The sequence below is a fragment of the Oreochromis aureus genome, linkage group 5 (genome assembly GCF_013358895.1).
Source record: "Oreochromis aureus strain Israel breed Guangdong linkage group 5, ZZ_aureus, whole genome shotgun sequence".
NCBI classification, from domain to species: Eukaryota; Metazoa; Chordata; class Actinopteri; order Cichliformes; family Cichlidae; genus Oreochromis; species Oreochromis aureus.
In genome coordinates this window covers 27,579,789-27,703,683 of record NC_052946.1, presented here as the reverse complement: position 1 = coordinate 27,703,683, position 123,895 = coordinate 27,579,789, and the positions used below count along the sequence as shown (strand labels likewise).

The 123,895-nt window shown below is 39.2% G+C and overlaps 4 protein-coding genes and 1 long non-coding RNA gene across 7 annotated transcripts in view; 1 reads left to right on the top strand and 4 right to left on the bottom strand.

The window, feature by feature from the left end:
* Window positions 1-48,642: 48,642 nt before the first annotated feature.
* Window positions 48,643-69,577, top strand: ywhaba (tyrosine 3-monooxygenase/tryptophan 5-monooxygenase activation protein, beta polypeptide a). The gene is made up of 7 exons (XM_031730711.2): window positions 48,643-48,799; window positions 56,432-56,592; window positions 58,992-59,132; window positions 63,519-63,642; window positions 63,738-63,901; window positions 65,293-65,388; window positions 68,868-69,577. The coding sequence occupies exons 2-7, from the start codon at window positions 56,440-56,442 to the stop codon at window positions 68,922-68,924; spliced, it is 735 nt and encodes a 244-aa protein (XP_031586571.1). The 5' UTR covers window positions 48,643-48,799; window positions 56,432-56,439; the 3' UTR covers window positions 68,925-69,577.
* Window positions 69,578-81,694: 12,117 nt separating this feature from the next.
* Window positions 81,695-97,059, bottom strand: tomm34 (translocase of outer mitochondrial membrane 34). 3 transcript variants are annotated; one of them, XM_039612324.1, is made up of 9 exons: window positions 96,813-97,059; window positions 95,124-95,178; window positions 93,755-93,905; window positions 90,838-90,937; window positions 90,384-90,536; window positions 87,738-87,910; window positions 87,377-87,524; window positions 86,003-86,129; window positions 81,695-84,588 (listed from the first exon to the last, which is right to left on the bottom strand). In XM_039612324.1, the coding sequence occupies exons 3-9, from the start codon at window positions 93,882-93,884 to the stop codon at window positions 84,487-84,489; spliced, it is 933 nt and encodes a 310-aa protein (XP_039468258.1). In that variant the 5' UTR covers window positions 93,885-93,905; window positions 95,124-95,178; window positions 96,813-97,059; the 3' UTR covers window positions 81,695-84,486. The 3 variants fall into 3 exon arrangements, with proteins under 3 accessions (XP_039468258.1, XP_031586570.1, XP_031586568.1); XM_031730710.2 differs by lacking the exon at window positions 95,124-95,178 and having other exon boundaries at window positions 81,695-83,127; window positions 84,481-84,588; window positions 96,813-97,058; XM_031730708.2 differs by lacking the exon at window positions 95,124-95,178 and having other exon boundaries at window positions 96,813-97,058.
* A 1,831-nt stretch (window positions 97,060-98,890) lies between these two features.
* On the bottom strand, window positions 98,891-112,393 carry LOC116313187 (protein-glutamine gamma-glutamyltransferase 5-like). Its single transcript, XM_039611794.1, has 15 exons — window positions 111,974-112,393; window positions 109,779-109,949; window positions 107,225-107,479; window positions 106,963-107,081; window positions 106,417-106,545; window positions 105,981-106,158; window positions 104,463-104,598; window positions 103,498-103,607; window positions 103,087-103,202; window positions 102,818-102,944; window positions 101,805-102,139; window positions 100,958-101,132; window positions 100,690-100,853; window positions 99,808-99,941; window positions 98,891-99,142 (listed from the first exon to the last, which is right to left on the bottom strand). The coding sequence occupies exons 1-15, from the start codon at window positions 111,996-111,998 to the stop codon at window positions 98,995-98,997; spliced, it is 2,322 nt and encodes a 773-aa protein (XP_039467728.1). The 5' UTR covers window positions 111,999-112,393; the 3' UTR covers window positions 98,891-98,994.
* A 6,647-nt stretch (window positions 112,394-119,040) lies between these two features.
* On the bottom strand, window positions 119,041-122,492 carry LOC120440190. Its single transcript, XR_005613057.1, has 3 exons — window positions 122,457-122,492; window positions 120,112-120,188; window positions 119,041-119,127 (listed from the first exon to the last, which is right to left on the bottom strand). It is a non-coding gene; the product is annotated as an uncharacterized LOC120440190 (long non-coding RNA).
* A 416-nt stretch (window positions 122,493-122,908) lies between these two features.
* The window catches only part of LOC116313188 (protein-glutamine gamma-glutamyltransferase E-like), a 13,372-nt gene continuing 12,385 nt past the window's right edge, over window positions 122,909-123,895 (bottom strand). The window contains exon 15 of the mRNA XM_031730802.2: window positions 122,909-123,549. Within this exon, the coding sequence (XP_031586662.2) occupies window positions 123,402-123,549 (148 nt within the window). The 3' untranslated portion in view covers window positions 122,909-123,401. The remainder of the gene's footprint in view (window positions 123,550-123,895) is intronic.

Here is a 123,895-nt window from a genome sequence, read left to right as displayed (position 1 = left end):
TGAAGTCCTGAAAATGTCATGTGGCTATCTGAAGATTGTATGCTGTATTACTTAATTGGATATCATAAAGCGTAAACAATCTGTCATGGTCCAGGTGAGTTGGCTGTAGTTCACGCCTTTGGGCGGAGCATTGTCACTGCACCTGCTTGCTCACCTGGCAGTGATCAAGAGCTATCAACAGACGGTATTTAGGACCAGCGTCCTCATCCAATAGCTAATCTCTGTTAGTAACAGGTCTCTCTTTGCGCCTTACTTTTCATCCCTACGATTACTTACCTCTTCTTCCTTGTGCCCTCAGTAGTTCCTGGATTCCATCATGCCCACCACCAACAGCTTGCACCTCTAACTGGACGTTGGGCACCTCTGCTTCTGGTTCTCTGGATCTCATATCACCTGCCTACCCCCTGCCTTCACTGCTCTGGATCACTGGACACTCACCCGGCCAACAGTATTTTTCCCCCGAAGCTCCCATCCACTCCGCCTGCCAAGTAAGAGATCAGTTTGAGAATTGCCACTACCTCGTTAGCCTTCTCCCTGCTATGCCTTTAATAATATCCCCTCTCCCTCTGTTCACAGTGCTGCCCGTTCGAGACCTCCATTCTTAAGCAGATTCCCCTTGTGCCTTAGTTGAGCCCTCCATGTCGAGGCACCTTTCCTTGTATCATTGTTTTTGTTTGAGGTTCACAATAAAGCTTGTGTCTGAGAACTGTACCCGGCCACCTTTGATTGAATCTGCTCGTGAGTCTGCATCCACGCTTCGGTCTCCGGGCCCCAGTGTGACCCAATCTACTGATTCTGAGGGGATCAAGTGGGAGGCACTCTTTGATTTTTAGCTGCTGATGTCATAATATTGTTTATCAGTTTGTGTGAACTTATTTTCGCATTAGGAAAAGCTGGCATGTGCAGTTTTGCATTGTAACTCTCTCCAAATTCAACTTCCCCTTTGTTTATTTAGCCAAGACATGCCAGAATAGAGAATCAAATTACTGTGGTAAGTGATCATAAACAACCTCACCAACCCTGCATTAAACCTTTTTTTTTCTTTTTTTTTTACTACTGAACTACTGGGGTTTTTTTCACTGCATTTTTTCAGGTCTTCATTCATGTTTGCATTCTCATCAGTCACTTTTCACTTTATAAAGGCCTCTTTACTGTAAGATGTCTCTGTCCTTGTGTGCTCTGCTGAGTGTATTGTGTCCAGTGAAGTGCACTGGTATCATGTTGACAAGCACTCGGCAGCTCGCTGTGAGCATGCTGTCCAAGCACGCCTTATCACAGGAGCATTGACCTTTTACTACGAGTACCTGCCTCAGCCTCTGTGCCCGCCTTTTTCATGTCAGTGCCTGTCTCTCTCTGCCTCCTGCCTTTTCCCTCCATCTGCTCCTCTGTCAGACCCTGTGCCTTCCTTTCTGCATTTCTGTTTGTTTGCAGCTATCATCAGCTGTGTTTACTTGTATCACTTTGAGTTAAGGTGTATATACATGCAAGTAGCTTTACTATTCTTAGTATAGCCTAACTCTAATTTTCTGTCCGTTAACAAATGTATTTATAATCACATATGTCTGTCTCCAAACATCTGTTGTTGTTTCTTTATCTGAATTTGTTTATTTTTATTTAATTACGTTTTTTAAATATCACTATCTTGTCTTAATCTTTTTTAACTAAAACAGATTATCAAATTATCTGAGCAGACCAAGTTAAAGAAACATTTATAAAAAGAATGACTAAATTTGATTTCAGCTGGACTTTGATGTAATGAAATAATCAAAAATCAGGCTACATCCACACATATTTTATTCTGGGGGATTTTTGGCTTTTCTATGAGTTTTGGCCTTCCGTCCACACACAAACAGCATTTTGGATCACTGAAAACTGAGCTTTAAAATTTAACTTCTGCCAGGGTGAAGATTTAACTGCATTTAGTCTCACAATATCAAAGGTATGGGCAGTTATGGTACATGAACTGATTCATATACAGAGCATTTCTAGCCTGCTTCAGCACTCAAGGTGGTTTAAGGCGTCATCTCTATCTGTTGCTTTGGCATGCTCTTGTGAACGAGATCATTGTTTGCATTTTCATATAGATTGAGATCTTTTAAAAAACTAACTTGGAAAAATCCCAGTTTTAAAAATGACCATTGTTTGTGTGAATGTAACCATTTTTTTAATTTAAATAATAAAATTGTAAAATTTATTATAAAAAAAACAAAACGTGTTAATATCTTGGAACTAGAGAAGCACACAGTCAAAGACCACGTGCTGAGCGAAAAATCCAAAACCTGGTTTGTTGTTAATAAATTTCTCCCCACTTCCCTTCTATCAGAAATATACTCTGTCTACCTTTGATACATACTGTATATACAGAATAAACATTAGACTTTTTCATTTCTTTTCCATAGGCACCAGTACTGGTCAGATTTCTCAATTTCTACTCTGATTAAGAAAGAACATACAAAGGTACTAAAGATACCTTGGGCCAATTAAAAGACTTCATAATCCACCCTGACTGAACCTTGACCTGGACAATGTGATCATATTAGGGCATGAAGGTCACATCCATCCCCACTGCTTGGCTGCATGCCCGACCCAACCAGGACGTTGCCAAGGCAACTGCGAGTTGCAGCAACCACGTCAGGATCAGCTGACAGTGATGTGAGATGACAAGACCACCCTGAGCGGAAGAGAGACTGAATGAAAAAGGGGAAAAACTGAAATCTTTAAACAAAAAATTGAACAGATGATGACAATACCTATCGGCATATATTCATAATGTCATGCTGCAAGATGAGAGAAAAGCTGATGGAAAAAGATGGAACTGGAGAGAGAGCGAGACAGGAGACGAGAGATGAAAAATCACAGGAAGGGTCTTGTTATTGTTCTAATTGGTTATTTTAAAAGTGCTCCATCATAATACTTCCTCAGTGGATATTAACACTGAAATGTTTATAAGTTATGCAAACCAGGATTAAAACCCTTCTATTCTTTTTTATGATTTTGTTCGTTTCTCTGTCACACATTCACATTTAGGTATCTTGCTCCACATGTAAACACAAAATTATACCAAGTTTCCCTCATTTTACTGACTTACTTTTTACTGATTAAGCTTAGGAATATCCTCATCAGGAATGCTTCTTTACATTATGGGAATTTACAGTTAAAAAGGACAGGTCGTTTGCAGGTGGTACTTTGGAGAATTGTGCCATGAGACATGCAATAAACATATGAAAACAGGAACTTCCAAAACTTGGACTTGCTGCAAAGTTGAACCCAATAATGTCAGTGGTTAAACAAGCAGCTGCTGCAAGACATTCACAGATGAGTCATAGATGCGAACACTGATGTTTTTTTCTTTTTTTGTCCCCATGGAAATTCTCCAGTTTTACTTTAATTTAAAGCTTTGTAAATTTGGTTCTCAAACCTGCCTTTTGAGAACCTGTGAAATGGTTCTCAAAAGGCATCTGGTCAGTGGAAAAGAGAATGCCTCGTGGCAGTTCAGAAAACATTCTTGAAATTGAATCTATTGATTCATGTTCAAGGACACAAATACAACTACTTCTAGTTTTAAAGGGCACAAATGCCCATCTTAAGAGAATCGCAGCATTTCCCGTATTCATGGGTGGCATACAAGTGAAGTCAACGATTGGTTTGTCTAGTCCTAAGTTATGAAGTTTAATACTGATTGCGTTTGTCTTTGCCTTTGTGCTGTTTTGAAACTGGATTTGAAGCACAAAGGGTTTATCTGACTGGGAAATTGAGATTAGTGCACCCTAGAATAGTAGCTTGTCAGTCACAGCATTAAAAGCAATGGTGGAGGTCTTAAACAGTAGGAAAAACTTATGAAAATACAATTAAAAGTCAAAAATCTATGTCCTTCACATTTTTCAAAGCTGTCCAGTGGGCCAGATTGGGGTTTTTGCTCAGTACACCCTGATTTAAGGCCTCAGTCACGCAGGCCTGTTAGCAGTCATCTGGCAACCAATGAACGCAAAAGAAAAATATGTATTCCCTGGCTGGTTGCTAATGGGTTTTGGCTGTTGCTGTTGAATCGATTGCTAAAGACCCATTAATTCCTAGAGACCAGCCAATAACCCCCTGGTAACCAACTACTATATTCCATGTTCAGTTGGCGAGTGGTTGTTGCTCGTCACTAGCATGAAATTGGTCACAAAGAGGTACAGAGTGCTGCACTAAAAACCTCTTTGCAATTGCAGTGGTCACCAGTAGTTTGTATGCAAGACTTGCAAAGATTCATGACCAACTCACAGAGCAATAGTAAAAGTCAAGCCTTTTGAAAATGTGTTGATTGCACTGGTATGGGAATGCTTATAATTTAAAGGGAAACAGGCTCCATTTCCACTTTGAGTGAGATTTTTCCAAGTTTAAAAAAAGCTTGGAGAGTAAATGACAAGTATTTGTAGATGGGTTGCACCTTCCATGCAAACTTTGGACAGCAACAGCAGTTTACTAGCAACCAAAGCAATCACCAGGAGGTTTTTGGAGCATCAACCTCTTTGTCATCAATTACACCTAATGACAGCCAGCAACCTGTAGCAACCACTTGCCAACTGGACGGAAAATATACGTCTTTTCTGCAACCAGCCAGTCACCAGGGAAATTCTGCCTGTGTGACTGAGACCTTCTCTGCCTGCTCAAATGTGTTCCCAACTCTGCCAAAACTCAAACTGGCTCACTAAATATCTACGAAAGTGGTCGCAAGACAACTTCAGCTCCTTTGTCTTTTTCAAAAACATCAACAGCAATCATCACTACATTTTTTTCCCCAGTGCATTTTTTGAGGACAATTTTTTTTTTTTTTTTTTTTTTTTTTTTTTTTGCAAAAACACATTCGGTGTGTTTATACATTAACCAACAATTTTGCATCTGAAAAACTGAGAATTTTATCGGGGGGTCACCACACCCTCAATGTGTAAAAGCATTAAGAATAAAATTTGTTTTGTAACTATTTTATTTCGTTTTTTGTGAAAACACATAATATTTGACCTGTTAACACATCTTACAATATAGAAGAAAGTGCAAATAATTACTGCTTTGCAACGTACATATCTTGTTGGCCTACAAAAAGACACACAGTCACCTTCAGGACCTAGGGCATACCTTAGTGGAGACTTTACCTGTAAGGACAGGAATGGACTTTGACTGTGCCCCTTCTTTTAAAGTTTATGGATTAAAAGAACAACATGTGAGCTATGAGAATCTGGGTGACACACACATACACACACACACACTGACGTCAGTCTGTCGGTCTTGCTGTGTCTCTGGGGTTCATCCGCGAAGAGACAGAAGGCCTCGCAGTGAGCGGTAAAGACCTCCACTGAGCTGCAGCCGTGAGCGTGTGTGTCTTTGTGTGTGTCTGTGATAATGAGAATTCACGAGTGTGAGACAAAGATCCGCAGAAGGCTGTGTTTATCCTTCTCTTCCTGTCACACCATGCTTGTCTATGTGTGTGTATGTGTGTGTGTGTGTTCATGCACAGGCAAAGGGAAGAGAGATAAAGATGTTACATAACCGTGTCATGATGGATCACCAGGTAGCTCTGTACTCTGTTCATGTGTGCGTACCTTTGTTATTGTAAGCTCAAAGGGGGGCAAATACGTCTACATGCTCAGAAAGCAAAACCACACTACTGTCCTCCATTACATCAGAAAGCCCGGGCTTCAGTTTTACTTAAACATTTATTTTAATCTCAGGATTTTTCAGTATTTCCTCATGACGTTAAAAACAATAGGCTGAAACACTGATTCTGGTGTACTGTCATTTATTTTGTTAGCATGAAAGGTTTTGGATAATCGTCAACATAATCAGCTGCATTTTTAAATTTTTCTCACTTCAGTATCTGTATGTTGATTATGATCCTCTTCACCTTTTACTAAATGTCCACTATTAATAAATAAGCAAGAGCATAAATGCAAATAAATCATTTTAAACCAAATTACTCCTTTAAAAATACACTCTTTGTGAGATGAGAACTGAGAAACTTAACTCTAACAGTCCTCTCTCTGTCCACCGTATTCTGCATCTATTCCGTGCACGTTTTTTCTTTTTCCTTGAAGCTGTTTCCAAAAGAAAGTCAGTCCCCATCAACTCATCTGTTAAAATAACCAACATTATAATTTTAAATAGCATCTTTACAAACTGGTACAAAACTCTTTATAGAGTGTCCCCCTTTGGTAGGTCAAAAGAGTGTAATTTAAGGTATGGACACTTTGATAGACAGGCTGCTGGAGCCAATCAGCATCTGCAAGCCTTCACCTCTGCTTATTGGAGTCAACTCTTTAAATTGATTTTCTTTGTAAAGTAAAGTTCTGCTATTTTGTAAGCATTGCACCCATTCAGTTTATGGGTGCAGATTGCTAACCAAGCTGGCTAGTGTTATATGATAATTTAGCACTCCATCCTCCAAATATGGTAAATTTGTCTTTGCCAACTCTAATAATGAAATTCATCTCTTGTTTTGTTTGGAGTAGAACTTATTCCTGCTGGTGTTAATCCAGTATCGCTGTGTAAGAGCAGCAAGAGTCTCATTCTTTTATATGATGAATAAAAAATAACCTGCGTGTACAAGATAATAAACTGCTCCTACAATTTTTATTTAATAAACAAATTGTTCCCACAACATCGCTCAAAAGATTTAAAATAACTTTTGTGTCTAAAACTGTAAATTCATCAAGTCGATAATTAAATACAGTATTGCCAGTATTGTTGATACTGATACTTTTATCCTTTAAAGGCAGCTTATGTAGTGGAAAGCAGTGTGTTGTGATTTATGAGATCAACAATCATCAATTTGTAAATTCTGAACATATTTTAATGACCACTAAACTGTGACTTTTTCAGTTTTTACTGTATTTTGAAACAGTGTGTTTTGGGGACCTAGAATGTAAATGTGCCTGTCTCTAAATCACTCTGGGTCAGCTTCTGCTGTTTAAATATTCTGTAGGCTATAAATAAAATCGATGCGACTGTCAGCACAGACATTTTTCATAGTGCATGTTTGAGGTTTTTTTTTTCATTTCTAAAACAATAAAGAAATAAAATTAACACAATTCAGTGGGCTACATACTGAAGTTATTATTAATATCAATGCCGGCACTGGTATCGATACTATTGACATTTGGATCAATCTGTCCCCCCTCTATTCTGAACACACACAGAGACAATGATAAACCAGAGAGAAAATGAGAGAATATGACTGAGTTATGGAGAATCTGTAAATTGTGTTATCACTGCATCTTTGATGGAGCATTGAATCATGGGAGCTGAGCAGCTTTGTACCAGCATGTGATGTGTGCAGCTGTTTGTCGTGTGTGTGTGTGTGTGTGTGTGTGTGTGTGTGTGTCCCAGTGGGTGTGCAAAAATAGAGGTGACACTGATTTGTCTTTGAGGATAAGGCATTCCTTCCCACATGGCTGTATCTTTATGTCTCATCCCTCTGTCTCTAACCTTTACATTTCCTTTTTTTAATCTCTCCATCTCCTTTTTTCCTTTCCCCTTCCTCTCTCCCACCTCCATATTCTTACCTTTTCTTCCACTAATATCTTTGTCATTCTCTCGTCTTCCTCATTTCATCTTATCCCCCATCACAATAAAAGTGATGTGTTCAATCTCACAAAAACATGAGATGGGTAATTTGGCTAAGTCCAAACAAAATGGCCCCTCCTGGGCATGATGTACCTCCCTGTGAAACCGGAGATTGACGCAGGACTTAGCAACAGCAGGATGGCAAATCAATTGTTAATCAGTTCGGGCGGGGAGGCCGTTGTGGGTAATGGGAAAGGCAAAGGGCGGGGATTGTTCAGAAACGTGTGATTACTGTATTGATTTAGTTCAAGGGAAGGAAGAGAAATGGGAGTTTTTAATGGATGATGGAGATGATGTTGTAGCTACTGGTAATTGACTGTTCACTTGGGGCAGCATCCCATCATTATCCATGTTACATAAGGCAAATTTACCACTTTGGCTCAGCACACAGAGTGCCTTGAAAAATCATCTGCCACCTTCCTGATTACTTAGTTTTTACATATTTGTCAGACTTCAGTGTTTAAGGCTGTCAACGTAATTTTAATATCAGACAAAGATAATTAGAGTAAATAAAAAATGCTGTTTTAAATGATGATTTTATTGATTATGGGGGGAAAAATATCCAAACCTACTTGGCTGTTAAAAAGTAATTGCCCTATAAACCTAATAACTGGTTGTGCAACCCTCAGCAGTAAGAACTGCAATCAAGGTGTTTGTGATAACTGGCAATGGGTATTTCAGATTGATGTGGAGGAATTTTGGCCCACTCTTTGCAGATTGTTATTAATTCAGCCGTATTTGAGGGTTTTCAAGCATGGATGACCTGATTTTTAAAATAATTCTAAACCATCGCAATCTAATTTAAGTCTGAACTAAACACTGGAAATTCTTCATTTTGTTTTGATTTTTTGAGCCATTCAGAGATGGACTGGCTGATGTGTTTTGGGTCATTTTCCTGCTGCATAATCAAACTTGCGCTTGATTATGCACACAAACTGATGGCCGGACATTCTCCTTGGGATTTTCTGGTAGAGAGCAGAATTCCTGGTTCCACCAAATACAGCAAGTCATTCCGTGTCCTGAAACCGTAAAGCAGCCCTAGACCATCCCACTACCACAACCATGTTTGACTGCTGGTATGATGTTCTTTTTATGAAATGCTGTGTTAGTTTTGACAGGGCCTAAACTTTCCAGAAAGTTCAACTTTTGTCTCACCATGGTCCACAAATTGTTTAAAAAAATCTCCTCCATGGACGCCCGTTTTGCCCAGTCTCTTTGTTGTTGTTGAATCATGAACTCTGACCTTAACTGAGAAAAGTGAGGCCTGCAGTTCTTTTGATATTGTTCTTGGTTCTTTTGTGATCTCCTGGATAAGTTAGTGAAGTCTCTGAGTAATTTTGGTCAGCCGGCCTCTCCTGGAACGACTGAAGCTCAGTTCGTAGCCTTAGAAATGGCTTTGTAACCCTTTCCAGAGTGATGTCAGTGACTTTGTTTCTCAGTTGTTCTTGAGATTGTTAGATCAGAGCATGATGTGCTTTAACCCTACATCAGTTTGTCAGAAAGGTTATATTTAAGTGATTTTTTTTTTTTTTTATTCAGCAGATCTGGCAATAACCTGACCTGGTTGTGGCTAGTGAAATGTTCAGCTTTACAAAAAGCATGGTAAATCACTTTGAATTTATGATTTCACATAGGGCAGAATGGTAGCCCTAAGAGGTCAAATGGACTGCATCTCTATTTGTAAGAGCAAACAGAAAAAACTGCAAAAGCGCACAAAACACAATGGAAATTAGAAAAATAAAATATGTAAAAAAATAAATCACGAGGTAAACAATAATGTGACAGAACAGCTGTGGAAGTGACAAGCTAACAATAAACGCCTTATAGCAAAAAGGTATGTACAGTTTTATTTGAATCATGTGATAAAAACACACATTACCTTCTGTGCACTTACAACACTGAAGAATGTGTTGCTTCTTATAAGCATGTCTCAGTGCAATCCTTAAAATGTTTTGGTTTCTGTCACTTCTGCATCTGGTCCGTCATGTTATTGTGTCCCCAGAAACACTTCCGTTGTGTTTTGTAAGATTTTTTTCCCACTTCTTTTGTGGGGTTTTTTCAACATTCTTTGCATTGTATTCAACTTCAGCACTTTCTCAGTGTTTTTTCTATTTGCTGGTATTATGGTGACCACTCAGGGCCACTATAAAGTAGGTTTGAATAGCTTGTTCCCTTAATAAATTAAATCACTGTTTTAGAACTAAATTTGTTTTTACTTGGGTTTCCTTTGTCCACTATTAAAATTTGTTTGATGATGTGAAACATTTTTTTTTTTTTTTTTTTTGCCTGTCCTGTTTGGATCTTTAGCCATCAGAATTGTTGTCTAAAGGCCAAGAAAGATGCCAAGGGGATTTACTTTACCAATTGGATGATAATCTGAAACATTTAAATGTAATTGTAAAAAAAAAAAAAAAAAAATGTTTCAGATCATCAAAGAAATTTTAATAGTAATTGTAAAAACAAACAAACATAGGAAACCAGGAAGGAGTCAAATGCTTTTATGTGTGCGATATACAGCAAAAATTGTTGCAGATCAAAATTCTTAGGAGCTGAGTTGATCCATTGGTCCCTCACTTTGGTCTAGGCTAGCTGTTAGATTTGATCCCTGCTTAAATTTTCCCTCAGGTTTCCCCTGACTTTCCTCTAGTGACAGCCTGAATTGCTCATTCATTCTGTTGAATAAATTAACATCTACTAGCAACATTTGGAAAATTTAGACATTTATAGGTTCCAAGTTGATGAGTTTTCCTCTAGCACTAGCCTGTAGTCATTCTCCGGGTGTCAATTAATGCTGTTTCATGAAAGCCACTTCCGTGCATCATTTATGCACAACATGTCCTTTGGCAGTGGAGCTTGACTTGAAGGGTTATGCCATAGTGAGGTCTGTCTCACAACTTGTCATTTTTCAGCATGCAGGGTAATTGTTGTGAAGCACTATATTTTACCCTAAACCAACATCTTTGTCTTAAGTTATTATTAGTGCCTAAATATAACCACCAAGTAAATGTTAAAGTAGAAAGTGAGTACAAGAATTAACAAATCAGAAAATGAAAAAGAAATCCCACCCATGATGCCATCAACAGTCTTCAGGATGACAAAACTGTGGTGTATTGCACAGGCTGTGGACATCTTTAAAATGGGAAAGTTAACTCTCACTGGCAAATTCTCCCTGCACAACACAAACTGATGCACAAGAAAAAATTGTCTGCAAAGGAAAGACACATGTGGCATCTAAGAAAAATGGAGCTACTCGTATTTCATCCCAGAATGAAACACAATACTAATACTTCAATGAGCTCACCTGCTTTTAGTGAAATTGCGCAATGATTATTAGATTGCCTGTTAAACACAATCACATCCCTCTCAGGATGATTCTTGTGACTCTTTTGACTTGAATCTTGAGACTTTTCTTCCAGTCTCATCATCGGGTCAGATGATGGCAAACTGTTGCCTCAGAGAAGTGCAAGTATTGTCCCCAGTGTACTAGCTGATGCATTTTGTTTAATGTAGGCACTTTAGCTATCAATTCCAAAATGCAATGTGCTGTTTACACAGTCAAAATATACACAGAGCTTACCTAGCGATATGGCTATCAGTGATTATTCAAAATCATAATCATTGATAAATGGGCAAAATTTCAATATACTGCTACAGAGTTAACTAATGACTTAGCATCATATGGGGAACAATTTAAAAAAAATCCTTAAGCTACCATCTGCTGAATCGGTCTCTTGGGGCAACAGCTAACATTTTCAAGGTCGAATTGATAATATATTCTGTTGTTGCATTGCGGCTATGAGTTTGTTTCCTTTCCACCGGTCAGTGTCTGATTAAGGAACTTTTTTCCAAGTGGCTCATGAGACATGGAATCTTTGTTAAAGATATCCAAACGTGTCAAGATTGCATTTCAATCAAATGTGTTTCTCTTTTGCTCTCCACATGGACTGTTTGTAGGGAACCAAAGTCACCATGATCACGATTTACAAACACTGCTTGAACTACAAATAGACTACAATCAGAAACCCAAAGAAACTGTCTGATACCCAAAATCCTCTATCAAGTCCCCAAAAAGGTAGCACCAGCATAAAACATCAGGAAAACAGCTGACAAAGTTCAGTCTCACCAATATGTAATATAATTTGGCAATGCTAATGTTTCACCCATATGGAAAAGAAATAGAAAAAACCGACAAAAGACTTGCATCAGATGTGGCCTGCTTCATATAGTGAATCAAATAAGGCTTATATGATTTACTCATGAAAGTGGCCACTTTCATATATTGTTTTAGGAAGTATCCAAAACATACAAGTTTGATTTATAGAATTTTTCTAGGGATCTTATATCCTTTTTCACTCTTGTATGCTTTTCATACAAGTTTCACACAAGACAGATACAAACTTTATAAGATTTATATATATATCTTTTCCATATGGGCAGCCATGTAGCACTCTGACCAAAATCAACTGGTGAAACCTTATTTATCAACTGTTTCTCTTGAGTTTTGTGTGGAGTTGATTTGGGTGAATGCACTAGGAAAGCACATTTTCTTGAGACTGAATTACCAGAAATCCTGTCCCTTTTGAGCTTTCGTCACTATTGAAGTCCCACACCATATATTTATTAAAGGGATAATCTAAAAAAAAAAAAAAAAAAAAAAAAGCCTTCATCATCTGTATGCCCAGTGACAAAGTAAAGTGAGCTCACTGGCCCCTGGAGGACTCTAGATGTCATCTCTGACCAAGGATGTCAAGTGCCATTTGCCATCACCCTCTGTTTTTTTGGTTATGTAGCTGTGTTTGCAGGCCAAATGTATATGGCACAGTTCCATGCTGGCCAGATGTTGCAGCAGCTGGGCACAGTCCATCCTATCAAAGGTCTTGGACATGTCAGCCAGCAGCACCCTCACCATTGTTTGCTGTCGCCAGTAACCAGAGTAGTGGCCCTTCAGCACCTCTAATGTGCTTATTTATTAAACTCAAACACATCTTTGTTGTGTAGCCATGTTTGTGCCTTAATAGAGAATATACGAGATGGTTTATGTGGGTATTTGACTGCCTATGTCAGTGTGTGTACATGTGTATTTGGAAATGTTAGTAAATAGTTCTGGTCTTTCTTTCTGCGTACTGAATACCAATCAGACATTCTCAGGAGACTGCAGGTTCGATTCCTCCTTCCAGCCTTTCATCTACTCCATCACTCACTGTGTGTACCTGTGTGTGTGTTTTCCGAGGCATGTTAATAGTGATGTTGTGTCTCTGCAAGTGTGTGTATGCATCCAAAGGCAAGGGAAAAAGAAGAATAGCAGGATAAAGAGTAAAGGGAAGAAAACAGTGCAAGTGAAAAACAGAACTAAAATACAATACTTTAAAGAAAGACTTGAGTAGGAACGTGAGATAGCAAAAAGAAGAGTTGCTTCTAAAGAGCAATGGGTTCTCACATTTCCATTAAGAGTTGTTTTTCAAGCCATCCAAAGATGGCCTTTATGGTTTCTTCTATAGATCGACCCTGTCTGAAAATTTTGTAAATAAGTTTAGTGATGCTGTGTGACTCAAACTGAAATCTTTAGAGCATCGGTGCAGCACTGCAAACACATACAGTTTTAGATTAGTTTACCAAGTTAAGGTTAGCAGTGCTACAGCAGCAGTCCTTTTTACCTGCAGGTTAACATTTGGATATTTGTGCAGCACAGTGATTACATGCCAGTTTTCTCTGACACAACCAACACAGAATCACCGATTTTCTACATCAAAATACTGCAGCAATAACTGTGCTGGTTAGCGCTGGTTAGCACAGCTGTCACCTGCCTTACCTTTCACCTTTCACAACTAATAATCACAGAGAGACATGCCGCCATGTCCTAGTGATGCGTGGTTGTGTCACATCTTAAATCCAACTGCTGACTGCTATTGTGGTTCAATTTAAACAAATGAATAATTTATTTAAATGACCAGTATTTCCAACACTGACTACTGATTTAATCATCTAGTCAACTATTTGCGGACACACACAAAGTTTTTCATCAATAATGTGTGAAATGGTCAGTTGAATTTGTATGCTGAATAAAAAGTACATCATGTTCAGGGTTTGTACATACATGCTGAATTTCTGCCTGTGTGTGTGTGTGTGTGTGTGTGTGTGTGTGTGTGTGTGTGTGTGTGTGTGTGTGTGTGTGTGTGTGTGTGTGTGTGTGTGTAATTATGTCACAAAATGTCAAAGAACTACATTTGGCGAGAGCAGCTGGTTCCCTCTGTGAATAACTAATGCCATCACCACTCACCACGGGTGCTGCTCAGCTAGGCTCTTACACAAACATATAAGCTGCACTGACTGTAGAAAAAGGTGCAATACTGCCTAAAACCTTAATGTAAGACAACAGCACAAACAGACGATGTAATTCATTCCTGTCATCAGCAAATGTCCTAATACCAGAAATTTAGTTTAGTTTATCCAGTTTGAAACCAAAACAAAGTAATGAGCCCACATACTTAAGCATAAACTTCATTAAAGTGTTGACTTTAATTAACAACAAAAATCAGAGATTTTGCTGACGAGACATAGACTGAAATGTTAGGTTAGTGAGTAGCCTACTGATGTTACAGTAACATTTTATTAGCATAAGCATTTAATGTTAGCCATTGCAAACAATGGCCACTTTCCGAACACAATAGTAGCTTTTTCTGTGCCATGCCTCCTTCTTTTTCAGCAAGTAAAAGAAACCTAGAACATTGCCGATAATATGTCATTTTTTGCAGTTCCTCACGATCTTCACATATTTGTCATTCTTGCATTTCTATTGGTTGTGCAAATGTACATCACACTGTGCCACAGACACGAGTACTATGGCACAGAACTATGACTATACTTGCTAAGTAATGTAATAAATGCACATGCTCAGTAACACATTTACACAAATGGACTTTGTTTTGCAACAGCAAGTGTCACTCCCCACTCACAATTAGAAAGCACTACTACACGTCCATCTGAAAGCGATGTCTATCTTTTATCAACAGTGTGCGATCCGCACACCTGGCTTTTGTATTTCCAGCATCTTGTTAGCATAGTTGTTAACTTCTGCCTGTGTCTCTTCTTCTGTGACCAGTCCCATGAAAATGAAAAGCTATACCTGATTTAAATGTGACCATTCTCAGCACCAAGGTAATTTTCTCTACACTCCTGAACAATTTTCAGCACCGTTACTATTTTTACATTGCTCACTGAAAGGCCTGTCATATGCCCTTGCACTGTAGCTCTGCAGGAGAAAGCTGGATGTCCTCCAGTGTGTCAAAAAGACGACCTCAACTTGTTTTTCATTTTTGGAAAAAGAACAAAGATGCAGGGAGTTTAATGTAGCAAGTGCAAAGATTGTGTTAATGTGACAAGAAAAATCTGCATTTCCAATGGGTTCAATGCAGTGAGCTGGCATGCTGGCACTGGCCACAACTTCTATCATTTCCACCAAAGACACTTAGGCCATTATAGCAGAACACTCACAGTCTCAGCCTGTACCATGTACTGTACAGCCTCACCATGCAAAACTTATAAAGGGTAACATGAAACAATTGAACACAAACTTTTTCTTGCTGGGAAATCAAGTAAATGTAAACCATGTTAATATATTAATATACACAATTAATATATTAATTGTAACAAAACTGTTTTGGCCATTTTGTGCTATTTGCTACTCATTACTCAAAAATGAAAATAAAATGTCTTGGCGTAAAATAAGCAGAATTATTCTTATATTTTAACTCACATTTATGATCTGATATAATACATTAGAATTAATAAATCATATCACATTAAATGATCAGAACCAAAAAGAAATCTGCCAATTTCCTGTTAGGTCATTAATATTTTCCCTCTGAGCTCATCTGATCCTCAAAAGAGGGTGAAAACATAACAGCACGCATTCATGACACCTCCAATGTGGCAGCTTGTAACGGCCCACACATCGAATGTATGACATCACTGAGACGCCATCAAAGGCTATGATGCGCAAACATGGCTGTTGTAAAAATGTGTGGGAGAGACATTAAAAAAAGATAGCAAGATTGTGTGGAGAAAGAGGAGACGCAGGCACAGATGGAGTAGAGAAAGAGAGCACCGTTTGTTTGCTTTGTTGGTACGTGAGAGGATGTTCTTTTTTCTATTATATATTTGGCAAACATTAAATACCAACAAACTTTATCAGAGCTACAAATTCAGCCTGGTGAGTAAAATGTGCAACAGAAAGCAATGAAGTCTGAAGATAAGTCTTCTTTTGGTAAACATGGTCATTTTAAGGTCGTGGAGCGAGTGGCATCAGCACTCCCTTCACAGGTTTGGTTACCTGTAATAGGAACATGTTAAGCAGTTTACCATGTCAGTAACATTTTGTGAAGTGTTACGTGTTTACTGCTAAATAGTTTACTGTTTACTGCTTAGCCCTCCTGCTAAGTTTGGACCACTCCAAGTCTCATTATGACTCCTTGCATTTGTAGATTTGACATGGGAGAGCTGCTTCTCTCTATCAATACTCTGACACTTGAATTTTATTTTGGAGAAGAGGGCCAAGTCACAGGGAGCCTATTCTGGCAGATGGGGCAGATTTTATGCTTTTTGTGTAGCCAAAGAACTTTGATGAGCTGCGTGTGAATAAATGTTCTCCCTCATAAACCACGAAAATTCACAAAATTCATGGTGCGTAACTCTGTGAATGTCAAAACACAACAAGCATGCTCCTGGTACAATTACAGTCTTTTATGTCACTCATCGGTTAGTGAAATCCCATTTAGTATTCTGGAACTGAACATTTTGACTGTTAGTTAGTGTTAGTGTTCGGGTAGAGGGGCCCTGACTAGGAAGTCAAGGGACACTGCCCACTCATATGGTGGCAACTTTAATAGCAGCCAAAACGGTTGATGTTGAAATATTTTAATGTGCACAAGAGAGCTGGTCAGACTGATTAATTAACTTTGGATACAAGAGATTAAGTAGGCAAGTTATTTGCATAATGTATTTGTTATAAACCGTTTCATAATGAAATAGAAATGCTGTTTATAAAGAGTATTGGGATGTGAAGATAAGTAGCACAAAAGTGTGTCAGCCTCTCTGGTGCTTGGCAGACTTATGTGCATTGTCTGTTGGTCTAATTCTGTAGCTGGCAAAGGATACAAACAGATTTTCTCTCCTGAACCCAGTAAATACCGACTGGATCCACACACGAAGTCACTTAGTCACCTTTGTGCAAAAATGAAAAGAGATAAACTTACAAAAAATGGACAACTTGCACAATGTTCAAACACTGAGAAGTGATATTTTGTACAAAATTATCTGAATACACGTCACATGATAACTCAGTGTGTAAGAGTGTCTAGGCATGCACACACTAACGCGCGTTTTCAACCTGATCCACTCACATGTCAGTGCAACTGTTATTAATTAACAGATGTTCCAGGTGGAGTACAATGTGTGTGTGTTTCTCTGTGTATATATGTGTGTGTGTGTGTGTGTGTGTGTCCTCTTGTTCAGTTAATGAGTCTGTCTACTGTACTGCAGGTACAAAGGGACAGCAGGTCCTATAGGGGCAGAGGAACATACCTTCTTGTCAAGGACACAGATGCTACCCAGCTGTTCCACTTATGTTGTAACACGAGCACGCACACACACGCACACACACAAACACACTGTTAAAGCCTTTTCCCCCCCTTTTTTTAAGTCTTTTTTTTTCTTGTCCTTTATTTTCAACTTTTACCATGTCATGTATCAGATGACCTGTCCAGTGATCTTTAGATGCAAAATCAAATACTCAGAACAGCATGTGACCAATACTCGGAATTTTACTACTAATGACTAACACGCCAGTCTTGAATTGCCAAGAACTGTGATTGAAATGAAGCGACTGAAATGTGCCACTACCTCAGACAGGTTTTTTTTAGTAACTCAAGGAAGGCCATTATATTCATCAAATGAAAAATACAGAAAATCACAATGTCTTACTAACTTATAAGGCGGGGGGGGAAAGCATTTTATTTTTTACTACTCAAGTGAAGATGTGATTACAGTCTATACCACCAGACATCAAGAGGCTGAAACATCTCACCCGGGAAAGCGAGACATACATCAGTGGTGCTGAATCAGCAGTAGTGGAAAATGCTCAGGTTCCTCCAGTTTAAGGCTTGATTACAAGCTGGATGATAACTCTCCAGGCCCGGCAGCCCTACATACGCAAGGTGCACTCGAAATTAGTAAATGAATTATGCATTGTTTTACATATTGTATTATATTAGATAAGAAACAACTGCATTTACAATGACACTGGCACACATACCCATTCATATACTTTAATATGAATAACCCTAATGGGGAGATGGAGTTAGTCATCCAGGGAACGCAATTTGTAAAGATCTTTCTTTACACTTGGGGTCAATTTCTGCTGCTAAGTCGACCCCGAGTGTAATATTTGTATTCTTTTAATGATCTTGTTGGTTGGGCCAAGATGGATTCCTGTTGTCTGGTCAGCACAAAGCCTCTATACTACACCACCCAGGCCTGCGCCCTGAAGAGATCACTCCTATCTCACCACCAGATGAGAGCATGATACCAAAGAATGTCAGGAGTACTTATGGAAAAGATTGTCATGCTGAATTACAAACCATACTGATTTTGATTTTCCAAGACCACCATGCCTTGCAGATGCCTACTGCACCTTGAGCCCTAATAGCTACTAAAGGTTATTGTAGTTTTCCAATAAAGGTTTTGTAACTGATCAGTAAGCCCATTCTTTTTACCAAGTGTCCTTTGGTGTTGGTGTTGTGACTCTTCAGTTGTAACAGTAGTAAGACTAATGTTACAGGATCATTTGCCATCACATGGTTAATGTGCAGGAGTAATGTTGTTAACATCCATTAACAGCAACGTTGCCTGAACCTAACCAAATAGTTTTGGTAAAAAATAACCATCCAAATAATGTTTATAGGTACACTGCATATTATTTATTAATAATATAGCCCACCTAATGTTCATAGATGATTGTCAGTTAGATGGTTAATAATTGATAGATGGTTATCAGTTATTAACCAATTAGCAAACTTTAAAAAAGTGAAGTACAGAAGTACCAGAAGTAGTTATTATAATTAGTTTTGGCCATACCAGATTATAAATTGGTCACAGTCTCACTTAGCATCACACCTTGTGAATAACTTCCTTCTTCATTTGGATCACTCCTTTGCACATACAATACAATTCCACTTGCACATACTTACAGACCTCAAATTTGTGCTGAGAGAAAACTTCGGCATCAAACCAACCCAACATAGTGTGGAAAAAGCATTTGTTTCTAGTGGAAAAGTTCACATCTGCACAAACCTAAAGGAAGCACAGGAGAAAGGAGTATGACAAAAACCATCCTTTATTTTTTGTCAATAAGTAGCGTAGCAGTAACATTACGTCATCAATTGATTTTCATGATTGACTTACCTGTGTCTTGTAAAAGTTCATTTGCACCAATGACACTGTGAATTGAAGTGGCACAGGGTGGAGTTAGGACAGGTGGAGTAGACAAAAAAAGATACAATAAAGGAGAAGACAAAGCAGAGAAAGACCCAGAGCAGCGTGATTTGTGTGTGTGTGTTAGAAGCATTACTGTGATCTAGTGTCCCTAACACAACATAAATCTGTAAAGTTGGTTTCGGCTTAATGTATTTCCCGCCAAACACACAGGCGCTTGCACACAGGGCTGTGGGATGAATCTGTGTGAAGCACAGAATGAACAGGTTGGACAGCAGATGACTGATGATCTCTGGGAGCTTACAGAGGCTCAGAGCCACACTGTGCTGTGTAGCTGTGTGATTCAGGTACCGAATGCAAGGGAGCAAGAAGAGCGCAGACGCCTTTAACATCACAATGAGACATTGTCATGGTGACAGCTCCATCGTAACATTTCTACATGTTTTGGTCCATCTCCCATGCATGCCTGTTTCTAATACTTTCTGTAATTTCAGGCCCTGTTATTCCACCATTCCCCATTCACTGCATTTTAGCCAGACAGCACACCTGCCCCTCATTCCTGTCTTCAGCCACTGAGTATAAATATTTCCTCACAGAAACTTTGTTCCCTGCCAGAGTGTCTGATGAACCATCATGGCATTCCAGCCTTTGACGATGTTTGACTGCTTACCGTCTGTCTAATTTTAGTCATGGTAGCAGTATCACTACTGTAAGATCCATCAGTCCAGACCATAGGCTGTATATAATTAGTTCCATATGTTTCCAGTAAATTATGCATTTTTTTGTAGTTTTGCTTCCAGACACCCCCACAGTGGATTTCAAATCAAGCAATCAAGCTGTGATTGAAGTGCAGACTTTCCGCTTTAATTCAAGGGGATTAACAAAATTATTACATTATTTGTTTAGGATTTACATCTCGGGGATTGTGCTTTTTGGAAATTGAAGTGCAGGTACCCAAAGCTAACTTGTGAAGCACAAAGTTGGCCTGACCTAAAGCATAGCCTGCTTTATCATCCTTTTTGACTTTTGTTAGGTTCTCATTTGTGCTTGTGTTTCAAAATGACAAAACAACTATCCGATTTTCACTTTAGTGTTAAACCAAAGCATTTGAATCATCAAAATGTGAAAAATTAAAAAAAAAAAAAAAAATCATAAACTCAAAAGAGCAACAGGGGAAAGATAGGAGGTAGTTGAGGGCACTTCTAAGCTTTGCTATTACTAACTGGTGGTTTGGTGTAGTCGCTGACACTAATTAGCAAGGGTTGGCAAAAGGTCATAGCTTGGGTTAACATACATCATTTTACAGCTTTAAAAAATACTTTACAAAGCTCCAATTCCCAGGCTGTCAGGTCGGCGGGGACGAGGTTCACCTGATCTAAAGGTGATGACACCATTGAACATTTGACATGCACTTATTAACATAAACATTAAGTTTTAAGTTTAATCATAGCTCATAGCAACAGCTTGCACAAATTACTCAAGGGCCTTGTCTCCCACCGGGCAACTTCCAGTTTCTCTTCCTCAGATAATCCCTTTAATCGTAAAATCTTTTACATTTTTGCAAAGCATCGAGCTCAGGTTTTAACGCTACTCTGAAGCCGCTCTATAGTATCCACTGCACCTTTATGTCAGTGCTTCTTTGTGAATATAAAACATGATCTCTGCAGAGGAGAATCATCCCCCAGTGGGTGAAACAGTGCAGGTGGCTTCGGCACCACACCACAAATAACTCGCAGGTCGTTGTCGTTTGTTGGCGTGACATTTTCATCGTAAAGGTTAGATGTTGCAGATGTTGTAGGATGCATTCCTCTCATAGCTCTTCTCTCTGCTCTCCTGTGTTCTTGTGGTAATGCTTTTCATTCCAGTGTGATTTGTGAGATGTGGCAGTGGCGATAAGACTTGAATTATGTCTCTGGTTGTCCTCGCTTTGATTGAAAATGGTTTTCATGATGCTGTTGTGATTATTTGTTTAAATCTTTGATCTTTCCTGTAGTGCACATGTACAAGTTATGTAATGTTGATAGAAGACAGCCAGACTATGCATCATTTGACCTGTTACCTAATGTGTCCTGGAGTGAAGCATTGTCACAATATATATCCTGGACAAGGACACAACAAGTACAGTATTAAACAAATCCTATACTTTGTCTGAATTCTTTAAATGATTCAGCATTAAGGATTTAAATATGGATCGGCAGCTTAAGAAATTCAGTCATCTAGTTTATTTTAACACCTTGAAATAATTTTCAAGTAAAATAGTATCATAACTATAAATTTGCAGCTAAGGAAACACCTAAAGTACAAGTACCTCAGTACTGTGCAAACTGGATATTTTTCAGTCTAAACAAAAGGTTGCAGTCTGTAGAACTGCTGCCTCAGGATTTTGATCATGAGGTATTTCTAATTTTGGACAAGCAGCTCTAGCCCATTAAAATCTTTTGTGCCTGCAGGCGGCCCCTCTCTGAGATGGATTGCTCTGTGAGGTACGCTGCAGAACAGAGTTTGCATGCCTTCACGCAGATATTCAGAAGTTTTAACCGAGTTGTGCTACTGAATATGCTGTTATTTTGTTTGAGGTGTCAGAATGGACTTTAATGCAAAGCTATATCCTATGGAATAAACTCCATATGCTTTTAACAGTTGTACTAGAAAAACTAGCACTGATGCAGGTGTGACAGCTGAAGACTCCTAAAGCCACAGTAAATGGTTTATCACTGTGAAAAATAATTTTTATTTATATGGCTCAATATCATATATTTGCCTCAAGAGGGTTTTAAATCTTTACAATATCCTTAGATTCTTGATCCAAATAAGGACAAAATTCTATTATGTAAATTTCCAGATTCATATTTTTTTCATGGACTCTGCTAAAGTAGGTTTGCATGATTCAGAGTTTCTAAAACATCTTTATTTTATCTTGTACTGGGCAGACTGTCGGTTTAACCTGCGACTGAAACAAAATGTTTTAGCCAGTCTTCCTTTAAAGTCTCTCACTGGCTGCTCCATATAAACACAAATGTAACAGAGATGGAGATATCCTCTCCTCTCTCAACGTTCAGTTCTAAGAGTAAAAACCATTGCCTGAAGCCTTGCTCAAGGGTTAAACATTATGTTTTGCAATTTTGGCTGTGTGAAATTGAAATAAAAATTCATCATTGTAAATAATGTACATGAAAGGATACAAGAATAAAGAATGATAGAGAATAAATATTAATATTCTCACTTCTCGCTTGTTTGTTTCTATGTGCTTGTCAGTGATGAGTGTATCCATAAAATAAACCACACTGCAGAAACGCTAGTAATGATAATAAAAACTTTAAAAAAACAACACATTAAAGTATCAAAAGTGCTCATTAGGTAGTGTCCCCTTTGCTTTTATGTCTGTGTATATAAATATTAGCTATTTGAGATATAATTACACTATCGAGCATTTCAATTATGTAGCCAGTTTACGTTCATCATATATTAGTTTGAAAAGAGAAGCAGCTAGTCCTCAAACAAATCAAAATCAGGTTACACTGAACTTTAAGTTGGGTTGTCAGTAAAGATTCTTAGAAGTCTTGAAGTAAACATGTGTATGTGTGTGCCAGGATGACCTCATGAAGTGCAGCAGTCATTTCCTTTTAGGACGTTTTAGCCTAGTTTGGAGAAAAAGTGGGGCGCGGCCTCAGACAGCATTTATATAGAAACTAGAACTGAGACTCACAATTACTGCTGCTTCTTCCCTCTCTATCTCCGACTGTGTCCCTTCATCTTTTTCCAACTAATGGCAGATCCGTTCTTCAGAATCTCCTCCCTCTGTCCACATATTTGGGCATCATTTTGTCTAATGTGCTTGAGAAAGTGATTTTAGCTCAATATGTTTATGAATCCTGATAATATTGGTTAAAGTTTTCAGTCAGGTTTTAGAGCTCACGATAGGACAGAGAGCCCTCCTGAAGGTTTCTGGTGACCTATTTTTAGTTGTAAAGGCAGAGTCTGAGTGCTTTTAGATGTAAGTGCTGCCTTCAATACAGTTGTTCTTTTTTTGCCCTGCACAATTTAGAAATATTTGTATAAAGTTAACTTCTCCACATCTGGCATATTCAAACTTGTCAATTATAACCTTTTGCTACATAAAATGGTTTATTTGTTGTCTAATTTAGCTGGGGTGTTCCTCAAGGCTACACTCTTATCCCACTGTAACTTCCAAAACTGTTTTCTACTTGTCACCTCATAAAAACGTAGTACCCCCCCCCCCCCAAATTCAGTTCAATAAGGATAGATTATTTAGAAGAAGTGAACACGTTTTATGGAGATCTGAATCAGAATCATCTTTACTTGGCTAATTTTTTCCATACAAACAAGGAATTTAACTCTGGTTCAGCTTGCTCTCTTCGTGCAAAAATAAGAAACATTTTGTTAAATAGACAGTATATATACCCATACAACACAATCCTGTAGTGGAGCCTGTACAGTGTACCGTAGGGTGTACTGGTGTGTGTAAGTAGAGAGTTTTTTCTCTTTTTCTCTTCACAAGGAGACTAGAGTGAAGATGGAAGATGAGCCAGGAGCCAGACCAAGTGAAGTAAATATGGGAGAGCCAAGCCTAAGCTGCGGCTCCTCCCAAACTTTTTAACCAATCATATCATGTTCGTACCATCATATAAAAACTCACCCTTTGTGGCACCCTTTATCTGGTTTGATGGACAGAGGAAGATCCATGACGCAGTGTTAACTTGAACTGTCATCCATTTAATACATTTTGAAAGCTTATAATTTGAGTTTTTTATCTTCTCTCAAAAAAACCACCACCAACAACAAGGCTTTAGTAGTCACTTGAGCTATAAGGATAAGCAAAAAAAGATAAGCAGAAGAGAATGGATGGGTGGATGGATGGATGGATGGATGGATGGATAAATGAGTGCCTTGGTCAAGTATTAACATTTCTCCAAGACTGTTTCACAGGAAGTTCAGTTCACTTGACCAAATACATTTTTTCTTGCATTAAGTGTCCATTGTGAGCACTTGAAAGGACTTATTAACTCTTTATGCACTGGGGCATTCTTTTAGATTGATCAGTTTAGCTTTGTTTAATATTCTTAGGCAGACGTATAAGGAGGAGACATGGCACACAAATAATCCTGAATGAGGCCTGCCCTCAAAGAGGTTATCAATCTGAATATCTAGATCTTAACTGTGTGAGCCTGCACATATCCCCCTCCTTGTTGTTGTAAAGCTTTGAGCTTTTTCTTGGGTCAGTTTATCCATACCATGCCATTTTTTCAGGGTTCTCAGCTGATCAGATCCCATTTGTAACTTGTAGCTAACTGACTTGCTTTTCAACCTTATTTTCGAGCAAAGTCGACAAACTCTTCAAAATTTTGTTCTTGAATTTGAGCAACTCTGTACATGTAGTACAGCTTTTTGTAGGGATGTACATATAGTTTTTATCCCGCATTGACCCTCTTTGCTTTTAGAGCCCGGAAGGCTGAAACTGAAAAAATAAGAACTAAAACTGTCCTTTAAACATGTATTTCATGGATGTATAATCCATCAGATTCTCCTTTGTGTTAATGATAGAGTTTCAATATGGACAAGTTTGCTAACTTACATAATCTGCATTTTTTTTTTTGAAAAATACAATATAATGTATCTAAAATAAATAAACTTTCCATTTACTTTTTTTTAGTAACACATAAAGAATTTTACCAATTGCCATTTATATACAAGACCATTTCTAACACTGTAACATTTATTGAATAGATTTTGTAATTTTGACATAGTAATGCTCTAAAAGCCGCAAAAAGAAAAACTGTTATAAGATATTTTTTTAAAAGCCACTAAAAAGTGAGGCTTCATTTGCTTGACCTCATTTGGTATTACTGGGGTTTTTTCAGAGGCCATGGGGCATAACCGAAGCAGGGTCACCTTTAGTTTTTAGCCCTGACCTCGGAACAAACGTCCCTGCAAGGAAGAGAAGGAAAAAATAGTTTCTATCTGCTATTAAAATATGATACTGGCTGAAGCTTTTTCACACACCAAGAACTGGGTCAAGTTTAAAATGAACATAAGAGTGGGCAGCCATCAGCTCTGTGAACCTGTATCCAAGTACACAAGTGCTTTGAGCTAAATGCTAACATGTTCACACTTATAAAGCAAATATGCTGTTGTTTGCAGTGCTCAACTTGCTGATTTAAACAAAACAAAAAGTACAGCTGAGGCTGATGGTGATAGTAGACTTCTGAAAATTATGGCAAAGTAAACAAAATAAATGGAGGTGAAATAAATGTAGTTGCCCTCACTAATGACCCATATGCATGGCTTCATGCACAAATCATTGAGTCATCAATATTTTGCAGGTACAGTTGGAGCTTAAGCCAGCTGTCATAGTATAAAAGTCAAGCTACAATCAATCCAACACAGCAAGACACACGGCCACACACTCTCACATCCATACCAACTGCCAATTTAGAAAAAGCATGCCTTTAAGCTTCATCTGTTTCCTTCCAAACAGACAGGAGATGAAAGCTACACTCAGAGTGGCTCCTGCTTTGCTTTGAGGCCAGTGCTATCCTCCATCATATATATGCACATAGGATGAAGGCCAGCTGTTTAATATGTTATCATAATCACAATAACGATAACTGTGAACAATAAGAAGAAAAAGAAGAATGACTTCACTAACACAAGGTATAGGCTACTTTTACTTCCTCGACCCTGTCATTACTATAGGTGTCACTGACACATAGCTGGTGCTTGGGGGAGCATGTACCTTTAAACTACCTGTAGGTTGCTTGGAAAAGCAGAATAAACTGTTTTTTCCCTGGGAAGTAGTCAAATCATAACTCCCACACAATCTTTAGATGACTGTCCCACTGCTCCGTATGCTCCTCATCTCAGGGGTCCATTGTGTTTTCTGCTGAATCAACAGGATATCGGCTCTGTATTCTGATTTCCCAGAAGGCCACTGACACTGTTTTGATATTAAGAATCTCGCCATGACATTTTTTTGTAGGGAAGCGGTCGCAGAACCTGAATAATGCTTTATTTAGTCATCACTTAGAGACGCTGTGAATTCTATAAACACAGGAATCAAATTAAGGCTTACAAGATTGAGATTTTCATGTTTCCCTTATAAGGTCTAAAAACTGTGTCAAGCAGTAGCTAAGTAAGACCTTTTTCACTGCTGTTACTGAATTAGTTGAAATAGCCCCCGTGGCTTTCACAAAGTATATTAATTTTGCAGAAACCATAAGCTGTGGACCTGTTTTAATTTTACCTAAGGTATAAGAGATGTGAGAGTTTTTTATCTCTCTTTTGTCACACAAGAGTTCCAGAGTCTCAGATGTGCTGAAGATTTTTTATTGTCTGAAGTAATCATCAAAGCTTTTTCTTCTGCAGCTGATAACTACAACTGCGACAGTACTTTTAGTTTATATAAACAAAGTTATTGTGCCAAGTATGCTTTTTGGTGTAGTTTGGATTGTGTTCAGCACCAATGTTTTCTTTCTATTTCATAAATTATTCAGTTTACACGAGTCAAATAATATGGCTACAAAGAGCATAAACTAGGTCCAGGACTTTGACACCACTGGCCACAGTTTTTTTGTGTGTAGTATTCCTCATATTATACTATAAACTGATAGTGACACAAATGGATTGCCCCTGAAATAAGTATAGCACATCAAATGTCCCCTGCCCTGGGACACGTCTCTTTACAGCCAGTGTTTAAATGATGGAACCAGCTTCAGCTTAGCTTGCTCAAAACCAATGTTGCATGTATTTCCAGTAAGTAATTCCAACGTAACATTTTGCTGTAAACATATTGCATATTTTCAGCAATGCAGTAATGTAACACGTTTCTGTACTAAAGTCAGTTATTATTAACTGAAACTGTTGGAGTGATGTTTTAAATTGCAAAACAGGATAAGAACGTGATGGTGTAATGAGCCTCCAGAACAGAAGAACTTGCATTATATAGCTAATATATCATCAGGTCTTTGCAAGCATCTTTATGAGCAGCATGGTAAGACAAAGCTAGCGCAATTGCTTTAAAGTCTCTTTGGGTTGGTTTTCAACTTTGCTTTTTTTTGTTGGTTTTCATTGTCTGTGTGTCCTCACATATGTTAACACAGGTTAACTGGTGATTATGCAACTAAGCATTTCACGACAAAGTAATGTAATAAACAGTGTAAGAAATTTCTTTCTAAGGCTGACCCCCCCTCCCCCCACAGACAGAGTTAGTAGTGAGGTGGCCTGCCTCTCTGCTTAGCCTCAGTCACACCTGTCTGTTCACCTTCACACCTCTTCATCTTTATTCATCATTATGGATTTAAAGACAAGTCCTCCATTCTCTACCAGTTTCTTGTAAATAGTTAACTCCCCGGAACCTCACGCTTAAGCCCCTTTTCCATTAGTACCTACTCGGATCTACTCGCCACGACTCTACTCGGATCGACAGGTTTTCCATTACAATCAAGTTCTACCGAATATGCATGGCTGTCATTATAGCAAAATGTCTCAGCATCCCGCAACGTAATTAATATGCAACATGAATGCTATAACAAAGCTGGAGGTCGAGGCAAAAATATACCTGCTGCTCTGTCTTTGGCTCATTGAGTGACGCTACCTACCAGCCAATCTGTAGCATGCAGTCTGACGACATCACATTTTAGTACCTACTCAGATCGCTTGGAACCCCCACCGAGTAGGAACCAAAAAAGTACGTTGTACCAGGTACTATGACCTAATGAACAACCCTGAAAACCTTAGTGAACTGTGCCGAGTCAATCCGAGTTGGTACTAATGGAAAAGAGGCTTTTAATCCTGTAGGAAGAAGCAGCTAGAAAGGAAAGATTCCTCACCTTTACCTATCGCTTTAACTCAGCTTCATATATCCAAAAGGAAACATGACCCACTAGATCTATTCACTTTGCTGCCTGCGCTTTTCACCAGTGGAAAACTAACCTGCTGGGACCTCTCAGTACCATACCCAGCTGCAAACATGCCCAACAACTGAAGTAAGACTCAGTATCATCTCTTAATTACTTTCCTGTTCTTGTTCATGGAGGACCCTTGGCCCGATACTAGCCTCTTGTTACCTCTTGGCAGACCTAGTGGAATCTATATTTACCTGCCAAAAACCTTGCATCCCAGAAAACTGCTTTCAGTTGCAATTTCCTCCGGTGCTGCAATCTCCCTCATGGCATGTGTGCCACTGACTTTCTGTAAACCTGGAGTCCGTTTAGTTCCTGTTTTTGTGGGGGGTTAAATTAAGCTTCTGTCGTACAACTTCTGCATCTGGGTCCATCCTGTGCCTGCCACATGCCCGTTCTTTGACAGTTTGTTTGAGTCCATTTTACACTGGTAACTATAATGGAATCATGTTATGATTGCATATTAAAAAAGCATATTAAAAAATATATTTTTACACAATATATGTTGGATATATTTTGCACAATGAGTTGCTGAAGTGAATGCTGTGAAGAAAGTGAAACCTCATGTAGACATTGCATAAGTAGCACAATGTCATTGAATTCAGCCATCTGTACTGCACTTTTTTTCTTTGTGGTGATTATTTTTTTATTTTAAAGAGCAGCTAAGAGTGCTGTGAACTATGGATGCAGAATAAAGTGGAAAATAAGATAGGTTGTTTTCAAGGCTGACCGACATTCATTCAAGCCTGAAACTGGTTAACTAACTGGTTAAGTTGGGAATTAATAGAAAAAAATATTATAGCTTATAGTCACACAGGCTTAGACACCTATCAACCACTGGTTGCTAGGGAAAAACCAGCCTTATTATGTCCACCTACTATGTAGGATTATCTACATGTTGACAGCAGCAAACTTTATAAAGAGTGTTTTAATAACCCTGCTGCTCTTGTCTGAAGGGCACTTATGTAAAAAAAAAAAAAAAAAAAAAAGAACATTTCTCTCCACAAAACAAAGGAAAGTGCTTAATTTTTGAACTAATCTCAAATCACATTTATTCTTTCCCTGGTAATAAGAATTTTCGCCTGGACCTTTATTTATTACAAAACCTATCAGATCTGTTATGTTCCTGTCATGATAATATACATATTTATATTATATAAAATGATTAGAATTATTCCTGCATTGATGGTGATTCTGGCCTATTTACTTAGTGTATATAATTAAGCTTTTAATAAAAAACTTTTTACCTACCCCATGGTTTTGTGATTTATGTGAAGCAGCTGTTCGAACACTGCTGTGCCCCTTTGGAAATAATTAATTCTATCTATCTTTGTATTTTCATACCCTTGTCGGAAACAGAGAAGTTTTCCTGCACATGGATCTTGTTCATTAAGCCCACTGATATCTGTCATTTTAACCATGTTATCCACAAACACATAAATATCACCACCGCAATCACCCTCCTGTGGGTGCTTTAATATCCTGTCCTGTTTTTTGTGTACAGCCAGTCCCAAAATAAACAGGGACCCGCTGCTTGTTTGACTCATCTACTGGGAAATAACAAGTTTTGTGGTGCCAGAAAGCTGAGCTGCAATTCAAACACAAGTTGCGTGTTTTCTTTTGTCTTTTGTTTGTTTACATACATGTAGAATGAATGCATGTAATCCATATAAACACATGCACCAAGAAATGTACAATGGCATCACATGAATGCTCATGTAAGCAAACACAAACTATTTCCACATAAAAATACTGCAGGTAGATGAGCACAAGAAATGCTTTCTCAATGACAGCAGGGTCGTGTGGGGCTAGTGTTAGATGCAAAGAGAGTTTATTATGTACATAAACATACAGTGTATGCACAAGTACACACTTCAGCACCTTGAGTCATCAAAGAAGTAATAAGCATCCAAAACACAACAGGAATTGCACTAATCCCCTGTTCTCCATGCTCTATAAATAACTGTTCTGTTCTTTTTAATCTGAGGAAGCAAGCGGGAGCCATGAAAAGAGGCAGGCTCCTCAAAGGATGGCGCCTGCATCACTGGAACGACTGCTCAATTCCTGCATTCTTTAAATTTTTACATAAGCACACTATCAATGCTACCCATGTTCAAGTTTTTGGATGTGTTTGCACATGAGAACATTGTGTGCTTTGAGCAAAGAGGCATAAGCCATTAGCTCAGTTTTAAATGCTAACATTCGAATACCTGATTCATGCTTCAGACCAGATCGGTTTCCCTAACTCAAGTTTTGTAGTATTTCCTCAAGCAAGATGAATCATTGAGTCAAGATCAAGTCTTAAGCCCAAAGTTCTTATTTTTTCACTTCTCAGTAATACTGTCATTAAAAGCTGCCCATCAATGGAGGTAGCTTGATACAGCACTTATGCAAAACATGGTTCTTGTCAGCTAAAAGCTGTACATAGTTTTTATTTTTCCTTTAGCTGGTAAAGTACACCTAAGAGTAGTAGCACCTACATATGTATTCATTAACACATTCATTATTTTTATTCATCAAAAATCAAAGAACCATATCCAATTTAAATGTGGCTAATTTCCTCTCCTTAGGTACATGAGGTACATACTGCCTCATATGAATAACAATGTAATCACCTCCCTATAAGCTGAAGTTTTGGCAGTTTGCTGGTCTGCAGAATTCCAGTGTATGTTAACACAATACCAAGGAAGAAAGCAGCAATGATCTTAGTTAGCATGTTAAAGTTCTTAACAGAACACACAGAAAGATATGGAATAACTATAACCTTTTTGGATTACCTCTTCTCTCTAAAAATGGTATCATGGTTCTGTTTTGCAATGTTGCATTTACATTTCTGGAGCAGTGTCCTTTGAACACACAAGACCAAAGTGGAGATGTTTGGCCATTACGCACAAATGATGTTTGGAGAAAACACTTCATACCAACTGTCATGCACAGTCATTATTGGTGTGATGATCTCGATTAGGTTTTGCAGCCACATGACCAGGGCCTCTTGTCATCAAGTCAACCATAAATTCCTCTATATACCAAAGTATACATAAGTATACAGTTGGCAGCTAGAGTTGGCCAACTTTGGGATGTTTAACAGGACAATGATTGCAAGTACAGCGGCAAATCTATAACAGAAAAAGAACCAGTGACCTGGTCAAAGTCCATACCTCAATCTCATTCAAACGCTGTGGCAGAACCATAAAAGAGCTGTGCATAAACAGAAACTGAAAATCTAAATGAACTGAAGCAACACTGTAAAGTAGAGTGGACCAAAAGTCATCTCAGGATTGAGTGACTGATCAGTCTTATAGAAAGTGATTATTTTAAGATATTTCTGCTAAAGGTGGTTGTACATTCCAACGACCTGCTAAAGGTGGTTGGAATCATGGGGTGTAAGCTGGAAAGTGCACAGGGTCACTGGTGACTAATCGGTGCACTGATCAGCATATGTAATAATGAGAGTGGCAGCATGCTGAGAGGAGGACAGACGGGTGAAAAGTCAGCTGTGTGAATAGGAAGCAGAACATTATGCTGCATTGTGATATGCAGGACACACATGCTGCATTATACCACTCCGAGGTGACCCCTTCATTACACGTCCCACCTTCTCTGACAACCTCCAACCTCCAGAGTGAAAAAGTTTAACTCTTGCGCATAAATTTCCTCTGATGAAAAATCACAAACCGTCACCTATTACTGACCTATCACCTTCGAGTGAACCGGAAAGCTAGATCATCCAAAACAGAAAAAGCATTTTTGTGTGTTTTAAACAGACCATAATTAGAAGCAAGCCAGTTAGAAAAACTGTGTCTGAATTATGCTGAGGAATGTTTTGCAGAAATAGTACCTCCCACCTTGCAAAAATAACACCAAACCATCTGCAAACACCTCAGTATCTGACAGATACCTCTAAATATGTTCCAACACAAACAGATGCATGTAATGTAAAATAAATTTGGTTTGGATCTGAATTGTTAAAAAAAATTCTCTAAATTGAGCTTAATTGGCGAAGATTTATCAAACATTTAATGGCTAACGTCGATCACACAAACTTTGACAGACTGTGAATAACTCAAATGCAGAGACAGTGTTTTGTTTTGTTTTTAACTATGAACAAAATCTATACCAATATGCACAACTCATCAACCGCCATCCATCGTTCTCAGTCAAAGTGAGTGATATCCAGACTGAAGGCTGGATTGTCCAGTTTAACAGGCTCTCTCCCAGGACTTTACCTCAGCATGTGATTCAGGTTCTGCTCTGCAGCTGCAGACGGAAAAAGTGAGCTTCCAATAACATATTCAAAACATGTACAGTACGTACCAACGCAAACACAATTTCTTTTTTAAATACACAAATAGAAAATCTGCATGCTACCAAAACTGCATATCTATTTCATTAGCAGTCTTTCTCTAATCATGTTTATGTTTTTTGATTTATCACAGCTTTCCTTCCACAGGATGATGCCAAACCTTACTCTAACAACAAGACTCTGGGAAGCTGTGAACACAGCTGTCTTTTGCTGAGGACTAATTTCAGCACACACCTCTTAAAACTACAGCTTAAAATGAAAATTCAGTTTGTTTATAAATAAAGGAAACAAGATATAGCACATTTTGAACTTGCTGGTTTGAAAATTGTAGTGCTTGTAAATATTTTTAAACCTAAGACAGACCCAACAGAATTGTCTCTGCTTTCAGACTGTATGGGAAACTATACTAAGAACCTGGGCTCATGGAAAAACATGAAATATAAAAATACAACCAATTTTGTTTGCATAGAGGACAAAAACAGTCCAGTCTTTTTGTTAAAGGCGGCAAATCTAGAATCTGCATTTCAATTGGAAATATGTTTCATGCCCAAGCAGATACTAGCAAACTAAATGTTGGATACGTTTTGGTGCAAACTGTGAGACAGGCACAAAAAGCGCTCTATTTGTTCATATTAATGTACACAAACTGTCATGCTTTTTCGTGACTGAACAAATTTGTAAGTATTTTATTTCATTAGGATGTATATTTTGTGTTTTCAGCATGCATGTTGTGTGGAGATAGATGCGACCAAGAAAACAGAGCTTTGAAACAAGTAGCAACCAGCGTTGGGTGTAAAGCATTATTGTTATTACGCTACTTTAGTTACAAAGTTTCTTCATTTATCTACATCAGAGGTGGACAGAAAGAATAAAATCAAACAAACATGTTTTTTTCTTCCTGCACACAAATGCAATCATCAGCTGATTTTAGTTCATGTGCTCGGAGGAGATAAAAGGTGGAGTGGTCTACAACTTTTCTTTTTCTTTTTCTGAACCTCACAAAGTCATTTCTAACACCTAAATCTGATGTTGTTTTTAATGGCATATTTTTGTAATTAATAACATATTTAAAAAGTCATGCAAATGATATGTGAAAACCTGTGACAAGCATGACTCAAATCTGGGTTTCTAGTGTTAGCAGTGAAATGGTATATGCCAACCCACTCCTGCCTCTTAAAGTGGACTGTTGGCCTTGGAAACAAAAAGAAAATTTCTGGCACAACTTCACCTACTCCCAAGGTGCATGGAGAAGAGCAATAGTCTAAACAAGTTGAAGCTCCAGCAACATTGTATTACTTGACTTTTCCTGAACACTTGGGACTTTGGCTCTTATCTGTGGAACCAGGAAAACAAGAAAGAGGACAGAAACTCATGTTTGTGTGTGTATTTTGACTCAGCAGGGATGATATGAAATGAAAAAAAAAAGTTGAGCATCATTATTTGGAAATCAATTCTGAATACATGAGCGCCTTACTGAATTTTATATAAATACATGTCGACCTGTTGGTAGAAAGGCAATTTCCCCTATGCTGTAGAAAAACTATACATTGTTGCATAGAAAGCAGCAAATGAAATTTCTGATGTCCAGAATTTTTTGCTGCATGACCCCCAAACCACCGATTAAATGTGTTTACACCAGTGCCCGCGCAAAACCTACATCCATACCTAAAAGTATAGTCAGAGTTCTACTAATGAACCTCGAGGGTTAAGTAGCCATGCAATCCACTCTGAATACATAAAGGTCAGATAAATAAATATGTCTGATCTGCCTGTCTCCATATTTCCTGTCTTGTCTCTGTTCTTTTCACCTTCCTGTATCACTCCTCAATCATCTCTTTCCTGTTATTTTCAAAAAGCTGTCACCTTAAGACCAAATGGCTTTGAAGCCAAGTGGTGACTCCATTGATTTTCAGTAGATCTTTCTACAGCTTGGAGCGCCGAGCTAGCTTTATAGGACTTCATAACATATTTATAAAACTCTGTCAGATTGATTGAAGACCAGAGAGACTGGACTCCATCAGTGGAAGGCAGCTCTCAGTCACTTTTCTGGATTATGGCCACAGCAGAGGCTGCCTCCAGCTGGAGTAAACCTCGAGATATTTTTTTGTGCTATTCACCTTCTTAACATGATAAGACTGGAAGATCCAATTACAAATGCATATTAAACACCCATTAAGCACACAGCATTGTCTTAGATTTAGATTTTACTTTAGATATCAGTTAACAATCTTGGTAATTATCAGGTTATTAAGATTAATTTAATGGACAACTGCACAATTTGATCATATCTTCAGTGTGACTTGAGGTACTGTATGAAAAGCATGTAAAGCTAGTATAAAAAGATTATAGCTGGAAATGGTTTTATATGCTCCGTTTAAGTGGTTTTGTTGGTTATGACTTAAATAATTAAGTGACCTGAAAAGAAAGCCAAGCAGTCTTTTTTCGTGTCTCCAAGGTTAACTGAAGATCCCTAACACACAAACACAAATACACAAAATGCACTGCGAAGAAAATACAGAGTAGGGTAATTGCACAGTGAAATCTAACATTTAAGTAAATTACAGCTGATAATTTTATTTTAACCTTTTGTCCCCATGGGTTAACAAATCTTCAAAGAGATATATTGTATGTAAAATCTTAATGGGAATGTTGTTAGAATGAATTAAAAAGTAAGCGTTTGATTTTAGTTTCAGTATATGACTTCAGCTGTTAATAAGACCACCAAAACACTAGATGGAATAGAATAGAATAGAATAGAATAGAATAGAATAGAATAGAATAGAATAGAATAGCCATTTATTGTTATTGTATATGTAAAATGAAATTATGGGTGCTCAACTTTACAGGAATAAAATATAAATGGTGAGAGAGCAGGGATAAATAAACAGGACAAATATATACAATCATGAGGAATATATAAAAACTAGAGAAATATATGCAAAACAATAGAAAGGCAGACAATGCAGCCCATGATGTTTTGGGCGGTGTTAATCACGTTCTGCACAGCCTTCCTGTTCTCAGTAGTGGCCCCTGTGTCTCAAACACCCAGGCAGTAGGAGAGCACACTCTCCACTTAGAAGAAGGTCAGCAGGAGCTTCCAGTCCAGGTTATTCTTCCTCAGAACACGGAGGAAATGCAGCCAGTGTTGTGCCTTCTATACCAGGTATTTGTGCTGTGGGTCCAGGTGAGATCAGTGGAGATGTGGGTGCCTAGAAATGTGGACACAGATTCCAAATGTTCTCCATTTATAATGAGAGGGGAGTGGACCTGTCTGTGCCTCCTGAATTCTATTATGAGTTCTTTTGTTTTAAGAACATTTAGTTTCATATTATTTTCTGAGGACCAGTGAGACAAGTTATCTACCTCTCTCTTGTACCCTGTCTCATCATCTGGCCATGTTTTAATGACTCGGCTGCATGGATGAGTTTGTTTCCTGAGGGGGAGGTAGGCAGGGATGAGGAGCAGAGAGAGGTGGTCAGATTGAGGGGTATCACTCTGTAGGCATGCTTGATGTTGCTGTATACATGGTCCAGTGTCCTGTTCCCCCTGGATTGTGGATGAAATCGAGTAGAATGACGCTCCCGCATTAACACACATTCCAGCCGTGTATTCCAGCCCTAACCCTAACCTTATCCCTAACCTTAACCACCACCTTAATCGTGTTAAATAGTGTTTTCCAAAGCGATTTCAGTAAAATAAACTTACATGTGTAGATTAATTCCAAATGCATCTCATGTTTCCTTATTTTTCTGAACTTTGATGATAGGGACGTGTTGGGTGGCCGAAAGCGTAATATACCTACAATTTGTCACCTAGCGTAAAATGTTGCACTTTGGAAGTGAGAACGTGTTGCGTTGGCCTGCACTGAATGGACATGGCTTCTAAGTTCGGTGAGCAGTGATTGTCTGTAATTCTACCGTTATGGCACCAATCCTGAAGCACACACTGGGGCATAACTTTTACTTTCTCAGGCATAACTTTAACCCAAATCACAATCTTTCCTTCAACTCTAAGCACTTTTGAAGCCTAAACTTCCTCCCCTCACCCCCAGCTGGTCACAGCAGATAGTTGCCCCTCTCTGACCCTGGTTCTGCCGCAGGTTACTTCCTGTTAAAAGGGAGTTTTTCTTTCCCGATGTTATCAAATGGTTGCTTATAAGGGGCCATCTGATTGTTGGGGTTTCCTCTATTTTCTCTGTATTATTGTAGAGTCTTTACCTTACAATATAAAGTGCCTTGAAGCAACTATTGTAATTCGGCATATATAAATAAAATTGAAATTGATCGAATTGAACTTACATAAACATAAACATACTCTAAAATAAAATGAGAGAAGATGAGAAAGCAATACTTCCACACATGACACAAGCCCTTGTCTCCATGGATGAACGTGCTATGCCTTATAAGAGATAATTATAAGTCACAGTGATCTGTGGTTGTAAAAGAAGGCTGCTTTTAAGGGGACAAACAGGAGGGAGAATGATATGGCAGTATTTTGGAGAATGGCTTATTATCCTCAGCTGGATAATGAGCCCAAACACACCTCAAGGCTTTGTATTGGCAAGTAATGCTGGGATAACATGAGTACCAAGAGCAGCCTGAGACTGCATACCTATGCCAAATCCAACAATTCCCTCCACAGCATTCATGAAACACGTCATGCATGTTGTGGAGCTAATCAGGATCCAGACATCCTTCAGGATCCTGAATAATTTTCTTGAAAACATCAAAATGATGTCTCCCAGACTGACTTAATAAGTTAATGACTTCTAATTTGGGCTGAGCTATACCTCTGTAGACTTTTACATCATTGTAAATATATCCAAACCCTTTTGAGCAATACTAATAAGAAACAGCAAAGAAAACATTGGACAAGCAACTAGACCAACTACCTAACTACCTAGAGGAGGTTAGTTAAGTTAAAAAAAACTAATGTAAAATATATCCACTAGTGGTCTTAAATATACATATGATTAATTCTGACAAGTTTACCAAAGTATGCTACATCCAATTTCAAAGGATTTCTTGTGGTACACATTTTCATTTTGAACACATTTATAATGTAAATTAAGGTCTTTTGTCTAAGTTTTCAAAAATGAAAGTTACACTCTTGAACTTATTAGTTCTCCTTATTAGTTCTCCTAAAACGCAGCATCTTAAAAACAGGAACTGCCTCATTTCGAAACAGACGGCAGATGAGTGGATTTCAGTCAGACCTGCCTTTCCAAAATGGATATAGAACATGTTAAAACACTTCCTGCGGAGGATGATGATGATCTAAATTTAATACACTTTTAGGTCACAGCAAACTGCTTAAGCTGTCAGGGAAATGACAACCAGAACACATATTTAGCATCTGTAGGTGTTTGACAAAAGCTTATTTGAAAGTTCATTTCCTGAACAACCACTTCTGTGGAAAATATATAATAGATGGATAGAAACAAAGTCCTTAGTGATGAACTTTAAATGTATTTGCATTCACAGATATTTTGGGTGAATACATAGCAGCCGTTACCCTAATGTGGTATAGCCAGTAGAATATGAGCAAAGAAAAAAGCATAATACAGTACAGCATAAAGTTGGACTTTTTTTCTCAAATGACGTGAGAAAACCCCTTGAAAATTATTTGATGTCTTATATAAAATTTTATGAAAGCTGCTATTTATTTTTTTTTACATACCTGTAGATTTCACTGCATTTGACTCAATTTTAATACTTTTAACTGTCTGGTCTTATTTTTCTCTCTGGCACTTTTTAAATTTTCAACTTTGTAAATGTCTGAAGAAGAAATGATGGTATGATAACCAGCATTTTCTTTGTAAGAGTACAGACCATCAGGCTGGACCAAAATAAAACTACCAAGAGTCTTTACTGCCATCTAGTGGCTGCTACCATGAGCTACAACACATGAAGGTAGTAAGAATTAATTTGCCCTCAGTCTTGAAATGTAAGCAAACAAACCTCTTGAGAGTTGTTGTTTCATTTTATCCCGTTTAATTAAAAGCTGCTGCTTGGCTGGTATTGTTTCCACCTGATAAGTTTCATTAAAAAGTGCTGATGCAGACACTGACTCAGAAATAATATAAAGGTGCACGCAAAGTGCCGTTACATCAGCCATACATAAGACTTTTTTTTAACTAAGCTTTGAGAAACTTTTTTTTCTCCTTGTGTTATACATTGCTTGTTTCATAACAACTCTTAGGGAAGTGTTGCCCATATATATTTTTTTATTTTATATTATACATCTATATATATATATATATACATATATGTGTTTTGTATTTTCCTTTACATTGCATCCTAAAATAAATAGATGGAGAAAGGGGGAAAACTGAGACATTAACAAAAAAAAAGAAGTTAAAAAGCAGAAAATGAAATGCCAGATATGCAGAATGCAGAAATGTCTGACCTCTTCCTTTTTGTATCCCTCCCAAAGTTCAAACAAAGCCTATCCCCATGACTACCAATAACAAGTATATTTAACTAGTGCGTGAACATATAATGTGTTCAAAGATGGGTGTGGTTTTATCAGATTTTTTTTCAGATGGGGAACTAAGAAAGGTAGCCCAACACACACTGATTGGGAATTGGAATATAAGAACACTTCAGCATATAATGTTGTGGTCAGACGTTTACATACACTCGTCAAGCACATGGGCATCATGAATGATTTCTTTATGCTGTTCTCTCTCCAGGGTGCGATGATCGTACAGCAAGTCGGCCCACAAGTTTGACATTATTTTAGATTTTCTCTAATCTACACACAATCAAAATTACACATGCATGCTCAAATATTTACATACACATCTACTAATATTTGTTTAAATGTTTCTTAGCAAGTTGTGCCTTGCTAAGATATTTTTATAGTCATATACAATCTTGTGGCATAATCCTGGTTGGCTATTTGACCACTCTTCTTGGCACTGAGGATGTGTACAAATTTTCAATAGGCTTTGGTAGTGCCATTCTAATGTTAGCTCACTTTATCGATTTTGGAAAACAGTTTTTTTATGACTCAAACTTTATTAGATTTTAATAGAAAAAAAAACAAAAAAACAAAAACAGAAGATAACAAGATGGACATTCCCAGTAACAACAGCACAACAAATTGATAATCAATGCATATTTCCATCAAAAAAAATAAAAACAAAAAAACCCCCAATAACACAAAACACAACCTAAATACACACTGATGCCAATATTTCACATAGACCCAATTACAGCTATCCTATTTAGTCCGACCTTAACTACTTTAGCCGGATACGTCACTGACCTGTATGTAAAAAGTAGTTAGCCCACTTATCATTATAATCGTCCAGTCTATTCAGCAGTCTATATGATAATTTTTCGTAAGCTGCCACTTGTCCCAAACAACTGAGAGAAAATAGGAGTCGATGAGGCCTTCCACTTTCACCAGCAGCTTCCTCCCTAGCATAATAGCTGTTTGTACCCAGTGAGCAAGAGGAGTGGGTAAGTGACTTAAAGCTGAAGGGTCTCCTAAAACATAAAGGCTGTTCATAAATGGGACCCTTTGACCTACCACCTTCTCTACTACCGTGTGAATATGGGTCCAATAATCTTGGACTTTGGAGCACCCCCAAAGCAAATGTAAAAGTGTGCCACTCCCCTGCTGGCACTTCCAGCATGCATCGTCAGTCGCTAGACCCACCCTGTGCAACCGTGAGGGTGTCCAGTATACTCTATTTAAAATCTTAAATTGGACCAATCTTGAACGCAATTCGCGTGACATTTTTTTCAAATTCCTGAGAATGCCAGTCCATTCCTCCACTGTAAAGCTGAGACTTAAGTTCATTTCCCACGTTCTTTTGAGGGACAGTGTGTTAGGATCAGAGGCTAATAAAAGCATTTTGTAATAAGCTGATGCCTCTTGTCCACGCCCAAAGGTTTTTTTTATTTCCTCCAGAAAGTCGCAGCTTGAAGGGAACTTTGCGGATGAACTAAATGTATTGACCATCAAGTGTTATAGTTGCAGGTATTTCCAAAATTCCTGCTTGGGTAAATCAAATTCTTCTACAAGTTTTTCAAATGATTTAAATGTACTGTTTTCGTAAAGATCCCCCAAAACTGTTATACCTCTCTGAAACCAGAGCTTCCAAAAGAAGGGTAGTTTAGCAATAGAAAGTTTGGGATTATACCAAATGCCAGCAGATTGGTTAAGATATGGATCAAATTTGAATAATTTGGACATTCTTTTCCATATTTCTTTCAAATGAGAAAATACCGGATGTGATTGGATGTGGGGGGACAGATTAGTTGATAAGCTATATAATGGTGTAAATGGCGAGCAAGCAGTACTTTCAATGGAAAACCAAGGAGGCGCTTTCTCAGGGGGTAAGAACCAATGTGCCAAATGCCGAAGAGAAAAGGCATAATGATATAAAAGTAGATTAGGCATCCCTAACCCACCTCTGTCCACTGGTTTCTGCAATTTTCTCAGATTCAATCTAGGTTTTTTATTATTCCATATAAATGCTTTACAAAGCTGGTCAAATTGTTTGATGTATTTCAAGGGAACATGAATTGGTAGAGCCTGCAACAAATAATTGAACTTAGGTATACATACCATTTTGATTACATTGACCTTTCCCCACATTGAGAGATACATCTGAGACCAATGATCAATATTAATTTTCATATCGCTGAGTAAAGGTTCAAAATTTATCTTTATCAGATCTGACAGATGAGGTGGGAAGGTGACGCCTAAATACTTAATGCCCTTCTCAGGCCAGGAAAACATACCGGTTTGAAAAAGTGACCTGGGACAATAACTAGTTAACGGGAGGGCTTCTGATTTGGTCCAGTTCACCTTATAACCAGAAATAGCTGAAAACGTATTTATTATTGCCTGGAAGGAGTTTAAAGACTTTTCTGGGTCTGAAATAAAAAGCAAGATGTCATCAGCATACAACAACAGTTTATGACAGTCTCTCCCTATATTGACACCTGGAAAATTGGGCTCCCTACGAATAGCCACTGCCAGCGGCTCAAGGGCCAGAGCTAAAAGAAGTGGGGAGAGGGGATCCCCCTACCTGGTACCTCTAAAAGAAGGCCCTATTATTCCATTTGTAAGTACTGATGCCTTGGGGTGTACATATATAAGCTGAATCCAATTAATAAAGCTTTTGGTAAAACCGAAACACTCCAAAGTGGCGAATAGATATCTCCACTCGACTCTGTCGAATGCCTTTTCGGCATCCAGCGAAATAGCAGCTATGGGAGAATGACTGTCCTGAACCGCCCACATAATGTCAATTAACCTCCTAATATTGTCAACTGAAGAGCGTGAGCTTATGAAACCAACTTGATCTACATGTACAAGAGAGGTTATTACCCGGTTTAATCGATTAGCCAGAATTTTAGATAAAATCTTACTATCATAGGAGGTCAGGCTTATCGGTCTGTAGCTTTTACAGTCAGTGGGGTCCTTCTCCTTCTTTAGGATAAGTGTAATGATGGCTTCAGATAGTGAGGGTGGGAGCCTACCCTCTTGAAAAGATTCGTTGTAAGTATTTAAGAGCAGTGGCGCTAGATCTTCTGAAAAGGATTTATAAAATTCAGCCGTATAGCCATCCAGGCCTGGTGCTTTATCAGAGGGTAGGTGTTTAATAACTCCCACTATCTCTTCAACGGTAATGGGAGCGTCCAAATATCTCAGTTGATCCACTGTCACCCTAGGAAGATTTAAAGATAACAAAAATTTCTTTATATCACTCTCTGAAATGCTTGATTCCGAGCTATAAAGATCTTTATAAAAGTTGCTAAATATTGTATTAATTTCTTTAGGTTTAAAGAAGAGATGTCCATTATTATCTTTAACAGCTGAGATCATAGCCATAGCCTCTCTCTGTTTAATATATCTCGCTAAGAGCCTTATCCCCTTCCTCGAAGTGTTTTTGTCTGGCACGGAATAGAGAAAATTCAGCTTTTTGTGACAGTATTGCATTAAATTCATATTTTAACTTGGTCAATTCATTCAAATTTAATGAAGAACAATCATTTTTAAATTTTAAATCAGCAAGTTTAATCTGACGTTCTAGATTTTGAAGTTTAGTTATATTTTCACTCTTTTTAAATGAGGCATACTGTATTATATAACCTCTCAGGAAAGCTTTTAGTGCTTCCCATGCTACTCCTGCTGAGGGAGCGGTCGGGACATTCGTCTCTATATACAGGTTGATTTGTGATCGAAGAGACTCTTTGAATGTTGCATCTAATAGAAGGGTGGAATTAAGTCTCCATCTAGGCGTCCTAGCTGTAGCATTAGATAGTAACATGAGGAGATAAACAGGGCTATGATCCGAGAGGATTATGGTACCAATATTACTCGATACAACAGCAGGCATTAGTGTTTGGGATACCAAAAAGAAAAAAGTATAGTCCCTTCCAGAGGGGTTTTGTAACCTCCACACGTCTATGAGGCCACACGCCTCAGTCAGCCCTTTTAGGGCCCTATGAGCCCTAGAAGTGTAGATTGATCTGGAACTCCGATCCAGTACCGGTTTCATAACCTCATTAAAGTCCCCCCCCATAATGATAGGATAGTCCCCCATATCAGATATTTTTTCCTCTAATTGTCCAAAAAAGGATGGATCGTCTACATTAGGAGCATATACGTTAGCTAGAATGACCACCTTCCCTTGAATTTCACACAACATTAACATCATTCTCCCAGCATCATCCTTACTCTTTTGGATACATTTAAACTGTAAGTGTTTACCAATCAAAGTGGCCACTCCTCTACTTTTACTAGTACCACTAGCTGCCCCTACATATCCCACCCAACCCATGCATAGCTTCTGAGAATCTTGAGGCAACAGGTGGGTCTCTTGAACAAATGCAATGTCACACTTCTTAGATTTTATAAAGGACAATATTTTGTTTTTCTTAATAGCATTATTGAGGCCCTTGACGTTCCAGCTCATAATACTCAAATTATTACTACTAATAGATAATTTTTAAGGTACATATAAAGCAAGATATTCAGAAACCTGTAATAATGGTTAGCAAATTTGGCATCAAAAATTAATTAAAAAAACCCCCACATAGAACAAAACTATTAAAACAATACCCCAACCATGCCGGGGATCCCCTGGCAATGGTTCCCCCCTTACCAAAGTCCGTGATCATACACTTAACTACCACTGCCTTGAGCCCCGCTCTCCCATGCCCCGATAGTCCAGGCCAAACCCATAATTTAGTCTAAAGAGGGAAAAAAAAAAAAAAAAAAAAAAACCCACACAATCGAATATACTGGCTCTACAGTCTTATCTATAAAAAAAATACCTTCCAAACCAATCTTTGTTCTAGTTTAATGCTTATAATACAATTTAACAAACAGAACACTGAGAGTGAACACAGTACAATAGATCCCCTAAGGGTATGAACTCACCGCTCCACCTTGTGTCCATTTCAGTTAGAGAAGAGGTCCGAGTTAACCTCCGGAAATGAAACGAGCACGTAATATTCATCATTTGTATCTCTATCTAACTCATTTTGGCCAGATAGCTCAACCTTTATTTCCTCAGAGTGCAAAACCTTTCTCCTGAAGGCATTTCATGGTCATATTAAGGACCCCGCATCTGGCGATTCTTGAGTGGTCTCAGGAATCATGTTACCAAGTTGGTAAGGCAATATCTGTAAAATTGATTTCAAAAATGTTACTCTACATTTCCAAGATATCCAGTTACTCCTCCAGAATGATAGTGTCCAGTTCCACCTGCCTACTCCTGAATAATGCATCCAGACAATACCGAAAGGCACAAAATCAACACGTCCACACTGCAAATACTCTGAAAAAGCACAAATAAAAATAGCTGGCAGCAAGACAAACGCAGAAATAGAGGCAGGGTGATTGCACACAGAAATCAGCAATGCAACTATGAAGCAGCATGTTTGAACTGACATACAGTTAGCTGGGTGGGCTATTGATCTGAATATTGATCGACTGAAGGGTGTGGGGCTCCACTGCTGCTGTGCTGTTGGCCAGACACTCATTATGGTTATATTAGGGAGTAAATCATTGTCGTGCAGCCAAAAAAGGATATTAGAAAGGGCTCCACTGCTGATATGTGAACTTTATTTATATATTTATATCCTAAATCTGTTTCCAGATGTTTGACTCAAGGCCAACATTCTTGATTCGTTCAAAAAATAAAAAGGCATGACCGAAAACCTCAATGAAAGTTTAATGTAATTAGGAACTTCAAACGATCAAAGTCTTGTTTCCCAATCTTTTGAACTTATGCGAGAATTATGTATAAAGCACTAATCTTTCTACCTGCTTTTATGGAAAAAGTATTCGTTTTATACTTAAGGTTTCCTGCAGAAACCTTGAAACACCAAGGACAAAACTTTGAAACAACACTTTAGGAAATAAGGCTTGTAAAATTGTCTTTAAATATATTTTTTAATGTTCTTACATATGATATTCTCTGTAATATTCTTTTATTTTCTGCTTATAATCTTATATTTCTTTTAATGTGAACTGATTCTTTATTGGTATTTATTATCCCCATCTGATCTGCATCTTTTTCTGTTTTAACTGTGTTTTTTTTAAATGTGCTATATCAATACATTTCAATGGGACAGCATATCAACTGTCCCTACAGTTGATGTTTGATCCACTCAAACTACAGAAACATACAAAAATAAATGTCTTATGTGTTTACACCATTTTACTGGGTCTTTTAATACCTCTTTTAAAAGAACACTGGGAGTGGGTGTTACCAGAGGTGGGTCTCTAAGGAGAGAGAGGAAAGCAGTAGTAATTCAGGGTTTTCACACAAATTGAGGTTGAGAGCTACTCGTAGTGAGTTGGTAATAGTGCAAAAGGAGAGCTTACTTTAGAGCAGGGGCTCAGGTTTCCAGAGGGGTGTCCCAGCTGAGGGTTCAAGGTGAAAAGAGGGCTCTAGTTCCTTTGTCTGTTCTGATCCTTTCCTGAGGCCAAGGGAACGTGAGATGCAGGAGGGCAGGCAGGTGTGGTTCAGGGGGTTTGTCTTGTTTGAGTTGGGATTGCAAGACCGACCAGACCAGTGCTGGAAAGCCAGGTGAGTAAACAGGTGAGTTGCAAATTGTGGACCAAGGCCGAGAAGAACTGGAGACAGAGAGACAGCACAACAAGTGCAAGGGACAACTAGATGCTGCAGTGCAACCATGGGGATCCAATTTACCTCTGCAGGCTCAAGCTGATCCTTCAATGCTGCTCCTTGATTGACGGAGGATAAAAAAGTTGAGTTTGGTAAGACGCAAGATCCTGACTCCCCCGAAAGGGAGGAGCCCAACACAACCTGGACCCAGAGAAAACGCTCCTTCAACCAAGACCCTCATCCTGGACCATGACATACTTGTAACTTGATGGATTAATTGATTGGCAAACTCATTAACTCATTAACTTTCTGTATGCCATACTCCAGAAGCTTAGTAATTAGGAGAAAATTAAGATGTCTACAAACTCTCTGTATAAATATATTTTTACAAAATAATATGTCAGTTGAAATTCTTAACACTTTATCAACTAGATTACAAGAGCTGCTGGTTCTCTTTACAACTTTCTGGGTGATTATTTATTTTTTGCCTCCTCATTTGGACAAAGGGCACTGTAAAAAAAATAAATCCATTGTATATTTGAAGTAAGTTACTGGGACTGCTGTTTCCAACAACTTGCTAGTTTCATTTTACATAGATATCATAATGCATTATATTTTAATTTACTATATTTTCACTATATTTTATGTTACTATATTGTATTGTATTATTATTAAATCTCTTAGCTTATATCCATATTCTAAATTAAAATGTCTAAGCAATATGTATAGTAGAACTTTTAGCAAAGCTGTCAGGAAGATGACAGCATCCTTGGCTCAAACTCATAAATGACAGCTGCAGTAAAACTTTGCAGGCATATTTAAGATTCCCAGAGAATAATTCATCCTGACTAAAGTAATGACCTGACTTCTCATCTGGCTCCTCAGGCAGGTTAAAATGTTTTTGACAGACACAACCTTGGCTGTAGTTCCCAGACGCCCAGTATCCCAGTAATTTTGCTACTTTTCTAACATTTTTAATGTCTCAGCAATAACAGCTCCCAAATTTGGGATCTGAGTAAATATCAATAAAATGTCAACTAAAATTGCATGAAATGTGATGCAGACATTGACGAATGTCATTCTACATTTGTTTCCATTTTTTTTATTTTAGCATTTGAATTCTGCTCTCCCCAGCATGAACTGTATACCATGAGCCTGATCAGGAAAATAACTGAAAAGCACCAGATCTGTTACATGCAGATATAACAGTTATGCACATCCAAGCTGTAGTTGTCAGTGATGATGTCACATATTGATGATTCACACTCTATGAAACATCAGTTCACTGCTGACTAATAGTGTATTGGTCTCAAGCACTAGGGGACCAGTCTGCTGTCAATAAATCTTTTTTCATAAAACAAAAAAACATGTATTTTGTTAAGCTGATCAAAGATCATTTCACCATTTATACTGGAAATGCAGTTCTTAAACACTTTTTACAAAAGTGAAATGATTACTACAGTCATTGGTATGTAGTATGTAATGTGAATCATTTTTTGATTCATATTCTATTTGTTTTTTCTGTAAGCTGATACTTGTACCAGCCTGTAAACATATTTATGTCTTCTTTAACGGCTGCTTTGGGCATCTTAACATGGGACTGCGTGGGTATTAATAGAGAAACTGTAGTTCAGCTTGGTAGGCTGTTGGTCATTCGTGGGAAGCTAAAAATTGCCTGTCAACCTGCAGAAAGCATCAGTTGTCAGATGGGGGCATAGTGCTCAATATGTATGCTCACTGGGATAGTCTTACATGTGCTGATGTTGGTCTGTTAGCAGGTCACAGAGAAGAGCAAAGTTACAATTGTTGTTATAATTGTTAGCAAACATGTTCATCAATAATCCAAGCAGTAAACAATAATAACAGAATATAAAAACAATAAGCTCCGCATAATACTTCAATCTGCAATAATCACTATATATTCTATATAATATATTGTTTATATAGAATATATAGCAATTATTGCAGATTGAAGCATTATGTGGAGCCAAACTGTGCTTGTAAAGCATTTATCAGATAACTTGAATGGCAACTTTAAGGGGTTAAAATCAGCTTTTTGAAAAAGATAAACTAGAATACTAAACCGTCACTGATGTTATTTTACTTTATTACCATCCATCCATCCATCCATTCGCTTCCGCTTATCCTTTTCAGGGTCGCGGGGGGCGCTGGAGCCTATCCCAGCTGTCATAGGGCGAGAGGCGGGGTACACCCTGGACAGGTCGCCAGTCTGTCGCAGGGCCAACACACAAGGACAGACAACCATTCACACTCACATTCACTCACACATTCACACCTAGTGACAATTTGGATTATCCAATTAACCTATCCCCACAAGCTGCATGTCTTTGGACGGTGGGAGGAAGCTGGAGTACCCGGAGGGAACCCACGCAAACACGGGGAGAACTTTATTACCATTACTTCAAAATCAATTACCTCTTATTTCTACCAATTTTGTTGCTTTTTCAAATGCAGTGTTGTTTATTATTCCAAGTAAATTATAGTGAATTGGGTTTTTTTGTTTTGTTTTTTTAATAGTTTTGTTTGATACAGTTAAAGTGTATATTAGTGCAATTAATCTTGAGATCCTTTCCATGGTTGTTAACAGAATTATTCCAAAAACTGAATTATTCCTTTGAAATCAGCTATTCAAATTTTTGGGATTATTTTGTAAAATAGAATAACTGTTACTGTTTCCCCCATCAATATGATTTTTACTGATAGTTGAATTAAGGTTTCCTTTTAATCATGGAATCTCACTTATTTTTCAAATTTAAATGTCAACCCAATGTGTCTGAGTCTCTTTGAGACAGTTTGTTGACTGGTGATACAGGTTAAACCATGAATGAATGAATGAAGAACATATTGAAGAGATATAGTCTTCATCTTGACATTTTTTTTTTATATTGCGGATAAAATATATAGTAAAAGTAGATGAACTGTATACCTGATGATCTACTGTTGTGTGGGTGATGTACTGAAAGAAACAGGACTCCTTGTTACGAAGTATAAATGCTTGAAAATAATAAAAATAAATAAATAAATCAGTGTTACCCACACAGAGCTGTGTCAGCTGACACGACGGCGAACTCAGATACGACAGCAGCAGCCTCATGGAGACAGTTGCCACGGAGACCGACGCACGTCATCCTGTAGCGGTTGCCATGGCCCTCCTGACGTCAAAGCCCCTCGCAAGATGCTTAGGAAACCCCCTGGCGCGGTTGCCGTGGATACTGGCGGGGGGAGGGGTGGGGTTAAGAGGAAGCGGAAGTGTCAGAGCAGGCGGAAGTGGTACTGCCCTGAATACCCTGAGCAGCGAGCGGAGGACGGCTTGACAAACTCACATCGTTGAGAGAATAAAATCGGGATTCCTAGTACATCTTAAATGTGAGTTCACCTGCATATTACTCGATTATCGTCTTATAGACAGTGTAAACACAGTCTTTCGTGGAGAGGAGCAGTCCGAGTGGTAGCCCCATTGCCTGCCTCTGCGGCGGAAGGTGCCTATTGTGGTCTGGGGCTGGGGGCGAGGGTTTAGGCCGAGAATGTGGCCGGATAACGAGAAATAATCCATAAAACACCTATGAGCGGTTGCCTCTGCTCTTTATGCAGTTATTATACCACTGATCTTTAATTTTGAAGGCCCAGAATGAGATCGATGCATGCGCGATCCGCGGTCCCGTGAAGGGGGGGGGGGAAGCGGCACCAAGTTTGGCCATTTTGACAGCTTAGCAACCCCAGCCGTCGCGAGAGCTCAGACATTTTAGCAGTCAATGCTAGCTACATGGCGCCGAGGTTAGCGACAAACTAAACCGCAGACGCTATCTGCCATATTACGATCGTAATATCTGGCCTCATTATTCGCAGAATGGACTGGAAAAGACATCGCGGTTATGGAATGTCTTTAAACGAACTCCGTCATGGCGTAGTGAAACGATATGGAAGCTAACCCACCCTCCATATTCCTTGGGAGTCTCCCCTCAAATGCGACTTAAATTTCAAGATCTTTCGATTTTATGTAGCTCGATTAGGATAGTGAAGACATAGAACTAATTAAACATTAAACCACGTAGATTATTTGGCTACCAGTTTTGGTGTAACCTCGTCGGTGTTCAGACTGAACTGGGTCAGATCCCCTTAGCGGGCTAGGCTAACCATTAAAGCCATTGAGCAGCCGTGCTGTGACGTTTAGCTTCCATGCTAGCTGGCGGTAATCTAGCTCTCCATCTTAAAATTCCGCAGGGGAATGCGACAAGGAGGGCGTAGCTGTTAGCAGGCCGACTCAGCGCTGTTACCTCAGTATTCGTGCCCCGTGGCCGTTTTTAAAAACGTCCGTGTCAAACCCTTTTTGTCAAGATTATGGATTTTACTCGGTTGGGCGTGTGTCAGTCCAAAGCTGAAGATGGTGTCCCTCGATTTTTTTTTATTTTTTATTTTTTTTAACGATAATTGTTTAGCTAGGTGGTTCAATAACAGCACGGCAAATGCAAAGCATGTTGGTCGTGTGCCAGACGATTGTAGCTGGGACTGAGTTGGATCAATTTCAAGCCGATGTGTAGCTCGCTATGGCGGTAAAGCAATGCGTCATTAATGCGCTTGTAATCGCGACCAGCGGCATTTTACCTAATGCTAAGTGCTAACTCGTGCTAATATGTCATAACACAGCTGTGTGAATTACGATGCACGACAGACCTGACAATTAAATTAAGGCGGAGCCCCGTTTTAGTGTTTGTAGGTAATGCAAGCCATTACATAATTTCTATCCTGTGTGTGTGTGTGTGTGTATAATATGTATATAAAATAATAATAATACGCCGTGTTAGGTAGGAGTATCGTTTCTAGACACAATCAAACACAGTAATGAAGCATGTTTGACACACTTGGTACAGAAATGATCCTCACATCTTCCTAAACAAGAACAAAAATTGTACTATTTTTTATATTTTAATTAAGTGGTTTTAATAAAATGTCTATAATATCAGACATTGTGTCCAGTTCCCATGACAATCACTACAAAATCCAAGTTGTTTTCAGAACCCTACATTCTTAACAAAATTGAATCATTTCAATGTTATATCTTAAATCTACTATCAGTATTTTGGTTTTATCAGTGTTATTGGAGAGGACAGTGAAGATTAAACAGGAGAGTGGAGGAAGACATCAGCAAAGGGTCTTGGATTGGACATGAACCTGGGTCCTGGGATATGGTTGCCTGCTCAACCCACTGAGCAAAACTGGTGTCTTGAATCAAATTTTGGTGGATTATGAAGTTAACATTACTTTAATTAATATGCATTATGTTCGAAACACATTAAACAAAAAAATAGCCAGAAACCAATATTGCAGTCTGTGTCCTGGTGTCTCATCAAAAAAAAAGTTGCTTTCCTGTGATGCGTGTTAATAAAAGTACATCAGCAGCTGAATAGGAGATTTGGTGATGATAGAAGGTGGTGGTGGTGGGGGACTTCAGCCTGCCAAACACTGTCTAATAAGTATTAACTGTTGCCTTCAGGAATGCACAAAATTAAAAATCTGCTTTATAACAACCACCTAAATCATGTGTTTCTGTGACCAACATCAGTGATGAACATTAATTCATCAGTTTTATATATCAATTATGATTTTGGCTTTGTGATAGTAGGATAAAAAAATAATTTCTGCCCTTGCTATGAAGCTCTTGTTTTGTCTTTTATTATAATTCAAGCACAAGTTCACCCTTGTTTGCTTTTTGCCCCACCCTAAAACCCTAAAATCACTGTTTAGATCAAATTGAGCCAAGAAGACTTTGGGTGACCATCGAGATGATATAAAAGTTCTAAAACGTTTGTGCAGGTGTGAACCTTTTGTTGTATGCAGGGTTTGACTCTCTAAACTTGTAAGCTTTTGCCAGCATGCCACCAAATTGTCGGTTTGTCATCGACTTCAACTCGCCGTCGCTCCACAAACCATGAAAGTCCTCAGAATCCACTGCAGCCTGGGCTACCTTTCCTGTGTACAATCTTAGGCGTGTAGAGACTACAGCCTGGAGGTGACTGGTGTTTACCCTGTGGAAAACACCCAGTATTCTAGGTTCAGCTTCCTATGAGATGATCCTGTGTCCCTGACATTGTTAACTTTTTTCTAAAAAATTGTAATTATATTTAAAGTTGCGGAAATCCTGTTATAAATGAATGATTTCTGTTATCTTAAATAACTATTAGACAATTAAGATTATAGTTGTTAACTCAAATAATCATGATTATTATGTTTTGCTTTAAGCAAAATGTTGCAGCTCCTTTGGCTTAACTTTCGAATGCCATTTGAATACATATTTGTATTAAAAACATTCAAAGTTATTTGTATGGATTTCACACTTAAAACACCAGTCGTCATATATTCTCATGTTGGTTAAAGTGGGATTTGCCAATTTAAAACAATTATACAATTATATTACCCATGTGTCTGCCTCGACAAAACGCTGGTGAATCTAGAGGGATCACATTTTTTCCTTCAACAAGTGTCCTGATAATGGACTGAATGGGTTTCTGAATTTATAATGATCCATAATGGTCTCACTTTTTTTTTTGAAAACTAATGGAACTGTGTTCAGTATCAGCAGATAATTGATTTCTGCTTGTTAGCCTTGGAATTGGCGCTCGATACGTGCTGTTAGTGCACTCCCTGTCAAGAGACCTTTAATTACTCAGCAGAAGCATAGGAGTGGCCGTTTAGTTGTGAATGAATAGCTGAAGGTTTGTTAGATTTGTCCGCTCTCCTGCTGTGACGTTTACTCTTTTCATATTTTCACAGTAGTTGTTGTAAAGATAAGAATCTGGTATTGAATTTTCTTTTAAATCATCCCTATAGATTATATTATTCAATCCCTAGATACTGTAATTAGGCTTTAAGTGTGTTTTTGGCAGATGGCAAATACCAATTTTCAGACTGGCACTTATGATTGCTTACAACTAAAAAAACAAGTGTTAGCGCCTCACGCTAGTCATTTTTTTTAACTTGTCTTATTTATTACAGTTTGTAAGTTTAATAGGAAACAAATTGACTTACTGTTTGGTTGAATTATAAACATAAAAGACCTTTTTTAAATTTTTCCTGGAATCTGAGCTCCATTCAAAAAAAAAAAAAAAAAAAAAAAAAAAAAAAAAAAAATATGCTAACAAAAACCAAAAATGCTTCCTTACGCATAATCGTTTGTGCTTATTCTTAAACATAAACAATTAAAATGACTGAGTGTGCAAAGGAATGTGCATATTGATCTGACTGAATTAAATTAGGGAAAGCGTTAAAGCAACTAAACAACCACTTAAATGTAACAAGTAAAAGAGGGTTTTTTGTTTCCACGAATGCCTCAGCACCCTCTGGTGGCAGTGAGGTAAACTGCTACATGTTTTTAATATCATAGATTAAGATTTGAAAAAAGTACACAGAATGTTGCCCCAACTGGGTTATTTTCTTTCTTCTGTTTTTTTTAAGAAAAGAGTTATTAGTAGAAGACAACCTCAAGTGTCCTTTGCTGTGACAACACACTGTTCTTAAAACAATGCCATTCTTCATGTGAAAAGAGAACTAGTAAGGCAGGCTACCTGGAACTTTGAAGGCGCTACTTGTTTAGATTGCTGAGATAGCTTCTGTGTACACCGTGTCCTCTATTGTCATGTGCTTTACCAGTCGCCAGTCACCAGTAGGGTTGGCCTGAAGAAGTGAGAGTTACTGCTGGGGAAAAAACAAAATGACATAATACCTTGTACAACTGGAAGGAGGACTGCTAAAATCACTGTACCAAAAATGTCTGTATTTTATGGCTTAATTCTAAAGCTAATGGACATTTTTTGGACACATCTGCATATATATGGCCAAAGAATTCTCAAGATTTTTTTTTTTGTTTTTTTTTTTTTGTTACACAATTTAAAACTAAATAGAAAAAGCCAGTTAAAATAAATGAGAAATACTATACCTGGGCATTTATTGAAGGTGGAAAGATTCAAAATTAAACTACATATTTTTGTATGTGACTATGTGAACCTGTTGGAGAATAGCGGTTAATTTAAAGGTTAAATCTGAGTTAATTGTTTTCAGTCAATGAGGTTTGAACCAGGTGTGGGGGCCCAGTTTTGCGTCAGTAATGAGCGTCTTTCAAAGTCTGATCTTCACAACACATTATTGGAAGGATATATAATTCCCTGTACCAGATGCATGTAGCCTTGATGTCACCCAGCATATAGTGAAGCCTTGAGCTAAGTGTTTTTGCCATCAGCATCACAGCGTTTTTGAAACCAAATCTTGGGATCGAGGGGTAGATGTGAAATTGAAACTGGTGACATTGCGTGACCTTATCATGAATCACAAGGTAGGCGAGCCCTAAGGTGCCCTGCCTTGTCTTCCTTTTTGACACCAGTGGGGATGGTAATTTGCAAAATTAATATTATCCTGTCTTAGAATGGTCTTGTAGCTAGTGATTGAGAATCTAAACTCATCAGGAAAGTTTTTATTGAAGTCACAGATCTAGCGAGCTGAAAGGTCAGTTACCCATGGGCTTGTACACAACTGGACTTCTTTTTGCAGCTGGACCAGTCGCCTCCTGCTGGTCATTAGAAGGAATTCAGGTTAAAGGACCTTCACCTTTGGGTGTTCTTTTCAAACCCAGGATTATATTCCATAAGATCATTATAAAAAGAAATCGGGCATTGTTAGAAGTACTCTGTCGATTGTCAGGAGCATGAGACAATCAACAAAGCTCAATATGAAACACTGAGTTTAATAGACGTCAGAAATGAACAAAGACTAGCTTCTAGTCTACCAAAGTCGTCGTCTTGTTTTGTTAAGACTTCACCAGAAGAAAGCTGAACAACAGTGGTTTGCACTGTTCCTCACTGGGATGCATTGAGGAAGCTAATTCTCCCCAAAAACTGCACTGTTGCTGTCTAGAGTTTGCTAAAGCCCTTGTGGATGAACCACAAAGGCTGTTTTTTTTTATTTATTTATTTTGTTTATTTATTTTATTTTATTTTATTTTTTAGGACTATTGAGAGACAGAAGAAAGATCGTAAAAACGTAACCTGTAAAACACGTTAGACGTGTTAGTATTATGGTTTGGCTCTACCAGATCCTAATGGAACAATGAGTTTTCAATTGGAAGAGAGGAATCTGAGGAAATCTGTCCACAAACAGGAAGTGGGTCTTCCAGCAGGACCACCCCCAAAACACAAGGTATCCTATCCCCCCGCCCCCCAAAAAAGTCAGGTAAAGCTGTTAAGTATTTGAAGCATGCAGTTAGTGTATGGAAACCCACTAACAACCCAGCATTGACGCTACTTTACACAGGAATGTCTTTTTCACTGCACAAAAACGGGTGTTACTCATGAAATGGAACTGTTCTATTTAGGGTAGAGGCTAATTGTTCCAATCTCATCCCAAAACGCTGCATATTGAAAGCAGCAAATCAATAGAGAAATTCATCTGGATCCTTTTTTTTTTCTACTTTGTGTAAAAAATCAGAAATGTATACAAACTGTAAGTTTTAATAGTCAAGGTTTTTTTTCTTGCTATGGTAAGTCTCTTGGGAGAATTGCTTTTAACCAGAAGGAAGAATTCAAAAATATGTCCACGCATGCTTAAAACAAATCTCCCAGAATGGTAATCTCTATCTGATGAATAAACTGTGGCAGTTACCAGAAAATTACTGACCACAGAAACATGCCACAGTTTGAGAATGTTGGAAAGAACAATAAGGGAGAAATAGGTGTGTGCTGATTTGAAATGTTGATAGACAGTTCCAGACTGAAATTGGTGCCAAAACTGTGTCGACTAGAAGTTGACTCGACGGGCCGAATTGCAGAAATTGGATTTGTTGACAGCAAGGCCTAATTGTATCTGCAGTGACTCATTGTTGGAAAAACACATGAAAAAGTCCGAGTGCTAAAAATGTTTTATAGGCACCAGATCTAAAGATACTTTACAACCTGCTCTTTAATTTAAAATCTAAGCAACTGACATAAAAGCCAGTGTTAAGCAGAAAGCAGCTCAGAATAACCAAATAAATTCAGATGTCTGTTTTTGTGGCCTGTTTTCACCTTTGATATTGAGTTAATGACAGTAATGCTCTTATTAGACCAGAACTTGGTTCAGAATGAATTTGAAACCATTTTAATGATGTGTTAATGACATCAGATCTGTCAAAAAATAACATGTAAATCTCAGATTTGGTTTTATTTATAGTGGGAAATGTGAGAGAACTACATTAAATAAAAGTCCTCTGCTTGTGGCATTTATCATAGCTATTTTTTTTGCCCTCCATAGGGAAACCCTCTTCCACAGCGAGGTGAGAGGTCAGGTAAGCTCCAAGGATGCTAAAACTGAACAGAGAAGTAGTTTTGAATTTCCCTCTGGTAGAAAACTGGTGACGGAGCTAAAACTCTAGCAGCTAAGGCTGCTTTGTGTATAAATGTGTTTGTACATTTTACTGTTGGCGTGATGGTGTAGTTGTGTTTTCATTAGCAGTTTAAATGTGTAATGGTTAAGTGCTTAAAGCTCATTGTGGCAAATCCAAAGTGTGATGGTGTAGATATAAAAGGCGACGATGTGGCCTACTTAGACCTACAGATTCATCTGGAGAGTCGAGAAGCCCTCAGGGATGAAATAACGGGGAGCAGCCATTTCGCTGCAATTGAGGTTTTGACATTTTATGAAGCGCTATTAAGTCTTTGCCAGTATATCCGGCACTCTCGTATGTGACGTTAGGATGCGCTAAGTGCGATGATGTGGATTCTCTTTGCTAGTGGGTTGATCAGCTTTTTACGTGTTCCTGTTTTCTTGCAAAGTGGCACCTGCAAGTGCAGTATTCTAGCTATCACATCTGCTATTTCTTTCAGCTTCTTCGATATGTTCTGCTCTTATTAAAAGCGCTGATTTCCACACCTGTTTCTCACAAGCTCTCTATCTCTGTATCGTTTTGCTGCCCATTTCTGGTCATAGACGAAGAGCTGCGGTGGTGAAGTCCTAACTCTGGTCTTCTTCTTCTTGCAGTCTAAAAGATGGATAAGAGCGACCTGGTGCAGAAAGCCAAGCTGGCAGAGCAGGCCGAGCGCTATGACGACATGGCGGCTGCCATGAAGGCTGTGACAGAGCAGGGCGCAGAGCTCAGCAACGAGGAGCGCAACCTGCTCTCTGTCGCCTACAAGAACGTGGTATGCTATCAGTCTTATCATTTGTGCGTGGGTTCTTTTGATATTCTTCTTCTCCCCACAAACCTGTAGATCCGTGACTCCCAAAGTGTTGGCCACGGCCGCCTGGTGAGCTGTGAAAGTATTACGGGTGGGCCGTGAGAGGTCATTTACAATGAGTATACTGTTATAAATTCACCTAACTGAAAGGTTGATATGATTTTGCTTTTTTTTTTTTTTTTTTTTTTTTTTTTTTTTTTTTTTTTATTGATAGGAAAATGTCATTTTAAAAATAGCTTTATTTTTTGAATACCCTTTATTATTACAGAGGTAGCAAACCTGCCACTGCCCATCATCAGTGGTGACCTGTGATTTCACTGAAAAGCTAGATGAATATAGGAATCATTAATGGTTTTCCTTTTTATCCTTATCACTTATCTCTGCTGGATAAGAATAGGAAATTGAGAATTTAACAGTGTATATGCTGAGATTTGTTTGCTTTCACTGGCAACACTGTTGGATTACAAGCATATTTGATCTGCTCCTGCTCTGCAGTGAAAATGTAAATTAATATTTTGTCAAAATTCCTTAAAATGTGCTCTTGTGATAATAAAGGTTTGTAGCTAAAAGCCCAGATTTACTCCTGACCACGAGGCTTGTTCACTTCACATTTCAATTTTTATGTATTTTTTTGTTATTTATTCTCCTATGACTCACAGTTCAAATAATAGCCTTGATCTTTCCAAGTTATATGATATGTTGTTGAGTAATCACCAAAATACTGTACTGACCAAATTAATTCTGATTGTAACTGCGATATTCAAAACTAAAATGCCTATAATAATAGATTAATTTGACAAATTGTATCATTTTCTGGAGACATTACACTCCTAGTGTTAATGAATTCCTTTGAAGTAAAAATCTGTCATTTTTTTACAAAAAGGAGCCATAAAATTCTGTGTTATGACATTATAGAAGAGTCTTTGTTCTCATGTTTAGTTTGTTGTCACCACAACACATTATTCAAGGAAAGTGTTCTTTGACCCCATATGATCTTAAAAGCAGAATGAACACTTTCACAGCTCAGTGATAACAATACATTTATAGCACCTATGTCAGCTATAAACGTCTCCCTCCCTTGAGTCCTCTGTTTTTCTTTAAATCATTGTCAGATATTTCTTTGGAAACCTTTTATTGTAAAAGTTTTGGGTGGCCGAATATTTTTGAAGTTCAGCATAGTGTAGTCCATCTTGGCAAGAATGGGTAACTAAAATGCCAACTCGTTCAGCACGAAGACTGTTCTTAGCTGTGCCTTTTAAATTTAGTGTGGGGGGGGGGGTTTCTGTAAAGATTTTGAAGTTTGAAGCACAAATTATGTAAGAACAGCCTGAGGCTTTCCTGCACTGCCACTCTGTTTATCATTGAGGTTTTTCTTAAAGCTTGCCTGCACCAAGTAGAACACATTTTAGTTGATTTTGCCTGCTTCAACAGCAACTGCAGCAAAGTGGATAGTATATATGTGTTTAGTTCAGACGTAGGAAATAAAACACTGCAGTTCAGATGGGTTTCGTCTGGTTTTGCAGTTAATTTTGTGAACTGTTATTCAGCTACAAACTTGGAAAAAAGATATTAATTAATAAAACGATACGAGACAATGAAGGTGGGATAAATGGAAATAAAAAGTGAAAAAGAAAAAACAGTATTAGCATTATTCATCTAATTTATTTTCAGTAATCTCATTTCAGCTCATCAGTTTTGATGCTATGATTAAAAAGACTTGTAATTTCTAACATTTTAGAATGACATTAATGACCTTGTGCACTGCTGATTTGTTGCAGGTGTTGATGTCCAACTATGTACCAAAACTATCCAAAATCAACCCTGAATATTTGCATTTTTAATCATGGTTACTCAGATGCACGCATCAGTTGATGGGCAATCAGCATCTGCTTCTGATTCAGCATACTCTGTGCAGATATCAGCCTGTGCTGCAGCCTGATAGTCACTTCTTCAGAAGAGCAAATACATGCCACAATGTGTAGATTGAATCAACATGCAGTATGTAATAAATGAGCTCTGCTTGTATCTGGCTTCCTAAAGGGGCAACCAGTTTAGCCATGTGCCTTTTGCTCGCTTTCGTAGCTCTGCTAGTCTGCAAATAAATCCAGCCAGTTCAGATACAGTGCTGCAGTGCTTTAAGTTAAAGTAATTTAAAATCCTGCATTTAATGGCTCCAAATCCAATCTATCAAGAGAATGCAAAGGCTTCTGTTAAGTATGGTAATGCTTTAATCAAAGGTCCATTGTGACCCCGAATAAACCTTAGACACACTGAAATTCATTCTCATTTAGTTGTAGATCAGATGCAGTAAGATGCTGTCTTTTAATGCGACTCCTTCTGGTTTGCATTGTTTTTGCTAATAGGTGGGGGCACGCCGTTCATCCTGGCGCGTCATCTCCAGCATCGAGCAGAAGACGGAGGGGAACGAGAAGAAACAGCAGATGGCCCGTGATTACCGCGTGAAGATCGAGGGTGAACTTCAAGAAATCTGCAATGACGTGCTGGTATGAACAAGAGTGGGAAAGATCGGGCAGGGAGGAGGAGGAGGGGGGATGAGGAGTTGTGAAGGAACAGTGAAAGAAAGGAGAAAATGGGTGGTTGTGATGATAGAAGGAACGGCAGTACTTAAGAGAAGGCAGAAGATGGTGAAGGAAGGCACACTGTAGTTGATCCCTTCTGGCTGTCACATGGTGTTACTTGTAGAGATGGTAATAACGTAGCTGGCAGCTGTTGAGAGAGCTGCCAAACAAAGCTTTAATTTTCTTCTCGGTTTTTTGCTTTGCTGCCCCACTTGGCACGTTTGATTAATTTTTATTTGTGTTCACTTTTCTATAGAAAAGCTGTGCGCGCGCACGTGTGCTCCAAAGGGGGGGATGGTAAGGGTAGATTAAACCATGTATTACCCCCCCCTTTTGTTTGTTTTTTTCCCCCATTGTTCGTAATATGACACAGCTTGCCCATTTAGCAGTGCTGTTAATACTGCAGTGCCAAGTCACAGTAACGGTGCTCACTCCCAGCAAGTTAATATTGAGCGGTAACCCCATTGACTAGACACCCTTCTTGAATCTCGCATGGACTTTGTTCCTGCACAAGATTATTTTTATGGTTTTGTGTGAAAAAGTTATGCATAAATGTTTAGCCAGGTAGCTTCATATCAGTTACTGCAAGTTTCTTTCTTCTGAAACTCTGGATCCACTACACGAAGATATCATGGTCTTGCACAAGCCCAGAGAGCTATGCAAAGTGTTTCTCAGATAAAGTACTTGCAAGTAATCGTGGTAAAATGCCTTATGAACGTTCACGACAAGAATGAAAGTCATTAGTGTGTTAATTTAATGCTGTAGGGTTGTGCCACATCATATCGTACATGATAATACCGGTACAAATTTTTACGTGACATAAAAAGGCTATATAGGACGATCATTGCTATAACAATGCCTTGAGTTTACAGTCCCTCGAGTTCAATGACGAGACAAGCCCAAGCATGTCTAAAAGCAAGAGTCGTGTATCAGTTTCTGATGATGCTACATGTACTTTTTACCACTTCCGGCAAACCACCACACTTTGCCAAGTATGGAAGAAATGTTTCGCCACTTCAGGCAAAATTCCGTCGAGCTAAATTTTCAAGCGGTTATGTGATACTTCAAATTTCTAGGGAAAACACTAACTGCTTACTTTTGTGCTTACATTTGATTTATGCTGTATCATTGGATGTAATGCTGTGTCACTACTATTGCACTTGAATACTGCCCCTGTTTCAGTAGAGTCTCTCTTCCAATGAGCAAGTGTGCTTTCATACAGCAGTTACCTGTATATATGCAGGAAATTTTCCTCGTGATAATATCAATGAATACAATCACAGAATTCTGGGTCATTCTGGTTCAAAACCATCAAGCTGAACGATGTGAATCAGTTGAACGACGGTCAATATGGCCTCTAAAAGAGCAAAAACATGGAAGATACTTTTGGCTGCTCCCAGCAGGTAGCTCCACGTTTGATTTGGCAGTTTTTACACTGGATGCCCTTCCTGATGTAACACCAGAGGGATTTGTTTCCTCCCAGCATCTTTTACTTTTTAGGCAAACGAATTGGAATAACATTGATTAATTTATCTATTTTTTCAAATCACGGTTTGTCCCACTTCTTAAATATAATTTATAACAACAAAAGTGACCTGTGAAATTATACCAAAAAGAATCAGCCCAATATACTGGGTATAAGCCAACTGCTGATGTTGTTTCAGCAGCCCAGTGAGTTGTTTTCCATCACACTCCAGCCTCATAGTTTATTGTCAGTGCGGGCTTCAGATAAAGGATGGCTGAAGGAAAATACAGTAATTGTGTCTGAACCTGAAGTGACCTGAAAGGCTTCAAGTATCCTCATTTGTTTTTGTTTTCAAACACTTGGAACATTAATACTTTTGCCTCAACTGGAAAGTACTTTCGGTGAAGCTTGCTGTATAAATAAAGGTCTTACTCAGCTGTTCAAATGTCACTTTAAAGAAGCTGTTAAAGTGTTGTGAGAAATTACAGTTGTTTTGTTTTTTAAACACTTGCAGCCATAAATATGACTTAGGCCTCACTGTCAGGTCCTGACAAGGCTAGAACATAAATTGCTCAAGGTCAAAGCAGCTCAAATTTTTTAGCACATGAGCAGACTTCTAATAATATCTTCAAGGTCAAACCATCTTCAAGCCTCCGCAGTGATGTGGTGCTGTAGGAATGATGGGAGAAAAGGATGGGTAGAGACATGCTGTCCTTAAAGCAGCAGGAAGCTTGGAAGGGGAGAGCTTTGATGCATCCACAGGACGGAAAAATATGTCAGTAACCCTGACCTAGAACAGCTTACCAGTGGATCATCATGTCGCATCATATTGGCTCTCCATGTGTAGTGTTTTGTTATAAGCTGAAATATGATTCTGCATTTTAAAATTAGGTGTATTTGTTGCTAAAAACGTAGGTAACGTGCTTTAGCAACTGCTATGGGGGGTGGATGGGCGTGCTGCAAACTTGAAATGCAGAATAGACGGAGTACTCGCTAACCTTGTGCAAAGTCATCGATGGCCAAAGGCTTGCAAAAAATTACATGTTGTTCTTCATTTTGTTTTTGATGCTGAACTCCAGTCACTGCTCTGTTTTAGTTGGAGCGCCAGAAGAAAAACACTTACTGGAAAATCAGCTTCTCTCTCCTTTTTTTAAAATTCAGTTTTATGACTAACTTTTCCTTTTACAGGAACTACTTGAAAGAGGCAAATCATTCTTTAGTTGCTCTGTCATCTCGAAGTTATCAGCTTAGGATCACATGTAGGCATTTCCTCGCTCTATTCGCTCAGAAGTCAAAGCGCCGAGTGCAAGTGACTGAAGTTAAAATGGCTACCGCCCCTATATCATGTCTACATGACATTCCCAGGACAGGTTACTGGAGTCAGCAGATTAAAACAGACTCAATGTAATCACTGAAACAAAGCTGGCCTCAGTGAGGAAGAGGCTCTGGGGTAAAGTGAGAGCTGATCACATGGTCAGAGTAAAACCCTTCTTTAAACGATCAGATGAGGACAGCAACAGCGGTAAGAACCGTGACACACATGCTGGAAGTTGGTGTCACCCCAGCAGCAAACCTGGCTTTCTCTTCTTTTCAGACAAAGAACACATTAATAAGCAGGTGGCCCAAGGCACTGGGAAACGGCTTTATTTCTTTCGCACAGAGGAGTCTTATATATGTGATAATACAGAAAACACAATTAACTACACCCACCATGCCCATATCCAGCTCCACTTTTTTTTTTTTTTTTTTTTCTTCTCATGCTTTAGTAGAATAGCTTTGCAGGATTTCCAGCTCAAAATAATCCCCATCCGTGTTACACTGGTGGAGCCCCTCACTTCATCCTATTTTTTTTGACTCCAGCTTTTCTAGCTCTTCTCCTCCTAATTCTGATTGGCTTCTCCTCATAAATAGTAGGTTTAAACATCAGGTGGGCGGGGCTTCTGTACTCACTACCAGAGTGGTAGCGATCGTATGGGGGTGGGAGATGGCCACTTCTATTGAGATCACACAGAGGCGAGAGGAAAAAACCAAACTGAAGTTGAGCATTTGGCTCTCATGGATTACTTGTCCAAACACTGACCTCATCATGGAAACTTTGAGCACTTTGAGCATTCGCCTTTGTAGCAGTACAGTATATGACAGCTAGTGGGGAACAACATCATAGCTCAGTAATATACCATGCATATTAAGGAATAGCTGTGTTCTTAAAATAAATCTACTGGATAAAAATGAGCAAAAGTACTGGTGTTGAGAGGAGTAGACCTTTTGATGTATTCGGACAAGTCAAACTTTTTAAAGGCTTTACAGTTTTCAAACATTAACAGTAATTTTTAACTAAAAACAGAAGCTGTCTTCAACAGCTTCAAAATTGATCTCCTGGCCCTCTCCCACACACCTGGTATGGTGGGATCAGCAGAAGCACAGGTAGCCATCAGGAAATGGTCAGATACAGTTACCAGTAATCCCGCATTTGAAAGGTGTGGGTGGGGGTAGTGGATTTCTAAAGCTATTCGACAAGCACTTGTAAAGAAGCGTCTGGCAGCTTGATGCTGTTAGTGATTGCCAAAGGACTGCCTCCATCCATTATTTAAATGTGTAGGATGGGAGAGTCAATTAAATGAGAATAATTGAGGTTCGGGTGTTTACTCTTTAGCTGTTGGTAATGGTGTTTGTATTCATCACGTTTGGCTTTAGCAAAGGCCGTAATGCAAATAGACAGAAAAATTAGAAAAACCCTCTGTGTTCAATGTGTGTTTACTTTCCCACTCATGTGTGTCTTTATGTAATACTCAACCTGTAATGTATAAGTGCAAAATGGAGAAAAACTTGTCATCTGTCTGTTTCAGAGCCTGCTCGACAAATTCCTCATTCCCAACGCATCTCAAGCGGAGAGCAAGGTGTTCTACCTCAAAATGAAAGGAGACTACTTTAGATACCTGTCAGAGGTGGCCTCTGGGGACTCAAAGAAGAGTAAGTAGCCTGAACAAACCTCTGATATATTGAAAAGAAAAAGATCGTTTATCTTTTCACACAGCAAGTGATAACTGGTCATTTGTGTTGTGAAGATACGGTGGAGAACTCTCAGATGGCCTACCAGGATGCCTTCGACATCAGCAAGAAGGAAATGCAGCCAACACACCCCATCCGGCTGGGCCTAGCCCTCAACTTCTCCGTCTTCTACTACGAAATCCTCAACTCGCCCGAGCAGGCCTGCTCTTTGGCTAAGCAGGTTGGTCTTTAACACTTTATTTACTCATGTACGATGGCTGAATTAGCATTTTTGCCTTTTTTTATTGAAATGCAGATTAGACAGGTGGTCCTTCCTCCACTGAACAGTCTGTCATTTAACAGTCATAAGACACATGGAGTCTCACCAGCTCCCTCCCAGACATTAACAGCCATTTACTGCGAAAACGAAATTTGGCTCTATACACCACCCTTACTTGAAATTAAATAATCAGGATGCATGTGAAATGCAGATTATCAGCTGATTTAATTCACAGTTGAAGAATTGCGGGCTAAAATCTGGAACCAATGACTCCATCAAGCACTGGGTTTCCTCTTTTATGATCCCTTTTCAGGCCTTTACTCTGTCAGCCATTTACGCAGTATTCCCCTTCTTTCTCCTGAGTTGCTTTTGAAGTATGCTTTGGGTCATTGTCCACCCATTGTGTATTGCTAAGCACACAACAGTCAAACTTGGCTGCATTGGGCTGAATCTGAGCAGAAGGTCTAGCGTCCAAGTGTGCGATCGTTCAGAATGTGGATTACTCAGTCTTCTCTTTCCGCCTGTGGTACAGGTTATCCCTGCTTCACTTGTCTGCGCTCTTCCAGAACTTGCCTGGCTTTTTTTAGGTTTGCTTGGGTCAGACTGACACAATTTAATCAAACGCTGAGCATGAGGCTCCATGCAGACGCCCACAGCAGACTTCAAGTGAACTTTAAATAACAAAAACAACCACTCGTCCACGATATCTGTGGCTGGGTGTGTGCTTCCTGTACTCTACAGGGCAATGGTCTACAAACCCTCTGTATTTTCTCCTTTGTAGACTTTTCCTTATTTTTTTGACTGGGATAATGAAATGTCTACCTTCTGGAGGGTTTTCTATAGTTGTTTTTTTGGTATGAAAGGTGTTTTTGCTATTGAAATGATTGAAACAATCCTGTGATCATCCACCATGGTTGTGATCAATTTCTTTACATTTGTGTCCCAGCTATCTTTCAGTGGATTTGTTTTTTGACAGCTGCTTTCAGCACATGTTGTTGGTTCATAGCAACAGCTTCCAAACATCACACATGGCAACTGCAGATGTTTTACTTGCTTAATGGATCAAAGAAGCAACAGAGAAATGCCTCACACCTGTCCATGAAACACCTTTGAGTCAAGTTCCATTTGGTCCAGTGAGATTGATTGGAGCTAATATTAAAGAGCTGTCCTCAGTTTGGATATGAATATCTTTAAACTAAAGCTAAGAGTCTTCACTATATCTTTCATATAGCTGTAACTCATACGTTTTTGGGTTTTTTTTTTTTTTGTTGTTGTTGGTTTTTTTTTTTTAAGCTTGTCTCAGTGAGATCAAGTTTTTAGAAGGAAATTAACCAGTGAACTTCTCCCTGCAGGCTTTCGATGAGGCAATCGCTGAGCTCGACACCTTGAACGAGGACTCGTACAAAGACAGCACGCTGATCATGCAGCTACTAAGGGACAACCTCACTGTGAGTATACCTGTGAACAGCTGTCGTTACGGTCTTTTATCCTAAACTCGATGAGTTTCAGGAGTTAGAATTAGAAATAATTAAAGATCTTTTAGAGGAGATGCATACAACTAAGTGGCACAACTTCTAATTGTTGAGTGTAAACCATAAATGCGATGTGATTCACAGACACAAGGCCACGGTTATATCGGGTTTCCTGTTGGGTATGGTTGGGACAGAAATCTGCTAAAGCTCAACAATGCAAATCAGAGTTCACATCAGTGTTTCAACTCCAGCTGCCATTAAATCCTGTTTCAGCCAACAACTGAGCACACAGCACCGATATGCAGCTTGCAGCCACTTGCCAAGGTTTTGCTCTATTCTCTTTTCTTCTGCCAGGATCCGATGGCGAAGAACAACAGTGTCGATGACTGATTAATCATATTACCATGATCACAGGCTGCATTAATTTAATGCTACCTGCCAGCATGATACTGATGATTAGAAGAATATGTTGAGTGGAACTGTTTTTCATTCATATGCAGCAACGTTTACACATTGCTGGCTGTTGCACATCAGCCAGCAAATTTAAGTCTTTAAGCTTGACTGTCTAGAATCCACAAATAGAAATGCTGAAGTATATTTGTGTGCACAGTACACATACTACAGCATTGCTTGTTCTCTTTTAAACTTATAAAAGTCACGCCTACCAGGGATGCACCAATCAAGTGTTTGTAGTTCCGATCTGATACGTTGGCTGTATCGCCTGCTACAGCCTCTTCCTCACAGATAGGAAAACGGATAATTAACAATGGTATTGATTGAATTCTTAATTTTAACACGGAACCAGGCTCCCCTTGAACAAGTAAATTTACTAAGTTTTTGTTTTGTTTGTTTGTTCGTTTGTTTTTTTTAAATGAGCAAATGAGACCAAGCCTCAGGATAAATAGAGGAGCATAGAGCTGGTTGGATGGATTGGCTCTTTATCACAGATATCCGGTCCAGTTTTTGTGTTTGTATCTGATCAGTGCATCGCTAATCCGACATTTCTGCCCACTCTGGTTATTAAGTGATATACCAATCAGCCACAACATTAAAACTACCTATTGTTTAGGGCTGCTTCGTGCCACTAAAACGACTCTGAACCATTGGGACATGGACATGAGCCTTTCCTGTGGTATCTGAGAGGTTGGCAGCGGATCCTCTGGGTCCTGTGGGTTGGGCGGTGGGGTCTCCGTAGATCCGGGTTTGTTCTAGTTCATCCTGAAGATGCTCAGTGGAACTGGACTCTGTCTCTTTGTTGTGTTCCTCGGGCAGTTTTTGCTCCTTCTCCTCCTCCTGTCGGAGTACCCTTTCCATGAGAGGTGTGCTTGGTCTGCAGTAATATTTAGGTGGGTAAGTGCCTATCAGCGTCATGCTGAGATGAATGCCAGGACCCAAGGTTTTCCCAGAACAAGGATTAGTAGTAAATGAGACTTTGTGGCTTTAATATTGTGGCTGGTTAGTGTACAACCAAATTTATGTCAAAGGATTATTTTTAGGATTCAGTAGTTGCAGAAATATCCAAAAATAATTGTAAATCTGCAATTGAAGGGAATGAGTTAAAAAATAAAAGAAATAAACAATAAGGATGAGATCGAAATATATATGAAAACAAAATCAAATAGTGTCATGTATGTTGATCTGAGCTGTTATTATTTTATTTATTTATTTTTTTATTTTTAAATACTGGGCCTTGGTTCAGACCACAGGTGTCTAACTCCAGAACTAATCATTTGATTCAGGTGTGTTGACCCAAGGTGATATCTAAAACCTGCCGGACACCGGCCCTCGAGGCCTGGAGTTCGACACCCCTGGTTCAGACCTTCAGTTCATTTTCTGTCTAAAACAAGCTGTCTTAGCTCCTCTCTTTAACTTAAAGTTTTTCCAGTTGGCTGCCCCATGCAAACAGAAGGTGAGCTTCTGTGTTACTAGCCAGAGATGTGTGCCTGAGAGCAGTGTTTCCCAACGTTTTGAAGCCACGGCACATATTTGACATTACAAAAATCACATGGCACACCACCAAACAAATGTCACAAAAAGCATATTCATAATTTTCCCCGTGCACCAGGTATAGTGGACTTGGCTTGGTTTGTCCCCAGTGGTTGTGTTTTTTTGTTTTCCTTTGGGGGGGAGGTTTGGGTTTTTGTTTGTTGTTGTTTTTTTTGTTTTTTGTTTTTTTGTTTGTTTGTTTATTTTTTTTGGACCACTACTCATGCTAGGGCCTTCATTGGGGTTGAATTTCCTCCAGCACCCAGGTACTTTCTCTTTTCAAATATTTATCTGTTGCTGTTATGCGCTGCGTTGTCTCACTCACTCATAGCATGACTAACTATTATGTCTTCTGTTTTCCTGGCGGTTGACAACACGCTTAATTAGAGCAGATTGTTGTACTGCCCTCTAGAGGATGAATGTAATGGTTCTGCCAGTTACTCACGCAGATCGCTTAGATGGTAAAATGGTAAATGGCCTGTATTTGTATAGCAACCTTCCGATTACAAGGCGAACTCCCAACTCTTGAGCCACGATCGCCCTAATCTGGTTCCAGATAATCTTTCACGGCAAACCTGATCATTTTTCGCGGCACATAGTGGTTGGGAAACACTGCCTCAGATGATCCTATAAGGGGTGTCCACTCCACTCCCTCTCCAAGAGAACCACTCTGAGTGTTTAGAGCAGCCTGACGCCTGAGCTTTTGGTTCATAGGGATTACTCTTGCATACCAAACCTCATTATTTGAACCGCTGACCATGTTTAATTAGAAGATTCACCATTTATATTTATCACAAAGGGAAAACCACCTCAAAGGTCACCTTTAAGTTCGGGAGTGGCTCTTTCATCATCAGTTGGTCATCAACTCGTTGCAGCTGGTGTTGGTGCACTTTTAAGCACCTCAAGTGTATTTGAATGAGCCCTAATACTGTGGTTCTTTCCAGAAGCTACAATTAAGTGTAATAATAGAACAATTCTTGGCAGCCACAAAACTCAGAAGTAAATGTTTTTGCCTTCAGTAAAGAATGCTGTTCTTTATGACTCTGTTTTTGCCCTTGAACTGTTATTATCATGAGGGGAGCTTGACACAGGAATTTCTAAAACTGTAATAATGACAAAAAGATTACACTGAATTTATTTCTGCTCCTAAGCTGCACCGAATCAGGACTCGTGCATTTCCCCCTTGCAGATCTGCGTATTTATATGTAGCAGCTATTCTGCTGCAGTATATTCGCTCCTGGTTGTTGAAAAGCTTTCTGGGAAGTGGAGTTAGGGTGAACTGGAATGAAGGAGAAATGCTGAAAATAAAAGCAGATGAAGATAGACTACCAAAAATATCTCAACAGCATCACGAAACGCTTGTTAGAGATGCTCACGCTGAGCGTTTGAAGATGCTCAAACCTTCCTTCTTGCCTTGCAGTCTGGAAGATGACACTGAAAGATGTCTCTCTCTCTTTCTCTCTCTGCAGCTGTGGACATCGGAAAACCAGGGAGATGAGGGTGAGGCCGGCGATGGAGAGAACTAGAGCGCACTTCACTGTTAACCCATCCCCACACTCTTCTTCCTCTTCCTCCTCCTCCTTTTATCTCTCTTCCTCTTTCTTCTCTACTTCCTCCTCTTCGTACACATAAACAGCCCGTTCATTCCCTCGTCCCACTTTTTCAGTCCCAGCCTCCTGACTTCCCTTCTGTATAACCAACAGCATGAATAGTACCTGACCTTCAGACAAATATTAAAAACAGATATGAGAGGAGGAACCCCCCCCAGAAAACTACTCCTTCACCCCCACCATTTAATCCATCCCTGTCACCCTCCCTCGATCACGGCACTCCAATGCAGGCCAGCAACTCAAAACCACTGGCCAGTCTAGTCTTATAGCACGGGGAGGGTTTTTATCCAGAACCACCAAATAAATTAACGTCTCCTAGAGCCCACATTCGCCTGTTATCTTTCTTTCTTCATTCCACTCTTCCCCTCACTTCCTCCTTCCTAACATCTCAGTCCCTTCCCTCCTGACCCCCACTCCTCTCTCTAGCGAGTTAATGCATTTATATAGTTGTCCATTCCTTCTGTTTTGGCTTTTCTTAGTGTACTGGCAAAAAAATGGCTGGTTTTATTCCACTTTAAACAAAAACAAACAAACAAAGGTTATTAAACTGTCCATTTATTTTCAACAAACACTGTGATTGCTTAGTTTTTCCTCCACCTTGCCACCAAGAGTCCTTGTTTGATGGCAAAATCGATATTGAGCTGGGATTGGGGGGGCGAGAGTGGCGGGTTGGGGGGAGGGAGTGGGGGGGGGGGTGTGTGTTTCGGGCAGCAGTGCAATTCTGCTGAGGTTTATACAGAAGGGTCCTCCTTACAAGGCTGTATTGTGACACTGATGAGTCTAAAGAGAAATAAAAAAACAAATCAAAAGCGCTTCACCTGCCGCGTATTCAAACACTCACCTGCTTTTGTTTCTCTAAACGGAATCTGCGGTTTTTATTTAACAATCCCTGCGCTGGGCTTCAATGAAATATGATTGGGAAAATGATTAAAAGCAAAAGCACATACATTCCACCTTCACGTTTGACTCAATTTAGGATATTTTCCACCGCAAAATGGGACGACCCCACCCCACCCTCCACCTGCTCCCTGAAATCCACCTCCTGTCGGGTGCTGTTGAACATCGAGTACCACTGTCCCCCCCCTCGGTTATAAACACATGTTCATTTACCTTTGCAAATGCTTGTTTTTTTGTTTTTTTTTTTCTTTCTGTCTTTTTAATTACTTTTGTGTGTTTGTATAACAAATCAAACTAATCTTTGTGGTTTTTGGAGACTGTAAAATTGTAAACATTTTTAGAGCTTTACTGTAAATCTGTCTTTTGGAAAACAAAGCGGTTTTGTGGATCTTGTTCGTTGAACACATGCTTGCAGAGAACTTTTGAAGCCGTTGCAGTCAGCTGCTCTTTCACGCTTGGGCTTTTTTTTTTTTTTTTTTTTCTCCCCCCCTTTCACCCAGTCACTTTTTTTTGGTATTTTTGGTACTTACCCCCTCACACCATCCCCGTCCCAGACCCCTCGCTTCCCTCTGCGCCCTCCTCACTGCTTGCACGGGCAAGTTCAGACAAGTTCTAAGTTTCCACTCGCTGCTGAATAGAGTGATCGACCAGCAAGAATGCACGCTTTCATTTATCGCAGTACAAATCTGCTGCGGCAGAAATTGTGCACTCTGTGGACCGACACTTAAACTCGCTGCTTCCTCATTTCTTACCTGATCGTTCCAGGTGAGCTGCAGAGGAGAAAAAAAAATTATCAGTAAGATGGACCTAAAAACACAAATCAGACTTGATTGTGAAATTCTGCTAACAACATGCAAAAATATTTGGCCTTTTTTAAGCTTGAAACTAAAATGAGAGTTATTAGAAATGTAAACAAAGGAAGCATTGTTTTTAAACGTCACCTGTGGTGCATTTAGAGTCCACAACAGGTGCATGTGTGGAAGGGAGAACACGTCGTTCAGACCCGTTTTGCTAAGCATGCATACATGCCGAGGCAATCTTAAGATCTGTCCGCTACATCAGGAGGAGGCAACACTCAGTCAGCAACTAACGGTACATTTTCTAGCTCATTTTCCAATCTCACTCCTTTTTTTTTTTTTTTTTCTTTTCTTGGCAACTGTTTCCTCCATTTTTGCAGTCCAATACAAATATACTGTTCGTGCTCTGAAGCAAGGCAAACCCCCACAATTGACCTCCGTTTCTAGACTGAGATGTGATGAAATATCGGCGGACGTCAGCTAACCAGAAATCCAGTTTTTTGTTTTGTTGGTAGCCTCGCTCTTCCCCGCGCTCAGTGTCACAATAACCTTGTCATCAACCATCTCGACATTCCACTCTGTAGGTGTAGAGAAGTCATACGTCTCAATGTTTTTGTTTTACTTTACTTTGCTGGGGACACATGTTTTCATGCACTGATGTTTAAAAAGGTTGGAAAAGCAGAAAAAAAACCCAGTTCCTCCCTCCTGCCGCTCTTTTTCTCGTTAGCTGAACAAAAAGGCAGTTATTCTACGCTTTTTAAGGAAAAAAATGATCCCATGCAGTAGTGAATGTGGCACCGAGCCTGTCTGTATATCTGGTATCTGAAATCATTTTGTTTTTACTGACCAGTATTCTGCTTAAAATAAAAAAAAGGAAAAAAAAAATAACCCAAAAAATAACAACAACAAAAAAAAAAGTTTGCTTCTGTGACGGTTTTATTGCTTAGCAGCGCACGTGGTTGTGAAAATTTAGAGTTAGCTTCAGGACACCTATAAAAATGAGAAAATGACAAAGGAAAAAAAAAAAAAAAAAAAAAAAACCCACCCTTCGATACCCCCCCACCCCACACCCCACCCTGGTTATTGACGTAATAATAGATTTGTGTATGTCTTTTAAAAAAAATTCCAACTCTAGTTTCACCTTACATGTTATAAACAGGACAAAATGTAAAAGACGATTTAAAGTGAAATAAAGGTTTTATCAGTTCGAATCAGCCCTCTTCTGTTTCTTATCACCAATGGCCACATGGTTTTTTTTTTTTTTTTTTTTTTGGGTTTTTTTGATTGTGGAGTTTTCTGATTAAAGATGAACGCCGTCCAAGATGTCACATCTGGGAGTTAATGACAGCCAAAGAAGGAAACGAGCTTTAAAGCACAGTTGAGGCAAAATGCAAATATTCAACAGTACAGCAGGAGCCCGCTGTATTCTTCTGCTTTTAGAACGGTTGTTTGTAAAATAAGGAAGCATCAATGTTTGCTGTCTTTATGAGGTCAGAGTGACTATAGTTGGAACTTCCTGTCCATGATATGTTTTTCTCTTCCCTCTACCTTCAGCCATAAAGGTTTTCTTTGGTGTGTTTAGATACCAACAGATTTGCATTTTATCAGAAGGAAACGATAAAATGATAAAATGCAAATCTGTTGGTATCTAAACACACCAAAGATGACAGTCTGCGCATAAGCGCCGAGTAGCAGTTGAGAGTACCCAGCCTTCTTAGAGTCCCTGGGGGGGGTGCTGGAAGGTGCCCCACCTGGAGACTCTGTTGTCCTACTGGGAGACTTCAATGCTCACGTGGGTAACGACAGCGGGACCTGGAGGGGCGTGATTGGGAGGAACGGCCTCCTGATCTGAACCCGAGTGGTGTTTTGTTATTGGACTTCTGTGCAAATCACAGTTTGGCCATAACGAACACCTTGTTCGAACATAAGAGTGTCCATAAGAGCACGTGGCACCAGGATGCTCTAGGCCGCAGGTCGATGATCGATTTTGTAATCGTATCACCAGACCTGCGACCATATGTTCTGGACACTGGGTAAAGAGAGGGGCTGAGCTGTCAACTGATCACCACCTGGTGGTGAGTTGGATCAGGTGGCGGGGAGGACGCTGGACAGACCCGTGCACCTAAACGCCGTAGTGAGGGTGTGCTGGGAACGTCTAGCAGAGGCCCCAGTCCGCGAGATCTTCAACGCACACCTCCGGCAGAGCTTCAACAACATTCCGAGGGAGACTGGGGACATTGAGTCCGAATGGACCATGTTCAGCGTCTCCATTGCCGGCTGCTGCATTGAGCTGCGGCCGCAAGGTGGTTGGTGCCTGCCGTGGTGGTAATCCCGAACCAAATGGTGGACACCAGAGGTGAAGGGAGCCACCAGGCTGAAGAAGGAGTCCTATCGGGCTTGGTTAGCCTGTGGGACTCCAGAGGCAGCTGACAGGTATCGACAGGCCAAGCGGAATGCGGCTCGGGCAGTGGCTGAAGCAAAACTTCGGGTGTGGGAGGAGTTCGGAGAGGCCATGGAAAAAGACTTTCGGACTGCCTCGAAGAGATTCTGGCAAACCGTCAGGCGTCTCAGGAGGGGAAAGCGGTGCTCTACCTGCACTGTGTATAGTGCTGGCGGTGCGCTGCTGACGCCGACTGAGAAAATTGTCAGACGGTGGAAGGAATACTGAGGACCTCCTTAATCCCACTGACACGCCTTCCGAGGAGGAAGCAGAGTCTGGGGATGAGGGAATGACCCGCCAATTTCTGGGGTCGAGGTCACTGAGGCAGTTAAACAACTCCTCGGTGGCAGAGCCCCTGGTGTTGATGAGGTCCGCCCGAGTTCCTGAAGGCTCTGGACGCTGTAGGGCTGTCCTGGTTGACACGCCTCTGCAATGTTGCGTGGAGATCAGGGCAGTACCCTGGACTGGCAGACCGGGTGGTGGTCCCCATCTTTAAGAAGGGAGACCGGAGGGTGTGTTCCAACTACAGGGGATCACACTCCTCAGCCTCCTGGGAAAGTCTATGCCAGGGTGCTGGAAAGGAGAGTTCGTCCGTTAGTCGAACCTCGGATACAGGAGGAACAATGCGGTTTTCGTCCTGGTCGAGGAACACTGGACCAGCTCTTTATCCTCTCGAGGATACTTGAGGGTGCATGGGAGTTTGCCCAACCAGTCTACATGTGTTTTGTGGACTTGGAGAAGGCATTCGACCGTGTCCCTCGGGTGTCCTGTGGGAGGTGTTGCGGGAGTATGGGGTGTCTGGCCCACTGCTACGGGCCATTCGATCCCTATACAACCGTTGTAAGAGTTTGGTTCGCATTGCCGCAATAAGTCGGACTTGTTTCCGGTGGGTGATGGGCTCCGCCAGGGCTGCCCTTTATCACCGATTCTGTTCATAATTTTTATGGACAGGATTTCTAGGCGCAGCCAAGTGGCGGAGGGCTTCCACTTGGTGGCCTCAGAATCTCATCTCTGCTTTTTGCGGATGATGTGGTTCTGATGGCTTCATCGGTGGGGGCCTCCAGCTCGCACTGGAACGGTTCGCAGCCGAGTGTGAAGCAGCGGGAATGAGGATCAGCACCTCCAAATCTGAGGCCATGGTTCTCAGCCGGAAAAGGGTGGAGTGCCCACTCCGGGTCGGGATGAGTTCCTGCCCCAAGTGGAGGAGTTCAAGTATCTCGGGGTCTTGTTCGCGAGTGATGGGAGAAGGGGCCGGAGATCGACAGACGGATTGGTGCTGCGGCTGCAGTGATGCGGACGCTGCACCGGTCCGTCGTGGTGAAGAGGGAGCTGAGTGTAAAAGCGAAGCTCTCAATTTACCGGTCGATCTACGTCCCGACCCTCACCTATGGCCACGAGCTGTGGGTAGTGACCGAAAGAACGAGATCGCGGATACAAGCGGCAGAAATGAGCTTCCTCCGAAGGGTGGCTGGCCTCCCCTTAGAGATAGGGTGAGAAGTTCGGCCATCCGGGAGGGGCTCAGAGTAGAGCCGCTGCTCCTCCACATCGAAAGGAGCCAGTTGAGGTGGTTCGGGCATCTGACAAGGATGCCCCTGGGCGCCTCCTGGGTGAGGTGTTCGGGCATGTCCCACCGGGAGGAGGCCCAGGGCAGACCCAGGACGCGCTGGAGAGATTATATCTCTCGGCTGGCCTGGGAACGCCTTGGTGTTCCCCCGGATGAGCTGGAGGAGGTGGCTGGGGAGAGGGAGGTCTGGGCTTCTCTGCTTAGGCTGCTGCCCCCGCGACCCGACTTCGGATAAAGCGGATGAGGATGGATGGATGGATGGATGGATGGATGGATGGAAACGTCAGCTCAACGTGGCTTCGATTAAATTGTTGACATTAAGCATCACACCTTTACAAACTCTTATCGAGTAAGAAATAAGTTTGAGTTATTGCCTCGATCTTCTTAAGGAAGTATCAAACTAATCCAGATCCAGAGACTCAATCCATGCATGGCATGAAGGGAATTTTCATCAGCATCAGACCTTTTATATTTAATTTGTATTATTTCTCATGTAGTGGTTCACTTCCATTTATAATTTTGCTTTGTATGCATGCAGAACGTAATATCACGTAACAAAACTCCACTTTTGTGCATCCCTTACAGTCATCTGAATGATTACCACAGCCTGATGTAGCCACTGTGTTGAACTGGGCATTTTTGAAGCCTCAGTGTTGGGATTTTGGAACCAGAAGTTGCCATGTTTAGTTTATTTCAAGGCTATTTAGCAAGCTGCATTGTTACCCTGTGAAGGTAGTATGTGCAGACACACAAGTCAGCTTTTTGGCTAATAAACAGACTCGTAAAACACTAGAATTTCACTTGGAGACTGAAGCACAAGGTGAGTCATAATTTTAGTCAGATAACCAATTAAAAATGCTCCAGAGCTCACCGACAGCTCACACGCACAGGTTACATTCGGTTCTATGAAAATGAAGGGGAGGCCTCTCAGATACTGATGACTTACAACTGCCTGTGTCAGGACACCTGTAAGGAAAAGTGGCCACACCCCCAACCCCAATATCTAGGTGCATGAGTTATTGAAAACATTGATGATTGGGGTGGTACTTTCCATGGAAACCAAAATCACTTTGTACCAGCTGGCAAACATCCCTTTTTTTTTCTTTTTTTTTTTTTTTCCCCCCACGTGTGTGTTTATTGAGATTGACTTTCTTTTGCAGATACCTGAATACATAACAGATGCATGAAACCTCATGCTGACCTGCTCACTGCTAATGTATTTATAAAATTAGATGATTATTATTTTTTTTTTTTAAACCGTATTGCCCATAGGTGTGGGCAATGTGTTAGCCCTGCGACAGACTGGCGACCTGTCGAGGGTGTACCCTGCCCCCCTGCCTAAGACAGCTGGGATGGGGTCCAGCATCCCTGGTGACCCTGAAAAGGATAAGCGGATGGATGGATGGTTTTGTTTTTTTTTTTCTTTAAATCTGCTCTTCATTGGATATATAGGTAACCTCTGAACACTGAGGTGTCAGTCTGAGAATGGAAAAACCTTACCTGATTAAATCGCCAAATCTCGTGAGTAAGATGTTGTTCTTGTATATATCATTCACTCAGGCCTATTATGACATCTTGCATGTCTGCACTGCACACTGTATAGCCTCTTTTACATCAGAAACATGATCCTTCAACTTAACTTTCACTTTGTGAAGTGGAGGGGGCAGGAGAGAAGTGAAGATGTCTGTCCAGAAAAGACTTCCAGGGAGTAATCTAAGGATGTTTTCACATATGTGCTATTTAGGTGCTTATAATTGAACTCTGCTTGGTTTTTGCTGTTGGATTAGTTAATTTGTGCAAATGTCATCACAATATCTGACTCAACTGCTCAGACTCCAGAGCTACATCTCCAGAAAGTTTATTCTATGGTGAGAACATGATTCAAGCTCAATCGGACATGACTACCAGGTGTACACTGCAATCTTCCTGTAGGCTGGTATGCTTTGCATTCTGCAGCAGAGTACACAAACTATAGCAACTATCCTGCTGCATTTAGTTTGCTGGAAATGGTGTCCAAATAAATATAAATGTTAAAGGAAAATGTTCTTGTTACCACCCTTTGTCCTGTGTTTACATTGTTATATAAGATGAATGAATGTTCTCATGTGGTTTGGATGGGGGTTTGCAGATTTATCAGCTGATTCAGATCGAATGAGCAATGGGTGTTAAAAGACCTTGATCAAACAAACCAAATCAGGTTGATTTTTAACTATTCTGAAGGTTTTTAATAAATACCTCCTATTTTCTGTCAACGTAGGAGCTGCCTTTATCATCCCATCATCATGTCAGTGTTGGTTTTTTTTTTTTAGCTGAGAATTAGGAGGTTAAAACAGACTAAGCATTTTTATGCTTAGCTGAAGTATCAATTAACAAATTTGAAAAACTTAATATTCCTCCCATCACCCAAAACTGGTTCCCACAGATGTCTGCCTCTCCCTGAGCCTGGATCTGCAGGTTTCTTCCGGTTAAAATTGAGTTTTTCCTTCCCACTGTTGCCAAGTGCTTGCTCAACGGTGGTCGGTTGATTGAAGGTGCCTTGAGGCAGCTGCTGTCATGATTTGGTGCTATGTAAATAAAACTATGCTGAATTGAATAGATGTACAATGTTGGTACGGGATCAACATTTCACCTGGCCAGTCACGTGTAAGCATTCAGGTAGCATTACCCAAGAAGCTATTAAAAACTTTCACTAGGAAACTACCATGATTAACCTAAATTTGGCTAACAAGAAAACGATGATACAATTTTTTTTTTTTTTGTATAAATGAATAAAGAAAACACCTGAAATGCTTACCAGAAGAGTTTCATATAAACAAAGGGGGTTTTCCCCTCCACATTCCAAGATATGACATTACAACTTGATGTCAGCTGGTTTTAGTTGCACTGTTGATCCTGGACCAACATAATGAGGATGATGGAGCCTCAACACCAACATGGGGATATCAAATAGACCAGTATAGACTACATAAAGCACATGACATCACTTTGAAATGTTCATAAATTTCCCATCAGTCTCACTGTTTGAAATGTATTCTAAAACTTTTTGAACTGGAAAAGACTGCAAACATAGCATCTCCACTTTATACACTGAAAGAGCCATCTATCTGGAAAGCTTTACTATTATTATAGCTGCCATATAAGCTAGTGGGTTTGCAGTTATAGTAAAGGAATAAACAACCATCACTTTTAAAAAGGTTTGACTTCAGTGGGAAATTACATCAGTGGAAAAAGTTTAAATGTTTGAACCAATGGGAAGGGGGGAGAGGGTTTGCTTCAGGCAGCTGGTCCTACATTTCCATGAAAAATGGAGAGCCAACAGAATCTAAAGGCACCTCTGCTACAAACAACTATTTAAAGCCGGAGGAATTTTACCCTCCAGTATCCCCTGAAGTGAATATTACTGTGATGGAGGACCACGCTGGTCCCAAGTCACGTCAGTTTGAGGCATTTGCTTCAGCCCCAGTAACGCCCAGAGCCATTGCTCTAAGAACTGATGCAATCTGCAACAGTTTCCAAGCCATATGAGGGTCTGAGGGGAAATAATCTACTCCTCCAGTGCTCATACAGCATCAAAGTACAAAACAATGCACCAAATATGAGAGTTACCTAAAATATCCCGTGAAAGACGGACAGGATGGCGATGGAGTGGTTAGAACTGGTTTGAACCCCTGCTGGGGCCTTTCTCTGTGGAGTTTGCATGTTCTCCCTCTGAATGTGTGGTTTTCCTCGACGTACTCCAATTTCATCCTGCAGTCAAAGGACATCTATGCTAGGCTAGGTCCACTGATGATCCTAAAGGGATTCATCACAGATGTGAAGAAGATAAAGTGATGTGTGAACTTGTGACTCTGAAATATCTGACTATATGAACATGAGGCAGATTCAGATACACTTGTATTTAATTTTAACATGTTTTTATATATATGTTTTCTCAGGACTGACTATGGCAGCAGTGACCTTTTGAAATGCAGATTTAGCTAAAAATGTCAATATTAAGAAGAGGATGGATCATCGGGTGTGCAGCTCGGAGTCTGCACTACCTCTAAACACCCCCTGAATATATCAGGCTCTGGCTGCTCGGGTCTTTTCTGTTTGAGCTCGTTTTCAGTCTCCCAGTGTTGAATCCACTTTGATGTGCTGTCTTTCTGAATATTTTATTGTGTGCACACTCAGCGGGGAGAGATTGAGTGGTGTGAATGTAGATGATGGTTAGCTCCTACTTGAGCATTGTACATGTATTAATTAAGGGTTATGCAGGATTTCTGGATCTTTCTTTGTGTACAGGAGAGATTAGACCATTAGTTTTGTGCCCAGAGCTATGTAATTTGGTAAAATTGTGCAAATATGCAGGAATTATTGAAGTAAGTTAGTCAAGCTGAGCATAATGAGACACATTAGGAGGTAAAGAGGTGTTAAAGGTTACGTCAGACATGATAAAGAACGGTTTTGTCTTTGAGCGTTGTTTAATTTTTAATCGACTGCATTGCAAAATGCCAACCTTTTTTTTTTGTTTTTTATCTGTAGTTCACAGGAAACACTGTATTAGATTTGACAGATACTTTTTTTTTTTTTAAGAAAACTAGTTGAGAGGAAAGACAAGCTGCTGTAGTTCTTTGTAAGTGCTTTATAGTTAAGTGAAGTTGTTGGCTTCTCTCCTGCCTGCCTGACGGAACTGGACCGGATCTGGGGAAAGAGTCATGTCTGAGTGTGCTGCCAACAAAAACAGCACTTATCTCAATTTCTTGGTTGCACTTTCGATTTGAGGCTGACTTGTGTGTACAGATGAGGACGAAGACCTCCAAACAAAACAAATGGAAAGTGTAGTATCATCAATTCGATGTTTTCATTTGACTATAAAATATGCTAATCTTTATGTTTAAAAAAAGCTAGAGATTGCCAAAAATTGCATCCTCTGGGACAGCACAAAGATTCAGACACACTTGATCTCTCCAACTATGCTGATGAACTTCCTCTCCTTTAGGCAACGTTGCTGTCCAAAAGAGCATGAGCGATAACTGCTTTAATCGGTACATGTATTTCAACTTACATGTGAATTATGACAATGAGATGCTTAACTGTGTGTGTGTGTGTGTGTGTGTGTGTGTGTGTGTGTGTGTGTGTGTGTGTGTGTGTGTGTGTGTATATTCATAATTTATATTTGTTGGCAGTCCAACCCAGAACTAAAGTATTTTAACATTATGTGGATCAAATATTTGAGTTTTGTTCAGCATTATACACTCACTGGACAATTTGTTAAATGCATTACCTAATAAATATAAAATATCTAAACCAGGGGTCTCAAACTTAAATGAGCTGTGGGTCACTGCTGGCACTGTCATCTCATTGGAGGGCCACTTTAGTGTTCAAGTAGTACAAAAAAACAAGAAAACACCCACAAATATTTCCAAAAATGTAGTGTTTTGTTTGTTTTTCTTAAATTTTAAATATTGTATAACAAAACTGCAAATGTGAACACAATTTTTTTTTCCTCAATCTTAACTGAAGCCTTTCATTGAACTACCAAATAAATAAACTCGAAGAGCCAAATTGCCTTATATTTCTTCCCGTCAATATACGGGCTGCAAGTAGGGGTGACGTGGGCTGAGAGTTTGAGCCAAGTCAATCACATGGCAGCAACTCTCTGCATTTATACAGAGATGATCAAGATGACTCGCTTAAGTTCAAACTGAGCATCAGAATGGGGAAGAAAGGTGAATTAAATGAGCGGTCCCAAACCTTTTTTGCACCACGGACCGGTTTATGTCTGACAATATTTTCACGAACCAGCCTTTAAGGTGTTACGGATAAACAGAACAAAATAAAACCAGTACCGGTACCAAAAAAAAGGAGATTTATTCATAACATACGGGAAAAGACCCAGGGACACAGAGTTAATTATAAAAACGATTTAAAAAATAATGATAAAAACTGATAAAACACCCTGAAAACCATAAATTTCACACTTGAGCCTCAACTCTCGCGGCCCAGTATCAAACGACTCACGGACCGGTCCGTGGCCCGGGGGTTGGGGACCGCTGAATTAAATGACTCTGAAACTGGTATGGTTGTTGGTGCCAGACAGCCTGGTGTGAATACTTCAGAAGGTTCTGATCTTCCCAGATTTTCCCACACAAAGAAGAGAAAGTATCCAGTGCATCATGGGAAGCCTCTCAGCAGTCTAGGCCTATTACAGGATAACTAAGGGATGGTTCAGGATAAACTGATCCAGCCTATAACTGTGGGAATCAGTTTTTAAATAAACGGAAGTTTTAAGATTAATCTTAAAAGCGGACAGAGTGTCTGTCTTCTGAATTCAAACTGGGAGCTGGTTCCACAGAAGAGGTGCCTTAAAGCGTTATGCTCTGTCTCCCATTTTGCATCTGAAAGCTCTAGGAACCACATGTAAGCCACCAGTCTGAGAGCGAAGTGTTTGGTCATGATAATATGGTACTATGAGGTCATTAAGATAGGATGGGGCCTTATTAATCAAGGTTTTGTAGGTGAGAAAGATTTTAAATTTAATAATTAGTGTCATATTGAAAAGAAATTGCACAAAGCCATCCAGATGTCAGAATACTTTTTTTCCCCTTCTTGCCGTTTATGTTACATAGACACAAGCAAATCCATGTGTAGTTGTGGATGAGGATTGTATAAATCAATGAGATGATCAAATCCTACAGTAAGTATGATGCTGTAGGCAGCAGCTGGTCAGCTTGGCAAATTGGGGGAAACTGCAAACGTGTCACTTGTGTCATTTGTCTTTTTTAGAAGCAAGAACACCAACACATATACAAAATAAGGAATCTTAGCACTTAAAGGGGTAAGCTAATAACTACCAAGCTTTAAATGTGCTAGTAGGGGTGTAGTTAGTTTGTCTTACTTATTGTACAACCATGATGTGCAATATTTTCATCTGATGCTCTGCAAAGTGATCAAGTGCTGTCATATTTTATTTTAAAGACTATAAGAAGGTAGATCATGCTCAATCTTTTTTTCCCCTCAAATTTATTTGCAGTTAAAACAGAAGCAGGTGACAAAACCAACATAACAAACTCCAAAAACAACAGTGAGATAAAACAAAGGATCAAGCATAGATGTGCTTCACAAAGTTTCCCTGAATGAATAACTTGATATACATGTGTGGAGATGCTGTCACTAAAACAAAAAACATGATTTTAGCTTCAGCAGATGAAAGATGGACACAGGCACTTTAGGCAGGATGGAGATGCTAAGCTACAGCAAGTTAATAAGAAATTTTACTCTATCTACAATGAAATAGAAAGTTCACAGAATGAGGCAATAGTTTGTACATAAGGACCCGTGTGAGGATACTACTACTTGGTTCACATACTGCATATGTTAAAGAGAAGGGGAACAAGTCGATGTTCTGAAGCTCAAGTACCAAGCCAACGTCTCTCACTTGGGACAGAGAGAAATGAAATGAAGCAAAGTAGTAAGAATGTGGTGTCCAAAAGGTGACAGTGATAATAAATGCAGATAACCAGAGCAGGACTCCGCTCTTAGTTATAATTTGAACCATAAACAGACTGCACAAGTCTTACAACCTGGAAATGAGTTAGTATGTTTTATTTCCACCTCACTTGCCTTAAAATCAGTGCATTTTTTTTGGTTTTTTTTAAATGTATTATCTTATTTATTCTTTTTTAGATGTTCAAAAAAGGTCTGCGGTTAACAGATTTTCATACTTTGTTCAGTAAAGCTTTTCTTGAGTCGTCACCATCGTCACTATCGAAGCCTTCGTGGTTTCAAAAAGCCAGTACGATTCGTCCATCAAACAGCCGTTCAACAAGTCTTTCACTGGCCTGTAAAAATGTGCAAGGAGGTGACGGCCACCTGAGAATCTCTCACATGCCCCATAACAGCCTAGTGGTGTGACGTTAAAGTTACAAGTGACCTTGGTGAGGTTTGTTTATAGCAAGCGAGTCAAACATGGGTCCAACACACCCACTACATGTCAGGTGACAGTTCGATCAATAACAACTAAATTTTTTATCAATAAAACGTACTGCTGAGATACCAGCATGGATCAAAAGCAGTGAACTAAAATACTATTGTTAAAACTGATGGCTCATTAAAACATTTACACACTTCACATCTTTAGCAGGTCAACTAATATAATTTATCTGTGGCTCTCGACCACTGCAGGTCAAATTGCGCCATATGTGGCCCTTTAACTACAATGAGTTTAACACCCTTGGTTTGTGTCCTAACATTAGCATTTTACTTCTCGCAACTGCTTGTTCTTAAAGCACAAACATGTCATGAATTTTTAAAGATCATCATTCTGAACAAAACGTACAGGTATTACAAAATTTTACTCCCCACTGAGCCTACTTCCTGGGACAGTCTGAATCCCGTTTTGGCTGAAGGAACCAGGGCAGTACGAACTTCTGGGCTGGCCTACAAAAACAAAAAGACAATTCTTTTGTTGACATCAAGATCTGCAGCATCACTACACCTTCTACCAATTAAGAAGAAATGCCAAAGAAACGTTTTCCTTTATTCCAGGAAATTAAATCCAAAGCATACATACTGTAGTGATATGCTGCAAAGGCTTGCTACTTGAACTCTCACACAAACAGCTCTGCAGGCATATGACTGCCTCACAAGTTAAACAGATCAGACTCTACTGAGGAAATCTATGCAAGCTATCCTATATGGCATGGACATTATAAATATCAAAGCGCCTAGAAACAGAAACATGTACTCCAAACATGGGATAAATAAGTACACTACCTGAGAGTAAAAACATCTGAAATGGCTATTAACTTGAAACTTAACTTCTATGATCACCAGTGTTTACAGAAGCTTTGTGATTTAACTCTAAAGTGGGCTTCTCAACAGCAACTGATGTCTAAGGAAAAACTCTTTCAGCTTCTGTCAAAACTTTGGGATTCATTAAACTTTAAGATAATAGTTTATCCATGGTTACCTAAAAAACCTCAGCCTGTTAATATGAAGGCACTTTTTGCCTTCCTCATGTCATTTATGGCCGTGTAGTGGTACCATGACACTCAAGCTCTGATAGTAACCGCCAACCCTACCCACAGAGCCACCCTCTTTGCTATTCCTGTAGTCTCTCAGATTTCTATGTCATGTCTGATTCAACTTGGCTTATTTTTTGGAGCATTCAGCTGCATCTTAGATTTTGCATCAGCAACTTGTTGACTGACCCGTTTCACAGGGTTTGAATATGATCATAGTTTTTTGTCTTGGAAAAATCCTTAGGTGCATACCCTTGAGGTAAATTTATTTGTCAAAATATACATTAACATCAAATTTAAGTTCTGGCACCCAGCAGGAGCTTCACGATAGCTGACTGCCTGCTCAAGTTTTACAAATGACGATGGTAAACGTTTATTCTCAGAACCAGGTTGAGGTGTGTCAGTAAAATAAATAACCATAAATACTGGATGATTGGAAACTGACAAGCTAAAAATGGTAAAAGAACTATTTCCAAGGCTGCTTCATTCCTGTTCCAACATCAGTTCTAAGTATCCAGAGCTGATGTTGTTTTCTAGAAGCACCTTGAGACCAACTTCATGTCTGTTCAAGTGAGAGTAAACACATGAAACAGGAATTCAGTGTGAAGGAGTTTTGGGAAACACGGGCCTGGTCTTGGACTCACAGAAAGTAGAATCATGTCACTGTTCTGCTATTCTCCACCAACTGATTCTTATAAAAAACAAGATGATTTTGGCTCCTTGCACTCAGAGCAGTGACACATCCTTACTGCTGCCTCTAGTCCCTGACCTGTCCTCATTTCTTCTTCTGCACTTCCTGCAGGAGCTTCAAGGCGGCCGTGTTCTTTGGTTCCACTTTCAACAGACTGTTCAGATCATCCATGCAGGCTCTGACATCCTGCAGAGGAGAAGGCAAAACGTTTCAGAGATTAAAAATGAAACAATGCTGACAAGGGCAGAGAAACTGAAAGTAAAAACACCTCAGTAGAACAGAGTCAGTGATCAATATCTGCATAAAAACAATCAACAAAGTTCAGAACAATGCAATTTAATCCACAGTTGACAGATGTGCTTTCTCACACGGTAAACTTGAACATTTTTAAAAACAAACCAGCTTGGAACTAACAAGTAAATAATAATGTCTCTTGTCTGCTGCCTTATATTTTGCAATTTAGTTTTAAATTTTCATTCATCTGAGAAAATAACTCAATCAGTTTACTTTGAGAAGATCTATTTCTATGGGAAACACTAAACATGGGTAAACAAGTGACACTAATCACATAATGAAGGCTCTCTTGTGTTTAAATACACCTCTGTTTAGCTACCATTTCATATTAAAACGGGATTACAGTCACACTTATTCTCTGCATGACAAAATAAATGTTCAAACTGATTTTTTTTCTAAATTCCATCTCAAAGTAGATCAAGATACAAAACGTCACCCAGCAAAAAAACTAGTCATTTCCTTTAGTACTTTGTGACAATGAAAAAAATGCCGTCCAAAACGATAAAAAAAACGAGTTCCTCTCTGCACAACCAGCTGAATGATATAAAGCCCACAACTAAGACAGGAACAGCTGGTACTAGTTGGTTAGCATTGACTGAGCTTTCAAAAAAAGAGTGAACGAGTGACTAGTGCCCTAGTCTGGGTAACCGGTAAACAAAGCCTTCTTGTTTCTTCTCTATCTGAAATAACAGCTATTTTTAATCATGTGTTTAGGTGACCCGATCTTGAACCCAGCTGAGATAGTGCTAGCTCTGATCAATGACGTAGTATTGAGACTCATCATCTTCCTGAGTTGACTGCAAAATAAATAATCTCATACCACACTTGTCAATCACAGGAAAAGAAGAACATGAATAATGCAAATAAATTATAAATCTTTGTTTATTTTGCCCCCCCGCCCCCTCTTTTTGTTTTCTTGCGCTGGCAGGTTATCTGTTGCTCAAAGCAATGGAAGAGGAGACACCGATAATTGAATATCTAGATAAAAATCACATTAATCAGTATCAAGTGGAAATGAAGGAGAATCGACTCTCTTCGTGTCGTTTTGACAACTCAAACCTCCAAACGCAGACTTGAACTTTTCACTGCATGTAGCTGTGAGTGCCGAGCTTACTGTCTCCTCTGTGTGTTTTGACTACTAATGAGGAGAGGCTGTCAGGGGAAACGCTGGTAATTATCAAGGCAGGAAATGCTTTTTATTTTGTTGCTTACCTTGAAAACCTGCAGACACTTTTGAAACTAACGTCTGATTGCGCTGTGTGGGAATCAGAAGCTGGAGCGCGATGATGAAGACTCGTGCTCTTACCTTGAGCTCCTTGTGAGCCTGAGCCCTCCTATAGAGAGCCTTGACATTGTTGCTGTCAATCACCAGCGCCTCGTCACAGTCTCTGATGGCGTCTCTGTACTGCTTCACTGACAGGTAGCACAGCGCCCTAATCACACAACACACAGTAAACCACATTTAAACATCTGGGCGCGTCTTTAATTGAAGGTCAAGTCAAACAATAATGTTGCCATGATGTATTAATTATTAATCTGAAATGCTTCATTACATCTATAACGCTCTGTGATCAGAGCACTCCAAAATGGATGAATCTGAATTCATATTTGTTTTCAGGTTCTTCAAGATTATTCTTTTTTTTAATCCAAGCTTTTATTTGACTGACACACCTAAAGCTTTACGTTTAAATGCTTTCTAAGCCTCTTCATTTGCTCATTTGTCACTGAAATATTTTTAAATTTGAACTCCATTTCAACAAACTCTTTAAATAATATCCAGCTAATGTGTTTTTTGTTTACTTTTTAATTTTTAATTTATATTTACCTTAGTCCAGGGCTCCATCATGTGATTCAGACTGATTAACAATAATAATAATAATAATAATAATAATAATAATAATAATGGATTGCATTTATATAGCGCTTTTCGAGACCCTCAAAGCAAATTCCACTATTCATTCACTCTCAGATTCTTTACCATTCATTGTCAGAAATCCACATTAAGGATCCTCGAAAGAAAATATAACAAGCTAAGGGGCAGAATTCATGTCACAGTGCGGCATAGAAATAGAGTCCCGGCACTTCTTTAATATTTAATTTTGTGTTTGTTATTGTTTTCTAGTGCTACTGTGTTATGTTTACTCATGTCAAAAAGTCAGGAAAGACTTAAGTGTAAAGTAATATCTGTGTACTAAGCTAATGATTTTAGCATTTTTGTGTAGTCACGCAGAAAAAGTTAGTCCATATAAGCTACAGCTTGCAAATTTCAGCAGCCACTAAAAAACAGGCTTAATAGGCAATGGGCATTACACAGAAAGAGCCTAACATAGTACAAATACCTCCTGATTAAATAAAGCAACTGAATATTAAAGCAGAGAAAAATAATCAAATCAAAAATCTTAAAATATATATTATGAATACTGTCATAGGTATGCAAATTACTTTAACACATTTTCAATGATATTAAAATCATCCACTTTTGTGAACATGTTACTATTCTTATATAGTCCGTTTTTTTATAACTGCCAAAGCTATATTTAGTTAAATCTGTAGGAGTCTTTCTTTTATAAACAAACAAACAAAAACACAGGACCAAATAATATATGATGGATGATATATTCGTTGGAGCAATATTAAATCCAACACTGCAGAGACACAGATGCTGATGCTCAAGGCTCACCGGTTGGTGTAGGTGGTGACTTCTCTAGGGTTGTGTTTGAGGCTCTGGCTGTACTTCTCTATGGCCTTCTTGTGCTCTCCTTTCTTCACCAGGGCATTGCCTTCTTCTTTTAAGGCCTGAGCTTTCTTTATCTCTTTATCACTGGGAGCTGAGGAGAAGGTAAGTAAAAGGTGGGGGGCATAAAAAAGAGAGTTTGAATATGATAATGCTGCTCCGTCTCTAAGTAACTTAAAAGAAAATCCAAAGAAAGGTCATGTTTTCATGAAGCTGGTCAACTCTTTGACACTAACAAGGAACTCAGTCAATTCAAATCAATTCTGTAAGAATGTAAATAACATTTTTTTTCCATAAATCTATGTACCAGGTTTTTTTGTTTGCGTTGTGCCATTCTGCTGAGGTGTTGGGCTTGGTTGGGTGGCGTTGCCTGCAGACATCTGGGCAAGTTTCTCCTTCACAGACAGAGGAACTGTGGGAATGGGAGGAAGCTTTTCTCTCCATGACGGACCGTCTGTCTCTGTGAGTGCCTTTGTCATCCTGAGAAACAGTACAACAGTGACAAGAATGTGAACAGAGAAGAAGCTGAAAACTTTTTGTGCGTCTGCCCACAAGTTCAGGTTCTGTTCTTGAACTGTGGAACCAAGGAGTCACTCTACAAAACATCAAAAATGCTGGGAGCGCTGCATCACCCTAGAATTAGGTGGCAGATTTGGATATTTATCTGTAAGCTTTTATGATCTTTTAAAAAAATATTTACTTCAATTAATGGAGCTGGCCAATAAGCGATACTGTGAAGACACATCTGTGAATGTATTTACAAATACTTATGTGTAGGTCTAATGTCAGGTCTGAGTATTTTCATTATGGTTTCATAAGCTCTTTTTTGGGGACGGTGGATTACAGAATGGTGTTTAAAACCTACAACAGACCAAGAAGATGCATAAACCAGGGCTCTAGACTAACTTTTTGACATGGGTGCACCGGTACGTCTAACTTTAAAAATTTAGGCGTACCGGCACAAAAGTTAGGTGCACTCAAATTTTTCAACCGCATCGCTTAACACCGCAGTTTTACATGTGCACTTTCTTTGGGGGGGAAGTCCATACAGACAATATTCATTTCTAAATTATTAACTAACAAACTTGTGCTTAAATTGCTTTGTCAATATTGTAGAAAATGTTAAACTTAATCATCATCTTGGCTCCTCTGACGACCTGTTTGCTGCTGCCTGCTGCTGAAAGGCAGTGGGGAGAGGGGACACTTGGGCAGTGCATTTATTGCAGCATATAATGTGTTTTCTGCATACACTGCTGTTTTTTCAGCATTCAAAGATTGATGGCACTGTGTCAGAGCTGGCTATGAATTTCAGACGGATCAGTCCTTAACTTAACACAAAAGTTATCAATAGTTCTTTTCATCTTTTCTTATTACCCACAGCTACATCCACTTCTGTCAGGCCTAGGCTGCTCACTAGGGCTGAGTATCATCACTGATTTCTATAATCCATTCGATTCCGGTTCTCAAAGTCCTGATTCGATTCAATTTAGCCTCAGACAGTCAGAAATATCATAATTCTGATCATTTATCAGTACTGATACACATGAGACTTCATCAGAGGTGTGAACATCACAGCAGATGCCTTTGTGTCAAAGTAACTGAGAATAAAACACAGAAAAACATGAAGGGGATTTTCCTGGTCTGGCGTTTTATAGCAGATAACCTTAAAAATATTCTGCAATATTCTGCAATTTTGCATAATTTTAAGAAGTTTAAATTTCTTCAGTATTGAACAGCAGAAATTAGGCTTTCTTGTCCGAGGTCATTTAAGTGAAAAAAAGAAAAAGACAGCGGCCGACAGCGCTGTAAACAACGGTAGACTGGTGGGTAATAAGCGAATGAATAATGCAGAAAACAGAGATTTGAGACAGGAAACTGTTCTTGAAGTACAGAGAGATAGAGAGAGAGAGAGAGAGAGAGAGAGAGGAAGAGAGAGCTGTGCATGAAGTGTGATTTTTATCGTGGTGGAAGCAAAACAGCAAAAGTCAGAGGGAATTCATGACGACATTGATCAAATGTGAAGCGTAGTTTGCTGCTTCTTTTGCTGCTGGCTCGGCGAATTTTGGTTGGAGAGACAAAACCTGCAGCTCAGAATCTAGCGCAAAAAAGACGGAAACACAGCGCGGATCCGACGCATCAGAATCGCTAAGCTCCGACAGCGTGTCCGTGTTCGGGCCGTGGGGTGAGAAAGCCGAGAAAAACAAAGCTGATTCTGATGCGTCGGGTCCGCTCTGTGTTTACGTCTTTGTGTGGAATCCGTTAATGAATTGATATCGCTTTATTCAAGCTACTCACCTCTCTCTTCCACCTGCACTTTCAACTGGACCACGGCCAATCAGAGAGGTCCCGCTGACTATCTCTGATTGGTTTAGTCCACGATAGGGGCATAATGTGTGTCTGTTGTTGACCACACGGAGAGTTGCAGAGATTTTTTTTTTTTTTTTTTGTTACCCGAAAATATTTTTCTTTAGTCGCACCACTGAAAAATTTGGTCGCATTTGCGACCAAATTGGTCGCACTCTAGAGCCCTGTAAACCATCTGTTTTTTTAAACCACCTAAAACAGATATTTCTTTACTGATATTTCTGCAAATCTGTAAATTGTAAAGTGTAAACTGATTAGATTTGTTCATTTGAATCCGGAAAATCGAACTCTGAAACAACTGTGATTGGTCTACTTGGCAGTAATATGCCATACAAACACATTATGTTGATATTGTTCACAATGCGATTGCAAAGGCTCGTATTGCAAAGCTGAAACTTAAAGGAATTGACGGAAGGGCACCACCAGGAGTGGAGCCTGCGGCTTAATTTGACCCAACACGGGAAACCTCACCCGGCCCGGACACGGAAAGGATTGACAGATTGATAGCTTTATAGAAACTCAGAGATGGTAAATTTTAGATTGTAAGTTAAAATATAACCATCACTCAGCCAGCTAACAGACAACATACCTGTTGGTGCCATCGTGAGCTGCTGCTATGTTGCAGTCAATCTGTAGAGCAGTTTTGTAGTCTACGTAAGCCTGCCTGTAACGCTCCAGAGCTTCGTAGGCAGCAGCACGACGAAGCAGAGACTTCACATTGAACTGGGATAACTCCAGAGACCTGAAAGAAAACATGTTAAAATCATAATTTAGATAATATTTTGATAATGAACAGGCTGAGAATGGGCGTATCGTCATTAAAAATTTAACAATAAGCTTAATGGACAAAGCTACAGAAGTCCATAAACAGCTGTAACAGAACAAAACATTCCTTTTATTTCATGTACTTGAGCGTCTCCCATATATTACATTACCAAAGGTTGGATGTTCTCACACAATCGAACACCCCAAATAAGAAAATCAGGGTGTAAGATTTGAGGAAAGAAAGATGCATGAAATACAAATTGCATCATCCCACTCACATATTGCAGTCTTTCACACATTCCCCACAGTTGCCATCCTTCAGGTAGCTGGCTGCACGGTTTGAATACAAAATGGCCAAATCCTCTGGATTCCTTTTACCTTAACAGGAAGAAAACAGTGTGTTTAAGAGCAGATCGTCAACAAACAAATAACCCTATTAATCTGAAGACATGTACAACTGTTAGAAAGCAAACATTCATTAAATGGCCAGAAAACACAAATCACACAATCACACAACACAGCATTGTAATGTTGTCAAGCACATTGTAAAATATTTGTAGGTCTTAAGTCACTACTGATTGCAACATGGCATCAGTTCTCAAAAACTGCTTTGCTGTTCCCTGATGCTACAATAGCTATGTTTGAAACTGCGACTAGCGAGGAAGGAGGAAGGGGGATTTGATACAATTTAATGTTGCACTCAATTCTTATAGCATTTTCCCTGTACTGCAATACTAAATACTAATTGCAGTACTAATTGCACTTATGTGTGCACCTCTGCACACATAAGTGGAGGAAGCAGATAGAGAGACAACCTAGACTGAGTATATTCATTTGGGATGTTAGTGTACACACACTGATTTTCTCCAAAGAGGTTTTAGTCAGAGCCAATGGAAAGGAAGAAGAAAAAAACACAACATTGGTTTTACATTCATATGGGTTTCATTTTATTGTTTAAGACCTGTTTTACTAGCTATCTTCTGCTGCTCCCTTATTCACAAGGGGTCACCAGAGCAGGTAGCTTTGCATATTTGTTTGGCAGAGTTTTATGCCAAGAGCCCTTCCTAATATTTTTTGTATGCCAGTTTAAAAAAAAAAAGAAGTAGAAAAATGTAGGGATGGGAATTAAGAACCAGTAATAGGTTCGGTTCCCAATAATTCAATTCCTTGGAATTGTTAGATCCTGCTTATCCGTGTGCCGGAGGAGGAAAATAGCAGCACAGGCTACAGCATGTACTTATTTTTATTGGACAAAAGGATGAGAATGCAAACTACATCCAGCACAGAAACAACTGCATTATGTTGCTAATACAACTTTGGCCCTTTGCAAGCATGCTAACACTAAGCTAGCCAAGGACCCAGAGTGATGTTAAAGCTGAGTAAATACCAACCCCTGAACCCAAACCCTGAACTTCAACAGGTAAAAAACGGATGAGCAGTCAGGCTGCAGCCTCCATTTCTACTTCTATTTTTATGGAGAAACACAAAAGTAATGTAATGTTTCTACAGTAGAATCATGATCACTGTGAAGTCTCCTTGTGCTACTTTTCATCTTTGCTTTGTGTTCATAACTGAATACTAAGAGAAAGACTGTATGTGTGTCTGCATTAGGATAGGGATTTTTGTTGAGGAACAGGAATGTGCCGGTAAGTTTATACTGTTAACTGGTAACTATCAGAAAATGCATTTTAGGTCATTTTACAGTAGTGAAATGTTAAAGTAATGAAAGTTATGAACAAATAATCCTTTAGCAAATTACTTCCTCTTGGGAGTAGGAAAGTACTACATTAAAAAGTAAAAAGCATTTCTTTTAAGAAAAGTGTTCTGTGTAATGTTTTTTTTTTTTTTTTTTTTTTTGACAACCTCAATACTGGTCAACAAAGAGGGGAAATACCTCCAGCATGCACAAACACTTGACCACACACATGCAATTAATCTGCATGAATTTAATGTTTCTGGATATGCTGCTTAATGATGGTGGTGAGTCTCAAAGGAGCCAGCGAGAACTAGGGCTGCCACGATTAGTCGACTAGTCACGATTACATCGACGACTAATTTAATAGTCGACGCGTCGTTTGAAGCTTTGTAAGATCCCAAAAGACGCAGGAATAAGTAGTAGGATTTAAGAGTGTAATAACGGACTGAAACAGAAGATGGCAGCACTGCATGTACAAGGATGCCAGCTGCCGTCAAACCCCGAAAAAGAAGAAGCTGTGTCCCAGAATTATTAGTGCGGCCCTGCTCAGTTTCCAACAATGGCGGCAGCTAGTTAGTTTTAATATTACTCTTATTATTCTTTCTGGGTCACAAAATAAACGTTTAACATATTTTCAGGCAAGAATGTAGCTGTGTAAACCTCAAATATCTGCTCAGTTTATCAAGACACCACATATTTTCAAAAGCGCTCCGATGTTTTCGGAGACGTCTGTTACCCACCAGCTCGATAGCTACCCGGGGTTCAAGGCTCGCTAGAGCCGGTGAGAACACCAGACTCCCGGCAAATCATTTTCAAACCCACCACCGTCTTTCGCTACTCAGGTTAAATATGATATATAAGTCACTTAGATAACTTAAAAATGTTATTGTTTGGCTTTTTTCAGTATTTTATTTGTTCCTGAGTAAATCAGTTTGGCTGAGATTAAAGTTATAGTTTTTACACAGCTGAATAAACGTCAAGCAGACAACTGATTAGAAGTGTGAGATGCTCGAGAATATACTCCGGTGTCCTGTTATATTTTAGATAGCAAGGAGCAGACGGCTGAGTTTATAAACTTCACCGAAACAATCTGCAAATTTCATTAAAATTTAATAAACTATCATCTTGTCTTTATTTTTTAGTTAGCACATACCTTAAACACTTAAAGCTGTAAGCTAATGATAGTTATATAAGAGCAGATGCATGCTGGTGCAATAAGCTGTATGTTGTACGTCCAGTGGATGCATGATCTGATTAGTAGACTAATCGCAAAAATAATCGGTGACTAGTCGATTATCAAAATAATCGTTTGTGGCAGCCCTAGTGAGAACCGAATGAGAAGACAACATGAACCTCTAATGGAATTGGAACCACTAAATTGATCAATTTCCATCCCTAGGAAAATGCAGATTTATATCAAATAAGGTCACAGGAACATAAAACGTACTTCACACTCATTTCTCGGTGAAGTGTATGTACGCTCAGGTTATAATACTTACTGTTCTTCTCCAGCGCTTTGATTGCCTGGCTGTAGAGATTTGTGGCCTCGCCGTATTGGCCTGTCTTGAAACATTCATTGCCAGCTTGTTTCAGCTCAGCCCAGGACTTGGACTTTTGTTTTGGTGGCATGTCTTCTTACTGTCTCCTACCCTAAAATGATACAGTAATGGTTGCTTTAACTGTGGATTAAAACATCAGACAATTGAAATGTAACTGAAATGACTCATCAATGAAATACTGGATTTCTATTCATACAAAGGAATAACGTGGACCTCCCCACCTCTGTGTGGCGGCTGAATGAGGCACGTGTTTCTACAACAATTTTGTAAAGAAAAAAACTGATATATTAGTTGTTACACAGCTTTGTTTATGTGTCAATCAAGAGAATCTTGCATCTATATTTTTTGTCAAAGATGCTCCTTCATGTGAGAAAGACTGTGGCAGTGTATGTGTAGCTCTGCACACAGAAGACGACAGGTCCGATGTTAGCGATGACTTGTTGAACTGTTAGGATCTACCACTATTACTGTTTCTCTCTGATACCCAGACAAGAGTCAAACCTATAGGGTTTAACTTAATAAATTCTCATCACTACAGGTTAAGACAAAACAGCCATATACCATCATTGTTTGAAGATCAGCTTGAAGTTTTTTTTTGTTTTTTTGTTTGTTTTTTTGTTACTGTATTCATCAGTAGGGATGGGTACCGGTGTCCGGTGCCATGATGGCACCGGTTCTGACATAAACGGTAGTAACCAGACCGAAAAGCAGCGCACATTTCGGTGCTTTATTTCGGTGCTTTTTTTTTCCTGAGCCAATTCTAGCCAATCATTTTACGTTTCCGAGGATAGTAGGCGGGGCCAGGTACGTACGTTCTTTTAGAGCAGAGCTACAGATTAAAAATGCCCAAGGCGAAGCGGTCAGAAGTCTGGCTGTACTTCACAGCAAAAGGTGCAAACTCAGCAGCCTGCAACAAGTGCTTTAAGCTGATACTGTGATACTGTCAAAGGAGGTAACACCTCAAATGTGATAAAACACCTGGCGACGCATAGCGTTTTTTTTTAAAGCCGAGAAATGCGCCGTGTTTGATAGCTTGCAGCGAGACCTCACACCGTGCACATCTACTGCGGGTGTGGTGCCTGTTATTGGACCCGGAGTTAGCAACATCCCCCAAAAACCCGAAGAGTAGCGTCCTGACCCCTAGCCCTGTCAGCGTAGCAGAAATGATGACGGATGATGATGGCAGCAGCAGCCGTTCTCCTCTGCGTGAGTAGCTTCATGTTGTTCGTGTGTAATTAACGTTGAGTACGCTAACCACATTATTAAATTAATGCATGTAAGGTGAACTAGCAAACACCGTTGTAGTTACATGCGGCTGTCTTCTTGTTTGATGGCAGATACTCCCTTCACCCGGGCCAAAAAGGCTAAAATGACCAAAGAAAAAGTGGAAAACAGTTAAACATGAGAGGTTTTTGGGCAAAGTTTGTGTTTTTTCCATTGTTTAAGCACTGCTTCCTGCCAAGAGTGATGCCATATATGCCCTATAGCTGCAGAAAAGGCTAACATTGTTATCTTTTTGCAAAAAAAAAAACAGCTAAACATGAGAGGTTTTTGGACAAAGTTTGTGTTTTTTCCATTGTTTAAGCACTGCTTCCTGCCAAGAGTGATGCCATATATGCCCTATAGCTGCAGAAAAGGCTAACATTGTTATCTTTTTACAAAAAAACATCTAAACATGAGAGGTTTTTGGACAAAGTTTGTGTTTTTTCCATTGTTTAAGCACTGCTTCCTACCAAGAGTGATGCCATATATGCCCTATAGCTGCAGAAAAGGCTAACATTGTTATCTTTTTACAAAAAAAAGGCTGAACATGAGAGGTTTTTGGACCAATTTTGTATTCTCCATTCTTTAAGCACCGGTTTGAGCACCGTTTAAGCACCGGCACCGTTTCAAAAGTACCGGTTTGGCACCGGTATCGGATAAAAAATAAACGATACCCATCCCTATTCATCAGTGTTGACCTAAAACTGACAATTAATCTGAAAAATTTGTGTTTTTAAGCAAAACTAGAGAGAAAAAAAAAATACTTTTTTTTTTTTTTTTTTTTTTTTAGAGATTTTAGTTTCTCAAAGAGGATTTTCTCCATTTTCTCTGTCCACTAAGCTTTGCTTAGTGGACACAGGCTTATTTTTGGCCACTGGCAGGGCTGTAGAATTAAAGAATTTTCCAATCTGGAATCAATAAAACATATCTTGTCTAATCTTAAACAAAATTTAAATTAGTTAGAACTACACTGTACAACAATTAAACAATTAATTAAGTTGAAATCATTGTTTTCTTGCAGTGGTGCTTTATGTTGTCTTCCACATGTCTTTACTTTTTATCTAATTAATTAATTAACACTGTGTCCACAAAAATGTATAGAGTGAAATCCTGCACCCAGCTCTGGAGGGGATGAAGAAAATGCTAGATGTGGATAACATGGATCCACTCTGGACCTTGTTGTTTGAGAAATTTGATATTTTAGAGATACCTCTGACATATAACCTGATTATCACATTTACTGTAACAGAGACAGTGTCGGAGAATCATAAACTAATAAAAATACTTTCACTTTCAGCTTCTGAAGCCTTACAACAACAACAACAATAATAATAACAATAATAATAATACTGAGATTTGATGTCAGCTAATAGTTTCCACTCACATACTCCACAGGCCTGACTTAAATCAGTTAAATCTCAGGTTACAAACCCCACACCAACAACCAACAAGCCTGCTCGTCTGTGTGCTAATCTGGTACCTAGCTCGCCGCTAACAGTTGCACAGTCATATTCTGTTCACGACATTTTCTCCAAACCATCACTTAAATCGTACTTTCAAAAAGAGCCACAACTGAACCTTGTTTCCTCGAGATTTTGCTTGAACTTGTATTACTCCCACTCTTTCTATGCGTTAGCTCGCTAGCTAAGTAATGCTAACTCGTGTGGGTTTTGAATGGTGTTTTATGGAAGCTAACATAGCGTAGCATAGCTTTGCGACTATTAGCATGTCTTACCGGTTGCTCAGTCTGAGAGATCACAACGAGGAAGTTCCCCTCTTCACAAACTATCTGTTACCCTTATAAACGCTGCTAATAATGGCATTACTCAGTGCATGTATGTTGTCCCGGTGGCTGAGACCCACACTCTGACTGGGTAGAGAGTTTAGTACAGGGGAAGGTAAATGGAACTTGCCGGCAGTCTCTAGTAACTTCTCAGTTTGCGATATCGGTTTCGCTTCGTCTTAACGCTGTGTTCAAGTACTGTGGTCAGTGTAGGACTTTTACATGCATGGCGCGCCCTCTGGTGACCATCTGATCAAAGTGTGTTCAGAGACCAGAAATCACAAACTACTCACTGGTTGAGTTTTCAACAGTAAACGCCACAATAATTTTAACTTTATAAGATAATACACGCAGATTTTCTATATATGATTCAGCTTTTGATCGTGAAGCTATAATAAAGCGCAGCTCGTTTTACTTTCGTGGTGAAAAGTCATTTGCACTATCCTTTCTGTATCTTGAACGCCTCATGAGATAGGGAGAACCAGTTGTTCGGTTTCTATTTAGAGAGCAAATTGTGTTTCGACATAAATCTCGCGATGGTACATCGTGTCCTATTTAAATCTAAATGTATTTATTTATTTTTATTTTTGGAATCTCGTTTGACGAGTACAATTTAAATGTACAAAAATGAGTTTCTATTAGAGTTAGAAATCTTGTAAACGGAGTTGAGAAAATATATGTGCACAACTGCAAAAGAAGTACTGATAGTCTGAAAGTCAGACAAAATGTAAAAAAAAATAAAAAAATAAATAAAAAAAAAATTTAAAAAAAATTGCTCAGTTTTGAATGTTTACAGTGTGCCTTTGATGTTTGGGCCGGTTGGGGTCTCTGTGTGCATGTTTTCTTTGTGCTCAGGATCTTGGTCTGTGACTGCTGGGCTATGGTCCAGGCAATACAATATATAATCATTCCCCAGAATGGTTTTTATTTTACACATGTAAACTCTATGATTAGTATGTGCTTATAATATTTTAGAGAATTCGGAGAAAAGCTAAAATATGCTTCAATTCATGGTAATACAAAAATTTTCAGAAACGGTTACCATGAATTATCAATGACAATATCAAAGGATGGCAAAATTCCTTTTGGTCATTGTGCTTGCTCTTAAGGCTACACGTAAATTAGTTTGAAATTGTACCTCTGTGCTCCTTAATAATCAGTGAGTGACAGTTGTAGTGTGTAAGAACACTCAGGTCTCTCTTGAAAAATACAATTTCTTAGTATGACAGAAAGGCCAGAGGCATTACTAATAAAAACAAAAATGTTAACCATCTTCCAATAAACATTTTATTTGTATAGTCATAAAAATGTGCAAAATCTACAGTTCAAATAAAACACACGAGTATAGGCCAGTTTACCTCTCAGCCACAGGGAGGCACTTTAACACCTTCTCATCAACAGGCCAGAGGAATTTATGCAAACACAAGGAAATCTTACTGTGTCGTACCATTCGTAAACACTATGAAGAGGTCCAGTTTGTTTAGCAGATGCAAATCTGACAGGCAAGCGCTTTAAAAATATTACTGTTCTGCTGTGATTGCCGTGTGCTTGCTTCTAGCTTCCTTCAGGAGCAGGAATAAGCTTGCAGGAACACTAGCCAATACATATTTTAAGAGTAGTTAATAAAGCTCAGAGTCTGATAAAACACACAGTGAGAATACAAGTGTCTGTTTTTCAGTTTGCTGTTTGTACAACAGGTTTAGCTAAATTCTTAATAATATGTAAACATTCATTTTTACATGAGAATTAGCTGAGAGTTTGTACCTGAAGTGGCCCTAACAGCTTAAAATATGTAGTAGTGTCAGCTTTTGTGTCAGAATACATGGTGACAGTGAATGCGGCATTTATATGAAACATCAGTGCAGCACTTTCTGTCCAGAAGCACAAACTTGTTTTTTCTTCTGAAAATCAGCGAATGAAAGAAAGGAACCACAAAGGTTGCTTTTTAAAAGCAACCTCAAAGTTTTTATATATATATATATATATATATATATATATATATATATATATATATATATATATATATATATATATATATAGGGAGAGAGAGAGAGAGAGAGAGAGAGAGAGAGAGAGAGAGTTGTGTAAAATGAATGAATGAATGAAAGGCCTGAATTAATTAAACTGGTAGGTTTTATGGTAGAACATCGAAAGTGCAGGTGCACTTGAGGTCTCTGAAGGAGGAGCAGTCAAAGTCAGCCATGAGAGTCTTCTTTCCAGTCTTCTTGGGAAAAAAGGTCAACTGGATACGTATCCTGTTGCTTGGCCTCAGATTTGGAAGTCTGTGGGAAACATAAGAGTAATAAAGAACTGTTAAGGTCAATGTTTAGTTTGTGGATTTGACATAACATTTTATACACAGTAACAACTCGCTAGAAGCCTGTTGAAAAGACAACTTTGCCAGACATCCAAACAATGTTGAGATATGGTAAAATCTGAAAACTTCAGACTGTGGAAAAAACTTTTACAAAGAGATGACCCTCTTGTCATTATTCCTTCAAGGGATTTTGCTGGGGTTAGGTTCTTTAGGAAGTCCCGAGGCCTGTACTATGAAGCAGGATCTGGGCTTATTCAGGTAACTTCAGAGCTAACACTTGTTTTTCAGTGTTACAAAGGTGGTTTGCTTCTCACTGTTGTTTATAGTTATATAACTTATGCTGCAGACCTAAACCGCTCCAGAGCAGGTTTTTATCAAGATTAGAGAGACAAGCAACCAATTTGTACTTATGAATTCAAATTTGATTTCTGTTTTTATATTTAATCTTCAGGTTACTCTCAGACCCTTAAACACTTCCAGAGGCTGCAGGAGAAAGAATAAAAATGAAATTCTAGATTCTCTGTCTTAATGACAGAGCATTGACTCATTCACTCACACAGTCAGTATTTCTACTGCCTTTCCCTCTTGGCTCAAATTGAATAAATAAGGTAGCAGATCTTTCACACATACATGCATTTATCCTCCCCATCCACTAGACCACTTCCAGACAAAGTCAGAGTGCAGTCCGTCAGCATCTTGTTGATCGGGTTCATGAAAACTACTTCAGCAACTGTCCTTTGGTTCAGTCTCACTGGACCATTAACCTGAAAAACAAAAATCTCACTGTTTACTTATTAGTCAGTAAAACGATGTAAAAATCTTTGCATGTCCAGTTTTGCTTCCAACCTGCTTGAAAATATAAACTACAAATTATACCTTCAGTTTATCCAGCCTCTTTTTTTTTTTACTGTTAGCAATGCATGAAAAATAAACCTGATAGCCCACATCATATCAAATTACAGATACAGGAGTCACATTTCGATCCCTAATGGACAAACACAAAATTTGGTATAGACACCAAAGCTGCTGAAGATGATCTGTATAAATAGGAACTGACTACTCATCTAGCAGTCAGGCTCAGTTTGACCTATACCAACTTATAGCTAGTTATTTTATTTATTTGTTTTGTGCTACTTTAGCAAGCTTTTATGCATCTATCACGCTTGTAAACAAAAACAACAACAAAAAAACAAAAAGAAACATGTCAGTTGTAGCATTATTTGCTCAGAGTCCTCCTATGGCCAAGAAAAGCCTGAAGTAGCTGCTGGCATAGTTGCAGACTTTAGTTTTATAATTTTTTTTTTAGAAATTATGTTCTATATTTATTTATAAGGCATATAACATAATTAAGTATAATTATATTATAAGAGTATTTATAGGAGTATAATTATCCTATTTAAATATAATATATTATTTTATCAAAAATCAGCAGCAGTCAGCTAATGTGAAAGTTACTTCAAACAAAGTAACATAATGATTAAGGCGACACAGAGATGGTAGTTTTTTACTCACTGTGATGGACATAGGAGGATTCAACAGAATGACATCATTCACTGCTAGGTATACGTTTCTTGGCTCCAGCTTATCTGTGACTACAGCTGAAATCTTCATGCTGTCAGAGCCTACCATGTGTTTGTGGTACACCAGGAAGGGGACCAAGATAGGAATGGACAGATCTGGAGCAGACAAAGGGAGTGAGAGACAATTATAGTTGTTGCAGTCCCCCCCAGAAAAAAAAAAAAAAAAACACTTGTGAGAAACTCCTCAGCAATTTACCCACCTTTCCCAGGCAGCAGTGTCTCTTCCTTTGTCTCAGTCTGGATGTTTTGAACTGGTGAGCCATTGTATCTCATGGCCTGGACACTGATATTGATGGACACAGGCCTGGCAGTGCGGCTTTCACTGTTCAGCACCAACTTCAGGCTCACGTCCTGACCGTCCATTGGCTTGGATACCTGCAGCACCACAAATTCAATTCAATTCAATTCAATTTTATTTATACAGCGCCAAATCACAACAACAGTTGCCTCAAGGCGCCTTATATTGTAAAGTAGGCCCTACAATAATACATACAGAGAAAATCCCAACAATCATATGACCCCCTATGAGCAAGAACTTTGGTGACAGTGGGAATGAAAAACTCCCTTTTAACAGGAAGAAACCTCCGGCAGAATCAGGCTCAGGGAGGGGCGGTACCTTATTCCAAATGGCTGTTTGACATTTACTTAAAGCAACAGCTTTCTTTTAAAAAAGCACAAGAAAACTTTTAGGCAAAACAGGTAAGGGCTTTTATTTTTATTTTTTAAACTAAAGTCTAAATAAGTTGTGTGGCATTATTTAAGGTTATCAGATTTGGCATAACCAAAAAGTACTGTTGGGATTTACGCAAACGGCACAGTGAGGAGAAACTCAGATTTTTGACACTGACCCTGTTCGTATGTATTTCTGGGAGTTCCTTTTTTTTGTTAATAGAAAAAATGTTAACCGTGGAAAAAAGGTCACTGCTACATTTGTAAAAAGTAGACAGAAAATTCACACAACAAAGATAAAGGTAAATACTAAAATATAATTAAGATCTACTTGAATAGCTCTAAAAATAAAAAGATATATAAGGAACTGAGATGTACCTCTTCAAATCGCATGGCTATTTGTGGAAGTGGAAGGATGCTGTCATTTGTATTATTTGTAGTCTTATCCTCTGTGTTGTTCCCTTCCCTCCCTCCATTCCCAGTTCCATTTGTTGTCCCTCCATTCCCAGTTCCATTTGTTGTCCCTCCATTCCCAGTTCCATTTGTTGTCCCTCCATTCCCAGTTCCATTTGTTGTCCCTCCATTCCCAGTTCCATTTGTTGTCCCTCCATTCTGGATTGGATTATTTGTCCCTCTATTGTTCTTTTCCTCTTCATCTCTGGAGTAATCTCTGGTGAGGGCATATCTAAATACAGTTCTCTCCTCATTAGACCCTGTAAGAGTGGAAAGTTTTAGAGTGAGAGTGAAAATTAATTTTGTTAAAGAATTTCTAACCTTCTTATTAGTATCGGAAAACAGAGAAAACAGTCACCAAACCAATTTTTATTTGTAATCTCTTTGCAAATCACTAGTGAACCGTTAAAACAAGGTTTATATAGTATTTTTTTTTTTTTCCACCAAATACTATCTATCATTCAAAGAACCAAAGACAGCCTAAGTTAGCACCATGGACTGTATATAAAAAGGCGGATGCAACATCCTGCTCTGTTCATGAATTTAAATTTTTGTTGCCATGATGTCAGGTCTCTCTTGGAAATTAGATTTTTAATCTCAATTAAATTTTTTACCTGGATAAATAAAGGACTAATTTTTTTTTTTTTTTTTTTTAAACCTGAGAGTCTGTGAAGATTACACTACCACTCTATTGATCTATGACCTTAATTAACATTTTGGTCTCACATGCTCATTTCAGGATTTATGTGACACATCACATAAATCATTTTATAAATAGGGGTGGTATAACAGTGGTAACTTCTGACTAACAAATCATTACCATATGATTGTCCAGTGTCATATCCCTTGTGAGATCTACTTTCATAATATCAGGAGGGTAAAGAACAAAATTCTCCATTTAAACCTTCAAGAAACACATGTCTGTCAGGTGAACCCACCTTCCTTGTACTTGTAGCTGTCTGTGATGTCCAGCCTTGTGTTGGAGCCAACAGCCTTGGTGGAGATGCTCTGTCCGACTCTCTTGGTGTCAGAAAAAATATTCACCATTGTGCCATCAGCTTTACACTGCCAGGACAGAAAGAAAGAAACACGATAGAAAACAAAACTTGAAATAAAAAATATTGCTATTATACTAAAGACTGCTCCTCTTTTGGTCCTATTAACTATGTTATTTGCGGATTTATATAGTACAGCTCTGTTCACTAACCAGCCAGTCAATGCAGTCAGCATTGACCATAGCATAAACAAATGGGGCATCATATTTGAGATTGGTTTCTCCATTCAGGATGGCTTTGACTGAGGCTGGACCGCAGCAGAATACACCTGCAAAAGGACAAGCAAGAAAAGGCATCGGATGAACATTAAATAAAGAAACACGCTTTACTAATACAGAGTAGTTTTTATTCTAACTTCATGGCACTATATATGGAACTTTCTAACCATGGAGCTGCCATCACTAACAGCACTAGATGAAAAGAAATCACACAATCGAAAATCACATTCAAAAACAATACTTAAATTTTTTTGGTATATTTGCTGGCAAAAAATGAATAGTTAAAGTAGGAAAAGAAAAGTCATTAGACAAAGGAAGAAAATCTGAGGAGACAAGAGTTCGTACCATCGCTCTTCTCCTGTGGCGTTGGATCCAGAACTTGCCAGCCATCATATTTACCATCTTTTGCCAGGTCAGTTCGCCTCATCCAGCACTCTAACCAGACATGATAGTTCCTGAAACATATACGTGACACAAAATTCTGATGTTGGAGTCAGTGGAAACACAACAGTGGCTTTAAAAACTCGACAACATGGCAAAAACTGCTGGGTGATTCACTTCAATTCAATTGAATTTTATTTATATAGCACCAAATCACAACAACAGTTGAATCAAGGAACTTTATATTGTAAGGTAAACACCCTACCCTACCCTAAGCTTGAGAAATGGCACCATAATTCACACTAAGGACATTCTTTCCATTGACAGATTAAAAGCTTTCAGACAAAGTCACCACGCCCATAGCATACAAGACATACTTTGTAAAACCACAGTGAAGATTAAAAGCCTTTAAGACTTTTGGACACAATTTCATTTGTCCTCCTTTATGCAGTCTGACATATCAAGAACAAGATGGTGGTTGAGTACTAATAAAACAGAAAAAAACAGCAAAACCTTTTGAAAGTCAACCCTGTAGCTCTATAGCGTTTCTGGTGTTTGTTTTTCCAAAACCACTGAAAAATAATTGGATAAATTATAGAAAATGTAAAAAACCTTTTTGTTTTTATTTTGTTATATTTCGCTTTACTTTGGAACTCTTGGAAGAGACCAAGAAGATTTCAGGTTTGTTGTATATAGTGCCTCTCTGTTGTATATAGTGCCTCTCTGTTAGTGCCTCTCTGTTTTTTAAATTAACCTTATTTAGTTCTGTGAAAAACTAAGACTGTACAATGCTCAGGGAAACTGTCTCTCTCTCTCTCTGTGTGTGTACAAAGGAACTGTTCAACTCTTTACCACAGAATTAAGTTCTGATCTGTACCTGTCTCTGTTTGCTTTCTCAAAGTAAGCCATATGAGCTTGTGTCATCTTACCAGATACTGTCCTTGGTCTCTTTCTCTCTCACTCCATAGTCAGCGTGGTACACATCAATGGTGAGATTCTTGTTGCTGTCATGAGCTGACTGGTAGTTGGTGACCACACGGCATGGGATGCCCAGCAGACGCATTACTGGAAATACAGACATTAAAAAAAACTGATTTTTTAAAAATGTGATATTTGTCAAATTGTACATTAGTTTAGCATCTTATTGTTAAATGTTGTTGCACTGGCCTAGTGATGGAAAGTTATAAGTAAGGAAAAGACAAATCAGTAAACCAGTAAAGCTATGGCTTACCAGACTTTTAGTGTAATCCTATATTAGCAATAGAAAATCTAAAAAATTGGCAATTGTAAACAAACTTGAGACTTTGGTACATATACCTTGCTAGGACCCCTTTGCCTCCACAATTGCCTTTATTCTTCATGCATATATTCAACAAAATGACAGAGACATTCCTCAGAAATTCAGAACTGTTCTAATCCACTGTGGTCATATAGCAAGGGACATGGTCAGTGACAACCCTCAGGTAGGCTGTGGCATTTAAATGATGCTCAGTTGGTAAATTGGACAAAGCCTGCAAAGAAAATATCCCAGGCACCATTGCTCCACAAGTACCAGCCAGAACCGTTGATACAAAAGAGGATAGATGTCATGTCGTATGTGTTTCAGGTTTAATTAATATTCTTTGATTTATTGTTGCTCATGGGTCTGGTTCTCTTTATGTTTTTCTGCTTATGTTATACTTATAGTTTCTAGGTTTTAGGTCTCTGAATAGTTTTGTTGTAGTGAGTGGTTATTTGAGTTATTTTTTCCCTGTTATTAGCTTGAAGCCATTATCCTCTGACCGCTATCATCAACAACACATTTTCACCCAGAGAACTGCTGCTTATTGAGTTTCTCTTTTAAGGACTTTAAACCTTAGAAATGTTTGTGCGTGAAAAAATTCCAGTAGATCAGCAGTTTTTGAAATACTCAGACCAGCCGACTGGTAGGATCAACCACGTAACATTTAAAGTCACTTAAATGTGAAGGTTCTCAATCATCCAGGTGATACAACCTTTCTCCCCAATTCTGATACAGTTTGAACTTTAGCAGGTCTTCCTTACCATGTCCATCCAGCCATCCTTTCTCCTTTGCTTATCTGATTCAGGGTTGCAGGGGGGCTGGAGCCTACCCCACCTGCCATAGAGTGAGAGGCATGGTACACCCTGTGAAGGTTGCCAGTCTATCGCAGAGCACCTTCACCATGTCTATAGACCATTAAGTTTTTGAGTTGTTGCCTTGTGATTGGCTGATTAAATATTTGGATGAATAAACATCAGGTATACCCAGCAAAGTTGATAATGTATGTAAACTAAAGCACCTGCCATATAAAGCAGCGTATTTCTTATTTCTCATTTCACTTGCCTAAACACATACTGTATATATAACAGATATTTAGGTATGTATTCATATTACCCATCTAAATAGATACTTTATGTAAGTGAGGACTTGCAGAGTTAGTCAGTACCTGAACACATCACTCCTGCAAATACCCAGCACTGTCCATATTTGACTGGGTTGCAGCCGATGTTATACCAACGCTTGAGGATGGGATAGCTGCCAGACCAGTGAGAGGGTATAGTTCCACCCCAGAATGGAGCTGACCACCGTCCCTCCAGGACGCCAGAGTCATCATTACTGTTGATCTGGAGCAAAACAGGAAAACAAAGGTGAGCGAGTGAGTGAGTGAGCTTTGGCTCCCCTCAAAATGACTATGAAGCATTAATTAACAAAAGGTTTTGTTAATTAATGCTTTATAGTAATGCTTTATAATTAATGCTTTATTTTGTTGATGATGCCTTTTAAACGTTATGTAAAATGCTTTAAATTACCTTCTTGGTGAAACTTGCAGTGCAAATACAGTACATCTGTCCAAAACACATGTATATACATAAATATCCTACCATGGCGCTGACCACACGACTGACATAGATGGGGTTACAGCGAGCAGAAACATCATTGGCTGCATTTGCCAGGTGTTTGGGGTTGACATCCAACATCTTAAGACAAATCTTCACCATGTCCTCTTCAAACTAGACAGGAAGAGAGCAGCTTATCTTAAACTACAGTGCTGTAGGTTATTCGTACTTAATGGCAGAGTCAAAAATAATCGAAGCATTTGCATTAGCTAATTAATTCTAAAGTAAAATATTAACTTGAAGCAGCTAATATCTAAAAATGTCACTACTCTATTCTTCATAATAGCATGTTAAAAATGATCTACACTAGTCTCACACCATATAAATATATGTCTCTTTGATTAAGGAGTTAAGCCATTAACAATGGTGACCATCATATTTGCGCCTCTGCCATACTGAACAATAGAACTCTTAGAATAAAAGACTGATTGTTAAAAACATGATTAATGTGGTACTTTTCAGTGTTGATTTATCAAACCTAGAATCACAAATCCACTAAGCCCTACACAGTCTGTGTGTGTGTGTTTATACCTGGCCAAAGTCCCAGTTAGTAGATGTGATGTAGTTCCCACTTCCTTTGTAGATTATACCACGTTCATTCATCACAAACTCCTGTCTCTCTGTCTCATCCTGCATAAACACTGAATCATCTACAGAGGCGGGAATAGGGATAAACACATGAGACAGACGGATTAATGGATGGATATACAGTGGTTTTAAGGAAAACAACAGCAACAGATGAACAGTGCTGGAGAGCCTGGAAAACAGGTGGGCAGATAGAAAGATAACTTACCAGAACACCAGGGATTGAAGAGCACTACCAGTTCTGCCAACAACGTTTCCTCATCCCTATGTCTGGCGGTTAAGTTGTACTTTCCGATTGGAGTGTCAGCTGGGGGGGTAATGGTCAAATTCAAGGAGCCTGTTGGTGGGTTGGACCCCTTCTCTAGCTCCACTTTCCACACTGCCTTTGCTGATGGCGAACGCTGGATTTTGTCTGGGATACCAAAGCATGACTTTGTTCCCAGGTCCTCGGATGGATTTTCTCCTGTAGAGAGGAGTCACAGAGATCATAGATGTGACAATACAATACCAACAAGCCATTAATTTATATACAGAGTGTACATGAAAGACAGACATCATGAACCAGTGTGAGTTACACCTGCATCTTTTCCAGCAGTCAACACAGGGCAAATGACTAAATTTTACTGCATGAAAATGTTCCCAAACACACTGCCAATGCAGAAAAAGCATATCTTCATAGAAAAACACATAATAGAACAAAATTAATAGACTGTCTTTCCCATTTTGATGGAGAATAGAATAAATGACAGCCAACGTTCAAAAAACAATCATTGAAAGCTACTTAAAACTACAAGAAGGCTTGCCTAATAGAGTTCAGACTGCATCGAGGAATAGAGATGGCCATACCGAATACTGATTTTCAAACTCCTTAGAATTGTAAAAATTTTCATTTCATTGCTGTCTTTCCCAGGAGTGGCTCAAGACTTTCGCACATGCTCATTTTATGTTTGATTGCAACATAAGGCTGAAAGATAGTTTAAAAGACAAACAATGGTCATATCCAACTGTGCTGACTGGCAAAACGCCTTTAAGTAAAGCTTAGTTTATTTATAAAAAGAGCCTTTCCCTTATGTGTTTTGTCTGGCTTTTTCCTCGCCCTTTCAATTTTTGCCCCACCCTCATTGGTTTCACCTGATATTATTTCTCCTGATTGCCCTATTTTTTTTTTTTTTTTTTTTACTAATTAATTGCTCATTAGTAAAACCTGCTTTTTGTTGGGAATACCTGATTCTGGTTCCTGTGTTTGGGTCCTCTTTTTAAACTACACTTAACCACATGTAGCCGTTATTTATTATTTAAATTTATATTTTTTTTATTGATTTTCACAAAATTCTTCACATGTATCCATACAGATCTTTCAAAAATTAAATAATAGTTAATATCAACGATAAAAAATAACAGCAACAAAAAAACAGAGAAAACAAAAGTAAGCAAACATGAACAAACTCCTGTTGATACATGGAAATCAATATTCAAACATCCCTTTTATTTACTATAAAGTGTCACAACTGCAAACTAAATATTTAAATAAAAAAAAATATAAATTCAAATTATATAAACCAAACACGCACAGTTTGCAGCTATCAATTGTTCAGACTGACTTTCTCCTGGATCCAAACCTTTCCAAAGCTCAAACAGGGTGCCTTCAATGGGCTTGGAGGTTTTTGCTTTGAGTCCCAACTAGGGCTGTCAGCGTTAATTGCGTTAAAATGACGTTAACCCCAAATCCGCGTTAACACAGCATATCTCCGTTAACGGGTTAACGCGGATCACCCTTTGTGTGGGGCTGCCAGTGTTGGGAAAGTTACTTTTAAAATGTATTCCACTACAGATTACAGAATACATGCCCCAAAATGTATTTTGTAAACTATTCCGTTACGTTACTCAATGAGAGTAACGTATTCTGAATACTTTGGATTACTTAATATATTATCATGCTTTTACAACTACATGAATGTACTATTGCTGTGTGATGTATTACTATTACTGAAGGTTACTCGCCATACCAATACCAACTAGATTTTTAAATCTTAATATAAAGTGAGTAACAGTAGGGTGGACATTAGGTAAGTCTGCACTTTTTGCAGCGATCTCGTATAGAAAACTATTCCGCGCGTATATAAAACAGGTCCTCTGGCTAATACGGTGGGTTCCGTGTCGGGCTTGTAGCCGAAAACTAGCTTTACTTTGTTGTCTGGGTCAACTTTGCTAGTGAGAGACAGAGAGAGGCTGCTGAGGAAAACACGAACACAGTGTAGGGCAAAGCCTAACATATGAAACAGGAAAAGACCGCTGTGTAATCCATTTATTTCAACAGAGTAACTGTATTCTGAACACCACCTTTTTAAACGGTAACTGTAACAGAATACAGTTACTCATATTTTGTATTTTAAATACGCAACGGTGGTACATGTATTCCGTTACTCCCCAACACTGGGGGCTGGACGGCGCTAATACGTTAATCGAGCTACCCGTGCTAACGCGTTGACGCAGTCCAGCCCCACACAAAGGGTGATCCACGTTAACCCGTTAATGGAGATATGCCGATATGGTGATTTTGGCATTAATTAACGGTGATTAATGGTGACAGCCCTAGTCAACAGCTTTGGGTCAGTAAATATTTGTTCAGTGCCCATCAAACAGCATCTTCTGTACACTTTGGACATATTTTTTATTATAAGGATTTAACTTGGGAGGGTTTACATACAATATGTTTGCATTTTTTACAAAAAAAATAATACATTATTTAATGGTGGACCAACCTGTTACTGCTGTAATGGTGAGCGGGTAAAGATTGGGGTTGAACGACTGTGTCAGTTCAACTTTCACGGTGAACCGCTGGCCTCGCCTCACAATCAGCTGATCCTTTGAGATTTTTTTGGTGCGATGTTCTGTGTTGTTTGTGTCACAGTTGAGATTCACTCCTTTAAAAACTGCAAGAAATGTAAAATAAAATATAGAAATATTAACTGTAAACAAAAACATCTGAAAATCAGGTCACAAAGTGAAGTCTTTATTTTATTAAGCTTATTTTTAATGGCATGACACTTTAAAAAACAAATAAACAAAAAATAAAAGAAAAAGACCCATATCAGTAGTCTCCTGATACATTTTAACTTGGTTTCCTGGAAAGATTTGCAACGGCAGGATGCTAAAGGTAAGCTTTAAGCTTGCTACACCGATACCTTCTCCGTGCTAAAATAGATGAAGATTTGGAGTGACCTCGTTTCACCAAAAAAAACTGCCTCAGCTTGTCAAAAGTCTCAATTCTTTCTAGCAATTTGGTGACAGGAACCTAAGGCAGGGCAGGGGGGAGATAAAACTATTTAAACACCGTCATGAGAGTCTAAAATGTCACAAAGTGGAAGTTACATGTCAGGATTGGACATGCCTCAACAGGGCAGAATCAGTGATGAACACAAGGCTCGTGTGTCTCGGCCAATCCTCAACAGCATGGTATTAAAAACAAAACACAAGCCTCACATACAGGCCTACAGGTATGTTCAGGAGAACAGGTTAATCCATATAAAAGCACTGCACTGACAAGTAACATGGAAAACTGGGCCACAATTCATAGAAGCACTTAAGCATAAAATAGTGAGAAAGTTTGGAGAGACTAAACACTTTGTCTTTTTCTATATAGATATGAGAAGTACTTTTCACAGTCAAACTTTTAATTTTAATGTTAGGAAACAAGATTTAACAGGTTTGACATGAAAAGTGAATCTATAACCGTTTGTTAGGAGAGATGAAGTTTTTTAGATTTCGTGGTGATTGCTGGTGAGTTTGGTTTGGGTGTGTGTGAGGGAGGGAAAAATGCACACACCTGCTTTCATATTGTAGTTAACTTCTACATTTTGTCACTATTATTCACATTTTCCATTTTTTAACAAGGGTGTACAGTAAGAAAAAAAACCCAAACTAAAAACTTTCTTTAGATTTATTAAAGTTATAAATCTACAGCATGCAGATTTCTCCCCTTGGGTAGAGAAATTTATACATATTATTTTTACTAAACATACATGAAGGTTGGCCTGAAATACACACTGAAACACCTAAGAGAGGGAATGCATTTATGGGACCTTGCCTTAACATCTATACAAAGTTTTGGTTATCTGTGACATTAAAGTCAGCCTGTGAAGTCTTTCTAAATATGTTTTTACATTTTTTTTTTTGCAGTGCCTACAAGTTTGCATAATTTCATATTTATATTTCTAATGCAGTCTCATTGATATCTTTAAAATTTTAGATCTTTAATTCAAACAGTTTCCAGAGATGCTAAATGTTACTTTGTTCTGATCTGTATCTTACTTTCTTTGAAGATGTTTCTATAGTTCTAAAAAAATCTGATGGGGGTGTCAGATATTGGAGGTGGTCCTGGATGGGAGGCAAAACATCATGCGCACTAATATTTTGATATTTATGATTATTTATAGATGCCTTCTGAATAAAAGAACAAAAGTAACCACAATAATCTAATATATGATTCAAAAACAATTGCTCTTACGCCGATGTAATGGGCTTTTGAGTACGAAACTCAAACTGATTATGGTGGCATCGATCAAATTTAGAAGGTGTTCCAGATTTCCTGAACTAAATTTTCTGCCAAACTGGCCTGAATCTGAAACTTTGGATTAACTTCTACTTGCAAAACATATATTTGAATTTCCAGGTTGACACATGATGACCACAGACATGTTGTCATGCATGTGAAGAGAACAAACCACAAAAATTCTGTTTAATGCAAGTAAGATTTCTAGAAACTGGGAGACACTATTTTATTTTAACTCTATAAAAACTTTAAAATGGGTGCAACCTTTGCAATCCTGCTTTTGACAAGACTATTTCACTTTTATTATTTAAATTAAACGATTTAATTTAAATAAGAATACATTAAGCCCTTAAAGATATGATGATAAACTTCAGTTAATATATGTCTAAAAGTTAATGTACTTACTTGACTGTTTGGTCTCCGATGGCATCTTTCTAGACTTTCCACAGCAGTTCAGGTACAATGAGGAGGTCTCTGGCTGGGACTCAGCACTACACTGGCAGGTGATTCAGCCCTGATTTATTTTAAACCGGCTGTCACACCCAGCCCCAGTTCACATTAAAGCGAAAATGTTACACAAACTAGATTAACCATTTCCTGCCTGTTCAAAAATCCACCCACACAAACACACACACTTAGGACAATATGCAGTGCCTTTGAATTATTAGTGCTTTTCTGAATATCCCAAGTGTATTTTATAGTGGTATCTAATTTGTGTGGCGTGAATAATAAGTCTGAATAAGGCAACATGTAAATAGCTGATCCAGGTTTGAGTTCACTCTATAATGTTTGCAGGCGTTTCCTCAATTTCAATTCAACTGAATTCAGTTTTATTTATATAGTGCCAAATCACAACAACAGTCACCTCAAGGCACTTTATATTGTAAGGTAGACCCTACAATAAAACAGGGTGGGTCATTTATATGGATACACCGTAATAAAATGGGAATGGTTGGTGATATTAAAGTCCTGTTTGTGGCACATTAGTATATGTGAGGGGACAAACTCCTCAAGATGGGTGGTGACCATGGTGGCCATTTAGAAGTCGGCCATCTTGGATACAACTTTTGTTTTTTCAATAGGAAGAGGGTCATGTGACACATCAAACTTATTGGTAATGTCACAAGAAAAACAATGGTGTGCTTGGTTTCAACGTAACTTTATTCTTTCATGAGTTATTTACAAGTTTCTCTTTGTTCACAGCCATTGACATGTAGAAGAGGTTAACACATGAGGAGCAGATCGAAATTGTGTTGATATCTGGTGAACGCAGTAACCGGGTCATTGCAGCAGATTTCAATGCAAGACACCCTACGAGACCACCCATCTCCCATGCTACAGTTAGCAAACTGCTTGCTAAGTTTCGTGAAACTGGTTCAGTGTTGGATTTGCCAAAATGTGGACGCAAGAAAACTGTCACTAATGAAGAAACATCAGTGGCTGTCCTAGCTTCATTCAGCAAGAACCCACAGCATAGCACTCGCCGCATGTCACTGGAGAGTGGCATTAGTCGAACATCCTTCGGGCGGATATTAGCTACTCACAAATGGCACCCTTACAAACTCCAGCTACTGCAGCATCTCAACGAGGATGACCCAGATCAGCGCACAGAATTTGCAGAATGGGCAAAACAAAAATTGGAACAGGACCCTCAGTTCACGCAAAAGATTTTGTTCAGTGATGAGGCAAACTTTTATGTGAATGGTGAAGTTAACAAACAAAACCACCGCTATTGGTCTGACACTAACCCACATTGGATGGATCCCTCCAAGACTGTTGGAACAACAAAAGTGTTGGTTTGGTGTGGTATATGGGGTACAATGATAGTGGGTCCATTCTTCATCAATGGAAACCTCAAGGCCACTGGATATTTGAAATTGCTAAATGAAGATGTGTTTCCATCTTTATGCACTGAAGCTGGCACGTTCCCTGAGTTTTTCCAGCAAGATGATGCACCACCACATTATGGGTGCCAGGTCCGAGCATTCCTAGATGAACAGTTTCCTGGAAAGTGGATTGGTCGTCGTGGGCCAGTTGAATGGCCCCCAAGGTCTCCCGATCTGACCCCCTTAGAGTTTTATCTTTGGGGTCATCTGAAGGCAATTGTCTATGGTGTGAAGATACGAGATGTGCAGCACCTGAAACTACGGATACTGGATGCCTGTGCTGGCATTTCTCCTGCGGTGTTGCTATCAGTGTGTGAAGAGTGGGAGAAGAGGGTTGCATTGACAATCCAAAACAATGGGCAGCACATTGAACACATTTTATAAGTGGTCAGAAACTTGTAAATAACTCATGAAAGAATAAAGTTACGTTGAAACCAAGCACACCATTGTTTTTCTTGTGACATTACCAATAAGTTTGATGTGTCACATGGCCCTCTTCCTATTGAAAAAACAAAAGTTGTATCCAAGATGGCCGACTTCTAAATGGCCACCATGGTCACCACCCATCATGAGGAGTTTGCCCCCTCACATATACTAATGTGCCACAAACAGGACTTTAATATCACCAACCATTCCCATTTTATTACGGTGTATCCATATAAATGGCCCACCCTGTACATACAGAGAAAAACCCAACAATCAAATGACCCCCTATGAGCAAGCACTTTGGTGACAGTAGGAAAGAAAAACTCCCTTTTAACAGGAAGAAACCTCCGGCAGAACCAGGCTCAGGGAGGGGCGGGGCCATCTGCTGCGATCAGTTGGGGTGAAAGAAGGAAAACAGGATAAAGACATGCTGTGGAAGAGAGACAGAGATTAATAACAGATATGATTCAATGCAGAGAGGTCTATTAACACATAGTGAGTGAGAAAGGTGACTGAAAAGGAAAAACTCAATGCATCATGGGAATCCCCCAGCAGCCTTTGCCTATTGCAGCATAACTAAGGGAGGATGTGACCCCATAAATGACTTCTGGAAGTCCAGCAGTTCATCTAAACAAAAGGCACTTAGACTAAAACAGATATAGTTGTGTTTGCTTTACTCTGAGACAGGATATTTCTAATTTTAGAGATGTTGCGCAAATGGAAGAAAGTAGTCTTACATATTTGCTTAATATGTGCATTGAAGGACATATCCTGGTCAAAAATCACTCCAAGGTTCCTGACAGTGTTACTGGAGGCCAAGGTAATGCCATCCATTATAAATAAATTTATTAGCTTTTATTCTGTAACTTCTTATGTAAGCACAAGTTACAGTTAGGTCCATAATCTCACATCTGGCCGGTTGTGATTAACTTCTGGAATCCATCTAGATTCCAGATTTTTTTTCGCTAGTTCCATCTCTCCTTAAATACAACAGATTGTTCATTTTCTAAATGATGATTCTAATTAGAGTCTAAAAGGAGTATGAAATAAAATCAGGTGGTGACATGACAGTGGCACGTCCCTTTAATTTGACTAATGGCTCTTACTATTTTGTGCCCACACCTTCCACACCTTTTAACGGCAAAATGAGATTTATGAAACCTCTGTTAAAGGTATATTTCTTGTTTTACTGAGTAAAATTCTTCAGCGTGTGTGTTCTGTTCTTGCTTCGGTTGTAAGCTCTGAAAACTTACTTATTAAATGCTGTCTGTGGTTCAACCTTCCCCATCACATTGCTTGATGTTAATCCCCTCTTTCCACAGAGAACTGGGTTCTAACAGTTATAATTGTCATAAGGAACTTAAGCCGATGACAAACTAAATAACATGAAAACCTTGAACACCCTGACAGCATTTTTCAGGTCATGTCTTGGCATGCTGATGACTTTCATAGTTGAATGTAGTCGTGCATGAGAAAGACGTAACTGAATCGTGTAACACTGATATTGCAATAAAATTGCTTAATATTGTATGATGTCAGACTATCTAGTAATTTCTTTGGTTTACGTTTTGTCTCTTGAATCATCAAAAAGGTATCTGTGCTGAAACTGCGTATGGATTGAAAGTTGGGGTGGGTTCACTTTCCACTGCTTAGAGAGTTAGTCCAACCCTGAAACAGCTCAGTGTACTGATTTTCATTTGGCATTCGGTAAGAATCCAGTCTGGACTGTGAACCATACCTATTTTTCTGGGAATAAGAGATGGAAAAGTACATTTATGTTTCCCTGTAGCATAGTAGTTTTCACATTCACTAATAACTGAAAAGATCTCTGACTTTATCCCTCGAGTTCTGCATCAGGAAGAGCATCCAGTGTAAAATACGATCAAATGCGAAGCTATCCACTGTGGCAAAGTCTTGTGACTAAGGGAGCATAAATATGCTTCAATTCCAGTAAGAACTGGTGTATCTGCCCTAGACCATGTTGATGTTTTTATTCAAGTTTTAGTCCCCATTATTGTAGCAACGATTTAGGACTCACACAGAAAAGCAAAAGAAATAAATGCCAATAACATTTAATTCATTATACAGGTTTTGCAATCTATGCTTTTCCACATCTTACATGTCAGGTTAGATCTACCACTATACAGGAGTCAGTGATTTAGTTTTATTTTGCTTCCATAATCTTTAAAAGTTCTACCTGAACTGTTCTTTGTTTTTGACATGAAATGAAAGTGTTTCCTTCGGTTTTCTTGATGTTGACCTTCTCCTCATTGTATCTGTGTCAAATTTTAATGCACTAATCTGAAATACTAACACAACCATTTCTGAGGCAGACTCTGTATATGTATTTGTATCAGGGTGTCATACTGTGTTTCTTATCCGTACTGATTAAATGAGATCTATGACATGTTATTGTATGCAGCTTACATTGTGTTTTTCTCACACAAAATAATCCATGTAAGGACTCCTAATTCTTAATTATTTTTCTATGGGCACACATTTATACTTGTTTCACAATTAATCTGATTTTAATATGCACCACACACACGCATAGACACACATTAGTCAATCATTACTCATAGAGGCACAAAAAACACAACAGAAACACGCCTAACTGCACAGATATACTAGCTGTCCTCCTGAATGACGTCTTTGGCTTTCTGCAGGTTGTGATTGATGGCTCCAAAGAGCCTAAGAACTGAACCCAGGTCCGCTCTGACTCCTCACACACGCCTGGAACTGGACAATGATAAACAGTCAATATGAGAGCATTTTTCTTTCATATCACTCATAGAAAAAAACCACACTGACATGAATAAATAATGTTCAGGTTTAATGTAACCTGGAAAGTTGTAACACAACATGATCAGATAAGATCAGATTTTGACAAACTCCACCCACCTGTTTCTCAACATTCTCTAACACACCCGAGAGAAGCTTCGTTCCTCTTCTTCACAAATGATTCCAGACAAAATCTGTTTGGCACTTCCATTTTTCTTTTTTTCGTAATCCTCCTATTTTCCACTGGTTTCATATGGTCAATGTAAAATTTCTAAGAACAGATTGTTTTGACTTTCATGTCCATAAACTTTTTCCAAATTTTGTAGTTTTATAACTTTAATTTTTTAAGGGGACTTATAATGCCAGCATACTCACTGTCACGGTCTTGAATAGCCATATTAAATTTAAATACAAGCTCAGGTTTCAAATTCATACACATCAGTATGATGTCAAAGATAGGATATCCCAAATATGGATTTGGGATATGAAATCAATCCTTATTTGGGATTGGATATCCCAATTATGGATTGGCGCTCTGACTCAACTCAATCACCAATCCAGATTCCAGTCTGGTTTCCTAAAACTTTTGTTTGCGAAGTGTGGCCAGTCAGAAGAAAGTTTCACGCTCGAGGTTGGGGGTGCTAGGTCTGGCCGGATGGCTCTCCGGACTCAGTCAGGTGATGGGGGTATGTGGCGGGGCATGGTCTGTGGTGGTGCTGCACGGGAGGCGGACGCATCTGAGCGGCATCCGCAATCATCCTCTGCCGGCTTAAAGTCTGAACTGGGTTCTGCTGTAATTGTTGTTTTTGGAAATGTGTGTGGCTGCGAGCTGCAAAGCTGTAGCCGATTGTAAAATGGCAACCGTAAAAATAAAGTGTGTGTGAAAAGCTCTGTTACATCGAGTTACAACCTGAGTAAGTTGACACTCATCTTAAATGTACTAATATGCACAAACAGCTGGAGATTTTATAAAAGACAACATTTAGAAAATACAAATCCAGATAACTGGCAATTTTTTTTTATTTTTTTTTATAGATTATTGACTTTGTGAAATATTTAATAATCTCATTGTGTGTTTCTTGGGTTGTTTTGGCTGTTGTCCAGGGGTGGTAGAGACAGAAAAGCAGATCATCAACACTGCTGAGAAAATGCGTTTACATGACTGTGACTTGTTAAACCATGCCACAGAAACAAAAATATTTTTATTTTAACCTTATTTATGGCCCCAGACCTATATTTTTGGGGGGGATAAGCGAAAGTCAACAGTCTCCAGCCAACGCAGGCGGCCTTGAAGGATAGGGTCAGAGAGTCCAAACACAGTCTTGCAATCTGGGAGAAATGGTTGTTCCAGCCAGCCATTCAGCCTTCTGGCTGCAAACAAACTGCATTCAATTTTGGAGCTGATCTAATGTCCATCACTGGTCCCCAGATCTATCGATTTCCCGTTGCAGAGTCGTGAACTTCTCCAAGATCTTAGTTATATTGTATTCAAGCACAGTCTGAGTACTCACGCCTTGCCCATCGCATCGCCAGCCAGCCCTTGTGGGATTTTGAGCAGCTGTACCGCTTCTTTATTCTTCGATAAGCCAGGGTCGAGCCAACTCTGATCAGCCAGAACCCCGTTATCATGGTTCCAAATAGGTGGATGTCTTTCAAACGTCCTCCATTGAGAGTGTGGCCAGGCACACGACACTCCACTTCTCCCAGCTGTCGTGTGTCCAGCAGCAAACGTCCCTACAGAACTGGTTTCAATTTCTTTTAATCCAAGTGTGCAACAAATGAATTAATCAACATAATTAATTTAAGACAAATTACAAACATCCGTGTTACATGCCAAGAGATGTGGCTTTGCGTTTGTGTTCTTTTTCTTATCTTTCAAGTGCCAAGCCTCCACCTATTGGCCAGTTCAAAGTTGATTGGCATGTGTCTATTGGCTGGTCTGGGCACAGTTGACCAATCACTCTCCGAGGATCACTACAAATGAGCAGCTCCCTGGCCAGCTGGGGGCTGCTGGCTTCTGCTTTATGACAAACATTTGTGAACAGGCTTCTTTGTATTGTGTGTGGTGGGAGGCTGGACAGGTAAGCTGGGGTACCCTATACACTGGTTGTAGTTTTAAACTGTTAGACACACTAGGTTATGCGGTTGATGCCACTTTTTTATGTTTTCACTGACCTTTTGTTGAGCAGCTAGGTAGGCCTTTTGCTTTGCATTTTTGTTTTAGTTAGGCCCTGGAAGCTATCGACCTCTTTTTGTTTTATTACTTTCTTTGATTTGGCTCAACCGCCCAGTCCCCCCCCCCCCACCCTCTTCTGTTGTTAAGTTTGACTATCAAGGCAAGCAACCAATAAATCCTGCCTGATTCTTAACTGACCTGTTGTCCTTCTCCTTCATTGATTGTGGTTGTCCGGTGTTGCTGTCTCCTTCCTACCTTTGCCTCCACCATGGTGGGGGGGACGTAACAATCTGTATTAGATAAAGAAGCATAAAAATACTGGCTGTAACTGTTACAAATTTAGTGCTGTTTAGTTCTTTTTATTTCTGCTACTGCAGAAGCCTTGACCTCCTGGTCTACATCTACCCAGGGCTGATTTGCTGATGTCAGCCAAGTCGTCAAGCTGGGACACGTTCTGAGGTGTGTTGAAGTCACTGTTGGATTTGACAACTGACGTAAGTTTCCTCAGTCAATCTGCCGATGCTTTCATCACCCCCTTGCACGCACCATTTACCTGTCCATTAGTTATTGTTAAGCTCTGGCTCTCTGGGACAGTGTCCTGTGTTTCTTCCCTCACTCCCAACCCGTCATGGCAGATGGCTGCCCCTCCCTGAGCCTGCTTGTGCCAGAGATTTCTTTTTATTAGAAGGGAGATTGTTGAGGGTTTCTCTATATCTTTGTAGGGTCTTTGACTTAGAATATCAAGTGCCTTGAGGAAACTGTTGCGGTGATTTGTCATTTTATGAAAAAAATTGAATCAAATTTTATTTTGTGTTTTAGCTAAATGACAATCTTTTTGGCCACTTAATTATGGTGTCAAAATCTATGGGTAAAACATACCTTTATTTGTTTTCATGTTTAATTTCTGTCTTAATTTCTGTTCATTTTGTGCTTTCAATCTACTTTAAAGGAAATAAAAAAAATAATAGATATCTTTAAAAAAGACAGGAAAGACTTCACTAATGGGAGTATGATTTTTTTCTTTTTTACATTACTGCCATCTTGTGGCCACAGTCGAGCGCTCTAATTGGTGGTTGTTTTTTTTTTTTTGTTGTTGTTTTTTTTGCTGCAGCTATCTGTTTTACAGGCATGTCAGTCTCCGATAACCAAAGATGGAAATGGGCAAGCAGAGAAGCCAGCAGCTTTATCTGGTAGTTTTTACATGCACATTGTGAATAAATGGCCTGCATTTGTATAGCGCTTTACTCAGTCCCTAAGGACCCCAAAGCTCTAACCTTTGACTGTGAGCTCCACCAATTTGATGACATCCTCCACAATGTGGTGCATCTCACGTGTCGGCACAGAGGCAGGCCTGAGACACGGAGAGAACAGAAGGTGAGAAAACCGCTGCAACCTGAAGTTACAATGCTGGAACCGCTGTTTTTTTTTATTTATTAGTTTTAAACTATCAAATTAAATCACAATTTTATTTTGCGAAATTAGACAAGATGACCCCACAGAAACAGAAACGTCATTCTGGTCACTCCCAGCGAAAACCTTAACATTTTCAGCTCTGCCACCTCCACCTCGGCCTCCTGTCTTTTCGTTAGGGCCACTGTGTTGAAACCATACATCATAGCAACCTTCATTTTCACTATTGATGATATCCTTCTGTCACAAAACACCTCACACTTGTTTCCCCCACTCCACTTAATATTGGGCTTTTAAATTTTTTCTTTTTATTAAAGCCCTGCTAATTGTTATCTGGTGGAAGGTCAGACAATTAGCCAACCACTACTTTAGATATTATGAAATGTCTGAATTTCTTAAAATAATTAGATAAAGAACATACTTTGGATTTTTCCCAGTAAATAGTGGCACTGTAAGGTTATTCCTCCTGTATGTTTGTCTTTTGTAGACTGCAGTAATTCTGACAACTTTTTTTGTATTAAAACTTAAAGAATTTGTATCTGATGTCCCAGTAACCGCTTAAAACATGCAGTGGTGTCAGCTTTTATTTCAGTGTATGTGGTAGTAGTGATGACATATAATACAAAATGTGACATTTATATAAAACATCAGTGCTGTACTTCCTGTACAAATTTGTGCAAGGTTACACCTGAACAGATATGTGACTAACAATGGTGCAACTATTCAAACAATTTAAATAAAGTAATGGTGGTAACAATAACCAAATCATCCATCCATCCATCCATCCATCCATCCATCCTCATCCGCTTTATCCGAAGTCGGGTCGCGGGGGCAGCAGCCTAAGCAGAGAAGCCCAGACCTCCTCTCCCCAGCCACCTCCTCCAGCTCATCCGGGGAACACCAAAGGCGTTCCCAGGCCAGCCGAGATATAATCTCTCCAGCGCGTCCTGGGTCTGCCCCTGGGCCTCCTCCCGGTGGGACATGCCCGAACACCTCACCCAGGAGGCGCCCAGGGGCATCCTTGTCAGATGCCCGAACCACCTCAACTGGCTCCTTTCGATGTGGAGGAGCAGCGGCTCTACTCTGAGCCCCCCCGGATGGCCGAACTTCTCACCCTATCTCTAAGGGAGAGGCCAGCCACCCTTCGAGGAAGCTCATTTCTGCCGCTTGTACCCGCGATCTCGTTCTTTCGGTCACTACCCACAGCTCGTGGCCATAGGTGAGGGTCGGGACGTAGATCGACCGGTAAATTGAGAGCTTCGCTTTTACACTCAGCTCCCTCTTCACCACGACGGACCGGTGCAGCGTCCGCATCACTGCAGCCGCAGCACCAATCCGTCTGTCGATCTCCGGCTCCCTTCTCCCATCACTCGCGAACCAAATCATAATAAATAAAATGCTCTTTACGTATGACTGAATAAAAGTAAATGTAGAGTGACGCAAACAGACACGTTATACTGCATCATAATTCTTTTTATGACACACCTGTTCTCTTGTGTCCCAAACAAGTAATAAGAAACATTATTAGCACAAGAAGACTGTGAACTGAATGATACTGAGCATGAATGATTACAAACAAACAGCAAAGGAATGAGTTGTGTTGGTGTGCTGGACTTCTAAAGTACACAAAAATGACCCAAACATCCACAAGATTTTACATTTTTGACAGTTTATTTGGGAAAATTATATAATCACTTACTGACCCTTTACCAAATGATTTCCAATATACACTTACAGACATAACTAAATAAATGGCCATAACATACCTATCAATCAAAGGAACCATACCCCTACGCAGTGTTGGGAAGGTTACTTTTAAAATGTATTCCACTACAGAATACTGAATACATGCCCCAAAATGTATTCTGTAACGTATTCCGTTACGTTACTCAATGAGAGTAACGTATTCTGAATACTTTGGAATACTTAATATATTATCATGCTGTTTACAACTACATGAATGTCCTATTGCTGTGATTTATTACTGTTACTGAAGGTCCGCGGCTCCGAAACGTAGTAAAGAGACCTCTGGCTAATACGTCGGGTTCGTGTCGGGCTGGTAGCCGAAAACTAGCTTTACTTTGTTGTCTGGGTCAACTTTGCTTGCGGGAGACAGAGAGAGGCGTTGAAAGGCTGCTCCAACGGAACTTATTTTTTCCGGAGGAAAACACGAACACAGTGTACAGTTGAGTCTTAATAGCTTACTTACAGCTGGGCTCGTCAGGCACTCTTCTTGGCTGCTGTGGTTATTATTATATTTACATGCTTCCAGCTCCCGTTTTTGCTCCGTGACAGCTCGGACTTTTCCTTTCCCTCCCTCCCTCGCTCACAGACACATAACGGGTATGGTAGTCCATTCTCCCTGCAGCACGGACTACACTGCCCATCAGGCTACATGCTTTAGGGCCATGCCTGTAGCATTCTGCCTTTTAGCTTAGCACAACAACAACAACAAAAAAGCGCTCTCTCACCCAGGAAACACGCAGAGAGAGAGCGTCACCCTGTAACCATGGCAACCGTAACGCTGCCGCCTGGAACAACAGAACGTAGCTGTCAAACAAACCCAAACAGTCCTGACCATGACAATATGAAACAGGGAAGTACCGCTGTGTATTCCATTTATTTCAACAAAGTAACTGTATTCTGAATACCACCTTTTTAAACGGTAACTGTAACGGAATACAGTTACTCATATTTTGTATTCTGAATACGTAACGGCGGTACATGTATTCCGTTACTCCCCAACACTGCCCCTACGTTTAAGCTTCAGCAGTAGCCAAATACACTAGGAAAAAAAAAAATCATAACTGTACAAGTTGTTATGAGGAAATCTGTACTTTCCATTTGATTTTTAAAATTTTTTTCTACTATACTGTCTAGTTGGGCATTTTAACACAGAAGTCTGTTAAGATGGACTCACTTTTGGAGCCAGTCTCAAAAAGGTTCTTCTGAAGCTCAAAGGAAAAACACAAAGGATATGATGAATATAACCATATGATCTTATATCCCTTGAAGGTTGTTTTTTTTTTAATGCTAGTAAAGTTTTTTTTTTAATATAAAGAATTGTGTTAAAATAAAATATCTGCATCAAGCTTTTTTAAAAATGTATTTACTGATTAAAATTACACATTTTCTACCCTGTGATTCTGAGGAATTATGGTTGGACATTGACAATACAGGTGCACTTGAGGTCTCTGAAGGAGGAACAGTCAGAGTCAGCCAGGAGAGTCTTCTTGCCAGTCTTCTTGGGAAGTAAGAAAAACGTAACACGAAACCTGTGGCTTGGTTTCAGATCTGGAAGTCTGCGGGAAACATAAGAGTAATACAGAACAGTTAAGGTTAATGTTTAATTTGGCAAAAGCTGGTGTTCCTAGAACTGCAACGGCAGGAGGAAGCTGCAAGATGGGCCAAGGAGGTGAGCAGAAGTTTCTCCAGTGGAATTTTGCTGTCCTGATTTCAATGGCACATCCACTGTTTTACTCCTTAAACAGCTGGAAATGTGTGGCCAAACCCTATGACACACCATTATGGAAATCTCAGGGACTGCTGAGCACTGTAGTCAGTGGCTAGATAAAGGGGAAAGACCCCAGCTGAGCCCCGACACGTTAGGGACACACACCCAGGTGTGATCAGCTTCTGTGTCATTTG

What these genes read in the sequence shown, in the direction of transcription:
- ywhaba (XM_031730711.2), top strand. Translation starts at nt 56,440, where the DNA reads ATGGATAAGAGCGACCTGGTGCAGAAAGCCAAGCTGGCAGAGCAGGCC. An exon ending in CTGTCGCCTACAAGAACGTG is followed by an intron (nt 56,593 to 58,991) that starts GTATGCTATCAG and finishes TTTTGCTAATAG; the next exon opens with GTGGGGGCACGCCGTTCATC. An exon ending in AAATCTGCAATGACGTGCTG is followed by an intron (nt 59,133 to 63,518) that starts GTATGAACAAGA and finishes TGTCTGTTTCAG; the next exon opens with AGCCTGCTCGACAAATTCCT.
- tomm34 (XM_039612324.1), bottom strand. Translation starts at nt 93,884, where the DNA reads ATGCCACCAAAACAAAAGTCCAAGTCCTGGGCTGAGCTGAAACAAGCT. An exon ending in TGTGTGAAAGACTGCAATAT is followed by an intron (nt 90,537 to 90,837) that starts GTGAGTGGGATG and finishes GTTTTCTTTCAG; the next exon opens with GTCTCTGGAGTTATCCCAGT. An exon ending in GCTCACGATGGCACCAACAG is followed by an intron (nt 87,911 to 90,383) that starts GTATGTTGTCTG and finishes ACTGTTTCTCAG; the next exon opens with GATGACAAAGGCACTCACAG.
- LOC116313187 (XM_039611794.1), bottom strand. Translation starts at nt 111,998, where the DNA reads ATGCCATCGGAGACCAAACAGTCAA. An exon ending in CTAACTGGGACTTTGGCCAG is followed by an intron (nt 106,546 to 106,962) that starts GTATAAACACAC and finishes CTTCCTGTCTAG; the next exon opens with TTTGAAGAGGACATGGTGAA. An exon ending in CAGCTACAAGTACAAGGAAG is followed by an intron (nt 102,140 to 102,817) that starts GTGGGTTCACCT and finishes CCACTCTTACAG; the next exon opens with GGTCTAATGAGGAGAGAACT.